Source organism: Phyllostomus hastatus, unplaced genomic scaffold (genome assembly GCF_019186645.2).
Source record: "Phyllostomus hastatus isolate PE091 unplaced genomic scaffold, TTU_PhHast_1.1 phas_contig_40, whole genome shotgun sequence".
Lineage (NCBI taxonomy): Eukaryota > Metazoa > Chordata > Mammalia > Chiroptera > Phyllostomidae > Phyllostomus > Phyllostomus hastatus.
Genome location: NW_025333872.1, coordinates 15,314,233 through 15,458,411, shown reverse-complemented (window position 1 = coordinate 15,458,411; position 144,179 = coordinate 15,314,233). Strand labels below are relative to the sequence as shown.

General features: G+C 42.3%; 3 protein-coding genes across 7 annotated transcripts; 2 read left to right on the top strand and 1 right to left on the bottom strand.

The window, feature by feature from the left end:
• Positions 1-17,682: 17,682 nt before the first annotated feature.
• On the top strand, positions 17,683-32,568 carry GCM1 (glial cells missing transcription factor 1). The gene is made up of 5 exons (XM_045844053.1): positions 17,683-17,813; positions 27,554-27,806; positions 28,873-28,985; positions 29,970-30,095; positions 31,834-32,568. Exons 1-5 carry the CDS (start codon positions 17,739-17,741, stop codon positions 32,566-32,568), a joined length of 1,302 nt encoding a protein of 433 aa, XP_045700009.1. The 5' UTR covers positions 17,683-17,738.
• Positions 32,569-56,392: 23,824 nt separating this feature from the next.
• On the bottom strand, positions 56,393-85,006 carry FBXO9 (F-box protein 9). 3 transcript variants are annotated; one of them, XM_045844052.1, is made up of 14 exons: positions 84,586-85,006; positions 84,269-84,366; positions 81,258-81,427; positions 78,789-78,947; positions 76,349-76,406; positions 74,803-74,902; positions 72,240-72,370; positions 71,340-71,454; positions 64,737-64,855; positions 64,418-64,508; positions 63,658-63,753; positions 63,239-63,332; positions 61,326-61,477; positions 56,393-57,002 (listed from the first exon to the last, which is right to left on the bottom strand). In XM_045844052.1, the coding sequence occupies exons 4-14, from the start codon at positions 78,915-78,917 to the stop codon at positions 56,894-56,896; spliced, it is 1,194 nt and encodes a 397-aa protein (XP_045700008.1). In that variant the 5' UTR covers positions 78,918-78,947; positions 81,258-81,427; positions 84,269-84,366; positions 84,586-85,006; the 3' UTR covers positions 56,393-56,893. The 3 variants fall into 3 exon arrangements, with proteins under 3 accessions (XP_045700008.1, XP_045700007.1, XP_045700006.1); XM_045844051.1 differs by having other exon boundaries at positions 81,344-81,427; XM_045844050.1 differs by lacking the exon at positions 84,269-84,366 and having other exon boundaries at positions 81,344-81,427.
• A 6,279-nt stretch (positions 85,007-91,285) lies between these two features.
• On the top strand, positions 91,286-143,212 carry CILK1 (ciliogenesis associated kinase 1). 3 transcript variants are annotated; one of them, XM_045843513.1, is made up of 15 exons: positions 91,286-91,520; positions 94,463-94,580; positions 109,098-109,370; positions 112,668-112,722; positions 116,286-116,407; positions 117,361-117,440; positions 126,588-126,720; positions 127,419-127,590; positions 130,342-130,509; positions 132,669-132,989; positions 134,418-134,608; positions 134,724-134,875; positions 135,723-135,851; positions 138,392-138,514; positions 139,541-143,212. In XM_045843513.1, exons 3-15 carry the CDS (start codon positions 109,270-109,272, stop codon positions 139,693-139,695), a joined length of 1,902 nt encoding a protein of 633 aa, XP_045699469.1. In that variant the 5' UTR covers positions 91,286-91,520; positions 94,463-94,580; positions 109,098-109,269; the 3' UTR covers positions 139,696-143,212. The 3 variants fall into 3 exon arrangements, with proteins under 3 accessions (XP_045699469.1, XP_045699468.1, XP_045699467.1); XM_045843512.1 differs by having other exon boundaries at positions 94,460-94,580; XM_045843511.1 differs by lacking the exon at positions 94,463-94,580.
• Positions 143,213-144,179: the final 967 nt, after the last annotated feature.

Below are 144,179 nucleotides of genomic sequence, written 5' to 3'. Positions count from 1 at the left end.
TCTACAGAGATCCTTACTGGGGTCTGGATAGCAAAGTTTTAGTGAAAGGAGGTGGGAGATTGGTTACAAACCCCCTAACCTAACTCCAGAGACTAAGCTCAAGAAGAGAGAGTAGGAGTTTGTGCATAGCTGTGTGGTCAATTCCCAGCAGAGCTCCTGGCACAGATAAGAGACCAATAAATACTGAATGAGCCCTGGCTGGTGTAGTTCAGTGGATTGAGTTCAGGCCTGCGAACCAAACGGTCGCCAGTTCGATTCCCAGTTAAAGCACAAGCCTGGGTTGTGGGCCAGGTCCCTGGTGTTGGGGGCAGGCAAGAGGCAACCACACATTGATGTTTCTCTCCCCCTCTCTCTCCTTCCCTTCCTCTCTCTCTAAAAATAAATAAAGTCTTTAGTAAATAAATAGATACTGAATGAATAAATGAGCACAGAACAAGGAAAGAAAACACTTGGAATCTCCTAGGCTACCTTTGGCCATTTAGCTAGATGTGTGGCCTGGGGCAAGTTCATTAGCATCTCTGAGTCTCAGTTTCCTCATCTAAATAAGAAGACTAATTTTAGTCAACACCTCCCCACCTCTTGCAAAAATGAAATGAGATAGTGGGTAACATTGAAGAACAGTGGTTTTTGTTATGGACAGGAAAAGAGATAGGGGACAGCCACAGTGATGGGAGCAGATTTTTAGAAACATCTTGAAAATTTAAATGGGTGGTGGTGGGGGCGGACTTTAAAATTTTTGGAAGTCCTGGAACCTAGGGAAAATTTTCCAAGTGAACCTAAAGAAATTATTTACTTTCTATTACACGTCAACTGACATACAAGACAGTTTAATATACATTATCTGGAAAAAATTATTCTGGATGGGCAAGCCTAAAAATGTGTGTGTGTGTGTGTGTGTGTGTATGCAAAAGATTAAACAAGCAGGCAAAGAGTAGATATGACTTCAAACCCCACAATCTGATGTCAAAACCCATATTATTTCTTCTACATCAAAATTTAGTTAATTCAGTCTCTATTAATTTCCCCCACACACACACACACACACATACACACACACCTTGTCACGCCTCTTGGCTCGGAGCTGCTGGCGGAACCCAGACCTGCCTGGAGCACATGGAGCCATGTCCTTAGTCTGATCCCTGCATTACAGCTCCCCACAGCCATCCACACAGTGGACACTCAGGAAATGCTTGCAGCCTTGAACTTAGACGTACCTTTTATGGCAATGATTGCCAACAGATGAAATAGCCCCCATTTCAGTCACTCCAAAGACTGCTGTTGCACTCTTTGAGACACTGGCTCCAAGTCCTGACCTGAACACCCTAGTGGGAAGACAGAGTTCTGGTCTCATTAACTCATGCAGTCAAGAAACACTTACTGAGTGACTACTATGTACAAGGCAGTGTGGTAAATGCTGGAAACACATCACAGACCAAAATAGGCACCTGCTCTTGTGGAGCTTATCATCTCAGGTGAGAAAGTGAGGAATACGTAATGAATATATGATCTTTCAGAGGTGGTAAGTGCTCAGGGGGAAGATTTCAAGCAGGTAAAAGGCATTGGGAATGTCAGAATGAGAAGTGTGGTGGTTTCAGTTTAAGTTGGGATGGTCATGTAAGCAAAAAGGAGGAGGTGAAAAAGGCATCTATGAGGTTATCAGGGTTGGGCAGAGGGAACAGGCTGTGCAAAGGTCCTGGGGCACAAAGCCTGCCCAATGGAATAGACTGAGTCAGGAGGGGGTGGGGTGCTCAGACAGGAGGCCAATCACAGATGTGGGCTCCTGTTGCACAGCAGCCTCCAGCCACAAGTGGCTGTCAAGCTCCTGACACATGACTAGTCCAAATAGAGATGAGTGGCATGACTAAATGACACACATTTCAAAACTTCGAATGTAAAAAAGGATGTAAAATTTCTCCGTTTTCACATGGATTCCACATTGAAATGGTAGTAGTTTAGAGGTACTGTATTAAATAAAATATACAACCAAAATTTATTTCACCTTTTTCTTTTCGCTTTTTAAATTATGGCTACCAGGAAATTTAAGAGTCTCAGATGGCTCCTATTTATTTCTGTTAGCTGGTGTTGGTCTAGAGTCTTGTACATCTTTCTGAGGACTTTGGCTGTTATTCTAATTGAAATGGGGAGCCCTCAGAGAGTTGAGAGTTGAGGAGTTACATGATCTGGCTTTTAAAAAAAGGATTGCTGTGGCTGCTGCACTGAGATGAAATTGTGAGTTTGTGCTGAAAGCAGGGAGACCAGTCAGGAGGTTATCGACGTAATTTGGGCAGAGATGATGGCGGCTTAGCTCAGGGTGGTGGAGTGGAGACGGTGAGGTGTGGCTGGAGTCTGGGTATACTTTGAATGTGGAGCCTACAAGATTTCCTGCAGAATTAGACATGTAATATGAGAGAAAGGAAGAAGTCAAAAGTGTCTGCATCCCGGCCACTGTACCTCAGTTGGCTGGGTGTGGGCCGGCAAACCGAAGTTCACCGGTTCACTCCCAGTGAGGGCACAGGACTGGGTTGCACATTGGGTCCCCCATACAGAAGGCAGTCAGTCATGTTCCTCTCACATCAATGTTTCTCTCCCTCTCCTCCTCCCTCCCTTCCCCTCTCTCTAAAATCAAAAATAAAAATAAAATTTAGAAAACACCTGCAATGATTTTTGCCTAAGAAACTGGAAGCGTGGGGCTGCCATCAGGAAGACTGTGGGTGGGGCAGTGGGGCAGGATATCATTGCGGCTGTCCATTCGGTGTTCCTGGGCAGGTGTTGAGTGGACATGGCAGAGTGCGGTGCTTGGAGAAGTCTGAGCTGGAGGTTCATGTTTGGGAATTGTAGTATCTAAGTAGTATCTAAAGACATGAGATTGGAGGAGCTCACTAAGGGAGGGAGATTGCGTTTAGAAAAAAATTCAGAGACTGAGTTTAAGAAAAAGAGATTGTAGGGGAAAGGTAGAATCAGCAAAGAACTAAGGAGGGAGGATGTGAAACCAGATGATAGTTATAAATGTGTTTCTAGGAGAAGCGATACATCAACTGTGTCAAGTGCTTTCTGTAGCTGAGGTTAAGATGAGGACAGACAGCTGACTCTTGGATTTAGGTGATGGTGGAGGTCAAGAGGAGCTTCTTTGGAAGGAAGGTCTGAGCAGAAATCAGATAGCAAGCAGTGGGTTTCACCTAGAATGGCAGGACAGGCTTTGGAGACAGCAAGCATCCGTGAGTATGAAAAACTTCAGCAATTTCACCAGAAAAGGAAGGAGAGAGATGAGGCCACAGATGACAGGTATTTGGGGTGAAGGAGGATTATAGATAATGATGGAATGGATAATAGCAGGTTCCTGTGTAAACAAGAACAGCAGAGTAGAGAGAGGAAAGTGAACGGTATCGGAGAAAGGTAGAAAATTGCTGGGGCCCTGTACTGGTGGTGATGAGAGGGGGTTCCTGCAGCACACAGGCAGGCTCACCCTCAGGACCCAGGACACTTCCTCTCCAGTAACCATCAGCAGTGCCACCCACCAGGGTGTGGATGTTGGGGGGGCATCGAGGCAGTTCCATTCTGGCTGCTTCATTTTCTCAGTGGAGTGGGAAGCAAGCCCTTTAGCACAGTGTGGGGCATGGGAGCTCTGTAGAGTGAGTTCAAACTATAAAATAGTTATTGAGGAGAGGGAGTGAGAGAGAAAGCACTGGGGGAAAACAGGGTAATTAAAGGCCTGCACCCTTATGGGCACGTGTTTATGGACACGTGTTTAAAGTGGGAGCAGTCAGCACGGCGTTTTCTCCAGTCCCTTTGCTGCAAGGGACCAAGAACAGAGGGTTAACAGAGTGGAATGCTTGGGGGCTGTGGTACCTGCAAAGGTGTTGGTGTATTCAAATGAGAGATCTTATTCATTGGCCTTAGAGTTGACTTGTTCAAATAAGTATTTGTTGACTGCTCACTGTGATCACAGCAGCAATGTAATAAAAATGAAGTGGCCTCGCTTGCACAGCCATGCACATTCCTCTGCCCCCAGTCCCACCCTACTCCCCAAACCCCCAAAACCCCCCAAACCCCCTCCAGCACGACTGCAGGAACCAGGCAAAAGATAAGACAAGGCTGCCACCTTCTGGCCAGTGGCTTCTACTGCAAGTGTGCTAGGCCCACATTTGCAGCTAGTTTTTCACTGTCCCTCTGGGTTAGTGGTAAAAACAGTGATACAGCCAGAAAGACAATGACCTGGCCAGTTGCTCTCAACATTTATCTTTGTTTCTGAATGATATGTTTCTATTGTATTTTTCATTTATCTGTTTTAGATATTACTAGTTCATTTCCCTCTCCCCAAATAATTATATAAATATTTTTGGCTCATCATTGCCAGGCATTTGCAGCATGTTGGGAAATATTTCCCATTGCTGAGGTACATGTCTTTGTTTTTCCTGGACTGAATAATTGCCCATTTTTTCACTTGTCTAGTTTTCTATGTACCCATAATTAATTTACTTTACTGAATCTGCCACACACTGATCAATATTTTTCATACTTGCAAAAGCATTCCTTCTCGATTTTCCCTGTAGAGCTCTATATTAGTTAGCATTCTCTAGACAAACAGAACTAATAAGATGTGGATGTATACACAAAAAGAGATTTTGTTTCAAGGAAATGGATCACATGATCATGGGGACTGGCAAATCAAAATCTGCAGGGTAGGCCAGCAGGCTGGAGACCCGGGAGTTGGCTTTTGCAGCTCAAAACTGAAGAGAGTCTGGGCACAACACCCTGTTCCTCAGGGCACATCACTGCCTTTTCTCCTGAGGCCTTCACAGAGGCCCACCTGTGTTATGGAGGGTAATCTGCTTTCCTCAAAGTCTCCTGATTTAAATGTTAATCTCACCTAAAAAATAACAGCACAGACATATCTAGACTGGTGTTTGACCAAACATCTAGGGATCTTTGCCTAGCCAAGTTGACACACAGACACACACACAGTTTAACCATCACAGTCTCTCTCCCAGAATCCTGTTTATGAGTATGGCCTTCCGCTCACCTGCCCTGCTGGAACTTCCATGCACCGTCATCCTGGAGTTCTTTCTTCTCATTCAACTACCCTTATTTTGGTGGAGCATATATCCTCTGAGGCTTCTAGTACACAGGAAGTAACATTTTAAAGTCCTTGCGTGCTTTAAAATATTCTTCTCTCACATTTGACTAATGTGACTCACCTAGAATTCTGCTTTGAGATGCCTCTCTCTTGATATTTTGGAAGCGTTAGGCCATCAGCTTCTGGTTTTCTGGAGTGGGTACTTTTGAACAATTCAGCAAAATTCTGATTTTCTATCTTTGCATGTAACCAGCTCTTTTATTTCTGTTTATTTGTTTCTCTTGGCTCCCAATGTCCTGAACCTTCAGAGATGTGTAAGGACAGGACTTGTTTCATCTGCAATGTTGAACACTCAGTAGAACTTTCAGTCTGCAGCCTCGTGTCTTTCAATTTTGGGAAAACTTCTGGTATCATTTTGTGACTTTTCTCTTACACTTCCAATTAGTTCTCTTTCTGGCAGCTTTTAATTGTAGTTGGGTGAATTTTCTAGTTTGAGATTCTATTTCCTGTTTTCATTCTCTTTGACTTTTGGTTTAACTTTTTCGTTGGTAGGTTTTCCTGATTTCAATTTCCTACTTAAAAAAAAAGGCTTTATTTATTTTCAGAGAAAGAGGAAGGGAAGGAGAAAGAGAGGGAGAGAAATGTCGACGTGAGAGAGAAATGTCAATCTGTTGCTTCTCGTATGCACCCTGACCGGGAACCGAACCGGCAACCCAGGCTTGCACTCTGACCAGGAATCAAACCAATGGGCTTTTACTTTGCAGAACGATGCCCAACCTCCTGAGCCACACAGGTCAGGGCTCAATTTTCCACCATTTGTAAATTTTTTATTTTGACTGTTATAATTTTGCAGAGCCCTTTTTAATGTAGTTCTTTTGTTTTTTCTGTGGAATCTTGGTTATTCCACCCTCAGGGACTTCAATGGCATAAAGTATCTTCCTGCACTCTCCTCCCCCCAAGGCTTGCTTAATTTGTTGGTTGATTTTTAAACCTCTCTCTCTTTCACATTTGGGCTTTCCCCAAATGTGTAGTCATCCTTAACTATTTTTTAATATTTAAGAGTGAGATCACTGTTTTTTTAAGATTTACTTATTTCTTTTTAGAGAGGGGGAAGGGAGGGATGAAGAAAGGGAGAGAAGCATCAATGTGTGTTTGCCTCTCATGCACCCCTCAGCTGGGAACCTGGTCCTCAACACAGGCATGTGCCCTGACTGGGAATCAGACCAATGACCCTTTGGTGCCCAGGCCTGCGCTCAATCCACTGAGCCACACCAGCCAGGGCAGTTCACTTTTTTTAAAAAAGCTGATTTGAAACTCTATGTGTATAGGTGTAGGTTAAGGTCTTCACTGGTGAATTCTATTTTAGGGGATCAATCTGTTGGAGGTTCTTTTTCTTATGGAATCCCAAACTATTTGCACTTCTTTTTTCTAAAGCTTTTCATTTTTTCTGAAAAGAAAGGTCATCTATTTCCTACAGCCAGAGTGATGTCCAAGCAGAAACCTCATTGCTGACCTTCTGAGGGTAGGGTGGGGAAAAGGGCCAAGGTCTCCATAGTTAATTTGTAGATTTTTATCAATCATGCTAATTTCAGCTTGGCATTCATCCCAACCTTTTCTTGTCCTTTATGTCCCCAGATTCCAAATTGCTCCAAGTCCAAAGTTTTGGTTATTTCCTTTCCCAAGAGTATGAATATCAGCTGTCCCATTAGTTGGGAGGACCTTGTCTGATGAGTGGGTGGGGAGAATGACCCAGCTGCTCAGCACCCAGACATTCCACCAATGCCTTTGCCTCGCTCGAGCCTGGCCTTTCCTGGTCCCCGGGGACTCCAGGCACTAAGCCTGCGAGCCGGCTGGCTTGCCTGTCTTCAGTAGCTACCTCCACTTACCTGGGAACATTGTCCCCTTCATAGATTGGTTGCCCTGATGTCTAGTTTGTTTTTCAAAAATTCCTTGAAATCTGTGCCCTCCTTGTCTCTCTCTTTCTGTTTTTAAAGAAATTTTTGCCCTAACACCATTTTAAACTTTTTTATAATTACTCTGGTGAGTTTGGGGAAGAAGGGGAAATAAATATCTATGGGCAATCTGCCATTTTAACTAGAAGTTTTAAATGGGCAAGTTTTGATGGGAGACAGAAGAGAAACAGGCAGAGAATGAGGCATTATCTGGGGCTCAGATGGAGCCACGTAGAGATGGGCCTACGGGGGGCATTTTGAGGGGACGAGTCCCTAGGCTGAGGGACCTGGGAAGGCCATAGTCTGAGGGTGTGCAGAGAAGACACCAGAACAGGCCAGAGCACTCATGGGGCAGCTACTGTGACCACTTCATAACTTCACTCTAAGTGGTCCTCCTTGGGCAAACCATCACACGTGGAATCAACTTCATGCTTCCTTTTTCTAAACCAAGATGAGGATCAGAGAGCGAAGCTCCTCCTACGCAACCTGTACAACCCTGCCTTGCCCAGTCACTTTCGCTGATGTCCGCTCACTGTCACCGCACCTCTAAGAGAACTTGAGATCATTTCACTATTACCTAAATGTGTATGTTTATAGGCCTAACCGTACATGGACACATGTTCATATTGAAAATAATATTCACTGTCCTGGAAAACTGTCACTTAAAGTCATAAGATTAGCAGGACCTTGATGTTATCGAGCACATATTTCTGGGCCTCAGGGTGCAATTGCACTTAGGAAGTGACTTAAATGCTCACTCACAGCTGTGGCAGATGGTGTGGATACAGGGCCAGGGCTGGAGTTGGTGTTATAACACCTAGTAGTGTCCCCAGTCCCATTTTGCCTGGTGATGAGCTCGTGGCTGAGATTCTTAGCTTCTTCATTTATGAAACTGCACAAATAGTTGTTCTATCTCGTAAGATTGCTACATAATCAAATGTGGTCATTCACATGAAATTATTTCATTAATTGTCCAATACACTGGTGTATTCAAAGGTAAGTGAATGGAATGATCCAGACATTTTGTTATATGTTATATGGAATGTGGAGTTAAATGTAGTATATTCCCTGATCTTATCATGTAGAGAAATCTGGCTTTCTTTAAAACTGGAATTTGCTTTTCGATCGTGGAATAAATAAGTGCCTACTTCTCTGATTCATGTCTACTGCCATTAGCTCTATTTTGCCTTTTTCTTTGCCTAGAGTTTCTCTAATCTTTAACTGAAGGCTCGAAAAGCTTAAATGCAGTGGAAACAACCCAAAGGTCCACAGGCACATGAGTGGATAAACAAAATGCGGTCCATATGTGCAATGGAACATTGTTCCTCCTAAAAAAGAAAGGAGATGCTGACACCTACTTCAACATGGATGCCCCTCGAGAACATGATGCTGAGTGGAATAAGCCACTCACAAAGGACAAATGTTGTGTGATGTCACTTCTGTGGAGCACAAAGCAGAGGGGGTTGCCAGGGCTGGGAGGAAACGGGAATCATTCCGCAGGCAAGGAGTCTTGGGGGCAGACGGTGGTGAGGGTCGCACAACAATGTGACTGTACTTAGTGCCACTGGCCTGTACACTTAAACGGTGAAAATAGTAAATTTTACATTTTGTAGATTTTACCACAATAAAAAAATGGGGGAAAGAAAGCAGCTGAAGTGCATTGTACCTGTGTAAACCCAGTAGCACACCAGCAATAAAACCAGGTGCGCGCGATCCTTTGGAGTGGTGCGCGCCTGCCACCCAACAGCAGGGGCCCATCCACCTGGGGGGGCTCGTCACATTGCAACGTTGAACTGAGAACAAATTGTTCTCAAGGCTGACTTTTCTGAACACAGTTTGAAGGTGACATTTAAAAAGACAGTGGAAATGGATATCAATAAATACAAGTTCCAAATATTGTGTTAAAGAAAAAGAGCTCCTATAAATTATAGGAGGTGAAGTCCACTTGATCTGAATCGGGTTCCCAGCCTTCTACATGACTGGGATGTTTCTGGTAAGGGAAGCCTTCCCACTAGCAGGGACCTTGGGCAATCATCTGGCCCAGCCCATCCCTTCAGGCAGGCGAGATATCATTCCATTTGGGAGGCATTCCGGGTGCCAGAGAGGTAAAGAAAATTGTCTCAAGTCACAATAAGCAGACAAGTGGCGTCCAGAACTCAGGGCTTCTGCCTCCCAAGACCTCTGTGTTCCTTCCTGCTATGTTGTATTGTGCTTTATGTAACTTCTCTGGGTCTCCATTCTTCTACCAAATTCAAGAGTTAAAATACTAACCATTATAATTGTCATGTAGAAATTCTTTGAGTGTTCCAGGCTGCTGCTTATCTGGGAAAAGGTAGGTGGTTCAAAAGCTTTTACAGAGTTGCCGTGTGGTTACTTGGATTCCAGTCCTGGATTCAGAGTCTAAAGGCAGGAATCTGAGCATGTGATGTGGGATGAACTGGTTCACCTCTCTGAATGTCAGATGCCTCATCTGTTCAAAAACATGCCCAAGTCACAGTGTTTTTGTGAGAATCAGAGAGATTTGTATATGAATATATTTTGAATAATGTAAAGAAAATGGTTTTCCAAGTGAGGTCCAGGGAGCTTTGGGGGTGTAGCCCAGACACTTTCAGGGGGTTTACCAGACCAGAACTATTTTCATGATAATGCAAAGGTATCATTTGCCTCCCTTCATGGTAGATCTTCACAGTATACAGTGGGGTTCCAGGGCTTGTGTGCCATGTGACATTGTAACAGATGGAATGTGGAAGCAGGTGGAAGATTTCCACATGTTTTCTATTAGGTTAGATTATTAAAGAGATTTGCAAAATTGCTAAACAACTGGACTCTTTTCATTTTTGTTTTGATGATACAATTATTTTTCATAAAATGTTATGTTAAAATGTAATGGGTTATTGCTATTAATTTAAGGGAATAAATAGTTTAAATTTTTCAGGTTTAATTTCTAATATGGTAAATATTGACAAACTACACAAACAAAAGTTCTTTGAGATTCTCATTATTTTTCTAAAAGTGTGAAAACTTATCCTGAGATTCAAAAGTTAACAACTGCTGCTATAAAGTAGTTTCCACTTTATATCATTGACTTTTTTTTAAAGTATCACATGATAAAAAGGATGCATTCTTGTTATGGAAACTTTAGAAAATTATAGATAAATTTAAAAGGAAATAAATATTATTAATGATCCCATCATAAAAGAACAACGGTTACCATTTTCACCAGTATTCTTTAATGTTTATAGTCATATGAGATATTTACAGTCTGTGACTTCGCCCAGCTTCAGAGTTTAAACAGCAGTGGCCTGAAGCATTTAGACTATAATTACCTGGCCCTTGGACTCACCTGGCGGGATCTCCGCCCAGCCCCTGTTATCACTGGTCCTGTCTTCTTCAGGGGGCCTCTCATACCTGCTCGCCACTGAGTCTCTCCCGGTCCCGCGGATGTCACCGTTTTCTTCCTCTCCTGCTCTGCGCTCTTCGCTGTCTGGTAGCTGCTGAAGTCTGCAAAGCCCACGGCGGAGGACACCTCAGCTGTGCTGGTCACGCATCTCTGAAGGGCTCTCCGGCACCTCCACCTTCGCTGGGTGGCTCCGCTGCTGCCGAACCCGCCGGAGCAGTCGGGCCGCCAAAGTGGTGGGTGCTGGGTCCGCAGGAATCAGTCCCGGGTGCCAGAAAGGCTTGCTGTGGGCAGGGCCTCCCTCCTCAAAGGGTATTTTGTCTTATGAGCGTTGGGCATGTGCAGATTTACTGAAATATCTTTTTCTGTATCACCTTCCCTTCCTACAATTCCCACTGTCTTTCTAGTCCTGAGGGATGAGTTCCTGAAGCCTGGAGACTGAGCAGCTTGCACCCTGAGAGGTCGGGATCGCCAGAAACCGTCTTCCACTGAGGACCAGCGTTCTTGGACTTAGTGCTGGATTGCAGAGGTTCGCAAACTTTGGGTCTCGGGACCAGTTTTCACTCTTGAAAAGTCACGAGAACCTTCATCAGCTTTTGTTTATGTGGTTATGTCTATTAACATTTACCATAATAGAAATTAGGGCTGAGATGTTGTAGAAATATTTATTAATTCATCTAAAATAATAGTAATAACTCTTTACATTTTAATATTTTAATTAAAAGTGACCATAAACCATATTTGTATTGAAATAATCATAAAAATTTTATTTGTTTATTAAAAATGGGGATACCTCTTATTCCATGGAAATGGTGAGATCATAATTCAGCTTTATTTGATCTGTAGTTCTTAAATTTAAGAAAAAATTGGTGTTGATTTCCTAATTTGCAAAATTACTTGAGAAACAGAATCATTTTCTCAATTCTGATTTTACCCACATTGTTACTTATCAACATGCAGAGCACCCAATTTCTTGCTTTTTAGCAAAAAAAGATAGTAAAATATTTCTAGGAAATTGGAAACAATCTGCCACTATGAATTTGAGAATTCATTTTTTTCCTTTTTTAGGGGGTTGATACTTGGGTTCATGGTGTGATTCTGACATTATATGTCCAGTGCATATGTCAGTCATAGTTTCCATTGGTAACACAGATTTCAAGTCTCATAGTTAAAGTAAATAGTTGTAAATTACACAGGATTTTTTAAGGAGCCCCATGATGTCCGAGGACTTCTGTCCGTGGCCCTCTCTGGACACGTGGAAAAGTGGGGGCAGGAGGCTATGGTCGACATTGTGACTCGGGCGTGTTGTTGACATTTATTGCCTGGGAATGCAGTGGTTGGGACAGTCCTGCATACAGAAGAAATATTTTTCTTAAAATGCCCGAAGCATCACTACAGATGAAAGGAACCAGAATGATCTCAGTAGGCAGGTCCCAGAGCGACGGGGAATGTTAAGAGCAGAGATATTGAGAAATCCAGGCCTCAGTGGTTGAGGTCAGACACTAAGCAAAAGGGCCTCCAGCCACCTACCTGGCTTTGGGGGCAGGATTTCTGTCTTCAGGAAGCAGACAGAGACTGGAAAAAGTGATGTGGAGCTCCGATTTTCACAGGGGCAGTGGGAAAAGCTCCAGGTCTGGAACCGCATCAGGCAGTCCATGCAGGACTCTGGCCGCGTGCTCATCTCTGAGTTCTACCCCAGCTCTGCCACCTGCATGCTGCGAGACATCATTTCTCTGAGCCTTGGAAATGGGGTATAATAAGAATAATGTTTACCTCATAGGGATGCTGTAAGGATCAAGTGTTTATCACGGCACTTGCCACACTGTAAGTGTTCAATTGAGGAAAGCTGCTATGATTAGTGTTGTTATTAATTACAATAACAGAGATCTAATTTGAAAAAAATGCGTAAGACATTAGGGCCTAGCCTTAAGAAAACAGAAGTACTGTTGGCAGTTGGAATATCTGCTCAATCTTGTCACAGCTCATTCAGACTGGGGACAGAAGTCCTCAGTTCCCTCCCCTGTCAGAGTAGATATTGGGACAAGGGTAGATGTGACGTCGCAGCTGGGACTCCAGCAGGTCATTCTGTGAGGAAGAGGATCGTGGAAGATCACAGACTTTGCCATGAGGGAACTATCAGCTTAGCTGGGGAGCCAGGAATAAAACTTATAAACAGTTAAAAGCAATAGCATGTACAGTCATATTATACTTATGCAAAGTAATACCTCTGTTCGGTAGTATATGTAGGGGAAAACAAAACTCTAAAAGGACATATCCAAAATGTTAATAGTGGGAAGACCATGACTTTTTTATTTTATTTTTTAAGATTTATTGATTGATTTTTAGAGAGGAGAAAAGAGGGGGAAGAGAGGGAGAGAAGCAGCAAGCAGTGTGTGGCTGCCTCTTGAGCACCCCCGACTGGGGACCTAGCCCACAACCCGGGCATGTGCCCTGGGAATCCAGCAGGTGACCCCTTGGTTTGCAGGCTGGTGCTCAATCCAAGGAGCCAAACCAGCCAGGGTGAGATTATGAATTTTTTTAAAAGATCATAAATTTATTTTATAGTTAGAAAAAATGTTAGTTCTAACTGATATAAGATAACATATATTCCAGAGTGAAGAGTTCTGGAACAACACAGAAGTGAGAAATCATGTGTTGTAGAATAACCTGGGAAGGTCTCGTAAGGAGGTGACATGTGGGGACTTCCTAAAGGAGGGGTAGGGTTTAGATATATGGGTGGAAGAAGACATTCTAGAGAGAGGACCTAAAGCAAGTGGGTAATCATGATAGATGGGTGTGCCCATTATCAATTTACTGCCTCCTGGCTCTCAAATCCACTCTTTGCCCTGTTTTGAGATTCTGGAGCTGGACACTTTAGACATTCCTCTTTTTCTTTTTCTGGGTTGCACAGCAGTAGGCTTTGTCCCACTCCGGTATATTTGGGGGATGGAGAGAGAACCTCCTGATCAAGGGAGGGACTGCAAAGAACAGACCCACATTTGTCAGACAAAGCACACAAAAGTCATGTGGAATCTTTAACTCCAGTGAGACATTCTTCACTGCATATTCTACTAATAAGCACATTTCATCTGCAAAATAATTCGTTTTTCCTCAGTAGAAGACTTCAAACTAACTTTCTTCAGTTATAAATCTCCTTTAAGCAGTTATAATTAGAAACTAGCTCATTATTTCTCATGGGGGAGGAAATTCAGTTTATGCAGAACTTTTTGAATACTGTTTACATGATAGAATTTAATCCATGTACAGTGAGATAGGAGTTCCTTACGGAGGACAGGAAAGAGTGAGATTGTTAAACACAAGGTCTATTTAAGGCCTGAAACACTGGTGGGAAATTTTCTCAGCACTGCAGAAAGTCTCTCAGGGACAGCCAGCACAACCTGTGAAGCCTCCCAAGTATTTTGCCTCCTGGCCTGCTCATTCTTTCCTCTGTAGCCTATCTGTCTGATGGTCTGCACCTTCCTGGCGGGTACGACTTTGTGTGCTGCTGTGCACACCACACTTTCCATACCTCTTTACCTTTTCCCATGAGATTGCCACAAACTGGAACACACTTTTCCACTTCCTGATGCCTTGACAAATGTCCGTTTGTCCTTTAAAGGGCCGATCAGGCATCATTTTTGTGAAAGAAGTTTCGCCTGATCCTCTTGCCTCCAGATTAATAATTTCCCCTTCTGCATTCCTTCTAGGCTGCCTCTATTCTATGCATCAAGTTATCTTGGGCTTATTTAGTATCTTTTCTCATCTTTTCCCCTAGACTGAACTTTTTAAAATTAATTTTTAAGTTTTTTCAATTGCATTTTACATTCAATATTATTTTGTGTTACTTTCAGGTATACAGCATATTGATTAGACAGTTATATACTTTACAAAGTGTACCCCCTGATATTTCCAGTCCCTAACTGGTAGACTAAACTTCTTTTTTTCTAAATACTTGCCCAAGTACATATTTATTGATTTTAAAGAGAGAGGAAAGGAGAGATAGAGAGAGAGAAGGAAACTTCAAAGTGAGATAGAAACATCGATAGGTTACCTCCTGTACACACCCCAATCAGGGATCAAACCTCCAATCTTCTGTTGTACTGGCAGGCAGACACTCTAACCATCTGAGCCATTCAGCCTAGACTAGACTGAACTTTTTTTTTCTTTTTAGACTGAATTTCTTAATGGCTCTAATTGTCCCTGTATCTCCAGGGCCTAGTAGACTGCCTGGAAAATAGCAGATGAACTGAAGTGATCTGGGCTGTGCCCAGACTACTGAACTGAGGACTTCTCTGGAAGGGAGAATTGTATTGGGGGAGGGGGGTTGCAACACTCAGAATTACTGGAACATTCATTGTTAAGGGTAGGTTAGCATTTTGGTGCTTCTGGTTTATGAGCCATTTGCTACCTGATACCTACTCCAGTAAATTCCATCAGAGCAACGTCTGTCTGTCCTCTGTGAGTTGTGTGTGTTGCGCACAGGCAGGGCTAAATGGTGGGAGAATTAGAATCTACTGTAAATTCTGCCTTGGGCCTGACCTGTGACATTACCAGAAGGCAAACATCTGTGCTTCCTCTCCAGGTTCTCAATGTCTGTTTTAGTTAAAATGCCTATTCGCATGAAGGAGGGGAAAGTTCAGAGGAACACCGTAGAATATTCATCACATTGCTGGCATTCTGAGAATTGGGTTGGTTTAGTGGCTCCCCCCTTGCTCTTACCTACCCTGAGCAGGGAGCATCTAGATTTTGATTGGACTATTGCCAGAGCTCATTAGCATAATGTACCTTGACCTGGATTAGGGAACAGCAACTTCTGCCTAGAAAATGACCAGAACCTGCTGGGACTTGAACCAGAGATGAGGTTTTTATAACGCAGCATTGTCTGCATCTCCATAAGAAGTCACAAGGTAAGGAAGCCAGAAATCCTGAGGAGCGGCAAATCTAAGGGATGTGGTAAGGGCCACCCCATTCTTACAGGTTTCCATTTGTTTTAGTGGGGTTTGTTTGGGGAGGGTGGTTTTGGTAGAAATGATGGAAATTGAATGTACTTTGGCCTGAGTTGCTTTAAAATAAAGTCTTGACAAATTTTGATTTTAATCCTGGAGGAAAGCTGAGTTTATTTATGTCTTACAGGCTGCAAAAACACTCTTTTCTTCTTTTCTATGTGTTGTTATCCTTCAGGGAAATATTAATGTTCATTTATTTGGCAAAAATTTATATCAGAAAAAATTTAAAAACAATGTAATTATTCTGTAGCAAGATATTTGATTCCTCTCCCCATTTAAAAACAAAAGAATAATGTCCATGTTAGCTAAGCTTAAAATAATGTTTTTCATTTTAGAAAATGTAAATCTTCTTATTTAAGTATTTTTTGGTTTGTTTTAATTTTTAGAAAAAAAATATTAACCTATCCCAATTAGCTATAACACATTCTAGACTACTTAAGTTACTTTTGTTAATGTTCAAAGAGGTAAGTACATAAAACTGTTGTGATCACATTTTCACTTGGTATTTGTGTTTAATAGACTTGTTACCAAAGTCTTCTAAATTAAAGTCAGTCAGTAGCATCATCCCTTAATTAACTCGATGTTTATCTTCCAAACATAGAATTTGATTTAAAAGTCACAAGAATTTAATTTCGTGTGTCAGTGTTTGAAGTGGGAAGCAGGGACTTCATGTTCTTTGAGTCTGTGAACGATAGGTGAGAGGTGGATGTGGGTAGGTGGGGTAAGGAGGCCTCTTCACCTCTGTGTAGCTTGTTGTTGAATGGCCAGACTTCATTTATGTGTTCACGTCAGCTGTCTTCTATATCCATATACTCGGTGACTGACGAATGTTAGGGTTATATAAAGTCACACAGCTGAGGAAGAGAGCACATGGCACTGTTAATCTAACTTGTAGTTTGAGTTTACTATTGAATAGTTCTACATTAACATCATGTCCCTTGTTCTTACAAGAGCACCGGCAAATGGTAATGAGACAGTATTTTTGATCTGTGGAGAGGAATGCATGCATGCAGAGAGCTGACTTAAGTTACACTCCAATTTTTGACTGCATGCGGTGCTGGCACCTTTAACCTTCACGTTGTTCAGGGGTCAGCTGTGCCTGTAAACCTGTGCCACTTCACATTCTAGTACCAAGCACATTTCATCTGCAAAATGATTAGTTTTTTCTCAAAAGAACAATTCAAACCAACTTTATTTCTTAATTTGTAAATCTCCTTTAATTATAATTAGAAACTAGAGCAGTATTTCAGGGAGTGGGGGAGGGGAGAAATGCAACTTGCACCAAAATTTTGAATATCTGTTGTTTACATAATACAATTTAATCGAAGTAAAGTGAGAGAGAATTTTCTCGTGGGGGACAGGAAAGTGCTACTGCTAAAAATGAAGTCAGAACGTCTTGAAGAGTGCTTCAGGTTAAATGACTGAAAACACTATGTTAGAGCTATAGTTCTCATGCAGTCCCTCGCCCCACCCCAGGGAAACTTGGGCCATGTCTCCAGATGTGTTTGGTTGTCACAACAAAGAGGGCTGGTTTGCTACTAGCACCTAAAGGGCAGAGACCAAATATGCCGTGAAACATCCTACAATGCATGAGATAACCCCCCATGACAAAAAATCATCGTGTCCAAGATGTCAATAATGCTGAGGTTTTAGAGGAATCTCATGTGAGCATATCATTTGATAATATGTGAAGATACAAAATGCACACTGGACTTATTGAGGAGACCAAAATTAATCTCCAATTAATCTAGCAATTTAGATTTTAAAAATGCCATAAAGACACATCTGGTTGCAATGTTCCCCTCCTGTAACTCCATCCACACCTTAGCTAATTTATGAAGGTGTTTCCGTGGAAAGAACTCCAAGCCAGCTTTCCCTCTCAAACACAGGTATATTTATGGGGGAAAGGTCCTAACCACTGGCTACAGGTGACAGCCACTTGTGCTAAGGCCTTCACAACCTGGGTTCAGCAAGGAGAAAGGCAGCCGAAACCCAGAGGTTCTTACAGTGATCACTAAACTTCTGATTCCCAGTGGTCAGGCTTTATTTCAGGAAGACCCCTACCAGCTTCTACATTTTACTCCTGTTTGTGTGTTGGTGACTGCAAAAATGTCGATAAAATGCTTTTCAGTTAGACAAGCACTGATTTTTATCTCTTTAATTATTATCATTTATTTTTCAGAATCAGAAAACAGTCTCCCAGTGTAAGCTGCTTGAGTGGACTCATCCATTCATATTAAGAGCAAAAGTCTTAAGTACTCCTGAGGGGAGTTGAATAGACGGAAATCGGTGGGTGACCTGACTTTATCATGGAACCTGAGGAATTTGGTTCTGAGGACAAAGGGATATTAAGCTGGGATATTAATGACATAAAACTGCCACAGGTATGTACTTGCTATAAGAATGTGCCTTCATTACAAGGTAGGGTGGGGCTAAAGTAGGTTTACAGTTGTTCCTGTGGAAAACAATATAATGGTTAGCCTTGGCTGGTGTGGCTCATTGGATTGCCAGCATGAGAACCAAAGGGTCGCCAGTTTAATCTGCGGACCAGGTCCCTGGAAGAGGGTTCACAAGAGCCAACCACATATAGATGTTTCCCTTCCTCCCTCCTTTCCTCCCTTTCTGTCTCTAAAAATAAATACATAAAATCTAAAAAAACGTCGCCCTGGCTGGCATAGCTCAGTGGATTGAGCACGGGCTGCCAACCAAAGTGTCGCAGGTTCGATTCCCAGTCAGGGCACATACCTGGGTTGCAGACCACAGCCCCCAACCGTACATTGATGTTTCTCTCTCTCTCTCTTTCTCCCTCCCTTCCCTCTCTAAAAATAAATAAATAAAATCTTTTAAAAAAAATCTTAAAAAGTCAAAAAAGAGAAAATAATGCAATAATTAATAAATAGTAATACAAGAATAAACTCTGTTTTCATGTACTCACAACTATAAACCTACTTTTGCCCCACCCTGTATTTGGCTATGAAGCCTTAACTATTGACTTGCTAAGACTTGGAAGGAAATTGATGGGGGTCCCAACTGGGTAAACTCCTCTCCTCCAGAGCTTCCACTAGACATCCCACTGAGGAGTTTTAAAAGATGTCAAAACCTGTGATTTGAGTGAGTCTTTACTTAGCAGACGCACCCCCACCCCTCTACCCTCCCTTGTTCCAGACTGCAGCACGGAAAATGCTTTGTCCCTGCTCCTTCAAAGCTGGCTTGGCTCAGGTTGCTCCTCCCACCCTGGCTAGCTGAAAGAATGAAGTCCATGATAATGTATTTGCCCATAGATTAACTATTTATAATGCACATGCTCCCATACAACTGTATTTGCTGTAGACATGGCTTTGAATTAAATCTGTACCTGGAAGGTCCAAGTGACAGAGCTTGTGTGGGACACGGCATGCTCCTCCGGATCTCGTAAACAGCACACACACACTGGGCTGCTTTCCAGTCGTGGAACGGCTTTCATTTTATGTTTTCTTGCCCTTCATTTTTGGCAATTGACTTTTTAACTCCTAATTTAGTGGAAAACATTAATTGTTTAAAACTGACTTTCTTAACCTCCCTCTCTGATATCTGAAGGATGCTTCACTGAAAGTTGTTTGAAAAGGGCGGCTAAGAAAGCTAAGACTGGGGACCACCTCTACCAAGTACTGAAAAGTTGGAGCCAGTCTGCCTGATTCTGGGGAACAAGTAATTTAAATTAGCCCAAGCAGTGGAGAGGGAATGGAGAGTCCACAGTCTTGATTTATAACCATTCCAGATTTTCACTCTGATGAAGGCTTCCAGATCATTCCAAATTTTACTCTGATTTTCTTTAGTTTCTCTTTATGTGTAAGTCTTTAAAAATTTTTTTCCTTTTGTTTCTTTTTTTTAAGATTTTATTTATTTATTTTTAGAGAATGAGGAAGGGAAGGAGAAAGAAAGGGAGAGAAAAACCAGTGTGCGAGAGAAGCATCTGTTGCCTCTCACACACCACCAGCCGTGGACCTTGCCTGCTACCCAGGCATGTGCCCCGACCAGGAACCAAACCAGAGACCTTTTGGTTTGTGGTATGACGCCAAACCCACTGAGCCACGCTGGTCAGGGTTCTCTTGTTTCTCTTCAAATCCCCCCTTACATTCTCTCTTGGTAGGTCTTGGAAAAGTGATGGATACTAACTGTGCCCTACTTTCCATTCATTCAAGGATGATTAAATCACAGCTAAATCATAATGTCTGTTTCAGGGATTCGTGTTTGTAGTTGCTCTTCATTGGTTTATGGTTGTCGTAGCTGTTTTAGGGGGAATTTTAAGGTAAATTTTAATTACTCCTGGCTCAAGGACCTGTATTTCTGCCTGTTCCTAATTTCATGATTGTAATTCCCAAATATAAGCTGGGCATCCTCAAAATCAAGAATTGAAGTAAGCAGGTCCACAAATGATTTTCAAGTGTCACACCCCAGAGCAGGAGTTGTAGTGGGGTCTGAGAGTCCCCTGCAATGACAGGGAGAACTGGATACTAACACCCACTCTTTCAGGAGCAGAGGGTCCATACCCATCAGATCTGTAGACGAAAGAAAGAAAGAAAGAGCAGGGAGTCTTGGGTCTCATGAAAGTGCATGTTCCGACATGAGTTCCCAAAATGAAAGCATTCTCAGCCATCCAAGGCATTAAATTGAAAATTTTACAACAAAAATACACACTCAATTTTGGAAATGTATCACTTATAGTTCATAGAAAAACTTTGATTTCATTGAAAAATTTGATAGAAATATCTAAGTGCCCATTAATTTGTTAAATATACTAGGGAAGTGATTAAAGTGCAAATGGCTGGTGTGGCTCAGTGGGTTCAGCGCCCACCTGTAAACCAAAGGCTTGCCGGTTGGATTTCCAGTCAGGGCACATGCCTGGGTTGCCAGCCAGGTCCCCCAGTTGGGGGGCGCTCGAGAAGAACCACACATTGATGCTTCTCTCCCTCTCTTTCTCCCTTCCCCTCTCTAAAAATAAATAAATAAAATCTTTTTTTTTTTAAGTGCAGATATCCCTTAAAATTTTCTAAGCAGACACAACACCATCCTCAGCTGTGTTTATACTGACTCTGAAATTGTATCTAGAACCAGTTTGAGATGAAAAATAAAAGGTCTTGGGAGGATGTCCACACGTACTCAATTTTATGTTTCGTGTGCAAATCTGGAAGTGGGCAGCGCACTCTGAGAAGCAGGGGCGTGGAGACAGAGCCCTTGCACTGAATTCTAATTCTGCTGCTTTTTATCTATAGAGCCTCAGGCAGGAGTTGGTTACCTTTTCTGACATCCCTTTCCTCTGGAAACAAGGTGCTTGCACTCAGTGGTCTCTCATGTGCCCTTTGATTCTAATAGTCTAGGGTTCCAGATCTGTCGGCCCAGGCCCACCACAATGCCTGGGATATATTAAACAGCAAATGACAAATATGGAATTTGTTGACAAGTGACTTCATTGTTTATAATCTGTGTGACTCTAAACAAACCGATCTTCTGAAGTCTTAGGCACCTCCTCGGTGAAGTGAGAATAGTGCTTCCTGTACACCCTGCCTGAAGCTCTGCCCGGTGCAGAGCAGCGTTTCCCAAAATGTTTTCAGTGCAGTGTAAGTCACGAGCAAGCGCAAGGGGTGCTGTGAAAAAAGAAAAAGAGAAATGCCAGGTTCAGCGAAGTTAAACAGATTTCTTTCCAGCGGACCTGGAGCCTTCCCAACCAACTGTGCAGTGGTGGTACTCCCGAGAGGGAGCTGTGTTAGGAAGGGTGGCCCTAACTTGTTTTTGCCTGGGACCCTTTTTTCTTGAGTCCCTTAGGCAATTACTCTTCCTCACACCATCTGTTTGGACATTTGGGAAAAAAATGTTGTTTAAAGGATAAAATACAATGATTTTTAATTATTATAAACTTCCCCAATTTTATTTTCTGTCCCGCCCACACAAAGAATTTCTCATTTCATAATTTTTCATAATTTTGTATTCTTGCCAGGATCACTATTTCTGCAATGTGTGGGCAAATTCCTGCAACTTGTAAACCAAATTCCTTTCCTATTAACCCACTCACATGCTTCAAGTTTCATGATGGTCACCTGAATGAATCCTGATTCCCATCAGGTCCCGGAAATGCCACACCCATGTACGGGTCACAGATAAATCAAGATTTACAGGCTAATTTTTGACAACAGTGAATGGCGATGTTCGTACCAGGACATCAGACCTTTTCTGAGTGACTAGAATGTGCCAGACACTAGCGGGTGCAGGGCTACAGGGGTCCCATGGAAGAGTTGTGCTAACTGCCATGGAAGCACTCATGATCTGGGCAAAGGGAGCAGGGTAGTTAAGTGCCCAAGTAAAGAATCAGGGCAATGCAGAAAAATGCTCGAGGCACTGGGAAGAGGAAATGTGTAATTCAGCATGACTCCACCACGGAAAGGGCAACGGGCCTTCTCCAGAGAAGTACATTGCAAGATGTGGGAGGATTAGAGCAGGTGAAGAAAGCAATCAAGACAATGAAGGCAGAGCAGGGCACCAGAGTCTGGAGCTATTCAAAGTCTGCATTTGAGGGAGCTTGTGCACAGTGTCCAGCAAGGAGATTTAGGAGGCTGTGGATGGCGAAAGGGGTTCAGGAGCAGGGTGTCCTTAGAGGACTGGGTTATTTTGCAGGCAGTGGGGAGCAATTAGTTTTTTGGGCTAGAAAGCAGTATGATCAGATTTGGGTTTAAAGAGTCTATGTGCCCTCAATAAACCATCCCTCCCCAGTTTGTTTCATGTATGTTTCCTCCTTCCCATAGCTGCATACATGTCTTTACAAACCTTCTTTTCACTTGTTGGCCACTGCTCCAACTTGTGATTATTTTCATATCCATCTCTCCTTAATCCAGCCCCTGGGGAGCCAGCCCAGACCTGCAGGCTCTTAAATTACTCAAAACCATCATTGAGAAAAGTCTGTTTACTCCAGACCAACCTAATACACCAATTTTGCATTTTGAAAGTTCAGATATAATTGCTTTAGGGTTGTTTTGGTGCAAGCAGCAAATATTTGGTATTGGTTTAGTTTTACTTTCATTAAAAATGTTTACCACGTGGTCCCAGAAACTGTCATTAATCCTGATTGTAATATTTGAGAGCTGTGAATCCCTAAGAAATTTCTTTTTCTTCTTTCTGATTGAAATTGAGAAGAGAATCAGTTCCTTTTACTCCTAAATAGTCCCACTTCAGAAAGAAGGTGAGAGTACCCACTCCATTCTGAACACTGGCCAGTTTTTCTGAGCAAAATGACAGGCATTCCAACAACACCACAGCAGGCAAACACTCTGAATCACTGTGTTCCTAAGCATGAGCAGTTTTCAGAGTAAACCCAAGGCCAAAGCCACACCAAGTCATTAACTCACACAGCTGAGGTACGTATTTGATAGGGAAAAAAAGATATGCTTAGGTTAAATAGAAATGCAGACCAACCCAAAACCCCATGAGTCAACTACAAAGAGGTTACATCACCAGTTCAGTTAATTTCTAGATTATGATTTTAGCCAGAAAGTTTCTGTAGCTTTGGTAGGGTGATGAGCAAAAAAAAAGATTAGCAAAGGTGAATTTTTTAGCTCTCTGTGAATTCATGCGACTACATGTGATCAGAATGAGCCAGTTGTAGTAATCTTTGTGTTTTGGTATTAGAGAGTTAACAGTTATCAGATTCTGGATCTCTTGTCAATTATTTATTACCTGGCCGCATGATCAGGTCATGCTATGTTAGTCTGATGCAGACACCCATGATTTTATCCTCTTTGTGTAGTTTTCTTGATCTCTTTAAACTTCCTGGGGCAGCACCACCTGTATGGGCTTCCTTGGTCATCGGGCCCCCTGCAATTGGGGGCAGAAATCTTCTGCTGCCCTGGGCTTCTGGTGTGATGCCAATGGGACCCTCACTGCACCGGTGGGCGCAGAACTCTCTTCTGAGCACCTGTCAGCAGGGCCCTTGCTCAGTGGGATGGAGCGGGAAGTGGAAGGGAGATGGGAAAGAGAAGTAGGTGACATAGAGAGTTTGAAAGCTGGGTAACTCAGGCTCACTTTTGTGTGGGCTGAGCAAGTTACGAACTTTTTGTCCTTGTCTTAACCCCTTAATGAAGGAAGGAAATGGCAGGTTTAGCCGCAGCAGGAATTCTTGATTTAATTCAAAATCATTTTGTTGAATTGAATTTCTCTTTTTGACAACACTTGGAGTTTGGTTTTCAGTTCTCTCAGAAGAGATAAGTTCTTGAAAAGTTGTATGTAAATCAAAATGTGGCTTGAATTGTTTTTCTGTGTTCCGTAAGTAACATCCAATTTCTTTTTGCCTCTGATTTGCTTTAAGATGTATCTGTTTGCTATCCTTGTTTTATTTGGAAACATTTATTTACAGGGAATGACTAAGCTATTATAATTAAAGAAAACCTAGTGGGTGATTGCTTTAAATGAAACTAGACTATATTCAAAATGAAAACCAATTTTAATATAAAACATGGTAATGTAAATATTTTTGATGCCTTATTTCAAAATTTTGATTTTAATTTGTTTGTTTTATATAATAGAATGTATTTAATTCTCAAGGTACTCTATTAAAACTTTAAGTAGCTAAGTAAATTAGAATAAGGAGAGGATGAAGGTTGATCTCTGACTGCATAGAGTTTCAAAGCTTTTGAGTGAGTTAGAGGATTAAGTCTCAGTAAAAAATTACACACAGAAGTCATAGAAATATTAATTAAGCTCCCAATGATATTACCAATGAGGTTATGAAATATAAATTAGTTGGATTCACATGTTGGAAAACTTAAGAATATTCCCCTTAAATTATAAGCTTCTTAACCAAGAGGAAAAACAAAGAGTTACTCATGAAAAGTTAGAAATTAAAATAAACAAAAGATCTAGAAAAAAAAAGAAAAGGAAAGAAAATATTTTGTGGGGATTTGCTAAACACGATTAAGAAATGATTATTCTTTCTCTTACATTTTACTGCTCCTGAAATTTAAAAGGCTCTCAGAAATCCTTGTCCTTCACTTCACACCTAGATGCCTTTGACTTATTGTGACCTGGGTTTTCCTTAATTTCAATGTCAAAAGATCAAGGATTCCACAAAGCACCCAGGTCAAAAGACTGGGCATAAATAAATAGCCAAGAGAATAGCTGGAATATTTTACTCCTAGTAATTTTCTCAAGTCCATACTTAGTCAAAATCATTGTATTAGTAATGGTGCTGGAAACCTAGGGTGCAAGTACAGGGGCTGCTGAAAAAAACGTTTAAAAGACTATAGAGTATAAAACGTATTGTGATCCCTAATACAAACCTCAAGAATGTTAAAATAACTGAAAACAAAGTGTGTTCTCCAAATACAATGGAATCAAATTGGAAATTAATAGCAAAAGACAACAGGAAAATCTATAAACCCATGGAAACTAAACAATATATTTCTAAATAATCCATGGGTCAAAGAAGAAGCCTGCGGGGAGGTCAAAATATACATTAAACCGAGAGAAGATGGGAAAGAGAGACGGACAGACACACAGACTGTGGAGGTCTCTTTCCCCCTTCCTGGAGCCGGTGGCTACTTTACCAGCAGCCTCTGACATATCGCCTCTTATTACCTTCTCTCTTTAACCCCTTCTCCTCCTCCTGGCTCCTGGGACTGATGCCCTTGACCAGGCTAAAGGCGTTTGCTCTCACCTCTGAAACGTGAAAACCTCAGCTGTTCCAAGTCCACCTTGGCCTGCCTCTGCTACCCTGACAACTGTGCTTTGTGTTTGAGTAATTAAAATCCACCAGTAGATTTTACAGCCCAAACTATTAGACAAAGAGACACATTTCAACCTGCATTTTTATTATTTCAGAGGATAAAATGTTATGCTTTCTATGGCATTTCTGTGAGGAAAACAAGAGAGCCTCGTTTGGAGCTTAGATCAGAAGGCAGAGGAGAGAAGGTGGGTGGAGGAAGCAGGAGATGGGGCTGCCTGAGCTATTTCTCTAATGCTGGGGCTTTGAATTTTATCTAGCTCAGAATCCCCGAGACACTGAGGAGAAAGAGGAAGGCCTGGAAGAAGCAGACAGTCTGTTCAGCTTCTGGGCCTGACTGTGCCTCTTTCCTAGAACTCTAATGTAGCTGCCGAGAGGGGACTGCTTCTCCAGGGGCCACACTCTGACTCGTGTCCTTTCACCCCTCTCTTCTGGGCCAGCACCCCTTCCCATAGCACAGCAGGCACTTGAGTGAGGGGCCAGCTGTCGTCCGTGCCCTGAGAAGGCGGGTGGTGGAACTGGAGCGGCACCAGTCATGCTTTGTTTCAGGTGCTTGGACTCCTGTCTTGCATTTGGGTTGGCGAAGTTTAAAGCATGAAGTGACCGCTATGTGGGCCTTTCTTCTCCTGAAAGCTGGTGGCTCCCACAATCACACTGGCTCACTGTGTGTGGCCCTGGGTCTAGTAGAGTACCAGCTAATGTTGATGTGGAACTTGCCACGTGCCAAACACTGTGTTAAACATTTTGTATGTGTTGACAGATTCCATCCTCATAACCTCCCTGTGGGGTAGGTACTCCTGGTACAGAGAGGAAAAGGCACTGAGAGGGCAAGGAACTGTGTTAAGACTCACACCCAGGCCATCTGCCTCCACCTGCCTTGCTCTTAGTCGGGCATTGGCAAACGTTCTGTAAAGGACCACATAGTAAATATGTTAGGCTTTGTGGGCAATCCAGTCTGTGCCATCACTACTCAGCTCTGCCATGGTGGTATAACGTATTCGTGGACAACAATAAAATGAAGGGACATGGTTGTGTTCCAATAAAACCTCACCTACAAAAAGAGACAGTGGGCTGGATTTGGCCCATGGGCCCTAGATTGCAAACCCAAGTTCTTAACCACTAATCTCTCACGTACGTAAAACCTCTCCTATTTCCTTAGACCTACCTTAGCTCCCGTGACATTTCATTCAAACCGCAGCTATCATTATATGAGGCTTACAGGCCTGTTCTTTGCAGTACTATTTGAAGTGTGTTTTATCAATGTTCCCGTTTCAGAGAAGAACAAACCAAGGCTTAAAAGGCAAAAATAACTTGCCCAGATTCTCAGGTTACAAAGTTCTTTGGCATGTTCTAAACTTGAATTTTATCTCAGTCAACATCAGTAGTACCCTGATCACTCCTTCAGGACTGCCTAGAATTTTCTAATCTGATCTTCTGGAATTTTCTTAATGAACAATGTTCTTATGCCATGGCAGGTCTGTGGAAGCTGTGGGGATGACACAGCCCAAGTCTGATGCCTGAGATTGCTTAATAATTCTTACTCTAAGAACCAGGTGGGATCTGTCAAGTGGAGCATGTCTGAACCAAAGCAAGACGTAAGGAGTGTGAGCCACGCACCAGTGACTAATATTCAATTATCAGAAGTACTCTTGAGATCCTCAGGTCTTGTTATCCCTATCACACACAGGCACAGGAAGCCGAATAACTTAGGCTCTAGTGACTGGGTGCCTTAGTGTAGTTGGATGTTCACGCACAGGGAATAGTGCCAGTCCTGGACAAGAAGAGAGACACTCCTGGTTACAGTCAACTCTTCCTTACTCTCCGCCCTGTTTGAGGGACATGGCTACAGGAGTAGAGAAAAGGGAGGAAAATCTCCCCAGGGCAGGAAGCGGCTCTCCAAATCCCCGCACCAGGGCTCTCCAGTCTACCCACTGCTGGTGACTTTGCACAAACCCTATTGTTCTTAATAAGAAATCCACACTGTGGTAGGAGATAGTATCTCACTGTCTTGCCCCAAGGATTTCCACACTGTGTGACAGCACAGTAATATTACTTCACCCCCCAAAATTCTTAGTGCGAATGGTCCCAGCCCTTATCACCAAGGGTTAGAGAAGCAGCCATCAGGTGGGTCTCGGGGGGCTGAACCCCAGCTCACTGCGGTCCGGGGAGCAGAGGTTCAGTAGACTCAGCAGTCGTGTCACTGCTGCTGTGCTGAGTTCTCAGGCCTCACCACCCGAACTGGACCCAGCTTGGTCTTTGCGAAGGCCTCTCACATAGCTCCTGCGTGCTGAAACAACCTTTGTGTCTGTTGTCTCCGCAGTGATGGACAGCTGTGTCTTGTAGCTTCAAATATAATAATACTCTTTGTGTTTCTGTAAGGATGTGAAAAAGATTGACTGGTTCCAAGAATGGCCAGATTCCTACGAGAAGTTCATCTACAGCGCAGAGGACAGGAATGCGCAGAGGCACCTGAGCAGCTGGGCCATGCGCAACACCAACAACCACAACTCGCGCATCCTCAAGAAGTCCTGCCTGGGCGTGGTGGTATGCAGCCGGAACTGCTCCACCAGCGAGGGCCGAAAGATCTACCTGAGACCTGCCATCTGTGACAAAGCGCGGCAGAAGCAGCAGAGTGAGTAGGGCTCGCTGGCCTTGGAGATGAGGCTGGCTTCATTCAAGGGCTCCTGCGCAGATGGGCCACTACTTCCCAGCACATCCCAAGGGCCCAACCTTCACACTGGAGAGTGGGGATACCAGGGCATTCCTATGTAGAACATATTAAGGAAAACCAACCACTCCCCTTATCCCCGATGGGGGGACGGCCCCACAGGTCTGCCTGGCCAGAGCACCCACATTAAAAGTGCTCCCTTGGGTTAAGACACCTGACTCAAGGCCTCTGTTAAAAGGAAGATGCCTCGCTTACAGGTCTAACACTAATTTGTCAGTGCACCCATGTAAAGTTTAGAAGAAAGTTGTTTCTCAGACTCGCCTCCTAACCTCCCAGGGAATGGGTCCCTGTGTGATCTCAAGCAGTGCTTTGATTTTCAGTGAAGCATGGGGACTAAACTTAGGGTTAGGCTCATTTCACGACATTTAGGTTGATGCCATCATCACACACTGAAATATGTGCTCATTTTGGTTTTTTATTATATTTATTAGACTGTGAAATCCGTTCAGCATTCCCCGTGATTTGTCCACTTCAGATCTCAAGTTACTTCATGTTCTGTCCCTGTAATCTGTCTCCAAGACTGGCTCTCAGGGCAGGACCCAACATCAGTCATTCACACTTCAGTGGAGATTTGGTAGCTGTGTTCTCTGTCCCACGTGGCTTTGGTCCTTGCCCCTGAGTTCTAATCATGAAGTAAAAGAACTTTTCCTTCTTCTCTACAAAGAGTTTCAAGTATCAGTAAATAACTAGGGAAGGATTTTCTGCTCGGAGGCGCGCCCCCCCAACCTGCGAAATACCCCATTCCTCTTGCCACTTCCTCTGTCCACACGTGAGGCTGACTGGGGCCATTATGGTGGCTGGGCTTCCAAGGGCTAGGGTAACACCCAGTTGTCGGCAGTGCATCAAACTGTGCCCAGGTGTGCTCTCTGCCACCCAGGAGTCCAGGCTGCCACCACCAGGACTGCACACACTCAGGAGTCAGCTGGCGTGGCTCAGCTGGGCAAGGTCACCATCCTCTGCTCTTTTGTAGGGAAACGCTGCCCCAACTGCGACAGCCCTCTGAAGCTACTTGCTTGCCGAGGCCACGGGGGCTTCCCAGTTACCAACTTCTGGAGGCATGATGGACGCTTCATATTTTTCCAGGTTGGACTTTAGTTAAAGTGACAACACGCATTTCTCGTTAATTCAAGAAATGTTTACAGAGTACGAGGAGGGGTCTCATACTGGAGGTGCCCAGGCGAAGGAGACCCGACACCAGCCACAAGGCACACTCTGGGCGAGCAAGTGTCTGTGCCCCACACCTCGAAGAGGTGCCAAGCCCTTGAGGGTAGCTGGCCGCCTCTGGCTCGGTCCCCTGAGGGGTTAGTGATCTGATCGCACTCGGGTTGTCAGCCCTGCCTCACATGGCAGCCTCCAATAGACCCCAGAGTAAACCCCAGCTCTGACTTCTGCAGGGCTCTGTGGACTGAAACACCTCACTCCCCTGAGCCCCAGTTTCCTGTGACATCTGGGTATTGAGACGTAAACATGGGGCGGTGCTGTGGGCAGTGGTGAAGAGCGGCCTCTCCCAGCAGACTGCCTGGGTTTGAATCGGTGGAGTGCTGGTCACCCCGCCCTCCAGAGAGAAAATGTTCTGGTTTGCCAGTCAGGGTTCACCAGTTCCAGTGCTAACACTCTTCCTATCATGGCTGATTTCAAGCTGTGGGCTGTTTTAAACACCTCACTCACAGGAGTCCCCACATCTTTAATGAGTGGCTTAAAGCTTGGCTGGCTCCAGCACATTTGGAATCCCAGCTCACCCATTTACTAGAGGGAGTGACCTCGGTGCCATAATCTCTCCATGCCTCGATGTCCCACTCCGTAAACTGGGGAAAAGAGCGATGGTGTGTGCATTCAGGGCTGTGCTGCAGGTTAAATGGGATCGTGCGCAGCAGGCATCGCTTGCTGTCACTACAAATGTGGCTTTGCCACGTGGGTGAGAGATGAGCAGCCTGAACAGAAACAGGCAGGCCAGAAAGCGCAGGGTGGAAGTGGGAGGCACTTAAAAGGCTTAGCCATTCTTAGGGTAAAATTGCACACACCAGAAGTACCACCCGGTTACTTATTTTATGTCCTGTCTCTCTTAAGTCAAAAGGAGAACATGACCATCCAAAACCTGAAACCAAGTTGGAAGCCGAGGCCAGAAGAACAATGAAGAAGGTGCACACTCCTTCTTCCTCCATCCTGAAGCTGAACAGGGGCCCAGAGGCAAAGGTAGCCTGTCCCCATGTGTGTTCAAAACATCCTGCAACTCACCACCCGTTACCTACAAATCAGAGCCAGAAGTCATTTCCCGTCAGGCTCAGCTATAAGCAGGCATCTGCCACAGAAGCGGAACCCAAGGTTTTCCTCTTAATGTCCACCATCCTTGTAGCATGCTCTCAATTATACATTCTGTCTAATTTTAGGAGCTTCTTCCCTGCTACAATGAAAAAGACACTGGAATTAGCACTTAACCTGTATTTGGCACTCTATATTTTGGTTCTGGTAGAAACAAAATTAACTAACACGATCTCCATAAATGTCAGCCTCATGCTTCCCCCCCACCAAGTTTTCTTTTTTTTACCGAGAACAGATCACAGCTGACCCTTCATCAGTGCTAACCCCCACCCCTGCCAGCCGTTGAAAATATGCATGTAGCTTTCAACGCCCCCAAAACTTAAGTTGTCCCTTGGTTGTCCCCATAGGGGACTGGATCTAGGACCCCTCATGGATACCGAAATGCACAGGTGCTCAGATCCCCTGTATAAACTGGAGCAGGTCCGTGCAGACAGGTGCCGTCTGTACCCCTAGACTCCCGACCTCAGATCAAAAACAGAGCAGGTATTTACTGAAAAAATCCACAAGTAAGTGGATCATCACAGTTCAAACCCATGCTGCCCAGGGGTCACCTGTATTTCCTTAGCACTCTTCACCAAGATGGAATAACAAGGCAGTTTCTGAAAACAGTGGTCCTCGGGGTGGGGGTTGGGAGGGTGTGCTATGGAGTCCGTGCCTCAGGGGGTTATATTGTACTCTAGATTTGTCTGCTTGATCGTGATAGTGAGTCCTGTATTTTTCTACTGTTCAGTGTTCCACATTTCTTTTCAAAAGGGCAGAAATGGAGCCAGTCCATCCCTGGAGCCTCTAAATGTACTTTACATTTTTTAAATATATAACTTGTGTATCTTGTCAGGAAATGTAAGCCCCAAGTTCAAGTGATTGGCCTCCATCCTTTCTCCCAGCCACGAGACACGTTGAAGGGCACTTCTTCCCACCTACTCTTCCCTGGTCACAGCCTCTCTCCACTCCTCATCCTCTTATTAGTCAATAGTTTTACCTGAACAAGAGGGTTACTTAATTCCCGACTAGATTCTTTTCCGATAATTAACTGGGAAACAATATACTTCCTCCACTTATAGAAATATATTTACCACTTCATGGTCTAGAAGTCCTATTTATGATTCAGCAAAATGAGTTTATAGAAAAGTCTTGAGAAAATAAAAATAACAACCCTAGTGTCTTGGACTCCACATAGCACTAAACGATAGAAAAGTCAAGGAGGGAAATGTGAGTGAGAGGGAGAGAGAGATCCCCTGAGAGTTGTACTGAGTCTAAGATAAAGTTTCAAAGCTGCAGTGCTATTTTCTTAAATAGCACTTCGAAGTGTCTCACAGAGGCCTTTAGGATGTCAGGTTGTCCTCTGAGGGTGAAATGTTTCTACATACTCTTGTCGGAGCAGATAGCAATTCAGCTCCCCCGGGTTAGCGAGGTTAGACTGGAATCAGGAGCGGCCTTTAGTGCTCAGTCCCTGCGTGGTCTGGCGCCGCCGCTCTGTGTGTTCGGGCTTGGGCGCGGAAGGAGGGAGGAGACTGGTGGGGAACCCGTGAGTGCGGAGGAACTCGTGGGCGCCTGGGGTAGGTGTGTCAACTGGCCTAACTTATCAACATGAACTCTTTACTTTCCTTTCCAGTCTGTTCCAGCAGAAACACAGAGTTGGGGGAATTTACCTTTAGCTTGGTCTTTCCAGGAAGGCATCCAGTTGCCTCCTAGTGACAGTGGACATTTAATGGCTAATGCTCCCCCGCAGAAGTCACCTAATGATGGCTTGTTTAAGAGTTACAGTTTGGGGGGAACCACTGACCTGGCAGATCCCACTGCTTCCATGTGCCCCTCTGAGCTCTATGAGAAGTGCAAAGTGCCCAGCAGTCGGATCTACAGCAGTGGAGACCTGCTTCAGCCTTCTGTCTCTGGAGTCCGCTCTGATTACAGTGATCTGCAGACGTGGAATAAAAACGCCGCTTTGGGGAGGAATCCTTTCAACGACAGCAGTTGCCCCAGTTACCCTTTTCCTCAGACCAGCTGGTCTTACGACTTCCCCCCTCCCCAGAGCTCCTTAGAACCCCTTCCCCAGCAGATTCCAGTGGAGCCCCCTGCAGCCAAAACTAGCTCTCATCCGTCATGGCCCAATCCAGGGCCTGATCCTTATGAAGAGAAAGTGCACGTGGATCTTAACAGCTACTACCCTTCCACCACGGGCCACTCGCCCCAGGAAGACCCCTTTCTCTTTACCTATACCTCTTACCCGCACCATCAGTACTCGCTGCCGGGCAAGAGCAGCAAGTGGAATTTTGATGAAGACATGAGGTACATGGGTTTGGAGCACTACAACAATGAGATGCTTCTGAATCTCTGTCCCTTAAGATGATCTAGATCTGAACCCTTGCGCATCGTCAGTAGAAATGTAATTTGGTGCAGTCATCATGGAAAACAGCATGGAGGTTTCTCAAAAAATGAAAAGTAGAACTGCCATATGATCCAGCAATCCCACTTCTGGGTGTATATCTGAAGCAAACAGCATCCCTATGTCAAAGGGATTGCTAGCACCCCCACAGCTGTTGCACCATTACTTACAATAGCCCAGACATGGAAACGTACCCACTGATGGGAGAGTGGGTAAAGAAGTCATCATGTATATAGATAAACAATGGAACACTATTTAGCCTTAAAAAAGAAGGAATCCTGCCATTTGTGACAGCATGGATGGACCATGGAGGCATTGTGCTGAATGACATAAACCAGACAAAGAAAGATTCACTTATATGTGGAATCTGAAAAAGGAAACCCAAATTCTAGAATCTGAGATCAGATTTATGGGATCCAGAGGCAGACGGTGGGGGGTGGGGTAAGCGGGCAAATGTAAATATGTCTTCTGGATAAAAGCCTATAATCAGATATATGTTTTGCAAATATTGTTTCCCAGTTTTTGTATCCTCTTTATACCATGTCTACAGAGATATTCTCTTATGTTTTCTTCTAGAAGTTTTTATATTTTCAGTTCTTACATTTAGGTAAGTGTTCCCTTTGTAATTAATTTTTGTATATGGAGTGAGATAACCAGGGTTAAGCTTCATTTTAGTCTTGTGGATATTAGATTATTTTAGCATCATCTGTTGAATCAAAGTTTTATCATAGTCTTTGGTGAAATGAACATCTAGAATTTCTGCTTTTATGAATTGTGTATGGCTGGGCTATTTGGTATACTATAATTATATTTCCTTTTTTTAGACAACAGGTAGTTTCTCCTAGAGTTGATAATTGTCTCATTGTGTTGCTTAATTTCCTGTGTAAACAACAATAGGCTATCCTCAAACACTGTCTAAACAGTAAAAGTCCTTTTCTTTATAGTAACTCATATTTTTCTTACAGTACTGCTCTATTGTCTTCTAGCTTCCAGCATTACTGTTGAGAAGTCTGAATGTCATTTTGTTTTCTAGTCCTATAACTATGGTCCACTCTTTCTTTTTAGGTGCTTTTAGGATCTTTTCATTACTCTGGTTAATTGAAATATCATGAAATATCATCATAATGAGAGTTGGTATGGGTTCTTTTATTTTTTATTCATTGTACAAGACATTTCTTGATACTTTTTACCTGATCATACAGATCTTTCAGTTCTGAGAGATGCTTTCATTTGTTTATTTTTTTAAAAAATAATTGTCACTGTGAACATGGCTATGGCACTGGGGCCTTGAGGTGGCATTTTCTGGTCCCTGCACACCAGCCTCGATCTGCTCTTGGTGCAAAACTCACAGAGAAACATAAATGCATAACAACATAAAGAGGTACTGGAACAGCAGGAATCATCGATTCTGTACTGGAAGCTTCAGGAGATGTTGTCTACTGCAGTCTGCCTGGAGTTAGGACACACTTGAACAAACAAGACAAATTTGGTGCTCTGGAAAGTGTGAAAGCTGCTAGTGAACTCCATCCTCCTCTATCGGAGAGATAACTGAGATTCATGAAGCTCTTGCAGAAAAACCAGGACTTATCAACAAATCTTGTTGTGACGCTGGTTAATGACCAAGATGACCCCGAGTGACCTGCAGAACTGGATGCTCGGAGGAGTGAAGGATCGCATGAGAATTACATGAAATCTACCGAGGAGTGGAAACGGAACCCCCCCAAATAAAGTGATACGAAACAACTTAATCTCGCATAGTGTTTTTCAATTAGTGGTGGAGAGAAGAATTAAAATAGCGACTTTTAGCAGTACCAATGGAAAAAGAAACTAATTAGAACAATGCTACTGGGAGAAAATAGTTCTTAACTTTCTAGTGATGGCAGATGAACACAATATACATCTTTTTCCCAATACCCTATAATTTTTAGGCTAGGCTACAGTTATAATATTCAGAATTCTTGAAATTATCTGTGGTATCAACTAGTTATAAGATTATATAATTCAAGGATAATATTGTCATAAGGCTTATATAATGTAACTTGCTTACATCCATCTCTGGATTGGGGTCAAAATATTTCATAATCTTTCCATTGGAAGTAACTGGCGGTGGAGACATCTGTATTTGTTGAACAATGTCAGGTGACAAACAATACTACCTTAGTTTTGTAATATGCGGTGTTTGCTGATGCTATTTTTATACAGTGAAGCAATGGCCTTGTAGGAAAATAAGTAATAGTCTAATAAAATATTCAACTTCTTCATTAAACATAATAATTGCCTCTTCTCTTTTTTCTGGTTTCTTTTTGGAATTTCTCTTAGTGGAATGTTGCACGTGACCGGTTTTCACAGGGCACCTACTGTTACACTGGGTCCCAGTGCGGTGCCCACACTGAGCCAGGCGAACTGTCTTGGCCACATTCACTGAACCTTGGTTGGTTTCAGGAACCACGCCTGGGTATAGAGAAAGTTACCAGACATCACACCTGACTGAAGGGATCCAGATGAGTGAAGCTCAAGATAAGATACAGATAGAAAAGCATAAAAGACAACAAAAAATGAGAACATGGATATTCCTAGTTACTACAGCACTGGAGTGTATTTTTTATAATGTCACGATCCGTGTGTGTAACCCAGACACATCCGGTTTAGCACTTGACTCAGTGCAAGGCTCCTGGCAATGCTCAGTGTATGTAACTAATAGACTGGCCCAAATGTAAAGAAATATCAAAAGTTAATCAAAACCAACAGTGGAGACAATTACTCTGACTTCAGTGAACAGGTAGTAAGAATAAAATGTCCAAAGTAGGAACATCGTAATCTTTCAGTTCAACATGGCAGAACATATTTATGCTTTTGCCACCTCTTCCTGAGATCTTATTAAATGTCAGTAATAAAGTACAAAAATATAATTAACTCATGAGCCAAGAGAACATAAGGGAGATGATGAGTACATCAGAGATATCAGCACATTTCTGGGCAGTGGGAGGCGGTGGGATGCATGCTGACCTCCACTGAGGAGGCTCAGAGGTGAGGTGGCGGAGGCAGGACTGGGGAGGGGTGGAGGTGGAGAGCGTCATGTCACTGAGCTGAAGGGTAGGAATGAGGGGAGGGGCAATGAAAACAGTGCCAACACATGGAGGTCCTACAGATGTGCTGCTACCAGTCAGGCCCTCTCTCAGCAGGCGTTCATCCAATCACAGAACCTAGGAAATAAAAAAACATAAAACCCAAGAATTGTCTCAAAAGACACGGAATTATCTATTCTAGGAGAACTAAAGCTTCTACTAGGGTACTTGTTCCCCAGAATAAAACCCTTCTCATGCTTGCTTTTTTGGGGCCAAGCTCTGAAGACATTCTAAAGCAAAGACTGCTTACTTGACATCCATCTGATCTTGATGCTGGATATGTAAGCCCACATATAAGGAGAAATAATCCTTGCCCCCTATGTGGCCCTGCAGTGACCTATTTCCATGGACTCAATAATGTAAACAGTGTTCATTGGTTTCCAGCTTTGAAAATTAACCACAGCCCTAGCTGGTGTGGCTCAGTGGATTGAGCACCAGCCTGCAAACTAGACGGTCACAGGTTCAATTCCCAGTCAGGCCAGATGCCTGGGTCGTGGGCCGGGTCTCCAGTTGGGGGTTTGTGGAAGGCAGCCAATCGATGTTTCTTTCACATGTGTTTCCCTCCTTCCTTTCTCCTTCCTTTCTCCTCTGTCTAAAAATAAATAAAACCTTTTTTTAAAAGAAAATTAACCACACAAATTACAAAAGACCCATAAAGCTCAAGCACAGAACCTAAGAGTTGTGAAGGTGCATTAAAAGTTAAAGTGAAGCTGGACCTGGACATCAGGCCATGGTCGGCAGGTGACCATGAGTCCTGGCAGCCCACAGGTCCCTCCGGGCTCAGAGGACAAACAAGAGAGGGTGACCACTCAAAAGTGGGGTGAGGGGAGTATTAGGAGATGGAGTGGAGGGAAAATAATTGCCCGTGGTGATCGAGGGAAAAGGTGGGCATGAGCTTTAAAACCAGAACCAATTCCCAAACCTTCATTCTTACATTCAAAACAGAATGAATACTTGTCCAGCTTCTGACCAGAAGGTCTCTGGCCCTGAGTGATTCCGTGATTTTTCTTTCATCATGCAAATATTTACATAAAGGCCACCTCCAGAACAGTTTTTCCTGGACCAAAAGAGAAGAAACATAGCCCACATGTTTCTTTTTCTAGCTATCTTTTGCCCTGCTGAGAAAAATATTATTTTAGAACTCTAAGCATCCTCTACTAAGCCTTAGGCATTTTTTTTCGTCTGTCATAAGAACTTGTGTTTCCTTTGGTATAAAGTAAAGTACAATAATCGACAGTAACCTGGAGACTCGGTGTTCTTCGGGCTAACGCAAGGAGAGACGTGAAGGACTGGGAGTTCTTGTTCCTTCACACACCTTCTGTGTGACTTCATGCCAGCACTTCATGCCAGGCCTTCTTCTTGTGCACAAATGGGGACAGGACGCCATCCTCTATTCTGAGAGAAGAAGTAACTTGTACCCTGGCTGGCATAGCTCAGTGGATTGAGCGCGGGCTGCAAACCAAAGTGTCGCAGGTTCAATTCCCAGTCAGGGCACATGCCTAGGTTTCAGGCCACAGCCCCCAGCAACCGCACATTGATGTTTCTCTCTCTCTTTCTCCCTCCCTTCCCTCTCTAAAAATAATAAATAAAATCTTAAAAAAAAAAAAAGAAGTAACTTGTAGTCAATTCCCTGTCGGCTGAGTCTCCTTCTGTGCCCGTGGCAGACCTTTCACAGGCTGTCCCGTTTCCACCTCTCGGGTCCCCTTTGGTTTTGCTCTGGTTCTAAGGGAGGAGGAGAGCATCCCTTTGAGGAAGCAAAGTCCACCGTTCACGAGCTGTTGGAACTCCACTCTGAGATGCTGGAACTTTTTCACAAAGGTTAGGAGAGAAGGTTACCATATGTTGCCATGTATAATGTGTACTTTTTTGCCCAAATTTTTAAGGGAAAAATAAGGGTGTGCATTATACAAGGGTATAATAATACTGGGTCTAATGTGTGCAAAAACATGGATGGGCATTATACATGGCAAAATACGGTAAATCCTCTGGTATTTTTTATTGAGAACACAGAACATGCCAGACATTGTTCCAAATGCTTTCTGTATGTCACTTTATTTAATGCTCAGAACAATGATGCAGAAAGTGGTATTGTCTTCATTTCACAAAACGGAAAATTGAGCTCTGAGATGTTATTAAATTTCAAGGGTACCCAGGAGGTGGTACTGAGTTAGGGTTGGTTAAGAGTGAGAACCTTACTGTTGTCTATGAGCAGGAGCCTTCATGGGGTGGGGGGAGGGAACTGGGGAGACGTTGGTCAAAGCACATACAATTTGCAGTTGGAGGGTGACTGAGTTCTGGGTCTCTAATGCACAGCATTATATTATACTTCATAATACCACATTATATACCTGAGGGTTGCTGAGACTAGATATTAAATGTCCTCACCACAAAAAAGAAAATGGTAATTATGTGATGTGATAGACATGTTAGATAATGTTACGGTGGTAATCATATTGTGGTATTTACATGTATGAAATCAATACAATGTAAGGTGTATAACCTTAAAATTGATTTACACACTGTTACATGTCAATTACACCTCAAAATGAAAACAACAGCAACAAAACCATTACTCAGTACTGCTGTGTGTGTGTGTGTGTGTGTGTGTGTGTGTGTGTCCAGTCCCCTGGATCCAAACTGGATGTGTCCTTTCTCTCTTACTCAGGAACCTTCTCACAAGGCTTTGCTTATACAAGAACTACCCTCTGTCTGGTTTTCAGCTCCAGGGTCTGAATAAGTTACCCTCACAAGATTTAAAGCCTGCCCTCTAGCAGGGACTCCTATATGAAACAGGGAGCGACTTGAATGGTTGGAAATCTACTTTGCCAGGATGACGGGGAAATATTCTAGGACTGGTATGTGCTGTATGGATACTCCTCTAATTGTATTACATCAGGTCAGTCCTGCTGATTTTATAGCTAGTAGTTCACATTTATTGAGCACCTACTATGTGCTGGATTCTGTGTTAGGGGCCATTTGTTTGTTTACCCATTTAAGACTCACAACAACACTATGAAGTGAATGTTATTATCATCACTTTCATTTTACAAGTGACAAAACTGTGACTCAGAGAAAGGTAACTTTCCTGGGACATTAAGCTTATTACTGGGCAGAGCCAGGATTTGAACCCAGGTAGTTCTGCTCCTGAGCCTGTGCTGTCAAACACAATAGCATTTTCTGTGCTGTCTCACAGCTCAATGATGTGCAAAACCTCAGGAAGCAGGGGAAATTACTCATGGGTAAAGGAGGGGGGTCACTCCCAATGGTTGCCATGAAAAGTCTTGGATGGGAAGGCTCACGAAGGGAAACAATCACTCCCCATCTCTCAGGAAACACCACAAAAGAAAAAGTCAAAACACACTACAATCCCTACATAACCCGTTTAAAATAGAAAACAGTAAGCCAACCTAATTCTCACCAAAAATGTTTTAAACATTTAAATATAAATTGGGGGATGAATATTTATTCCTTGAAGGTTTTTTTTAGCTCTGGCCAGCATAGTTCAGTTGGTTGAGTGTTGTCCTATGAACTGAAAGGTCACCAGTTCAATTCTGGTCAGGGCACATACGTGGGTTGCAGGTTTGGTCCTTGGTCCAGGCATGTTCAAGAGGCAGCCAATTGATGTTTCCCTCCCTCTCTTTCTCCTTCCCTTCCCCTCTCTTGAAAAATAAATAAATATTTTTTAAAAGAGCTTTTTAAATTCTGAAAAGAATATGCCATATGATTCTTTTCAATAACAAGCTAAAATTCACTATAATAAACACAATTTAAATGCAATTTTTCTGACAAAAGAGAGGCCGTGGATAATGTTTCTGTAGCTTCCTCATATTTCTGAATTGGAAAGTTCAGTCTCAGGAGCCGAGGGCCTTTGCCGAAGATCCCTGAGAGAGTCCATCGTGAGACTCAGAACAAAACGAGGCCTTCCCAAACTGTAACCACTGTCCTAAAACAGGTGTGGCAGTGTCTCAATTTATCTGACACCCTCCTGCAACCTAAACACACACCCTTCTCTGGCTGATGAATATAAATGTCACCATGTTTATATGACAGTCACCTCAATTCTATGAAAAGTATGTATGTGTTTTTACCATTTCCTAATATTTCTGAAATTAGGATGCCTCTCTGTACTTACATATCTACTTGATGTAGTAATGTTTCCTTTTTTCTCTTTTTTTAACCCCCTAAAAACTGCCACCTAGGTATGCAGGATCTGACTGCTCTCAGCTCTCAGCAGCCCACATGGTCTCCATCAGAAGTGTGGTCTTGGGTGGCATTCCTTTCCCCATGTATTTCTGAGAGTCCCCAAGCACTATGTGACAGGCATAACCCAGGGATGTCTTAAGCACACCTGTTTGGGTGTCAGGGACAGTCAGTCACTTTAGCAGTTTGTCGGGAAGTCCTCCACCTGCTCTGTGGCCGTGTTCTGATTTACGTGACACTCTGGGGTGAGTGGGAGGGGGTAGCTCACAGACGACCACTATTTGCACTTCTCCCTGGCTGCTGTTCCGCTCGCTCACATTGGCCTGCTTCTCCCCATCTGCTGTGGCGCCTCCAGGGCCTCTGTCCACATCTCTGCCACACTTCCCTGGCCTGTGAGTGCCCACACAGCACAGTGATATTACCTGCCTCGACCTCCAACACGTTTGGAGTGTAGAGGAAGCACCAGGTGACTCCTGGTCACCCTCACGGTCTGCTCCAGAGCTCAGCTCAGAAAGAGCTAACTTTAACCAGGGTATCGCAGTGGGGCAGCCTCCCCACTCCTCAGCCACCTCTCACACATGGCTGCTCCCAGGGGTGTCACCTGGCAGGGATGCACTCTGGGCTGGCCACAGGGTGGTGGTGGGTGGGGCGGGTGGGGTGTGCTGCCCTCTGACAACAGATTCTTCCAGGACCCGGGTCTTGGTGCTGAGCCTGGATTGCCCACCATGCTCCTTAGCAGTCATGGTGATTTGTCCACATGGATCCTCACTGTCCCTCCCCATAGCCTCACTTGCTACAAGCCTCCCCACCCTCCTCAAGTCTCTTGGCTATATCTGAGCATGCCTGTATCCCAGCCGTGGAAGTGTTCAAGTCCACTCCCACAGTGCTCCCAACCCACCTTCGGGGCTCTCGGCTCCAGGAGCAGAAGGAAGAGGGACTGCCCCATAGCAGGTGGGACAGACTTCAGGACAAATTGCTAAAGTGAGCAACCATATGAAGAACCTGGGTTATTATACCTGCCTCTCAGTACTTAGGGACTTCGGGGCTGTGGCTAGGTACTCAAGACATCCTGTGACATTTATGGAGCTCCCACTATCAGGACCCGGTGGAGCTCCGTCTCCCATGGTGACTTCAAAGCTCAGCACACACGCAGACACACGCATGGCTTTACGTTTCAGTTCTTTCTGTCTCCATCTCTCTGTTCCATCAGAGAACTGTGGTTTCTCCTGCTGGATTTCATTGGTTCTGTGATAACAAAAGCTGCCAGAGCTTAACCATAGGGCAGGGGCATGACATTCTGGGTAGAGGTGAAGAATTCTGGGCCTGGATGTCAAGCATGCTTTAAATGAGCAGCAGTCACAAGGCAGACTTCAAATGATAAGGTTCTTAAGAAATGCTTGGCATTTACCAGAAGGCATCAAGCCTGGCATTGTTTGCATGACTAAGTAATTGTACTGTAAGCAAAAGCCTCTTTGAAGCTGTGTCTCTCTTTGGGGTCTGGTCTCCTTTGGTTGGGCCACATCATCACATGAGCCATTCAGCTCACTTTGGGCTACTGACCCTGAAAGCTGCTGCTGAGAAACCTCCAAAATGCTGGCCATCAAGATCGAGGAGGTCTCCAGCCTTCCATCTCAAAATAAAGCCTGTTTCAGGGAAGTGGCCAGGGTGGTGATGAGGTCAGGTTTGGGTAAAGGGAGCAGGCAAGGATTGAGGACTGAGCAACTGGCAGGGGAATCTCATTCGCCACCCAATTGAGAGCGTGGCATCAGCCCCATGGACAGGTAGGGCTCAGGGCTAAGTGTCAGGAGATCTTGTAGGAGAAGGAAACTTCTTTATGCTCTCAGGTTCTGTGACTGGCACCCTGGAAATTCAGCTGCCAAAGACAGATCAACAGGAGAAAAAGGTTTATTCCATATGCCTATGAAGGACTTCACAGGAAGGAAATGACACCCCCCAAAGAGACGGTCAGACCCACAAGCTTATACAAAAAACGAATCAACTTATAGAGAAGTGACAAGGCACAGGAAAAGGGTTCTGAGCTTTAGGGGGTGCTAACTGTGAGAAGGTAAACATGGGGAACTCACGCATGGTAGGGTCGTTGTAGGGACATTTGTTAGTACAGACTCCTCTCAGTGCCAGCTCTGGACCGGTGAGTCTGGAGGCCTCCCCTTCCTGGTACGAGAGAGGTGGGGGAACACCTCACAAAGGGAAATTCGTGCCCAACTTTTAGGCAAACAGGGGGAAGGGAGCTTTTTCTGCAGTCTACTGCTTCTCAATTGCATTCAGCTGAAAACCATCCTTATGCCAAAGTGGCTTATTTTGGGGTGCCATCTTCTGTTTCCCTCCAGCTTTCTATAACTGCCAATGGCCTCTTTCTTGCCAGGCTGGAAAAAATTCGAGAGCAAGGACGATGTCTGTCCTGCTCACTACTGTATCTCCAGAGCCTAGAACAGAGCCCGGTGCACTGATTTGACTGCAAATTGATGGATGAGTGACTTTGAGTTGCTTTGAGCCTCAGTTTCTTCATCTGTAAAATGAAGATAATGACCTTAGCTGCAGCAGATCTGTCCCTATACTGACTTACTCAGCAGCAGAGGTCCCCAGGGCTGGCATGAGAAGGAAACAGTGTGGCCTCTTATTTTGGAAAATAGCAAGTGTAAAAAAGAATTTTTTTAAAGATTTTATTTATTTATTTTTAGAGAGGGAAGGGAGAGAGAGAGAGAGAGATCAATGTGTGGTTGCTGGGGGTTATGGCCTGCAACGCAGACATGTACCCTGGCTGGGAATCGAACCTGGGACACTTTGGTTCCCAGCCCACGCTCAATCCACTGAGCTACGCCAGCCAGGGCTATAAAAAAAGAAATTTTTGACTGAAATGATGGCTCTTCCTCACTTGAATGTTCCCAGGGACCTATGGCAAGCTGTGCCAGATTGTAAATTGTGACTCCTGGCAGCAAATTACCTGTGAAAGTTTTCTCATTTTGTCCTCTCCTGTGGCAAGTATTTTCAAAAGATTTTATTTATTTGTTTATTTTTAGAGAGGGAGAAAGGGAGAGAGAAAGAGAGGGTGAGAAACATCGATGTGAGAGAGAAACATCAGTTGCTTTTGTCTCACATGAGCACCGACTGGGGACTGAACCTGAGACTCAGGCATGTGCCCTGAGAAGGAATTGAACCTACAAATATTCTCTTTGCGGGACAAGGCCCACCCAACTGAGCCACACCAGTCAGGGCTCCTGTGACAAATATTTTGCTAGGGGTTTGAAATGTGTGGATGCACACCACTCACCTGCCTTCCACTAAGGAAGCTGTACTGAGTTGGGGGAGAGTAGCTGGAGGAGCAGTAGATGTTACACTCCCAATGCTACATCCAAGATAAATCAGAAGCCCAGTTTTGCACAGCTACAGGAATGTAGTTTATGAGTCCTGGCTGGTGTGGCTCAGTGGATTGAGCACTGGCCTGTGAATCAGAAGGTTGCTGGTTTAATTCCCAGTCAGGGCACATGCCTGGGTTGTGGGCTGGGTCCCCAGTGTGGGACACAGAAGAGGCAACCATGCATTGATATTTCTCTCTCTTTCTTTCTTACTCCCTTCCCCTCTGTCAATAAATAAATAAATAAATAAATATCTTTTAAAAAGAAGAAGAAGAATGGAGTTTATGAAAAATGTGTCCCAGTGCTATCTCCCCTGTCTTTTTACTAGAACACTTCAAAGGGAAGTGGACAATCTATGGCTTAGTGGAAAAAAAGTCTTCCAAGTGCAGTTACATGTCCTGGACCCTGCCTAGGGCACACCCTGCTTGGCCTTGGGCCTCAGTTCCTCCTTCGATTTTAATGTCTTTGAGGCTCCTCTGGGATCTCACATTTTAAGATGGTAGTAAGATAAATACTAACTTGAATTCACCAAACCCAGGAGCTGCCCCCATGGGGCAGCTTTCCTGTAACTCAGAGGATACTGGCATCTCCTCGCCCACCGGCAGTGCTAGCACCTGGATCCACTCCACCCGGGGGCAGGAGGTGAGGGGCTTTGTTTACTCAATGACCAAGGTGCTGGCAGTGCGATGGTAGGAGTGGAGCCTGTGGAGGGGCTGCTGCGAGAATGGGGATTTTGCAATGTTTGTAGCAAACATAAGGACTCAGTGCAAACTGGGTGAGCCAATCAGCCATAATCTCCTGGGCTTGAGTTTAGCCTGGCTGGGGTAAACTCAGCTTAGTTGCATCAAGTCAAGCTTTTGAGAAGCCTTAACATTCATTCATCCAGCACCTACAAGGCAGATCCTGGGGCTTTAGTGGTGGTGGGGACAGGGGAGGCTCTGTGCAGGGGTCTCTGCACACGAGGTGCTTATAATTTACTATCACAACTTTTCTCTGAATCCTTCTGATGTGTGTGTATGCCGGCATATGGCAGAAAATACGGCAGAGGTAAAATTACAGGTGGGTTTTTTTATTTCCTGTAAAAGTCTTTCAGAGTGAACTACAGGCCCAGAGTGCACTACAGACCCAGAGGTAGATTGTATATCCTTATTTAATTATTCATCTGCTGGGGTAAATCAGGAAAGGCTTCCAGGAGAAAAAAATAACTTTCAAAGTGAAGCTGGAGGAGCTGGGAGAAAGGGTGGCATTCCAGAGCCCGCAGAGCGAAGGCACAGAGACAGGGAGGCGCCTCAGGTGTCCTGGGAGCCAGAACTGCTCTTGGCTAGCCCAGCAGGAGAGAAGACTGGTGGGGAGGTCATTGTCGAATCATTCTGAGCCTAGCACTCGAAGCCCTGACTTTGATTTAGCCTGCACACCAAAAGCCAAACACTGACTGATCCCATTCATCCTGCAGATGGCTAGAGTTTGACCTGTACTGTGTTTCTTTTTAATTTGAGTCAACTTTAAAAAATATGGACATTTCACATACAACCCAGATTCCCAGCTTCTCTTTAAACATGGGAAGATCTAGCCTTGTGCAGACAATTGGCTGGATCTAAGTGTCCAGTTCCCTTTCAGCTGAGCCAGAGAGGGCCCCGCTGGACTTGTCTACATGCTTGGCTCGTTTGTGGCACCCTGCAGACCCGGCCATGGAAAGTGGGGCCGTTGAAGGTTGTAACTTGGAAATAACAGCAAGACTGTGACTCAGTAAGTCTAATCTGGGGGCATCTAGATAGGTCAGGGGCAGGAACAGAGGCAGGGCGCCTGGCAGGAGTCTGCTATATAGGTTCGAGCAAGAGGTGACGCGGTCCTGATCTAGTCAGTGGCAATGAACGAAAAGCCTTCTACTGAAGGACTAGGTGCCGCCTAATGGTGCCATGTGAGGGCCAGCAGGGTCTCTCTCCCAAGTTCATTCTCAACAAGCATGAAAGCCCACACTTGAACAGTAATAGTGCCTTCTACCAGATTGTTTCATGTCTCTTCTCTAATCCTCGCCACGACCCTGTGCCTATGGCCTTGTTACTGCCACCCCATTCCATAGATGAGGAAATTGAGGCTCAGAGATGGTCCATTAGTTGCCTGAAACCGTCTGGCCAGTAAAGAGCAGAACCAGAACAAATGTTTTGCATTGGGCTCCCAACCTGAACGCATCTCCCTTGGTCGGTGTATTCCCCTGCCTTGGACAAAGCACTCCTTTGTGCTCCCGAAAGTACAAACGCATCCAGGCAGGAGAAAGCACTGTATTTCCCAAGAGAACGTAATAGTCTCCTGTTGGGAGAGGCACGGGAGCCTGGGGGACCAGGCACAAGGCTCAGAGCCAGCTTGTCTGAGTGTGAATCCCATCACCATCCACGCCCTGGGCACATTCCTGAACATCTCTGTGCCTCAGTTTTCTTGCCTGTAAGAAAGGGTGGTGGCAACTACTTTGCAGGGTCATTGTGAGGATCCCGTGAGTTAATATGTGTGTTTGCTCATCGTTATTCACATTTTCTGTGAGCCAGTCTATGGCCCCGGGTGTCCTGCAGTGAGGAGAGAAGGGATGGGGTATGGGGTAGACACAGGTGTGCAGGTGGCAGGTGGGCTGGCACACGTGCCACTGGCCTACAGGAAGAGACACCAGCTGGTCCGAGCCATCAGGGTTATGGGTGGTGGAGAGAGGAGGCATAATGTGGGTTGAGCTAGCTTTAGACCCTCCTCCTAGGGAGGAGGGTCTAAACAGCCAGGCCTGCTGTTTTGTATTTCTGGGCACCAGAGGAAAGGGATCGGGGCTGGTGGAAGTGGCAAAGCTCATCTATAGGCGTCTGAAGGAAAGTAGACTAAGTGCATGACACTGGGTGGCATGATCACTGGTGCTGCACTGCTGGTGTGGTGCTGAGGCTGATATTGACCTAATGATGCTGCCTTCCGAAAACCCCGAGCTCGTAGCCTGCCCTCCACCCGCCAGAAGCAGAGGCTCAGAGTCTGGTGGTGCTGACAGGGTGCAGGCAGTGTTCACAGCCGGGGTAGGCAGAACGGTGGGCCCTGCCCCCAGAGATGTCCGTGGCCTGACCACTAGGACTGTGACAAAACCAATGTGGCAAAGGGACTTTGCAGATGTGATTAAGGAAAGGAATTTAAGATGGGGAGACATGATGGATTATCCCAGGTGGGCCCAATCTAATTACATTTGTTCTTAAGAGTGGAGAACCTTTCCCAGTTGTGGTCAGGGAAAGGGAGGGAGATGGGATGAGAAAGAGTGGCCAGAGAGACGCATTGTTGCCAGCTGTGAAAAACAAGGAAGGGAGTCGTGTGCCAAGGAACATGGGCAGCATCTAGAATCCAGAAAGGACTAGGGAAGCGATTCACCCCTGGACCCTCCAGACAGAACGCCACTTAGCAGACACCTTGACTTTAGGCTGGCGAGACCCATGTCAAGCTGCTGACCTCCAGAATTGTGTGTTAATACATTTATGTTCTTTTAAACCACTAAGTTGTCAGTCATTAGTGGCAGCAGAAAAAAGAAACTAACACAGCCCTGACCGATGTGGCTCAGTTGGTTGGGCGTTGTTTCACAAAGCAAAAGGCCACTAATTTCAATTCCCAACTAGGGCACATGCCTGGGTTGTGGGTTTTCCCAGGTGGGGCCCCATAGGAGAGGCAACTGATTGACGTTTATCTCTCTCACATCGATGTTTCTCCCTTCTCCTCTCCCTCCCTTCCCCTCTCTCTCTAAAAAAAAATAATAAAACCCTCTAAGGAAAAAAAAAACTAACACAATAGCTGGGAATGGAATTGACCGGGAGATAATGACCAGATGCAGAAAGCTTTCCTAGAACCAAGGAAGACAGGAAAGCATCACACAGAGATTCTGGGTCAGATCAAGGGTGAAGGAACTTGACTGGAGCCTAAGATAAACCATTTAAGGAAAGGTGAGTCATGTTTTAGCTGGGCCTTGATGGTGAGTGAGTTTGATCCCCAAAGGAAGGCTGTTCCTGAAACCATCTCTCCATGTACTGGAAAACTTGTTCGAGCCTTCTGGTTAGTTCTTCCTCCTTCAGGGTGACTCAGTTGTTCTCAACAGGGCACAGATGGGGGTGATTTTGCCCCTTGGGAGATATTTAGCAATGTATGGAGAAATTTTGGGTTGTCACAACTGGGAGGAGGGTTGGTACTGGTACCTAGTGGGTAAAGGCCAAGGATCTTACTAAACATCCTATAATAGTCAGAAAAGCTCACCCTCCCACCCCAGCAGAGAATCATCCAGCCCAAAACATCAACAGTACTAAGGTAGAAAAGCCCAGAGGAAGAAGAAGTGGGAGAAATGGGTTCAAACCCACAAGGCCGGTGAGTGAGGAAAAACAACCAGGCCCCCCTGTCTCCTCACTGCAGGTCACCCATCCCTCTGTCAGTCCCCTGAGTCCTGAATGTCTTCTGGTCGATTCCTTTGCTCACACATAGGTTCAACCTCAACTCAAGCATTTATGAAAGGCAGTGACTAGGGTGACTGAAAAGAGGAAGTTTCAATCCCAGCAGCCACTAACTGCCAAGGGGATCTTTCCATAAAACAAACACCACCTTGTTTCCTGGTCAGTATACCTACTGTTTTCCTGAGGTGCCTGCAACACTCTGACAATTCGTGCCCTTGACCACATCTTCCCAGGACTGCACAGAGAATCCCAGGGAACAGATCAGTAACCGGAAAGAGAAGTAATCTTTGCCCATTCACCCTGGACTTCTCCCTCTGTGTCCCCATCACACTAGATCAGGTGGTCACTGTCTACCTTGGTTCAGCGGTGAGGCAGAGGGGCAGAGTCATGTCTAGGGTTTAATGGCACTGTCTGTAGAGTACAGAGGCTTTGGTATAATTGTTTCATGTCTAGTTTGCAGGGAACTTTACGCAATGTATCTGTACAAACAGAGGTCTCAAGGAGGAAACTTGTACCAAGGAGGAAACTGTACCAAGGAGGAAACTAGGCTGTGAAAGACACTGTTTCTCAAACTGTGAGAAACAGTGGTTATAGTTGGTGAAAGACCTAGCTACCTGCACCTCAGGGAAGCCCAATCTTCATCTGACGACTCCCCCGTCCAACAGTTAGTGTTACCACATCAACAATCATAACGCATTAGAGTTACACCTCGCTCGCAAACATTCCCTTTCCATCCCCCCGTGCCCGCCCACCCTTGTGCCCACCCGCCCTTTCCTTCCCCATCCCAAGCCCTGCCAGTTCTGCTCCAGGTGAAAAACTGGCAAGGAAACACTAAGAATGCCCCTCTGAACTTTCCAAAATGGGTATATTAATTTTATAATCAGAAAAGAGTTTTGAAATACACATTTCCAAAAAAAAAAAATAATACCGGGAAGAATTGAATATCGAACCTGTATTTTCAAGGTGGGCCCGTTATGTTTCTCCAGAAGTTTGGAAAACTCACAGATGCTTCCCCTTCTGCTGTGTGGATGGAACATGTAGGAAGATAAGGGAAAGGAATATCCCATCCGGCCCGGGCTGGGGACAGAGGCCACCCATACTCCCTCCCCATGAATGACCTGGAGGTCGCAAGCAACATAGCAGCCCCCCGGGTGACTGTCCTCACACTCAGAGAAATCTGCTTCATGACAGTCTCAGCAGGAGAAGAAGAAAAGCCTGTTCCAACACTTTTTCTTAAGATAAAATTTGTTGACCTTTATATTTTCCCTAACTCTTTGAGTTCTTCAAGATTGTTTTTACTAACTCAGGTCTGCTTTGAGACAATTTTTTCTGCTTCAGATGCTTCTCTTTCTTGTTGAGTTGGAGGAAGAGGCAAGAATGCTAGGAACAGGGATTTTCTATTTATAGTCTCCTTGACCCTTATAAAGGTCATCTTTTGTACTCTATTGTCAAGTAAGAGCCAGCCTGCTCTTTGTCTTACTCAATTCTTCTCAAGATTTGAGTTCTCAGAATAGATATATAGAAATGTCATTCAGCAATTACAGAAAGGCCACTGGGTATGGAAGGGACGTCAAACGTAAGGACATTCAAGCTTCCTTGTTCTTGGTCATTTTGGCTCAAGGGTTATAAACTTGTGCTTCTTAAACTAATGCCCCCAAGGACAAGGTTGGGCATTTGCTTGAATTTTACCTTGTATTCTTTTATGTTTTCCCTCTCCTCCTGATCTTTAACCTGGTTCTGTGAACTTCTTGATACCCAAATTTTTTCTTGACTCTTTCAGGGCCTTCTGAGAAGATCTAGGAAATCATTGAAATTTGCCAAACATACCATCAAGGATTTCCCACAAACTCCCACACCTTTTTTTTTCGTATCAGCCTTTGTAGTATCAGTGTCTTCCATTCAGAAACGACCAGTCACGGCACACTTCCCTACTGAGTTCAGACTTAGCATCAGAATGTCTCTCAACTGGCACTTTAAGTAACTACCACCAATTAATCAAGCCCAGTCATTGATTTGACATACACTTTCTTGCCCTACTATAAGGGAATTTCTTGTATAAACTACAGTTGAGATAGGTCACAAGTATACTCTTAGTGGTTTCCTTTTCCTTATTTTTTCAAGATTTATGATTTTAGAATCATTCTTCTGAGGGCTCCCAGTCATAGAACTATCTTCACCACTTACCTGTTACTGTTTATTTTATTTTAGATAATCCTACATACTAAGAATTTCCACACAGAGAAGACCAGTAATGTGCCCGGGACTTAACATCCGTAGTATTTTGCTGTCACAGCAACTCCTCAGGTAGTAGGTAGTTCTCATTATCCCTAGCTTACAAATAAACTTTAGGTATTAAGTGACTTTAAGGTAACAAGTGCTGGTGGGGGTGGGAGTTCAAACCCAGGGCTCTTCAACTCCCAAGTCCAAGACTTAGGGGAGTACCTTACTCCTTCATGTCTGGGGGAGTACAATCCTTTCTCTCCTATTTGGGCTCCAGGGACTCAAAAGAATTATGTTTAAGTTTTGAAGGATGTGTAGCTGAAATCCCCTCCATCTAGAAGAGCTATCACTTGTTCCCAGTGATATCTGGAGCTATCACGCCTGAGCATCTGCTGCTGTAGGCATGAGTCAGGGGCACCTGGGCAAAGAGCAGCACTGACCCAATGGTGGCAGAGAGGCCTCAGAGGCCTTCCCTCCACTGCCAGTGTGCGCTGTGATGGTCCGATTGGAAGTTGTCTCACATTTACTGAGCATCCGCCACATGTCAGGCTCTGTGCCAGATGCTCTGTGCTAGGTGCTCTGAGCGTGTGCCCTTTGATCCAATTTGTGGTCTTTGCACCACACCTGCAGCTAGTGTGACTGCTCCTACTACACCCAGCTCCTGTCGTTGCTCCCAATACGCCCACACCTCTAGGTAATAACGTGCGGGAGGCACCTCACAGGTGGGGATGAAGGAGGAAATGAGGCAGGAGAGGAAACTCTGCTTCTAGGTATCTACTTCAAAGGAATGTGAGTTACAAGGCAAGGGGGAGACACCACTCAGCATCTGTCTGAATTAACCTGGTGTTATAGGTCCAGGCCCAGACGCAATCAGCCAGGCATGAGAGAAATCAGACTGAATTCAAGAACGGATATGAGGAATGTAGAAACCAAACACAGATACCATACTTTTTCATGCTGTTGATTCCTGGCACCAGAGCCCCTGTTAGCCGAATGCAGCAGTTGAGGTTCTGAGGGAAATGAGCAGTGTCCAATGGCAGTCATCTTCATACCCTAGGAAACACCAAAGGCATTTTCTTCTTTTCTCTCGGGAGGAAGAAAAGTAGCCAGAACAGAAGAAATAACCTTCATTCCAAGTTAAATCTGATGGTAGGGGGCTTTGGCAATGCCTTGTATATAGAGGGACAATCATCCCACTTTGCCCAAGACAGCCGAGGTGCACGCCTGTTGCTGCCGCAGTGTCCTTACAAAACACGCTCCTCCTCCTACTCGGAAGTGTCCTGGTTTTGACAATGAATTGACTGTATGGTCACCTTGCTTGTATGGTTTGCTTCAACTTGCTGCACACAGTACATATTCCAGTGTTGGAGGAAAGGTTAGTCTGCACAGAAACTCATTTTGTCAGGAAGAAGCCCATGCTGCTGAAATTTTCACACTGTGTCCCCTCAATCTTCTGTACACATGCACACACACGCACATACACACACACACACACGGTGTCTGGTGTCAGCTGGCATCCTTAGAATAATCTTGCATGCTGTTGTGAATCTGAACTCTACAGACAAATGTCTACTGGAGTCACAAGGAGAAAATGCAAATATGGAAACTTTGAGTGGATTTAATAGTGATGTACCAAATCTCCACCTTGGGCAGAAGACTATGGGAAATGGGGCCTGGGGCCCTAAAGTATAAACAAGTCACAAACCAGGCCATTTGCTTGTTGAAAGGAAACAGGTCGGCCTCTCTTCTGCCCCTCCCCATCTTCCCTAGTCCTCTCCTGACACCCCCCACCCCATGATTCATCCTGGGATCCGTTTCCTATTCATTCCAAAACAGGATATTCAATTTCCTCAAACAGGGAAGGTTAACTGGCCAGATAAAAACTAGCCCAGAAAACCAGGTTCCATGGTTAGTTATTGAGGAGCTCAGCATGGCAGGAGCCAGAGTTCTGTCACTAACATGGCATTTCATTTGGGATGTACACTTTAATTCTTAGCCCCTATCATTTGCGTCTTTGAAGGCCAATCATCAGGTTTTGAGTGCTCCTGTTTTCATGTGAATGTGAAATCCAGCTCCACCCCAGCCCTTCCTAGGAAGGATAAAACCAAAAATAAGAGTGGGCAAGAGTGTCACCTAGAGGCAAAATCATGCTCTATTCATTTTGTTTTCGATAAAGGCCCACCCTCGGAATGGGTCCAGTGCTCCCGAGATGTTATTTTATTTAATGTTCACAGCACACAGGTGCTTTGGAACCAGGAATTTAAAAGGAATGCCCTCTGTTCTCAAAGAACCCAGAGTTTGGTGGAGGGACACTGACATGTGAAAATTTAGAATGGGAGGGAGTAACTGCTAGGCTAGAGGGTAAAGTGGGGTATTTCGGAAACAAAGGACACTTTCTAGTGGAGTCAGAGAATGTGTTACAGAGGTGCTGAGACTAAGATTGAGTGGAAACTCATTGACTCCATGCTTGGCTTACCCTCTGGCCAATTTCACATGTTGAGAAACTGGGAGGGCCGAGTTGGGCATAAATCATCCACTTGCCCTCACTTTCCTCTGATGCACCTTCCCTTATGGTGGCCTTGTACCACAGGCCACCATCAGGTACTTGAAATATAGCTAATCCAAGTTGAGATGTGCTATAAGGGTAAATTGTACTCCAGATTTCAAAGATTTAGAATCTAAAGAGTATGAAAAAATTAACAATTTTTATATTGACTGCATGTTGAAATGGTACTATTTTGCATGCACTGGATCAGTATATTATATTTTTAAAATTCATTTCACCTGCACTGACTAGTGTGGCTCAGTGGGTTGAGCGTTGTCCTGTGACCTGAAAGGCTGCCAATTCGATTCCAGGTCAGGGAACATGCCAGTTGGGGACATGTGAGAGGCAACCAGTCAATAATTCTTTCCCTCTTTATCCCTCCCTTCCCTTCTCTCTAAAAATAAATAAAATCTTAAAAAGAATAAAATTAAAATTAATTTCACCTGTTTATTTTTTGGTACAGTGGCTCTAGAAATCTTAATGTTACATAGGCAGTTCAAATAATGTTTGAATTGGGCAGTGCCAGCCTAAGCCATATTGGTTCAGCTCCAGTGGAATTATAACATATTTGAGTTTGGATGAGATTCCTTTAGAACTGGACTCCTGGCTCTGGCTCTAAGCAAGGGTTCTAGAGAGTCAATCTTGCTCTACCACTCAGTAACTGGGGTGAGCTTGAGCAAGTTTATTTAAACTCTCAATGTCATTGTTCTTATGTATAAATGGGACAATAATACCTATGTGTATGAGTATAAATGCAATAACCACTATAAACTTAAAGCCTTTTGCTCCACACTTAACACATACAAGTGCCTCAGAATTTTAAACAGTTTTATTGAGGTGTTATTTATAAACTTTTAAAAAGTATATTTTATTGGTTATGCTATTACAGTTGTCCATTTTTTCTCCCCTTTATTCCTGTCCATCCTGCACCTCCCTTCCTCCAGCATCCCCCCACACCACCTTAGTTCATATCCATGGGTTGTGGTTGTGCATATGTTCTTTGGCTTCTCCATTTCCCATACTATTCTTAACCTCCCCAATTTTGCACCTACCATTTATGCTTCTTATTCTCTGTACCTTTCCCCCCATTGATAATCCCTGCTAACTGTCCATGTGATCTCTTTTTCTGTGATTCTGTTCCTGTTCTAGTTGTTTGCCTAGTTTTTGTTTTTAAGGTTCAGCTGTTGATAGTTGAGTTTGTCATTTTACTGTTCATACTTTTGATCTTCTTTTTCCTAGATAAATCCCTTTAACATTTCATATAATAAGAGCTTGGTGGTGATGAATTCCTTTATCTGGAGACCACTTTATCTGCCCTTCCTTTCTAAACATTAGTTTTGCTAGATAGAGTCGTCTTGGATGTCGGTCCTTGCCTTTCATGACTTGGAATACTTCTTTCCAGCCCCTTCTTGCCTGCAAGGTTTCTTTGGAGAAATCAGCTGATAGTCTTTTGGGAACTCCTTTGTAGGTAACTGTCTCCTTTTCTCTTGTCGCTTTTAAGATTTGCTCCTTATCTTTAATCCTGGGTAATTTAATTATGTGTCTTGGTGTGTTCTTCCTTAGACTCAACTTCTTTGGGACTCTCTGAGCTTCCTGGACTTGCATGTCTATTTCTTTTGCCAGATTGGGATGTTCTTTATTATTTTTTCAAGTAAGTTTTCAATTGCTGCTCTTGTTCTACTTCTGGCACTCCTCTAACTTGGATGTTAGAATGTTTAAAGTTGTCCCAGAGATTCCTAAGCCTCTCATTTTTTCTTTTTTGAATTCTTGTTTCTTCTGTTCCGGTTGGATGTTTTCTTCCTTCTGCTCCAAATCACTGATTTGAGTCCCAGCTTTTGTCCCTTCACTGTTGGTTCTCTGTGTATTTTAATTTCACTTTGTATAGCCTTTATTTCTTCCTTTATTTTGCATCCATACTCAATTAATTTCTGTGAGCATCCTGATTACCAGTTTTGAACTCTGCATCTGGTAGGTTGGCTATCTCCTCATCGCTTAGGTTTTTTTTGAGTTTTGATTTCTTCTTTCATTTGGGCCATGGTTCTTTGTCTCGGCACACCTGTTACATTGTAAAAGGTGGAGCCTTGGGTATTCATCAGGGAGGGGCAACCCACTTTACTGAGTGCTTCCTACTGCTAGACACTTTGCATGAGTCCTCTTGAACTTGTCAGGGTTCCAGTTTGACCACCTTAGGAAAACCACCTCACCTTTCTACTCCCCATTTCCTCACCTGCACACTTGGGATGGTTGTTCAATACATGATTTCTACGGTAACTTCCAGTTTTAACATTGTTTTGCCAGAAACTTTTTTAAATTCAGCTATTACATTTGTAATATCCCAAAGATGTGTCTTCCAATGGCGTTTCTCTTTAGAGTCTGTTTTTATTTCATAGATATATTTCTTCTTTCATCTCTCTGAAGATATGTAATTTTCATTTGTTTTTACAATTTTTCTACCTGTACTTTTCTGTTTCCTTGTGTTCCTTTTGTTGTTTGGTTCTCTTGTGTGTTTGGGACTTTCTCTTTATATGCCTTGCATGTCCACTGATAGTCATGAATGAGGCAGTAAATGTTGAACCTGTATGTGGGGGGAAGGGTGGCTTGTTGACTAAGAGGTGAAAGATGGAATTTATTCCATTGAGGCACCTCAGTCTCAGTAGCTGCAGGTTTTTGAGCTGATAGCTGCATTCCTTCCACTTCCCTGTTTCACAGGCACAAGCCTGGCAATCTGAGTTCTGGGGGCTGATGGGGGATTCTTCCTGCTGGGTCTTGCCATGTCAGTGTGGTGCTTTCCTGCCAGCTAGAGGTCAGTTAATTTGCTCTCTTGGGTTATTTTTTGATACATTGCATATTCTAATATTCTCAATATACATTGCTTTTGTATTAAAATTTAAATATACAAAAACTGTAAACTGAAAAAAAGTATTTTCAGCTCTCCAAGCTAAAAAGTTGCTGTAGTGGTCATGAAGGAACCCTTGAATGTGGTATCCACTATCAATCATAGGTCATTTAATCCAAGGACAGGTGGCAAATAAAATAACAGAATTTTCAAATTTCATTTTCCTTAGGAATATATTTTTCTTGCTATATTTGACTATGTTCTCACCAGATGTTCTCTTAACCTTTTATCAAAACTAATAGTCGTATCATGCAGAGATGCCTTATCTTAGGCATGTTGCTTCTTTCTCCTTTTTTTCTAAATTGAGGAACACATCACATTTGATTGCTGCAAAGAGTCAGCCTAAGAAGAACTCTCTTCTTGCTGTGCACACATTTCGTTTTCATTTTTAACATAACAGGTGTCAGCTTTTTAAAAGTCCTGCCCACACTGCTTTGCAGGAACATATGAAGTATCTTTTAACATCAACATGAACTTGAATGCAACTGTGGCTGTAGATGCTGATTTCTGAAAATACATTAGTACTGCCTCTAGCTGTATTTGAATCACCAAGAAGAAATCTGAATGTGGTAGAAGACTGCCAGATACAAACTCTGAATTACTACGGGTATTGTTACTAGGGAGGTAACGTACAGTTTACTTGATGAGTAGCTCGCTCTCTCTCAACTTTAATTCTGTAAAAAAAAGTTAGGCCTGGGTTTATACAATCCTCTACTGTTCTTTTAAGAACAAAGAGGAGACGTTATCTTGATGAAACATTCCAGTCCCGAGGGATTCATTCTTTCTTACATAATGTCACATATTTGTAAGTCGCTTGGGTCAGGTCAGAGTATCCATATCTCTCAGAGGATCAGGGTCAAACAGCTATAGTCTATGGCTGCCTGTAAAGACCAGTGATGAATGAGGCAATGAACCTTAAGCCTTTGCTGGCTACCCTAGGATTGTTTATTATTCTGATGTTTAAAGAAAACCATCCGAACACATTTTCTTGAAGGAAACATTTATTTAGAATCTTTATTGGTCAAGCAGTTTCAAACAAATCTAGAACAGGTTTTCACATTTGAGCCTTTAGTGCAAAGCCATTTTGTCATGCGTGAAAGAAATGCTTATCCAGTAAAGCTCTCCCCTGACGCATTTCAGTATCAGGATGATCAGGCGGAAGACTTAATGTGACAGAAATCTGCTCAGAAATCTGCTTGAAAAAGGACATGATTTAAAGCTCATATGAATGTTTTTCATAACATAAATGTGTTTAAATAACTTGTTATCTCAACTTCTTAATTTCAGAACCAAAACATCCCAAGAATCAACTATCCCTTTAAATAAAAAAAATCAATTTATACTCTTCTTAAAAGAACTCCAACAATGTAAAATAAATTCCAATTCCAGATATATATATATGTATGTACATTTATAACTTAGGTGCTCTTTCGCACTATATGCTTTTATTCATGCAACACTGACAGAGGACTGGACGTGAGGTCCTACAGAGGCCTCTCTGAGAAAGCAGTGTAGCTCCTCGCTCTGGAGAAGAACAAGGGGGTGTACATCTTGTCAATCTCAAAAGCAGTGACTGCAGTCTCACCGGTTGACCTGGAAAGAATGCACAAATTACTAGTTACCAGGAAGTTTCAACTCACTTAAAATCCTTGCATATTTCTGAGGGTGAGGGGTTATTTTATACTCTAGCCTTTTATAGTTTTTCTGTACATCTCAGTAAATTCTAAATAATGCAGGCACATTGCAGAAAATTTTTAAAATTTAGAAAAGCACAAAACAGTCACTCGTAATTCTATCTATTCTATCATTCAGATACAGCAATACAAAGCACTTTTTTTCAATGTTTCTTTGAAGCACCACAACCTCTCTGACAAGCTTTCCTACTGAGATCATACTCTATTAGTCACCCTCCTTGTTCCATTTAACATTATGACATATACATTTCCTAATATCACCAGAAGTCATTTTTAGTGGCTGCTTAGTATTTCACTGTCTGCTTGTACCACAATTTGCTTAATAATTCCCCTTCTGTTGGGAATTGTACATTGTTTTCGGTTCATGGCAACTAAAAATGTTGTGATGTTTTTGATTATGTCCTTTGGAGAGATTCCAAAGAGTAGAATTTCTTAGTCAAAAGCTATAGACATTTTAAAGCTCTTGTTAAAACTTAATCTTAGAAAGAATTAGAATCCTAGAATAGAATTTAATGATTTAATATTAGCATGATGAACAGCATAATTACAGATGGGATGGAGGGGAAGCAGACAACAAGTTATACTATAACAGTCTTTTACATTTTCTCCCCAAAGATGAGAAATAAATAGAAGCAGAAAACTCAAGTGCTTTTATGCATATTTTAAGAAAGTCAAGGTGATCATTAACAGTTACAAACATTGCCTTTTATAGTGTCCTTTTTTCTCCTAAAACTTGATGTTTTTCATTTCTTTGGTTCTACTTCTGAGTTTGGTTTCTCCTTAAAATAAATAAATAAATAAATAAATAAATAAATACATTCCACAGATTCCTGAAAGAAGCAAAAAGAAGATAAGGTAGAAAGAAAAAAAGCCTGCTTATTCTTAGTTGTCAGGGCCTTCCAAATGAGTGCACAAAGTTATCCACAAGCTAGAACTGTGTCTCCAAGCATTCAACAACATGGTCGAGGTTGTGAAGTAGGTTAATTGAACGTGATCTCAAAATCTGCCTCTCAGAATTTTGGATTCAACTGGAATGGGAAGCCTTCAGTCACACACCAATATTCTTTAAAATCCAACAACAGCTAACTTTAATATCCATACAAATTGATATTCCACCTTCTTAATTCCTTTTTTAATCTACTTATTTCTGTGCTGCTCTGTTCTTACACATACTCTTCGGTTCATTACTGGTTTCATACAGTTAAATCCTAACTCAAAGAAAGGTCAAGATGGCAGCACAGGAGGACACTGAGCTTGCCTCCTCCCGAGAACATATCAAATGTATACCTACAATTAGAGCAGTTCCTCCTGAGGGGCAACCGAGGGCCAACTGAACACAACAAGCAAGAGAGAGGGACTGCGCAGAGAAGGCTGGGGACCCACAAGAGCACTTGGGGGGCTGAGGGAACCATCTGGACCTGGGGGAATTGGTAAGTGTCACAGCGTGTGTACAGGGTCCCCTCTGCAGGCCGGAAGGGCTTTGCACAACATATTCAAAGTATGTAAAGGACCTCCGACCAAGCTTACCCTGCCCAGCAAGGCTATCATTTAGGATCGAAGGACAGATAAATAGCTCCCCAGACAAGAAAAAGCTGAAGGAAGTCATCACCACCAAACCAGTATAACAAGAAACGTTAAGTGGAGACTTCTTCAAGAAGAAAAAGAAAAAAAAAGAATAAAATGGCAATAACTTCATAGCCATCAATAATTACTTTAAAAGTAAATGGATTAAATGCTGCAATGAAAAGACAAGACACGTGGAGGCTGAATCAATAAGATAAGCAAAAAAGAGACAGAACTCACAGACACAGACAACAGTGCAGTGATGGTGGAAGGGGTAGGGACTGGAAGAGGGTATAGGAGGGATAAGTGGCAACAGAAAAAAGTAAAATAAAAAATGAATTATTGATAACAAAAAAAACCCAAAAAACCAAGACCCATATATATGCTGCCTATAAGAGACCCACTTCACATCAAAAGATACACAAAGGGATGGAAAAAGGATAATTTATGCAGATGGAAAAAAATAATTTATGCAAATGGAAATTAAAAAAGCTATAGTAACCATATTTATAACAGACAAGACAGACTTTAAAACAAAAGCTGTAACAAGAGACCAAGGAGGATTCAGCAATTCCATTTCCGGATATTTATCCGAAAAAACCTAAGACACTAATTTGAAAAGACCTGTGTATCCCTATGATCACCACAGCATTACAACAGCCATGATTCAGACACAACCTGAGTGTCCATCGATAGACATGTGGATGAAGATGATGAGTACATATATACTGGGTTGGCCAAAAAGTCCATTTTGTTTTTTCAATAAAATAAAAGACCCATTTTTCATTTTCACCAACAACTTTACTGACTTGGATATTTTGAGTGTGTCAGCTATCTCCCACTATTGGCTTCTAGTGGGTAGAGGCCAGGGTACTTCTAAACATCTTCCAATGCATAAGACAGCCCCACAGCAAAGAATTACTTGGCTAAAGTGTCAGTAGTACCAAGAATCTTTACAAAACATTTTTGACACATTCAATCAGTCACAGTACCTTCTCCATATACTGCACAAATCTTCTTTTGCATTTCAGTTGCATTTTTACCTTTCTTGAAATAATAAAGCATAATATGCCGAAAATATTGGGTATTTTCTTCTATCTTCAATATTAAAATGGCTGCAGAAAAATTTACCAATTTTGGTAAGTTTTTTTTAAATGCATGCTGATATGACAGCTGTCAGAATACAATTTAACAAAATTGTTTTGAATAAAGTTAAAAACAACTAAGTACTACTAGAGCCATTGTACAAAAAAACACTAAACGAACTGTTGGCCAACCCAATACAGCGGAATATTCCTCAGCCGTAAAGAGAATGATATCTTGCCATTTGTGACAACATGGATGGAACTAGAGAGTATTATGCTAAGTGAAGTCAGACAGAGAAAGATAAACACCATATAATTTCACTTATATGTAGAATCTAAAAAACAAACAAAAAAACAAAACAGAAATAAACTCATAGGTGCAGAGAACATTTTAATGGTTGCCAGAGGGGAGGGGGGTTGGGAGGATGGGTAGAAAAAGGGGAGGCATTAAAATGTATACATCACCCGCTACAAAAAGCCACGGGGGATGTGAAATGCAGCACAGGGAACGCAGTCAATAGCACCATGACAGCTGTGTTTGGTGTCAGACAGGTGTTAGACTTATTGGAGTAATCACTTTATAAGTTATAGAAATCTATAATCCTTATGTTACCTGAAACAATAATATTGTAAGTCAACTGTAATTTAAAAATTATTAAAAAATTAAAAAGTAAGTGTCTCAGGTTCAATTTCCAGTCAGGGTATATATATGCCTGGGTTGCAGGCCATGACTCCCAGCAATCGCACATTGATGTTCCTCTCTCTCTCTATCTCCCTCCCTTCCCTCTCTAAAAATAAATGAATAAAATCTTAAATAAATAAAAAAGTAAAATAGCAAGAAAAGAAAAAAGAAAATCTTGCCATTTGCAATAATGTGGATAGACCTGGAAGGTATAATGCTAAGTAAAATAAGTCAGACAGAGAAGGACAAATACCCTATGGTTTCACTTGAATGTGGAATCTAAAGGATATAAACATGCAAAACAGAAAGACAGGCACAGAGAACAGACTGATGACTGCTAGAGGGGAGGGAGACTGGGGGACAGGTGAAGAAGGTGAAGAGGAATATGATCAATAATGTTATTGTAAGTCTGCATGATGACAGATCACTGTCACTGTTTGCACTAGACTTAGTGTAGTGATCACACTGCACATAAATGTCAGATCACTGGATTGCATACCTGAAACTAATATTATATGGTATACCAAGCAGATATATAGGTCTCCACTACAAAATTCTTTCAAATTTCTGATTGTCTGAAAATACTGTTTTTGAAGAACATTCAAAGATATTAAGCATGACTATATAAAATAAAGTGTAAGAAAAAATAATCCTCATAGAACATGAGCTTTATATAGGAACCACCTAATAGATTTGGCTTTGGAATATAAGAAGTCTTCTTAGCAGACTTACTTTTCTAACTACAATTTTATTAAAATCAGCGCATAATCCCTGAGGATAAACCTAGTGGAAATAAAGTAAAAAAATGGTAAGACAAACATGGGAGAAGCAAAACGATCTGGTAAGTACACATTTATTCTGTAACCTTGGTATTTTTAATGCATTCACCTACTTGTACGTAATATGACAAGAATGATGTATCCAAATGAGTTTGTTGAACCTTTGGTGGCCACTGGAACACAGCTGTAACCCCACATGAAAACTCTGATCTGCTTCTTGCACAGGGACACGACGAAAATATCTGTATTTATAGTCAAGTGGCTTCTGTAAAAGAAAAGGTGCATGAGCTTTTCTGTAGAAAATATTTATAGGAATATATTATGCAAGAATAACATAATATCTGCATATAGTAGAGTTGTCTTGGATATCAAATAAGATTGTGTATAAGTGTCTTGAAAAATGTTAAGCAATCAGTGCTGGCTGGTGTGGCTCAGTGGATTGAGTACTGTCCTGTGAACCAAAAGTTCATTGGTTTAATTCCCAGTCAGGGCACACGCCCGGTTTGTGGGTCAGATCCCCAGTAGCAAAAGACAACCACACATGGATGTTTCTCTCCCTTTCTTCCTCCCTTCCCTTCTCTCTAAAAATAAATAAATAAAATCTTTAAACTAAAAAAAAAAGAAAAATGCTAAGCACTCCAAAAACATAAGGTTTTTCCCCTCATCATCATCATCTCAGTAAATCATCACAGTACCCTAATGTACTAAATATGATTGCATTATTGCTATTTAATGGCTGAAGAATGAAGACCCAGACAGGCCAAAGGAGTTACAAAGCAGTTTCAGATGGAAATTAAGACTTCTGTCTCCTTTCTTGAAGCCTAACATCTCCTCCTACTTGAAAACACTTGGGAATTTTTTTTTTTAAACACTTGGGAATTTTTAAACAGAGAAAGTGGTAAGTTGGTGACAGCTACAGAAAAAACAGAGTATAACTTATTTTTTGCAGTAACAGTAAATTAGTCAATGGAGAAATAGATGTGACTAGCTTCATTAGAATCATACTTCTGCAAACACTGCTGCTAAAAACACAAAAATATCAACACTATATATAGTTTTATTGTGTCATAGTCTGAAGAGAAAATGGCTTTTCTATGTGGGAGTTCCTAAATTCTAATTAGACAAAACCTAGAATGGAGCAACACAAACTTGCCAATTCTGACCTCAGGAAACTCATGGCCAAGGCCACAGTCACTGGAATTATCTCTGCCCCTCAGACTGTTTCCCCAGATTTCAAGGGTCTATGAGAGCCAAGCAGAGAAGCCAACAACAGATGGCCCAGGTGACAGGACTAAGACTCACAGAGAAACCCTATTGTGACACAATGCTAGAGAAGAGAGAGGGATTCAACACAAGGGGGACTTCTTTCAAATCCTATACTATTTTATAAAAGCAATAAATTCCTCACAACTGACTTCTTGGGGATACATTATGATTTTTAACCAGGGCTAAAAAAAATGCACTTGGAGAAAGGTTGTTTAAGAAAAAGCCCTCAATCTGTTAAGGTTTAAAACCCTCTAGAGTGTGATAATCCAGCAATATATTTGCTTGGCAATTTTTTTCTTTTGTAAGAATGGGAAGAAGAAAATTATCCCACATTAGCTTATTTCCAGTAGAAACTGAAATTCTCTATAAGAATATCCTTATGAAAGAATTACCTACTTGAGCTAATTTAGAAAGAAAATCCCACATGATTCAAAAGGAGAAGAGCCCAAAACACATATTCAGGTATCATTTTACTAGTTACTTTACAGGACATTCTGGCTTTACATTTTCACATGTGAAAACTAGGACCAGAAAAAGAAACCATTTGGAAAAAAAAACAAGTAAGCCAAGCCAATAAAAAATAACCACATTTTTTTTGAAAACCCTCCAGTTCTCTTTAGAGATATGCTATAGTCACCATACATTTTGTGTAATAGTATAAATAATGAAAGTTTATTTTTATCCTTTCTAATCAAGAAGGCTTGAATCAACAGGCTATTAAAATAAAAAGAAATCTGCTCATTGAACCTTGCATACTCACTTCTTCTTTTTTCTTAGTTATCACAGCAAATACTTTGGTCTGATTGTCTGTATCTTGTGACAAGCGATAATGACCCAATAGAACTGCATCAGTTCTAAAAATAAAAAAATACATTTTAAATCTATTAATTAGTTATGTGTACTTCAATAATCTAGGAAATAATGGATTATAATAATGCTTAAGCAACTTGCTTGAGGACTCAAGTAGAATGTGAGTAAACCTAGTGTCAAAGGCCCCATGGACCTACTGAAGTACACTGTCCAGTGGAGAGGTGTAGGAATTGTTATTTTTCACAAATTTCCACACAATGAATGCTTTTAAAATTATCCAACAGTAAGTTAAGAAAACACAGGATCATATTAACCTGCAAGTAACCATGTAAAATGTGAACGGGATAGAAAATTGTAGGAAAATTCTACCTAGCATTCCGAGTTCTTAAACGAGGAACGATGGACTGAGGCTCCTCAGGGGTTGTCAACATCATCACATGGCCATCAGGAAAGAATCTTATGTACCTGTGTAAAAAGAAGAATACCAAAACACACCACACACACATAAAACACAAAACACGTCCTTCTTTACTGGTACCTAAACCTAGGCATAGCTGTGGAAGCAAATTGGAAATACTGTGGGCCAAAGAGCCGGCAAAACATCATTAAAACGTGACTGACACCCTGGAAGGCCAGCACCACAGAACTGATGGCATTTTACTGCCCTCCTCAGAGGGAACCGTTGAACATTTAGTTTCATTCACTGAATAAAAAGTTAGATTACTCTGTTAAAGCTCTGTATGTTCTTTCCTAGAACATTAATTAATGTCAAACAAAGCGGGCTCTCATAATACACAGGAGGTAACATGCCTGCTCCTTTCTCACTGGCAGTATTATCTGATGAACAATGAGGCTGAGTAACAGCACAAGTCAGTGGAAAGGCAAATGAGTGCACCAAGGGCAAAAGACAAGGAAGAGATCTAAAATGTAAAATGGTTCTTTGATTTAGAGGCTAGGAGGAATTAAATTTGTAGTAACCCACTGGTTTTTAACTATGATTTCTGCTATAATATTGGATAAAGACACTGAGGGCCACTTTGTATAAATGCAAAAGCCACAAACAACAGATGTCCAATAACCAGTGAACAACTACTTGGAGAGAGAGAATTTTTCACTCACTCAGTTGTACCTGTAATATTCCACTTGGTGCCAGGCTCTATAGAAACCATCAAGAGACTGTTCCCCTTGACGAATATATGTGGTTTTACTGATATACACTCCTATTTAAAAAAAAACAAAACATTTTTAAAAAATTAAGAACATAATAAACTTTAAAGAATCTTAATTACAATCATATAGTATGTTTCTAGCCTTACTTTTATTTATTATAGTTTCCTTTAAATATGCTCATGGTACTTAGGTCTGTCACAGAAAACTAAGACTGAGTATTTAACAAAATCAGCATGATGAATCACTAGTTCTCCTGAGTTCTAGAGCGTCCAACTTACCATCAAACCGAACACGGGGCCTTTCCAGAAACATCTCCCTCCAGGATGTGTATGGAACAAGTTTAATGCAGCTCCTGCCCCAAACTTTCAAGCAGGCCAAACGCCATATTTCAGGGTCTCTAGGTAAGAGAATCACAATGTCAATATATATATAAAAGGCTAAGTCCCTATATGCAGACTTAAGAAACAGTCCTGCCATGAGCCACCTTCTATTCAGCAAGTATCTGTTTGGTGCCTGGCAGGCACCATCTTGGGCCATGGAGATAGACAGATGGATGAAGGCCCTGCTCTTTCACTGGTGGGAAAGCGACGAAAAATTAGAGAACAGAGAGGAAGTTTCAGGCAATGTGCTCACTGCAAAAAACAAACAAAGAAAGCACGGTAAACAGACAAAGATGTGGTGGGGGAGAAATGAAGACTATTTAGATGCAGTGGCTAAGGGAAGACTCTTTGGACAGGTGATGAGTAAGCGTATTCTGGGCAGAAACCATAGCAAGTTCAAGACCCTCAGGTGTGAGTGTGGCTGGTGTGCTCCTCAAGGAGCGAGAAGGGCTATATAGTTGCAGCAAAGTAAGCAAGATGAAGCATAGGCTATGTAATTTGAGGGGTAGTAAGGGGCTGGTGAGGTCTTGGTTTACTGGTGGGAGTGGCTGTTAAGTGAGACAGAGGCCACTGCAGAGTTTTCAGCATAACTTAGGCTTTTAAAAAGATGACTCTGGGAGAGGTCCAAGATAGTGGTGGTACAGGAGGATGTTACATTCACCCTCTCCCATAAGCAAACACAAATATACACCTATATCGTGAGCAATTACTGAGAGAAAACTGAGGGCTGAATGAACCCCCCCCTTTTTTTTTTTTAGAGAGAGAGAGAGGGGAAGGGAAAGAGAAAGAGAGGGAGAGAAACATCAATGTGTGGTTGCCTCTCATGTGTCCCCTATTGGGGACCTGGCCTGCAACCTATGCCCTGACTGGGAATAGAACCCACAGCCCTTTGCTTCACAGGCCTGTGCTCAATCCACTAAGCTACACCAGCCAGGGCTGAATGAATAGCTTTTGAACAACCACCAAGAGAAAGAGACAAATAGAGAAGACTGGGAAGCCACAAGGGCTGTCTGGGAACTGTGGCAACTGTCAGGGCTGGAGGAGCTGGTGAGCACCATTATTTATGTCCCCCTTCACTTTGATAGGGTGGGCAGGGGCTTTATTTGGATGCTTTGACCACCTGCAAGATCACCAGGAAGTGCGTTCCCAGTTACACTACCCAGAGTGTTTTGCCTCCAGACAAAGGAAGCTGGCAGTAACAATGGGACATAACATGCACCTGCTGGCCTCTCTGCAGGCAGCCACTCCAACCCTCAAGCCAGTACTCCCAGTGCTGTACATGGCTGACCACTCCCACCAGCCTTCTAAAAGAACCAGCAGTAAAGCCTACACTGAGATAACTACACAGGACCACTTTCTGTACAACAGATAAGAGACTATACAGAGCAGGCTGGGGAGCTGTGGGAGCTCTCTGGGCTGGAGTTGCTGGGAAGCATGATTGTTTATGTTCCCTTCTACCTCCATAGGGTGGGCGGGGGCTCCATCCAAGTGCTCTGGCCTATCAATAATTCATTGCAGCATGTTCCTAGGCATAGTACCCAAGCCCACTTTGCCCCTGAACAAGGGAACAAGCAGAAAGAACAGAACATTACTGCATGCACTTGGCCTCCCCAACCAGAGTCTCTCCAACTTGGTAGACCAGTGCCCTGGTCACCTTAGCACCTGCTTGGCTCTGACCAGTTTGCCAAAACCACCCAACACACAGAACCCATAAGAGGCCATTTCTACATAAGGCCATTTTTTCAAGATTGGGAAGAAATAGTTATAGTGTCTAATTCATATAAACAAACATGAAAAGTCAAACAAAATGACAAAAAAAATCCCCAGAACCTCTCAAATGAAGGAATGAGAAAATCCCCGAGAAAAAAGCCTCTAAGGAAACAGAGATAAGTAATTTGGCTAATAAAGAATTCAAAGAAATGGCCACAAGGATGCTCACCAAACCTGAGTGTGGAATAGAGGAACTTCAGGATCATTTTAACCAAGAGAAGATATAACAAAGAAACAGGCAGAGCTGAAGATTACAATAGCTGACACACACAAAAAACACATCAGAAGGAATCAACATAAAATTAACTAATACAGAAGAACAGATCAGTAACCAAGAAGACAAACTAGTGGAAATTTATAAATCGGAGCAGCAAAAAGAAAAAAATTTAAAAAGCAAGGATAACGTGAAGAACCTCCGGGACAACATCAAGTGCTCAAACAGTCCCATTATAAGGATCCCAGAAGGAGAAAAAGAAAGAAACGGAAACCTTATTTAAAGAAATAATGGCTGAGTCCCGCAAACCAAAAGGTCGCCAGTTCAAGTACAGGTCAGGGCGCATGTCTGGACTGCAGGCCAGTTCCTGGGTTAAGGGTGTGGGAAGCAACTGATCAAAGTTTCTTTCCCTCTTTTTCCCTCATTCTCCTCTCTTGAAAAATAAATAAATAAAATAAAAAACAAAACAAAACATGGCCCATTTATAAGCTGCCTATACGACATTCACTTCAAATTGAAAGACAAATACAGACTGACATTGAAGGGATAGAAAAAGATATTTCATGCAAATAAAATCAAAGAAATTTGGGATAGCAATACTCATATCAGACAAAATAAATCTTAAAACAAAAAATGTAAAAAAGAAGATAAATAAGGACATTACATAGTTATAAAGGAGTCAAGCCAAGAAGAGGATATAATGGTAAATATCTTCACACCAAACATAGGAGCACCTAAAGATACAAAGCAATTACTAACAGACTTAAAGGGAAAAATCCATAGTAATACAATAATAGTCAGGGATTTTAGTACTCCATTCACGTGAATGGATAAATCATCCAGACAGAAAATTCATAAGGAAATAATGGCCTTAAGTATCACATTAGAAAGACAGGCTTAATAGACATTTATAGAACATTTTATTCAAAAGTGGAAGAATACACATTTTTTTCAAGTGCCCATGAAACATTCTCAAGGATAGATCATAGTCCACAAAATAAGCCTCAAAGAACTCAAGATGACTGAAACCATATCAAGCTATTTTACTGACCACAATAGCAAGAAACTAGATACCAACTTCAGAGAGAAAACTGAAAAAAACATAAATATATGGAGGCTAAACAACATGTTACTAAACAACCAACAGATCAAAGAGGAAATAAAATATTATCTTGAAACAAATGAAAATGAAAATAAAACTTTTTCTAATTTATGGGATGCAGCAAAGGCAGTTCTAAATGGGCAGCTCATAATAGCTATGCAGGCCCACCTCAGGAAGTAAGAAAAATCCCAAATATACAACTTAAATCTACTCCCAAAGAAACTAGAAAAAGAACAACACAAAACCCCAAAGTAAACACAAGAAATAAATAGTTAAAATCAGAGCAGATATAAACAAAATAGAAATTTAAAAACCAATAGAAATGATCAATGAAACTAAGAGCTGGTTATTTCAAAAGTTAAACAATGCTGACCAACCTTTAGCCAAATTCCTCAAGATAAAAAGAGAAAGGCCAAATAAATAAAATCAGAAAGAAAAGAGAAGTTACAACCACTACCACAGAAATACAGAGTCTGCCCTGGCTGGTATGGCTCAGTGAACTGAGTGCTAGCTTGCAAACCAAAAGGTCACTGGCTGGATTCCCAGTCAGGGCACAAGCCTGGGTTACAGGCCAGGTCTCCAGTGGGTGGGTTGGGGGCGTGTGCAAGAGGCAACCATACACTGATGTTTCTCTCCTTCTCTGTCATAAAAATCTTAAAAGCAAAATACAGAAAAAAGAAATACAGGGTTCAGCACAAATAATGTTCCTTTTTTATTATAAAATCTTTCATTACAAAATCATAAGCATGTAATTCTGTACATACCAATATCACACTCAAGTAACCATGTGACATTTTAGGTGAAATGTTCAAATTAAAATGATAAATTATTACACCCATATTATTACCCTACCAACCACACTCAAGCAGGCCTTGCTTCTGCTGGACCCTGTACAAAGAATCATTAAAAAATATTACAAACAATTATATGCCAACAAATCTGACAATCTGGAAGAAATGAATAAAATTTCTACAAGTATATAACCTTCCAAGACTGAACCAAGAAGAAATACAAAATCTAAACAGACCAATTATCAGCAATGAAATTGAAGCAGTAACCATAAAAACTCCCAACAAATAAAAGTCCAGGACCAGACTGCTTCACAGTTGAATTCTACCAAACAGATGAAGAATTAATACATATCCTTTTTAAACTATCTCAAAAAATTGAAAAGGAAGGACTGCTTCCAAACTCATTCTACAACACTAACATTACCCTGATGCCAAAATCAGACAAAGACATTACAAAAAAAAAATTATAGATCAATATTCTTGATGAAAACAGATGTAAAAATTCTCAACGAAGTATTGGCAAACCTGATTCAACAACAGCTGTGGTTGGTGTGGCTCAGTGGAATGAGTGCCAGCCTGCAAACCAAAGGGTTGCCAGTTCAATTTCCACTCAGGACACATGCCTGGGTTGCAGGCCAGGTCCTGCAGCTGATAGATACAGAAATCAAGCTGCCAGTTGCCAAGGGGGAGGGGGCAGGAGGATAGGAAAAAAGAAGGAAAACAAAAGATCACTCTGGTGATTTATGGGGTATATGCTTCAGGCGCATAAGCCTGGAAGCAGAGATCACATAGAGTGCTTCTGCCATAATCCAGACTAGGTGTCATGGTGGCTGAACCAGTATTGGACTTTGGAGAAGCAGTAGAATGGTCAGACTGGAGAAACATTTTAAAGGTAGTGGCCACAAGACTTTGTTATGGGATTAGTACAAAATACAAAGTTTAAAGGTGTATTAAATGTTCACGTGATTCTTATACAACTCAAAATGCTTTTAGCTTCTATAATTTAAAATACTCAGTTTTAAAGATGTAAAAGCTATTTATATTGGAGCCAGACTGCAAAAAGAGATCCCCCACATTTTTCTTAATTCCTTCTTCATGTTTTGTTAATAATCAAAAGAAGTTAATGGAGCAATAGTGCTAGAGACCCAAATTTCAAAAGGTTGGTGGCAATCCACTAGATGTACTTGTTAAACAGAATAGTACACAGAACCACCAAAAACCAGTCTTCAAGCAATTCTCATGTTTTACCCAAAATACAAAGACTCCAAATGAAATTAGGTTATTTAAAAATAATGCATCTAAATTTTAAGAACTAAAGTTATAAAAAAAGTTCTAGATGTAAGGAATAAGTATATATATTTTTACATAAGATGCCCATGAAAAACTACCAGTTTCAAATGATGTTATACAAAATTATGATTATTCTTCACTCAGAATGATTTTAAAAGTATAGGATTACTTTTAATGGGCTAAAAGAAAATTCTAGTGCAATCCAAATTTAAATCATTATCAAATAATGGGTTTAGAGCTACTGTGAAAATAGCTTAGGTATTTTTTAGCATAATTCATTTTCCAAATCAGCTAAGTTAGCATGCAAACTACCCTATGGAAGTAATGTGTGTAACTGTATCTGTTCCACATATGACTCTATACCCTGGAAACCTATTGCATCATAGCAGCACAATTTACAACAGCCAAGTGCTGGAAGCAACCTAAGTGCCTATCAGTAAAAGAGTGGATCAAAAAACTATGGTACATTTACACAATGGAATATACTATGCAGCAGAAAGAAAGAAGGAGCTCCTACTCTTCACAACAGCATGGACAGATCTGGAGAGCATTATGCTAAGTGAGATAAGCCAGGAGGTGAAAGATAAATACCATATGATCTCACCTATAAGTGGAACCTAATCAACAAAACAAATAAATAAGCAAAATACATCCAGAGACACTAAAATAAAGAACAAACTGCCAGTAAGCAAAGGGGAGGTGAGAAGGGGATAATGGGGGGAAAAGAGGGAAGGGTGGTCAAGGAACATATATAAAGGACCCATGGACAAAGCCAATAGGGGGCGGGAGTAAAGGTGGGTGGAGCAGGGGTAACTGGTGGTAGGAAAATGGAGACAACTGTACTTGAACTATAATAATCAATCAATCAATCAATCAATCAATCAATCAATAAGATAAAGAGATGTGAAGGTAAATAGCAAAAGAATCAGCTAAGATCATTTCAAGTATTTCCTCTTAGGGAGTGGTTGCTTCCACCAGGTTTGTGGGGAGTGGTGGAAAGCAGGGGATTGCTGTTACATTTTGTTTAGTTTTTAGTATCAAACCCGGTTGAATTATGTAATTCTTTAAACTATGTGCAGCCATAACATTAATTAAAAATATAAAACTAAAAAATAAATAAATAAATAGTTCTACATGAGAAAAATAAAAAAGAAACCTATTTTTTAAATGCTAAATAGCTTGAGAAATTCACATATGTACAGCTTAGCAAAACTGTTCTTGAACAGCTTTTACCCAGAACACCAATCAAGTTCTTTTATCAAAATTGGCAAGAGATCCTAATACCTTTTTTCACCAGTCCCTGAGTTTTGTTTTGTTTTTTAAAACATAAGTACCTGGCACAGATATAGAATCCTCTGCACACCTGTGACAGCTGCTCTAATGATTTGAGGTCCAAATCGCTTGACACCACCCACCGGAAGATGTACATCAGGACCTCCATCGGCAGCACTGCAAAAGAAAACCTCCCTTTCAGTGACTCTCCTGACATTCTACGGTCATGTTGTCAGTACAGATACGTTTATGCACTCCTGCAAATTTATAAATCACATCTCCATTACTGCTCAGACGTAATGCGTGAATATACTAACTCCGAAGTAATAATGCTTCCTAACATCAAGACACAAATCTTTATTTTTTAAGTATGGAACAGATCTGAAGCTACTGTTTAAAGCATCCCCATTGCTCAGAAGATTATTTTACTACCAAGATGTGTTAAAATTAATGTTAGAAAAATAGTCTACTACGTTGGTATGTGTGTGATCCATACTGCATTTAACAGTAAAAAGTTATTTTTATTTTCTTGAAAATGTCCAATTGTCCTCTTCTGAAAAGTCCCATAGCTAATTAAACACTTAACATATGAAAAGAAAGACATTCATTTTTAAACATTCAGCCTGTATCTCAGGACTGCTGTCCAACTTGGCTGAAACACCTGATGCTCTTAGTAGTCCTCGTATTCCCCCAGCGTTCTTAGGACCGCCCCAACAACTCAGATAGTCACCCTCTTAGATCTTAAGTGAAAAAGTGTGGCATCCTTGAACAACTGCACTAAAAACTCTGATCTACTTCAGACTTTAAAAAGCTTGTAGGTAAACACAAACAATAATTATAGCTAGATCTCCAGTCATATTTTGAATGAGATAATCTGGCAAGTCATCTGACTTTTCAGTTTGAAAAACTAAAATCTATAGTAATGTCTTTCTTGTGGACTTACAATGAGCATAAATTCTCACCTGATATGTGAGTCTGACTGCTCTCAAGTTCAGGCTGACACAGTTTGAGCAGAGACTCCTGAACTGTGAGCTGCTGCTGGAAGTAGGACAACAGATCTGCCATCTTGCTATCATCATCATTATCCTCAATGCTGCAAAAAAGGAGGGAGGTGAATACACTAAGTGCCTCAGTCTACGAACAAAAAGCTTAGGAACTGATTTTTCACAGCATTTTCAAATCGTCATTAGAAAAAGTAATCTAAAAGCAACCTCTCACTACTTTTTTCTCTGATCTGATAAAAGTTTATCCTGCCTTGCAGGAGTACCATAACAAGTCTTTTGAAGAAAAAAGCTTCAGCAAATTTTAATTTCCACGCAGAAAGAATTAGAATTTGGGGATACAGATAGTGTGATTTAACTGTTTTATTGTAGACATTTCATGTGTTAATGAAAAAGATAATTTCAAATGATTTTAAAATCTGAGGTAAACATATTCTTTTCTTTTAAGATTTTATTTATTCATTTTTAGAGAGACAAAGGGAGGGAAAGAAACATCAATGTGTGGTTACCACTCAAGCATCCCCCACTGGGGACCTGGCCTGCAACCCAGGTATGTGCCCTGACTGGGAATCAGACCAATGACCCTTTGGTTCCCAGGCCAGCACTCAATCCACTGAGCCACACCAGCCAGGGCTGAAGTAAACATATTCCTTTAAGTGATTAATCCATCTAGTTGAATAAAAATCAAATATACAGATGTCATCTGAGGTACTTACCAAGGTTTTCTAACAGATGTGCCTTATCACCCTAACATTTAGAGAGGGAAATGTATAATTTAAAAAATCTCAGCAGGGTCCACAAATCATCTACCAATATAAACAAATGTGTAGTTTAGAGTTCTAGAAAAATATCCAGCTTACCATTTTTGCTGAAAGTAACCTTAAAAATGATCAGATACACATAAAGGTTTGGACAAGGTGAAGTTGGAAAACCAGAAAGAGCTTATTATGACACGACAAGGGCGAGTATGGTTGAGTATGGATGGATTCAAGGGCTACTTTACCAACACTGAACAAAAGGTAAAAAAAAAAAACAACAACAACCAACAAAGAGACTTTTAGGGCCTATTAGATCTGATAAAAAATTATGTACATCTTTAAAGAACTTTCATAGAATCTGAGTTTGTATAAAGAGATTGTACAGAAAAGAAATGCATCTTTAATATTTTAATACAAACTTTCTTAACAGCAGTTGCAGTTTATTTATTGGGTTCAAATGACTCTAACTAAATTTTAAAAGGCTTAGAAAAGGCCCAAATGATTCCTTTTTTAGTATGAACTAACTTACACTGTTAAATCTAATTGAGTGAACAATATTATTGGTCCAAACGTTTAAATAGGCAATTAATAGTGACTTCACTGGGATGTTTTTAATATGGCTTATCCAAAGCTTGTGTTAATAGTATAAGGAGTTAACAAATACTGGCAAAAAGCATAGTTACTCGTAAAGATAACTTCTTAATTATTTCATGGCAGCAATAATATAATAACAGGTCATAAAATATCTCATTACCAACCTTTTTCTAGGTGTTGTTCATTTTAAATCTCACATTCTCTCATGGGTACAAACTCCCTTCCCTTCTATTATCAGCAAATTGGGCTTTTGGGGATAAAAGGATTGAACCAAAACAATTTTATAACTGTTTTGCAAATAGCTTCAAAAGTACTGACTTAAAAATATATTCTCTTGATCTTTGTCATATAAAACCATCAATGCTACCTTTATGACTGATTCAGGAGCTGGGTCTATCCAATAAAAGGTGGCTTCTTGCCTTTTTAAAAATATTTTATTTATCCATTTTTAGAGAGGGGAGAAGTGAGGGAGAAAGAGAGGGAGAGAAATATTGATGGTTGCCTCTCATACACCTCACCAGGGAATCAAACCAGCCACCTTTTGCTTGGAGGGACGATCCCCAGCTAACTGAGCCACAATGGCCAGGGTGAAACATGCTTTCATTTATGAGTGCTTATGCCCTGCTCCTGTGCTTCTAAACCAATGGTATAGTCTTGATATTCTACCTACATACCTTACGAGAATAACAAACAAAGTCTTGTTATAATTCAGCCTTTTCCTAATAAATGAAAAGCTCATAAGTAAAAAGGTATAGTTTCAAACATATACAAGAGGAGAAAGACTAGTGTAATCAAAGCCTATGGACCCATCACCCAATTTCAAACATTATTAAGATTTTTCAATTTTGGCCTAATAACATTTTAAAGTTTTGACTTTAGGTTTCAGAAAGTTGAAATACACCCTTTAATTTACTCCTTTTAATAATCACTACTTTCTTTAAAAAATTCTTTCATCACTTTATTTCTGTTATGTCTGTTTAAAATGTACATTTCTATATTTTAATCTTAAAATTTCCCTAATTAATTTCTGTAACTTTATAAACAAGTCTGTACACTAAAGACTATATGACTTAACATAAAAGCACCATTTTATCATGTTAAGAGTAAACAGGGCAAAGACGCTTAATTTTAACAAACTCTATGTATTACTGTCTATCAAATTATATACGCACTAGCTGTTTCCAACGCCATCACCATCTGGAGACCGGGTATAAGTAATCTTGAACTCTATATCAGGTACAAGTTGCATAGCCCTACGATAAAACTTGATGGCTAAAAGAAGAAATAAAGCTAAATTAGCTATGACCACACATTTTTGTTATTTCCTTTGATTACCCTTAACTGTCATTTAATTGGGTAACTTGTTACAAACAGCCTTTTCTACATGCAACAGTAGTTCAGTGACAAACTTATTTACAAATCTTACTACTCAGAAATCACCTTTCTTTTTCCTAAAACTAACATGTTATAGAAACTTAAGATGCTGCATTTTACTTTTGGCTTTTAGTCCTTCCCGTCTTTTCCTCAGCCTGTTATGTATTGTCAGAAGTGATCTTATGTGAATGTCTTTCTTTTGGTTTTGAAAATGCAACTGCCATAGCCCCAATAAAAAAAATACTTTTAAGCAAATTTTTCCTTCTAAAATGCAAAGTTAAGGAAAATCAAATGCTTCCTAGTGGGTGGAATAAAGAGAACAGTTTTTTTGGATTCTTCAAATACAACTTTAGTTCAACTGCCTCTTATTTAGCTAAATAACCTGTAAAACCTGTTTGTTTTAAAATAGATCTCCCTTAGGTGCCTGGCTAGCTCAGTTGGTAGAGCATGAGACTCTTAATAAATCTCCTAGCCAGAGGGTTTAGAGTTATATTATTTATTAATGTCTTCCATGGAGATATACTAACAGAGCATGAGGCTGTAGAGGCGAACCTGATGAAGTCAATTCAATTCAATACATTCTGTCCTTTTTTTTTTTTTTTTACTCTGGGCAAAACACAGCATACTATGTGCAGATGGGAATCTTACAAACTAATGAAGACTATGGTGAGGTATTCATTGGACCCTTTTAACATCTCAAAGTAAATATATCACTAGAAGAACTTTGTGAATAATAGAATAATTCTGGAAAATGTTATTTTGGGGGCATATTCAAATGATCCAAGTGCAAGAATCTTTTCTATGCCCCAATTATTAGCTTTCCTATCACAAAATGGAAGCTCAATTACAAACCTAGTATGGTCAACAGCCCCATCACATTACTCACATGTTTCTATCAGCTTACTAAAAGAAACAAAGTTAAAGGGTGTTCCTTTACAGACAACTGTAAATTAGAACTTAGAAAACATATATTCCTCAATGCAACCTTAACATTCTCCTCTCCAGAAGTAATTCCACCTATAAAAGAAGCACACCCTATTTTTATATGTGATAGTATTTTTTAAGGCTTTAATAATGAAGAATAAATACTAAAAACCCAAATGTAAAAAAGAAGTCATTTTACTCATCCTATCAATATGATGTTTCCCAGCAATATTTTTTTTGGAAAGAGACAGGTTATATAGAAATACAATTTTTATTTTTGATATTTTAAAAACCAATTTCAAATATAGCGAGTCTGATGTTCCATACCAAATGTATTCTAGTAAAAACAAATCTCTCAGCAACAAAGAGTTGTTGCTCAGGAATGTCATGGCAGTATGATCCAGGGCCCTGAGTTTTTACCTTCATAAAGAGCTCCATTTTGTTCTTCTTCTACTGCTTTTAGGAAAAGTTCTCGAGCCTATAAAAATAAATAGTGAAAAAAATTTTTTTAATTGGCATTAAAAATGAGTATGAATAACAGAAGGATAGTTCTTTCAACAAGTAATGTTAATACAATTGGACATCTATAGGCAAAATAACAAACCTCGACCTAAACCTCACACCTTACATAAAAATTAACTTCAAAGTGAAACATGGACTTAAATGTAAAACTTTTTAAACTTTCAGGAAAAAAATGATACAAAAAACCTTGGGAGACCTAGCGATATGCAAATTCTTATACTTGACACCAAAAGTATAACCCATTAAAGTTGATAAGTTGGGCCCTGGCCAAGTGGTTCAGTTGGTTGGAGCACTGTCCCGCGCACCAAAAGAGAGTTGTGGGTCAGATCCACTGTCAGGGTACACACCTAGTTCCAAGTTCAATCCCTGGTTGGGGTGCAAGAGGCAACCGATCAATGTTTTTCTCTCACATCGCTATCTCTCTCCATTTCCCTCTCTCAAATGAATAAATACACTGTCAGCTGAGGTTAAAAAAAATAAGTTGATAAATTGGACCTCATCAATATCAAAAACTTGTTCTACAAAATGCCCTGTAAAGAAGATGCAAAGACAAACTATAAACTGAGATAAATTATTTATAAGCCACATGTTCAACAAAGGACTTGTATTTAGAATATTAAAAAAAAAAAACTCTCAAAACTCAACAGTGAAAACATAAGCAATTAATTAGAGAAGATAAACAAATATTTCACAGAGACGATATCAAGATGCAAACAGCACATGGAAAGATACTCAGTATCATTAGACAGTAAGGAAATATAAATTCAAATTACAATGAGGTTTTACTACAAACCTATCAGAATGGCTAAAATTAAAAAGCAATGACAACACTGAATGTTTACATGGATGCAGAGACCCTGGATCACTCGTACATGGCTGAAGGGAACATAAAATGGTCCAGTCTACACAAGAGTTTGGCAGTTTCTTTTAGCCAAAGATGCGCTTATCTAGCAGTTACACTTTTAGGCCAGAGAAATGAAAACTTATGTTTATGCAAAAACCCGCACATGGATAGTCACAGCAGCTCTGCACCTAACCGCCAAAAACTGGAAACAACCCAAATGTCCTTCAGCTGGTGACCAGCTAAATAAACTGGGTATGACCATACATGCAATACTACTGAGCAACAAAAAGGAACAACTATTGATACATGCAAGAACTTGAATGGCTCTCAAAGAAATTATGCCAATCTCAAAAGTGTATGATTCCATTTATATAATACTTTTTAATATTAAAATTATAGAAATGGAGCCCTGGCTGGTGTGGCTCTGTGGACTGAGCGTCAGCCTGGGAATCAAAGGGTTGCAGGTTCGATTCCCAGTCAGGACACATGCCTGGGCTGCAGACCAGGTCCCCAGTGCGGGGCATGTGAGAAGCAACCACACACTGATGTTTCTCTCCCTCTCTTTCTCCCTCCCTTCTAAAAATAAATAAATAAAAATATATTTTTAAAAGTTGTAGAAATGGAGAACAGATTAGCGGTTAGGAATGGCGGGGAAGGAGGAGAGAGTATAACTATAAAGGTATAGCAAGAGGGAGCCTTGTGGTAACAAAACAATTTTGTCTCTTGAGCAGCAGTTACATGAAGCTACACATTAATAAAACTGTGCAGAACTATTTTTATATATACACACAGAAAAGTGCTTATACATCTGGGAAATCTGAGTAAGCCCTGTGGATCGTGGCATCATCTATTCCTAGTACTCTAGCTATGTAAAACATCACCATGGAGGGGCAATGGGAGAGGGGTGCCGGATACTTCCCTTTACCTGTGAATCTGCAATTACTTAAAAATTAGAATAAACATGGGAGTCTTGGGTTACCATGGTAGTGTCAATTATTTAATGGCAAATTGTGTGTAAACAAAAACTTGGATATGACAGTGTAAGGATGACAGCCTCTACAGAATAGGAGAACAGTAAGAGGGTGTGCTGTGCCCACTTCATAAGAATAAGTAATAGGAAAGAAGTAAACAATTAGATAGCTTTAAACATTTTTTCAGCTTGAGGACTTTGAAAAGTTTCCAGCTTAATGCATCATCATAAATTTGTTCAATTCAAAATAAAACAAAATATTGTATTAAAACCTTTGGAAAGATGTTAACATTTGAATAATTTTTTCCCTTCTGTAATAAATTTAGAGGCATTAATCTTTTAGAGACCAAATGAATCTCAGGGGTCTGTAAGTTACCAAGGATAGTTCCATGAAGATAGTGTACCTGCAAGAAAGATGCCCATAAGGACTAGTGGTATCACCCGAGGTACCTAGAAACAGCAATGGGATGGATAAACCAGCATACTTGTCAGTTTTTTTCATGCACAATGTCCATAATACTTACCTTTTCTTCTTTTGCCATTTCTTGCTTTCCTTTGGTATCCACTGCTTTCAGAAAAGAGGCCCTGGCTCCTGCTCTGCAAGATCGAGTTTCTAAACTGCCAGAGCCGACACCTGGGGCAAGTTCAAACATCCACTGAGCTCGGAACCTCTGGAGTTGTGCCTAGGGGAGAAAAGTATTTTAGGACAACTTGGGAACAATCTGTCATTAGGTCCAATGTCAATTTCCATACATGTATACGTATTCTAAGACCAAAAATCACTGTCTTTTAAATTACTAAGTTAATACCATTAAACACCTATTCTAAAATAATTTTCTGCTTAAAACTTTAAAGAAATTATGAAACTTTGCCTAAAATAAGACTGTCTATAGAAGAAAAATCTAATAGTATGGGAAAACCACATTTTAATTAGAATAAAAAATATAAGCCATCACTTAGGGACTGAACTTAGATGCTTTCCATATTTGTTTACTTGGAATACACCATCTAGTAGATATTGAAATTGTCGCTAAAAATTCTCTACGCAAGCCCAAAGTATTTTTTAACAGCCCTTGTCCGTTTTAATAAGAAAATTATTTTTCTAATCTGTACCATTAAATTTTTTTTAAGTACAGAAAAAGTGAAGTCCCCTGTGTGGTGGACGCCAGTGTGCTGCCCAGTTCCTGCTTCAGGAATAAAACGCTGATTACTTCACCTGCTAGGAGAGCAACTGACAACAGCCTTCAGCTGTCAGCCCTCCTGGGGTATTGCCTCAGCCAGATCGCAGCCCCTTCCCAGGTGATTCCTACCCAGTGGTAAATCAATGACAGTGATCAGTGACTGAAAAAGCTAGGCTCGCAAAGGTTATTCCGTCCTCAGAACTTCCTCTGGATAACAAAGGTGGTCCATCAAGACTGTGCAGCAGCTCCACTCCCTCCAACTCTGGCTTCCCTCCCTCCTTTCCCTCCCTTCCCTCCCTTTGAGGGGACAAAGCAGATCTATGCATTGATTGTGGTGTCGATCCCCACAGCACTGCTTACAAAACCTCCTACATGGTACTTGCACCTCCAAGTCTGCTTTCCTCTTAAAGAAGGCCACTGCCAGTAGGACTACAGACATTAGTCCTGTTTTCTTCTGTTCAGGTATATATAAAACACGTTTTAAAAAATGTTTTCCCTACATTCTGTACACGACTTTGGTTTTGGTTCCCACCTTCCTACATCTAACACATATACCTCTGACCTAAAGACTCTTCAGCAGCACTCTTTAAGTCTACTTGATAACACATTCCAAATAAACATTATAAAGCTTATAAATTTAGTCATGTAGTGTACATTGATTGGTTGTACACTACCGATTTTTCTATTTTCAATGCACAAATATTTATCCCATCCTTTTAAATGGCTACTGGGCATTTCATGTACAAATGCATCATTACTTAACACAAGTGATGGATATTTAGGTTGTATTTCATTTTTCCATATAAATATGGAAACAATAAACAATACTATAATATTGTAACATATAAACAATACTACAATAAACATTTTTGTACAGATGTATTTACTCAATTTATCCACTCTTTCTTTTTTAAAAAAAGATTTACTTATTTTTAGAGAGAGGGGAAAGTAATATCAATGTGCAAGAGAAACACTGATCGGTTGCCTCTTGCATGTCCCCAACTGGGGACCTGGCCCACAGCCCAGGCATGTGCCCTGACTGGGAATCGAACCAGCAACCTTTCTGTCTGCAGGCCAGCACTCAATCCACTGAACCACATCAGCCAGGGTCTCATTATTTCTTTAGGATTATTTTCTTGGACATAGAATTGCTGCTGATTCAAAGGGAATGCATGTTTCTTATTTTGACCCATATTGCTACTCTGCCTTCCAAAAATCTAGCAATTCACATTTCGATGTACACTACATGATAATTCTCCTAGCTGGATGGTAATGGGCATTATTCACCAATCTGACCATTTAGGAAAAAACTAACTGTAGATTTAATTTGTATTTTTAAAATTATTGATGAGGCTAATTATATTTTCAAATGTGTAATTGTCATTTATATTATTTTTTTCCATTAGCTGTCCATTCATATCTTGTGTTCTTGCTAATTTATAAAGATAACTTATATATATACTGAGGCTATCATCAATCCTTTGCCCATATGTGGTAAACAGTTTCTGGAGCCAATTATTTCTCTTTTGACAGATGTATTATATCTTCTGCTATATACAGGTTTTAAACTTTTAGGTGGTCAAATCTGTCAGTCTTTTTCTTTGAGGTGATGAGTTATGAGTCACGCTTAAGCCTAGGTTTGAACACTTGAAACCCACATACTAAACTACTGAACACTTGAAACCCACATACTAAACTACAAGCAGCAGTTGCTGATAAATCTTTTTACAGAAAAAGAAATCCATAACATAGTTATAACTTAAGTATTCTATAAACTGGTATGAAATGCAGTTATATTCAATATAAACAAACCTATAATTTTTCACAATTATGACCAATTTCTGCTTATCCATGGAAAGCAGTGGAATGGAAATTATACACACGGTGAAGAAACATGCCTGCAGATCTGTTTCGGCAGGGCTTTCATTTTCATCATCATCTGCTCTGATAGACTCAGAATGACAATCTTCCTCAGCTTCTGCCTGAAGCGGGGAGAAAACCAAAATAATCAGGATTATACAAACATTGGCTTCTCTCTGAAATCTGCATCTCCTATTCAGCTACTTGCCCAGTGAAATCGTTTTTTCTCTCTAGACATCTTCTTCATGGTAAGTTTAAAGATTCCAATCAGAAAAACCTGCTACTTTAATTTTTTAATAGTGTAGAATAAACAACTTCACTGCGCTCTAGTTTAAAGTGTTTTGGTAGGTGGTTAAAAGGAACAACTTCGTTTTAGAAAATAACATTTAGTGTGGTACAGAGTTCAGCAAATAGTTTTTGTTTCACAAGTCACTTAAAAGACCATGTATAGTCCACATATGGATGTCCCTTCTTTTATACGCTGGCATGTTATTAATACGTGAATATGACTTTTGTCTGTTTGCTAATACTTTAAATGTACTAGGAAGGCTCATAAATAAAAGGAACGCAATAGTGAATGTTTAAGATGACCTTCTATTTTGTTTTATAAATCCAGATGTTTATGTACTGAATTAATTTGAAATGGAATAAAGCAGGACTAGAGTTACTCTACATGGCTTGGAGCTTAACAGAGGTCTCACATCAGTTTCCTTTCATTTTATCCTTCTGTTCTCAGTGTTTGCTACATTAAACTGAACCCCACCTTCCAGTAAAGATGAAATGTTGCCTAGGTTCAGTCTGTTAAGTAATGGACTTATTAGCAAACAGGACTTGCTCAACACTTAATGTGTTCAGTCTGATAAAGAAATGTGGCAATCAGGGAAATGACCTTGAAAGTTAGTTAGAAATATAAATAATGAAACCTATTTATTTTATTCATTCCAAAGATGGCAAGTTTCACAACTGCCGATTTTAGTTGTAATTTGTTTCCAGAAAAAATGTTTGTATTAACACATATCTTGGACTACAGCAACCAGATATATACTTGAAGTATATAGTGCAACATAAATAAACTTTGCTTCCTATCTTATCTCTGGCAACCAGACTTCAAGCAGAGGTGCCTTTAAGACTTGAACCAGTTAGTATACAGTGAAGTGCTTGGCACACTGGAAAAGCTAAATCAGCAAAAAAAAAAAAAAGGGGGGGGGGAGAGAGAGAGGCCAAAACTTAGATGATTTCCTAGAAAACTGGAAAACTTAAGCACTGATGTATAATCAAATACATTTCATTTTTTTAGTCTGTAAGCTGGGAGCTTTTGTACTAAGAACATCACTAGTAGGAGAATAAACAGTAAAGGACTTTGAATTTATAGATCCCATTGAGAAATGTATTTCTCTCTTCTCAAATAAGGATCTGCTTTATTACTGTAAACTCTTAAGTACAGCTAATTAAAGGGAATCTGAGTTCCTTAGGGTATCCTCTTAGTAACAGCCTTCGCTACCTCTTACCTAGTGGTCATACTAAACGGACTTCAAGAGCTTCCCCTGCTCTCTCCAGTTCCCTCCTCCAGCATATGCTGCTGGAATAACTGCTGGAATGACTGCTCCTTCTTCCTCACATGGCTACTCTTCCTTCAATATTCAGCTCAGGAATCATCCCAGTAAGAAGCATTTTTTGATCCTCTTAATTCCCTCTTTTGTCTTCCCATTACACTTGTGCTTGTATCATGGCACTTAGACTTGTATTGAAATTATTTTTGCCTCTTTGCTAGAGTTAGTGCATTGGGAACAAAGATAACATCTTTCACCTTTGCACACTTAGAAGGCCAAACACGTTGCTTCATTCATAGCAGGTCTGTGCAAGCCTCAACTCTCTCATCTCTAAAGAAACTGTATTGGATTTGGTGACCTCTGAGGTCCCTTTTCCTAAGTGACATTCTAGGGTTAAAAGTTTACCACAAATCACCTTACAAGTTTGGCAATATTGAAGATGTAGTATTGTACCAGGATCTAGCACTAACACTAAGCCAGGTTGATAATAGGTGCTCAAAAAAATGGTTGAATTAATAAGTAAATTCCATGTGGATACATAATGCATAGCTCAAGAATGAGGAAACTGGAAACTACAATACAGGTAGCATCTTTCTTCTTCCCTGAGTTCCTGCGTTATAATAGAGTTCTAATCCATTACTTTGATTTTGATACTATGACAAAAACAAGAAACTATCAAATTTGGGGTTTTACTACATTTTTCAGTTCAAATACCAGCAGGTCCTCAGCTGTCGCCCAGATTTGCATTTTATTTTCCTAATCAAGTTTGACCTAAACCTCACTTTTCCCTTGAACAGCTCATGTCTTCATCATTTTACTCCTGTTTTACACATGCGATTAATGAAATGTAAAAAGTTAAGTGTGTAATCCTGGTCAGAGAACTACTTCTGAAAGTGTAGAGGCAGAGTCAATTATTGTTTTTTTAATCCGCCAGATTAATAAAATAAATTCATTCAGTCCTTCATTAATTCAATACATGAGTGTCTACTGTAAGCTAATTAGTTTGGTATCATTTCACCCTTGAGACATGCAACCCAAGAGATTAGTTTCTCAGATGGACAATTATTCAAAGCGAAAGAAGGCAGCGCAGGGCAGAGACTACATAATCCAGCCTGCAACAGTCCTATGGAATCTGCGTTGTCAATTTCTGGACCTAGCTCAGTCTCTCTCTACATTTGGACGGCACTGACACTTCTCAGCCCTCGCCGCTGGGAGGTTGAGACAGTCCTTGCGACCTCACGCCGCCAGGGCCTCCTCCTGCCAACGTCCAATCCAGGGCACTGGCGTGTCACGGGGCAGGTGCTTCCTAAACCCAGGCCTCTCCAAGCGCTCGGCTTTCCAGAAGGGGAGCAATCAACAAGTGTCTCCGCTTGCCAAGGCTCCCTCCCGATTTCAGATGCTGCCATGGCTCACCTCAATCTATGTTCACTGCTTCGATAAAATCTCTTGGGAGAAGCGAGATTGGTTCAATGTCTTCTGCGAGCCGAGAAGAAGCATTTTTCTCGGCCGTCCTGCAAACCAACCGCTCTTCACATCGACAAGCCGGGGAGTGGTCAGGACTGGCATCCCCCCAACTCCCTCTTAGGCCAGAGGTCCCATAAAGGGTAGCAGCGGTACAGCTCCTCCCACTCCTCCCAGCCCCTTCACCCCCTCCCTCTTCGGGGCACCTTCCCCCAGGCCTGACAGCCCCTCCCCTCCTCACGAATTCCCCTTCCCTCTCCTCAGGTTACCATGCTGGCGGGCTGATCGCCGGTTGAGGGGCTCTCTACACCCCCTCTGCACCGTCCCCTGAGGAGGTGTGCTGGGTGTCCGGGTAGCTACTCCTGCCTGTCTGCTGCAGCGGGGCTTAGCAGAGTTCTCGGTCGGAGAAGCGCACCAGGCAGCGGCAGTAACTGCGGGCCCGGCGTACGGCAGCCATCTTCACGGGATAGGGGGCCAGATCGGGGCGCGCTGGAGCTGCGGCCGGTGAGACCCGGAGTGAAGGAACACCCGTTGCCCGCGGAGGCCGAAGACTTTGCAAGAACTGGGCGCTGAGAGCCCCACACGCCGCTGCAGAGCTAACCCCTCTGCTGCGGAAACCTCTGCCAGCGCACCGAACATGCGCAGTGCCCTGGCGCTGCCTGCGTGCAATGCACGACTAGTTCCCTGGCCAGGCGCGTGCTGCCTAGTAGACGACCAGGGGGCGGGGACCGACTGTGTACGTGAGGCCAAACTGGGCGTGAGGTCACCCATTTGCGGAACCCCCGATTCAACCTGCTTAGTCGGCACAGTGAACACATAGGCAAACTTGAAAAACCATTATCTGAAAAATGTAACTCAACTTAAGCGTTGACCATGTGGCAAGAAGCCCTAAAGAGCATCAAAATTGGGCGCTCGACAGTCACTACACGGGGCATAGAGAGCCTGGTAGGAGCCTCATGCCAGGAATGCAAGGAAACTGAAACCACTACATCACAGGCTATTTTAATGATTAAACTTATTATTATTTATTGATTTGAGAGCGGGAGAGAGAAACATCAATTTGCTGTTTCACTTATTTATGCATTATTTGTTTTCTTCTCTGTGCCATGACAGATCAACCTGCAACCTTGGCATAGCGAAAGGGTGCTCTGTCCCGCTGAATCACCCCGCCAGGGCCAGAACTAAACATTTTTAAGACAAGGGTTTAGAGGTTGAAGAAAAGACGCGTTTTGGAGGGTAGCAAGGGGAAGGTAAACTCAGCCACTGCAAGGAAGGTCTCACTACAGATCCCATCATGCAACAAGAGAACGCCTTGAAACCTGAGTCCTGCCCCGCCTGTGCCCCCCTCCCCCATAGGCTCTGGGATGTGTAGTCCGCTGTTTTTCCGCAGAGCACTGAATTTACACAGGGTACTTGCTCCACCTCCTAAAGACCAAACACCGTATTTCCCTTCGACAGGCACTCTTATCAGGTGATATATTATTTTCACACACTTTGCATTGTTTTAAATACGGAATTGTTGCATGTTTTATGAAAACCTACAGTCTTTTATAGCCTCTTACCTTCATTCAGCAAACATTTAAGGAGGTACTAATAGTTATCAGGATTCTAAGACTACTTTCAAGGAGTTCACAGAGTTTAAATCTCTTATCCACTATTTCACCTTGGAGATGTTAGAGTCTTGGGCAGAAATATAGAGGCAAAGAAGGGGAGGTGGGGGGAGAATAGTGAGCTACAATATGGAAGCCCAGCTGCTGTCATAATATTGGGATCCTCCCTTCAGACTGGTGTTTTTAGTTACACCTTTAATCAGCTACTTATAAAAGTTATCTTTGTATTTAATGGAAACAAAAAATTTAATAATTTTTAATTTCTAAAAGAGACTCTAGGGCTTAGGTCTTTTAAGGATGATTTTCCTCCCAATGATCTCTTTAAAAGGAGTTTGAAATTTAAATCTGGGGGAAAGATTAGATGTAAAAATTTAAAATAGAAGAAAATTATATGTGCCTCTTGAATACAAATGATCAATTTTGCAAATAAAGAATGAAGCCCTGGCTGGCGTAGCTCAGTGGATTGAGCATGGGCTGCGAACCAAAGTGTCGCAAGTTCGATTCCCAGTCAGGGCACATACCTGGGTTGCAGGCCACGACCCCCAGCAACCACACATTGATGTTTCTCGCTCTTTCTCTCCCTCCCTTCCCTCTCTAAGAATAGATAAATTTTTTAAAAATGAGGTGTTGGGAGTTCCAGTCTTGCCTCTTTGCAAAACCACATCAGAATTACAAATAAATATAGAAAAATCATCACTCAGAACTGTCAGAAATCAAGTTGAATGGAGGTCTGACAACTATGGAATTAAAGAAACCACCTCCATCAAAAGGTAGGAGGGGTGCAGATACAAAACAAGCTGGTCTCTCTTTCAACCATGTGTGATGGATAAAAATTTGGGAGGGATATCTCAGGATTGAGGGGCCCCCAGCCCAGGGTTCCAGTGCCAGGAAGGTAAGTCCCCACAACTTCTGGTTGTAAAAACCAGCAGGGATTGAGTAGATTGCAGAAACTGCTGGTACCCCAAGCAGTTCCTCTTAAAGAACCCACCACACAGACTCACCTACTCACTTATTCCCTTTGAGCTCCAGCACTGGAGTAGCAGCTTGAAAGGCACCAGTGGTATACAGGGAGAAACTGAAGTGTCTGGCATCAAGTCAAACAGAAGCCATTGTCCCTTTTCTAAACCCTCCCACCACCAGGCCAGCAAGCTGGTGCCATATCTGAGATTCTATCAGTCTGGCTGACACTATTTGACCTGCCTTGGAGATCCACAGAAACTCCACCCTACCCAATTTATGGGGCCACCCAAGCTGCTTTTCCATATGAATGGTTGGTCTTGGCTCATGCTTCACAACTTCCTAAATCCTATCAAACAAGCAACAGTTGCCCTCAGTGAGCTCCAGGCCAGGCACTAACAGCAGCCTGCTTAGATTCACAGCTTGCCTTACCCTGGGAATTCCAAAGCCTAGCACAAGTAGCATCTCAGATTGCTTTATAGCTCAGGCAGGATGCCCTGGGCAAAACTGAGGTGGGGGCTGACCTTGGCCTGCACCTGGGAAACCCCAAGGCCAGCACACCCAGTGGACAGCTACAGATCACATCGGAGCACTACCACCCTGCCCCTGCACAGCTGACCTCCACAAAGGGCAGAGGTTGATGGTAAGTAGTCAGAGCCAATCTTTGCAGCTGATTGGCCTGGGTAACTCATTCCCATTGATCTGCCAGCAGCAATCAAGGCTCAACTACAAGAGGAGGGTTTACTCAGCCCACATGAAGGGTGTGCCTTGAGTACCCAGCTTGGGTGATAGGGGAGGCTGTGCCACTGGACCCTATAGGACACCTACTACATTAGGCCACACTACCAAGACAAAGCAGCTCTACCTAATACATAGAAACAAACACAGGGAAGTTGCCAAATAGAGGAGGCAAAGAAATATGGCCCAAATGAAAGAACAGAACAGAACCCCATAAAAAGAACTAAATGGAATGCAGATAGCCAACCTATTAGATGCAGAGTTCAAACACTGATGATCAGGATGCTCAGAGGAATGATTGTGTATAGCTGTGAAATAAAGGAAGAAGTGAAGGTTTTACAAAGTGAAATAAATAAATAATAAATATTATAAATATATATATAAAACCAACAGTGAAGGGAAGGAAGCTAGGATTCAAATCAATGATCTGGAACAAAAGGAAGAAATAAACATTCACCAATAACAGAAAGAAGAAACAAGAATTTTTAAAGATGAGAGGCTTAGGAACCTCTGGGACAACTTTAAATGTACCAACATCCAAATTATAGGGGTGGCAGAAGAAGAGGAAGAGCAAGAAATTGAAAAGTTATTTAAAAAAAAAAGAAAGAAAACTTCCCCAATCTGGTGAAGGAAATAGACATATAAGGCCAAGAAGTAGACAGTCCCAAACAAGTTGGACCCAAAGAGGGCCACACTAAAGAACACCATAATTAAAATGTTAAAGGTTAAAGATAAAGAGAATCTTAAAAGCAGAAAGAGAAAACCAGAGAGTTACCTTCAAAGGAGTTCCGATAAGACTATTAGTTTGTCACAGGTGTGCACAGGTGTGCACAGGTAACCAGGTTCTTAGTGATCGAGGACAAAGAATTGAACCGAACACACAAAGTTTATAGCATAAAGAAAGAGAGGAGGTTTATTAAGTGATAGTACACACCACAGGACACGGGAGTGAGCCAGCTCTGAGCAGAGGAAAAAAAAGGGCACGTGGGCTGGGGGGATTCTATTCTTATAGAGGCAGAAGCCCCCCTGCTAGTCTTTGGCGGGCTTTTCCTGCACAGGTACAAGGAGTTGGATTTCAAAGCTACTGCGCATGCGTGGTTTCCCATGACTTTCTTGATTGGCTACTGGAGAAGGGAGTCCCACAATGTTATTTCATTATAATGATATTATAATGAATCAGGGGTAGCGCGCAGGCGCATTCTATGATTCAGAGTTGTCCCAGAAAACAGGAACAACCCGTCTTAGGGGGTCTTTGTCATGTATAGGTGTTTTCTATCTCAGCCCTGCGGGGCCTCGGGAGCTTCCTTCCTGACTACCTCCTGCCTCAAGTTGATATCTCAAAAGAAACCTTATAGGAAAGATGGGGCTGGAAAGAAATATTCAAAGTGATGAAAGGCAAGGACCTATATCCAAGATTACTCTATCCAGCAAAGCTATCACTTAGAATGGAAGGGCAGATAAAATGCTTCCCAGACAAGGTAAAGCTAAAGGAATTCATCATCACCAAGCTATTATTACATTAAAGAGACTGATTTAAGAAAAAGAAGATCAAAACTATGAACATTAAAATGACAACAAACTCACAACTACCAACAAATGATTCTAAAAAATAAAAACAAAAACAAACTAAGCAAACAACCAGAACAGGAACAGAATCACAGTTTTGGGGATCATTTAGAGGGTTATCACTGGGAGGGGGATGGAGGAATAGGGGAAATGGTGCAGGGATCAAGAAACATATATGGTAGGAACAAAATAGTCAGAGGGAGCTTAAGAATAGTATAGAAAAGGGAGAAGCCAAAGAACCTAGGTGCACAACCCATGAACGTGAACTAAGCAGGGGGAGGTGGCAATTACTAGAGGAAAGCAGGTACCAGGCAGAGGGGCACAAAGGGAAATTGGGACAACTGTAACAGCATAATCAATAAAATATACTTTAATAATAAAATTACCAAGCTATAAAGTATAAGGTATTGAATGAGGTTTTGAAATATTTTCAGAACTATATTTCATTAAATGTGTTGAATGTTAATTTGAGATATCTTGGTCAATTAGCAGAGATGATTTCTATTTTTCTACCAAATGAACAATAAAGTAATAAAATAATAATTAGTATTTGTAATGATAAATTGAGCACATACTTTATTAAAATGCTGTTGGGTCTCATAGCGACTAATTTTCTACATTACATCAGTATTCACTAGACCTCTTTATAAGCTTGTATTAGCTCATATTATATTTACAGGGTGGTAATTTTCCCTGAGGCTAGAACTATGAACTAAGCCATTTACTAGGCCAGGACCCTCATTAAGGTACACCAAGATAGTTCCTCTGTGTTAGGTAGGCTTACTTAGACAGCTGAATCTGACTAGAACTGATCATTTTAGATACTTTAAAATCATTTTTCATGGGAATAGCATAAAATTTATTAGGCTCCTTATTTCCCTATCATTTCATTGGTAATAATTTTTTAATTTTCATTTACCACCGGCTTATGTGTTGTACAAGCAAACACAAAGGTAGATAAATGTTGTGTATTTGCCCAGTGTCCCATAACCTTTTCCAATTTAGGACAGGAAGTCTAAGAAAGCTTGACTGTCTTTTGTCTTGTAGGTTTTTTCAACAGGAGCAAGAGAGAGGGTTTTAGGCCTCTTTTACAGACTCTTTGGGAAAAAACAATCTGTCTTCAGTTCCTAGACTTCAAAAGTAAAAATAGTGACAGAAGCTCATACGGCAATGAGCTGGGGAATTTAAACTCAGAGAAAGATGTACAGTATGTAAAAAGTTACCGCTTTAGGAATTACAATTGTGTTGCTTAGGGCAATGTAGTTCCCCTCACTGGCGCCAGAAATCCGGGGATAGGGCCCAGCAAGGGCTTGCTTAACAAACCCTCCAGGTGATTCTGATGGCTCCAAATAGTTTCAGAACAATGGGCTTGGGGCAATTATGTAAATTTAAATTGAGGACCTCAAAGCATTTTTTTCATAGTGCTTCCGAGCCAGACCTTATATGGATGATTTAAAGTAATGTTTACAATACAGGTGAATGTGTTTTAAAAATTTCATATTTACAACTGTTGTGTAGAGCATACCTAGTCTGTTTCCCACCTGGGAAAATCCAATCTTTGAAACTCAAGTTGCTAATATAAAACCTCTACAGTTCAAAGAATGCTAACAGGCAATCAGTTTCGTCTTTATTTTAAACATCATTTATTGTGGTAAAATATATATAACACAATTTGCCATCTTACCCATTTTGAGCGTACACTTCAGTATTTCTTCACTTCAGCACAGATTTCTTTCACAATATCTTGCAACCTCTGTTAGGTTTTTTTTTGTCTTTTAACCATGAAAAATCTTTTCACCGTGATTACCTGTAATGCAATGTTCTGAAAATGTGCATCTACCGCCACCGTTCCTACATCTAGATATCTGGTGCACAGAGCGGCAATAAGGCGTGCGTAGGAAGCTGAGGTTGCGTTTGTGGTCTGGTGGTGGCAGAGACCACTGGGCTGAGTCGGTTTCCTAGCCTAGACTGGATCGCAGCGGCTCTGCGCTCCCGGGCGGCCGTGCGCGGTGCAGGGACGCGCAGCGCCACCGAGGGGAGCTGCAGGGTAACTTTTCCCAGGGAAAGCGGCCAGTCGTCCCCACTAGAAGCCTCCCTGCCTTTTGTTTGTTTTCCAGCTGGAGGCTGGAGAGCAGCCGGGTTCCTGCTGCTCTACCATGCGCCGCGCGGCCCTTGCGACTCGCGGGACCTCCCAGGCGTCCCTGCACAGACGCCTCGGCCTGTCCTAGCAGGGATCGCCCCTATTCCCACTTCCGGAGCGGGCTGCTGCGCCCCACTCGCCGAGGAACTGCGCTCACCGCAGGGGCGGGCCCCCGCCTGTGTTCGCCGCGCCAGTAAGTGGGGTCAGGCATTTAGGGGCTTCTGCCGAGTGACCTGTCACTCGGGGTGGTGGACTGAAGCTGCGGAAGGACTCCTGTCCCATGGCCCCTTGAGTGATCGGAGCGGGAAGGAGAGGTTAATGGGCTGTAGTTTCTCTGCGCGGTCATGTGGGTCTCTCCCTCTTGGCATGAAAACTCCCGTTTCCTCGGAGTCTGGAAGATTTTGATGGGTGTTTACCTTTTAGTGTTAAAGAGGGGAAAGATTCGTGCCCGGTTTGAAGCCCCTTTAGTAAGATGTGGAGGACTTGCTCTAGGAATTTTCCCGACTAGGCCTTTGGCTGTCCCGCAAGGGGTCTGAGCAAGAATCCTCACACATTTATGTGCAACCATTTTTCACTGGGTTTCTTTCTGCTCTTATTTCTTTCTTACTAATGGGAATGCATATTATGAGAGGGACGATGACGGATTTTCCAGAACAAGAGTTTCTTCAGTATTGCACCTTTTAAAGTTTGACTTTGACACTAACATTAAGAGATTTTACTTTTAAATATAAAAGTAGCTTAATGCATCCTGCAGAAAAGAGTATTCATCTCCACTCACAACTAAATAAAGATCTGTTTTTGCTAAAGCTTGGCTGTACTAAGAGAATACCACCTTGAATATTGCATGCAGGGCTAGATTTCTCTAAGGTGTTGGCAGTTGTGTTTTTATTTTGTCCTGAAGTGCTCTTTACAGCAATAGACCTTTCATTGCCACAGTTTTCACTTCTCACGTTTTCCAAGGAGTGGGCTTCCTGGATGTGCCCCAATAGTGGATTGTACTATTGATATAAAATTAAAATGAGCTTTAAATCTGTGTAGTCAACATATAAATAATTAAGAAGAATTTGTCTCAACCATATGCTAGCAGCGCTAGGAGTTAATATATGCATAAATATGCACATTTGAAATAGTTTCTGAACAAAGCACTACCATTTGGTACGGAATCTTCAAGGCCCTCCTATCTGTTTGAGGACCAGTGATTGCAAAACACTAAGAAGTGGGTGTAGAAATAATGAGAGCTGTGCTGGGGGGATTCTTTATGTAAAATGATATCCTGTACCACTGCCCTCTCCCAAAGGTCCAACCCTCTACAGAGACCCTGCACACTTTTTATTCTCTCCCTCTTCCACCTTGCTTTGTGCCCCTTCTCCAAAGTTAAAACTCGTGGCTGGGCAGGAGTGGGCAGTCGTGTTTTTAAATGAGACCGGTTCAGTTTTAGATGATGGAGGGATGTGTTGGAGGCTTGATGGAGCCTGTCTGAATTAGCAGGCAGAGATCTGTCTTCCTTGCTGAGGGAACTCAGCATTTACTTACAAAGAAATGGTTTTTCTCAGTGAAGTTCCTACCTACAGGATAAAGAACAGGTCTTGGGTTGAAAAAGGCATGTTATTTATTGACTGTTCAACATCCTCAAAGCCCATTGCATGCTTTATTCTCATTGCTTTTTGAGGTTCCTAATAAAGGTGGAAATCATGTTGATATTGAACCTTTAGAATTATCTTTATCATTTCCTTCATTTCCTTCCTCCTTTATGTCAATGAGTCATCAAAACCTTTGAAACGTGAGGTACATAGATCCCTCAGTCTATGTTTGAATCCAGAACCTCGCCCTTGCTCTCCTGCAGACTGGAGCAGCCTCTTACCTAGCCTTTCAAGCCTGGCTCTTAGTAAGTCCTCAGTAAATGTTTGAATGTCCCGAATGAATGAATGAATGAATGTTCTGAATGGGATGCTCCCTTTTCTGGAATCTTCAGCCTTCCTTGTCCATCTAATCTCTCTAAAACTTTTCAACTACCACTTCCATGTGCCTCTCCTTGCTTTGCCACCTGCAGTTCCTCCTCTAAAGTCTCTAAAATAATTTGTCTGATTTTTCAAGGCCTTTCATAATCGGCCTCACCCCTCCTATCTAAATCTCATTTTCAGTTTAGCACACACCTTTGTGCTCTATGGGGTTTGGTCTTCTTGCTATCCTGCTAAAGGAGCCAGGCTCTTTCTAGAAACTCCCTCTCTGCCCTCCACTCTCCCGTGCAAATCTTTGCCATCCTCTCAGGAGGAGCCTAAGTCCTACTTTTTTCATAATGTCTTCTCTGACTACTCATTTCTCTTCTCTTTCCTTAAAGTCTTAAAATACTTGTTTGTTAGCCCTTCCTTATACTGGCTGTATTGATCTCTAATTGGTTTAGGCTATTTTAAGCCTCTTTAGGGCAGGAGCCATATTTTATGCATGGTAATGTGGCATTGTGGGCTTTGGAGTCAGGCAGAATTGAGGTCAGGGCCTGACTCCACTTATTACTTATGTGGCCTTGTGGGATTGGCCCAGCATTAGTTTTCTCACATGTAAGCTGGGGGAAATGCTTCCCCCACTGATTGTGCTGTGAAGGCGACCTGGTGCCTAAATAGTGCCTCACCCCCAAACAGTGACTCGCAGAGGCCTGAGCAGGTTGCAAATATTTGGTTGATGTTTGTTGATTGACTTGTAGTAGACCACAGGTTGACTTAGCCTGGAGGCCCAGAGCATGGGCAGCCCTGCAGTGAAGCTTAGTGAGTGTTATCCTGCCCTTACTTAAAATGGCTTGAGCTTAGGTTATTCCTGGCTAGAGCTCTACTTCTGGGATCTGTTGCTGTTTTTCCTTCTGAATCTTGCCAGGAACACTACTGCCTTTTGAATTTTTTTTTTTGACTGCTTCTCTTGAGGCAGGCTCCTCCATTTCATTTCACAGGATCTTACTGAGTTAGAGTTTTACCTCTCTCGCTTTCCTATTTTTCTGCTTGTGGGGTATGTATGAGTATATGTGTATGTGGCAGGACTGCTTACCTGGCTCTTTCTTGGCAGAATTCTGAGTACAGTGACCTTTCTATATATGTTGATCTGTCAGTCTGTGAATAGTGTCTCACTTCATTGTAATTCTCTCAGCAGCAGTCTGACCAACGTGGCGTTCGGAGAAGGGTCTCTGACTAGAGTGTCAGAAATCTCCTATCTGTGGACCTCAGTGTTTGTGGTTGATGTGCTTGGCCGGAAGAATGTGCAAACAGAGGTGTGTACTGGGCAACTTACACATATACATTGTTTGAAGGTGATAGTGTAACCATGTCCTAGTCGTGGCTGTGCTTACCTTTGGAACACAGTTTTAACTTCCTTATCAATACACACATGTTCTAGAAAATTACCCCATAAAAATAATTTAGTGAGGCAAATCATTTTCTGGGGCAAATTATATTAAAGTGCCAAGAAAGTATTGTGGCAGGAAGGACTCAGATGCCTTTACTTGCAGCCAAAGAGGACGGTGAAGCAGCAGTAGGGGTTCCTCCCAACATGGTGAGGAAGGCAGACGTGGGCGCTCACACTCAGTCTCTGTGCCCAGTGAGGTGCTGTGCGATGGTAGGAGAATACTACCACTCAACAGATCCTAGAAAGATACGCAGTCCAGGCGGAAGGCTTCCATTCCTGACTTCCTTCCAAGGAAACTGAAGCATCCTTTCTCATTGAATAAATGCCTGATGCTCTATGCTTTGAAAGTGGAAACCTTCATGGAAAGAGTATTTGTGGTCAGACTCACTGGTGCAGCTGGAATTAAATCCTGTGTGTGCTGACTAGTGAAGTTGTCTCAGAGGATGAAGAAAGCACATTTTCAGAGATCTGTCACTTTTTTTATATGTGGCTCATAGTCAGCAATACATTCATATGGTTTTTTTACAAAAGGGAAAGTAGGGAGCATTTGATACATGTTTAATAGATTATTATTCACACATTAAAAAAATACTACTCTGAAGATAAGAATTCTGTTCCTATTAGTTGGGTCTCTAGATCTCATCTGTAAAGTGAGGGTGTTGGATGACTAAAAAGGTCCCTTACAGGAAAAAAATCTAATTTTATAGCCTGTAGTTTCCTCAACATTATGCTATGCCATGTTGAATTTAGGTTCTAGTGAACTTAACTTTCAATTGGTATTAATTAGCATTGTTATATGTTATCCTACTTTAAATGTTTCCTAGATTAAGTTTGTCATCCTGACTCAGCTTTTTTTTTTTATGGAAGGGCCACAGTAGGGCCTCACCTGTCACTTGGTGCCTTTTCCGCCATACTGGGGGCTCTTAATAGCCATCTGAGAGGTGTATAGTGATGGCCAGGAGCTGGAGAGCCCCATGTGTTTGTGGAACGGTCGATATGAGTCATCTTTTACCTTTCTGTAGGTATAGTACGACCTGCGATAAAGTGCTGATACCACATGACTATCCTTATGGTTACCGTAAAAGATAATGGCCTGGAAACCAAACAGGTGAAGAATTATGGTGTCCTGTCTAGCGATATGTTTGACACTCTCAGGAAAGTTACTATCTGCCTGAACTTGCTGTTCTCCAAAAACAATAGTTAATGGTTTTGTGGGCTTGGACACTGCCCTGAGTTTGAAAGTGAATTATGAAAGGGTGATTTAACTCAGACAAAACCGAGTGAGAAAAAAGTAAGCTATACGTGCTCACATGTTATTTAGCTGTTAAAAAGCATGCTTTCCTAAACCAGTGTAGAAATTTTTGGAAGGATTCATCATTTTTGTGCACTAGTCCCCATATGGTTGTACAACTTTGCAAAGGAGAGTGTGAGGGGGATGGCTGTGGGAGTGGGTTGCTGATACAGAAAATCACCTATAGGCAAAATAACCACTTATAAACCTGTAAGCTGATGATTCTTTAATGTATGCATTCAGCAAATCTTTACTGTGAACACTTATTTGTGCCAGCTGTACACTAGGTACTCAACTAGGTGCTAGGAATACAGTTGTGAGTATAACATTTCTGCCTTCAAATCACTTGTATTCTAGGGATAAACACAGTTCATACCTATAACCCTGTAACCTAGGGTTAGATGAGGGTTGCATGGAGAGGGCCAAAGCGTTTCTGCTTACTTGCAGTGTTTCTTCTGTTCCAGGGGCCACACACTGTGCCCTGCAGGCACATCCTGCCTGCTGCCTCTGTTCTAGAATAGAGTAGAAGTCCTGGAACACAGCCATGCCATTTATTTCCTTATCATCGAGGACTGCTTTTGTGCTGCAGTGGCAAAGTTGAGTAGCTGTGACAGAGACATGTAGCCCTCAAAGCCTAAAATATTTACTGGCCCTTACCAGAAAATGTTTGTCGCTCCTGTTCTGTGTTATTTTTACATTAAGCCTTTACTTCCTTGATATACATTTATTGATTTGTTTGTCGTTATACGTGCTAGTGAATCATCATCCATTGAAGTGAGATCAGCTCCTGAGTTAAATGTGCTACAACATTTGCAGGGCACTTGGCAAGTGCTCTCATCTGTTCCCCCTTCTTCACCTCACCCGGCCTTGCCCACCCTTGACTGTGGGGTGGCCATCAGGCAGACAGCAGGGACCAGGACTGTCACCACTCTCGACAGCCTTCTTTAAGCGCAGGGACTGTCAGTCACCCCAGCTCATCCACAGTTTCATGCAAATCAGGGCAAAGGTGTTCTTCCTCCAGCTCATTAACATTTGGCTCTCCTTGCAGTCCTTTCCAGTCCACAAAAGCCACAGAATGATGGCTTTTAGAAATAATGATGGCTTTTAGAAATAAAGAATGATGGCCTAGTTTAGAGATAATCTGCAAGTGATTGAAGACTTTGTTTTAAACTTTGGGGCATGGGCACCCTTTGGTATTGCAGAAGAAGCAATGGGATGTTGTGACGCTTTTCCAGGGGATTAAGGGCCCTAGTGCACAAGGAGTTCTTTTCTCAGAAACTGGGGTTGACAGAGGAGAGGGAGGTGAAGACCTGGAGCAGTTTCTGGGGAATGGAAGAGGTGCACCAGAGAACTGATCTTCTCTGTCTCACCACTGGATGCTGTTGTTGAAAGCACCTTTACTCCTTTGACAAGGTAAAGGCAGAGTGAGTTCCACATAAAGAAGGTTCTTTTGGCCTGGTAGCTGCTGTCCCCAGTATAGAGAAAAGCACTCATACAAGAAGCAAAATACTTAGAGAACATTTCTGTTAAAATGTATACATGGGAAGAAGAATTGTGCTCTAGAGAGAAAAAATATGAACCCATGTACTATTTCTAGTACCTTTTAAAAAGAAATTAACAGTATTAATTTACTCTTGTCAAGTTATGACATCCATGGACCTGGATTTTTATGTGTAATTAATTACATGCTGGTTAAGGTAAAAATGGCACTCAGAAGTGCCATGAGAAGGACCATTGAATGATTTTGCACGTGATCCAGTTTTCCTATGAGGACAGATGAAAGTAATGGAATCTTTTCAGTGTAAAACAATTAAGGCTAAGGGAGAAAGTTTCTCATGAGAGTCTTAATGGGTCATCAGGCTGGTAAGCCATAACTCTCAGGGAAGCCTGTGTTTGCAAAAAGTTTTCTGTCTCCTAGCTTAACAAAGGAGTAATAGTGGCCCTTAGTCAGTGCCTATCAGGATTTCAAAATACAGAACCACTACCGTGGTCCCTGGGCCCAGTCTCTGGTGTCCAGCCTGGGGATGAGCAGGGCACCCTGTTTGAGCAGATGCTTTTTGCCTACACTGAGGATTGTAGCTGAGGGGTTGGAACTGGGGCTGATCTGCAGGAAGTTTTCCTGAATGCTGCCTAGCCAGGAAACCATCGTCTACATTTCAAAGATAGGCTGGAACTCTTTGAAAGTGAAATAAAGTTGTATTTCTTTGTTAGTTAGGTAAAACCTTTCCAAAGGCCAAAGACCCTCTCTGACCACATTGAGGGGGCCTATTTGTTATTCTCTGAGACTCAGTGATTCCAGCATTGTGGTGGGAGGGCCCAGACAGCCTGCCTGCCTGCCTTAGCTTTTCTCTAGTATTTTACTGTTCTTCCATTTCAGAACTTCTGAACATTTCTGGGCAGGACAAACAATTTGATCAGCATTACTTTGCACATGAAGAACTAGAAGCACTGAGAGTTTTGAGATACTTATCAAGGGTGGTCCACAAGATAAATAGCAAAGACTAAAATTCGCATTTTGGCCAGTCAGACAGTCTTTGAGTAGTAACTGCTACATGCAAGCGGAGTATGAGGTGTGAGAACACAGAGAGGAAGGAGGCGTGGTGAGTGATCTGGCTGATGCGGGGGCGGGTCTGCCTGTCACTGACCACTGGAGAAGGTGTGGGGACATTGAGGTGGGGACAGGGCACTGAGGACACTATTAGCTGTGTCTGTGTAGGTTGGGGCAGGAGGCTTTGAAGAGTGATTGTTGTAGATGCTGAACTTTGGGGCCCAGCTGAGGCAGGGGGTACTTGTCCCTCTCTGAAAAAGAAGTGTTAAAACAGCCTGTAGCATACAGGGTCCCTCTGGGGAGTTCTCTTCTCTTTGCTAGCTTTCGTGTGTATTATGGGGAAAAAGAGAGAGAGAGACATCAACCTGCTGTTTTGCTTATTTATGCATTCACTGGCTGACCCTTGCATGTGCCCTGACTGGGGATCAAACCGGTAACACTTGGCATGTTGGGATGATGTTCCAATCAACTGAGCTACCTAGCCAGAGCCAATGACCCTTTTTTTTCTTAGACAAATGCAAACTTGATTCCTGGCACAGTCACAGAATCACAGAGCATTTGAGCAAGAAACCACTTAACTGCATCAAGTCCAATGTCCCAATTTTATAGAAAGTAAACCTAAGGACCAAGAGACTCAGAGTCAGAGGGGGTGGTCTGTGCCAACTGGGAACTGGGGCCCAGCCCCGCTTTGTCTGCATTCACTTTGCTTCCACTGCTGGGGAGGTCCCCGCTGGGCTCCCTGACTGATGTTTGTTTGTAGAATGAGGCCAACTAGAACATGGCCACATCGCTGGTTTCCATATTTGGACCCTGAGCTACAAAGTACTTCCTCTAATTCCTCTTATTCTCAGATCCTCAAAAGATTTCATAGTCTTTGGATCTTTTGCCGCCTTTCCCTTGAGTTTGGTTCAATCAGCCCGAGTTCCTGTCCCAGTCCCACTACTTGTTAGTTGTATAACCTGGGACAGGTGTCTCAGTTTCCTTGTCTATAAAATGGGGGGATGATGATAATAGTACTGGGGCAAGTTGCTTATGCCTCAGTTTCCTTATTATAAAATAGGGATGATAATAAAAACAGTACTTACCGGCTATCGTTGTAAGGATTAAATGGATTAATATATGCCAAGTATTATAATAGTACTGTATATATTGTAAGTACTAAAATTATTAATAGTAGCTTTTTGGCTTATTTGATATATTAGGAAGGTAAGTTATAGAGAGTGATTTATCCCAGTTAATTCTTTACCCCTGAGCGTGCTGGCCAATTCCCAAGCTAATGGATGGGCTGCTGCATTCCATTCCCTCCTCCAGCAGCCTTCCCTGCCCATACCAGGAGCTGTGAGTTCACGTGCTGTGCTTTCGGGGGCAGAGGAGGAAGTGTGAAGGCCTCGAGGAAGCTAGGTGTGTGCTTGTTAAGCAGTGAGGAATTGCTCTTTTAAATAAAGAACAATTTTTCTTTTCCTTCACTTTTTTCCAAACATGAGGTTTTTTGCTTTTTTCAGGTTGGTTTTTTTTAAGATGTAATCTTTATTATATTTTTTCTCATGATTATGTAGTCCTCTTCCCCTCACAGCTACCACACTGTTGTCCTTGGCCATGAGTCCTTTATCCTTTTTACTCAATCCCTCCACTCCTTAACCGCCCCCCTCTCCTGCTGACAGATTGTCTTTAGTTTGTCACCTTTTTTAAAAATACAGAATGTCCCATTAAATTTGAACTTCAAATAAACAATGAATTGTCATTTAGTATAATTATGCCCCAAATATTACATGGGACATAATTAGACTAATTGTTTTTTTATCTGAAATTCAGAGTTAACTGAGCATACTATATATTTTTTTAAGATTTTATTTTAGAGAAAGGGGAAGGGAAGGAGAAAGAGAGGGAGAGAACATCAATGTGTGGTTGCCTCTCGTGTGCCCCTTACTGGGTACCCAGCCCGCAATCCAGACATGTGTCCTGCCTGGGAATCAAACTGGTGACCCTTTGGTTCACAGGCCTGCGCCCAATCCACTGAGCCACACCAGACAGAGCTAGCTTGTCACTTTGGATAGCAGCATAGGGACAGAGAAATGTTTTTCTTCCAGTAAAGCAAGTGGCTGTCAAGGCATAAAAATAAATGACGACTAAAAAAATATTTGGAAGCTGAGAAGGAAATTATTTTAGGGACAACAGGGAGATGAGGGCTGTAGTGAGCTGGAGTTCATGCTCAGTGTAAAGGGATGGTGACTACCCTTCTCTAGCTTTTTGTCACCGAGCAAGGCTAAGGATCCCATGTTGTTAGTTCTTCAGTTTTCCCAGAGAAGCCCCAAATCTGGATTTCTATGTGAAATTTCCCGTTTTTAAATATAGATTCAAAACATACCTCTGAATTCAGTCCTCAAGCTGCCAGTTTGTAGTCTCTGGTCTACACAGTGTGAATCTCCACATGCTAAAGCCATATTCAGAGGTTTCAGCCACAGTTGTGAAGTCTTGTCCACTGTGCAAAATTGTAGAGAAATATTCTCTATATTTCAAAAAGGAATTTCGTTGTTCATTGGGTAAGTAAACATAGACTTCTGATTTCATTCCTAAAACATTTAATTTTGAATAAATGAAAACCACTGTTGCCTTAATTCAGATGATTGTATGGAAGTCTTGGGGACATTTTCTGATTTCCGTGGTTGCCTTTAACTTAAGCTCTGCTGCCATATGTAGTAAGTTTCACTATTGGTGACATACAGAGTGGGCCCTACATTGGACCCCATTTATTGTGCCAGGAGGGATCCCTGCATGATTCCCCCCTGCCCTGTCACAGGACTAGGAGAAAATTCCACAAGGTCACACAGCGTGAATTAAGGACTAGGTTCTTCAAGAGAAACTTTCAAATCAAGAGAGCAAGAAAGAGAGGCCTGGATGTCCCAGTTTCTCACCATCTTCATGGAGAGCTGTGCTGGCCCGCAGTGCTCTGTTGAACAGGTGGTGTGGGTATAATCAGATGATTTGCAGAGTCTGGGTTTAGGGGCCAGCTGTAGATAGCAGTTGTCTGCTAAAACCATCCCCCCTCGAATGTGGGGACCTTCAAGACCCACGAGAAGCTGGGTTTTGATAAACTCTGGGGAAAAGAACCCCCTTCCCAGCTGGCTAGTTGTGCAGACAACCCTGAGTGGTACCCAGGGCTACTTTTGGACACTCCTCCTTTTTGCAGGACAAAAGATTTGTAGTTAAACGTTTTTCCAAAATAGAAGCAGATAGTGGTAGGTGGAAAATTGAGCCTTAGGTCAATAGAGAATTCTTCTAATTTGTCTCCAGCTATACTAACCTTTTTCAGCTTTCAAAACCCTGCTTACTACAGATGATTGATCCATTAATTGATTGATTGATCTGTCTCTAGCACCTCCCCTATAGAATTTTGTGTCTTAAGTCAGTGTACACTTAGTCCACTGTTAATTAGGTCATATAACAAGAAATCTAAGGCAGATGTTTTCAGGGATCATGCAGCAGCCCCATGATATCATCCACCACTCAGCCTCTCCTCTCCCCGTTCCCGTTTCTCTTTCTTTTGTCCATCCTTAAAAGAAAATATTCTCATCTTTAGAGTGCACCCCTTATAGTCACCAGAAGGCTGCCTGAGCTGTAAATATCAGAATTATATAATCATGTTTAAGGCAGAAACTCAGGCCAACCTCTTTGTCAGCTGTCTTTATCAGGGAGTGGCTCCTTGTCAGAAGCTGTTGTCTTCCCTCATCAGCTCACTTTGCTTTCCATCTCGTCTGTCAGAGCCACAGCCTCGCTCCTACACAATTTTTAGTAGAAGTGGTATGGCTTTGCTTGGCTTAAGCTGATCAGAGTTTATGCCCATGGCTGTAGTAGGTGGCTGCCATCCCTTATTAGACTGAGGCTTGAATAAAATCAGGGTTCTATAACCTGAGCAAGAAGAGGAGAATGGCTCTTGCGTAGAGCAGCAATGGCCTCTCCCCCAACTCCTCCTTTTTCCCAGTGCATTGCCCGTCCCTCTGTTGTCTTCCCTGAGCCCTGAGTTTTTGTTCTTCACTTTCAGATCATGACATGAGTCATTGCATTTAGGCCACCACAGAAATGATGAACAGCTGAACAACACTGATCTCAAATGTGTTTGACCACTTCCTGCTGAGACACGCTCAGAATTGACTATGGGTAGAATGAAACTTCTTGTCTAATGCTAATTTGAATAATACCACTTCATTTTTTCTTTTTTTAGGATAGGAAATAACGCACTGGAGTAGAGAATAGAAAGTTCAGATAGTGGTCATGGTTCTGTAATTCATCCTTCTCCCTCATACCGCTTTGTACACTTGAAACAATTTTACCATGGCTTCCTAAGTTTTTTTACTTCTTTTCCTGTGTTTTTTTCAACTGCTCTTCCTGTGCATTCACTTAGACCCCTCAGTATGTTCTTTAATATTTCCCTTGAGGTTTGCCATCCGAAGTTGAGCAGTAACTCAGGCGTATATTGAGACTGTCATGTCCCTTGTTCTGGGGCCTTGGCCGCCAAGCTGGAGCACTCCAGAGAGCATATTCATGGAGTGTTCTGTGTGAATGGAGTGCCCCAGAGTTGTGCACTGTAGCAGCCTCGTTCCAGTGCTCCTGGGAAGAACCTCAGTAATGCACTGTTTGGAAACAAAACAGATCAATCTTAGAAGTACTTGTAGCTGCCCATGGAGCATCTCCAATGAGGGATTTTACACATACCTCAAATTTAGCACCTTAGAAGACAGAACTCATTGTCTCTGCACATTTCCAAATAATACATACACACACATTCTCTATTCCAAACCCAAGCCTGGGGCTCCTTCTGTTTCTAAGATTCATCCAGCCCAGTGTCTCTGTTCGGGCATTGGACGTATTTTACCTGGAATGTTTAGTGAGTACCTACCTCACTAGTCTCTTTACCTTTAGTTTCTCTGTTCTAACATCTGTTTGGTCTCCAGGAGGGATTTTCCTCATGTCATTTCCCTGCCTAGAAACCCTGGAGATCTTCCCTCTGCAGGTTAAAAACCAAACTCCTACATGGCAAATGTACATACCCCCTCACAACTGGGCCCCACCCTATGTTCCAGGCCATTCCTGCCATTTCCTTACTGTTGGCCGTGGGTCTTACACCCTGGCCCCGTCCTGCACCACGCTGGTTGCACATCAGAGTCCTCTGGAGAGCTTTCCAAACTACTGAAACTCATTCCCACCCTGACCTAACTCTTCTTTAATTAATTTCACTTTCAATTGCAGTTTATATTCAATATTATTTTGTATTAGTTTTAGGTCACCCTGACCTAACTGTTATAGGTGAAGCCTGGGCATCAGTATGTGTTAAAAGTTCCCCCAGGTGATTCTTTTTTTTTTTTAAAGATTTTATTTATTTATTTTTTAGAGAGGGAAGGAAGGGAGAAAGAGAGAGGGGGAGAAACATCAATGTGTGGTTGCTGGGGGTCATGGCCTGCAATGGAACCCAGGCATGTACCCTGACTTGGAATCGAACCTGCGACACTTTTGTTCGCAGCCCGCACTCAATCCACTGAGCCATGCCAGCCAGGGCCCCCCAGGTGATTCTAATGTTCAGCCAGGGAACAACCGCTAGGCTTTTGCCCAGTCGTGAACATACCAACCCCTGTACCCACCAACCTTCTGCACACAGCTTCCTCCATCTCATTCCTTTTTTCCTTTTGTGTATATTAAAGCTGAGCTCATTCTTTAGTGCCTCAGTCCTCCCGCTTCTCTGAAGGGTTGTCAGACCTCTCCTGTCTCCCAAGAGTTGGAGGTTCTCTCTACCATGGTCTCCATTGCACTTTCTACAGTTTTCATGTACGTGTCAATTGTGAATTATGGAGAGGAAGGACCCTTATCTTATCCATAATGTGTCCCCAAAGCCTTGCATAATGCTTAGCATCTCAGCCTGAAGAAACACTAGTCTCATCTGTTATACAATCATTACTCATCAATTACCTGAATCAATTACCTGAGATATCAAGATGAAAAAGCAACTTCCAAGCCATGGTGACAGTGAAAGCTTGCCAGAGTAATTGGATTTTGTTCTATAATAATATGAAAAACTGTAACAAGAAAGAATTGTTAGGGCGATTGTGTGTTGAATGAATGACCCACTTTATCTCAATTTCAATCAAGTTCTTAATGCTTTCACAAGTAGTTTTCCCAGTGATCATCGAGGGAAAGCATTGTCCCAATTATACAATTTAAGTGGATGGGGAAGTAGTGGGACATTAATTATCAAAGAAAGGCTTCTATGATTAATAATTAATAGATGGGATTCATTAGTATAATGCCATTGCAAAAAAAATGTGGGGGAGAGCCCACATCCCTACTGGCACGTGGGTCGTTACTAAGTTTTAGTCACCACAGTTCATCAAGGAGATGGAGAAATGCGTGAGGATTCAGAGGTGAATGTCAGAGATAATTAAAGGAGTGGAAAACAGGTCCTGTGAGGAAAGTTGTGTAATTAAAGCAAGAAAAGGCTGAGAGACACACATGTGATTACTAACTTCATATATAGAGACAGATTTTTGTGAGATATTTTCTTTATATCCACAAAGAAATAAGCATGAAGAAATTAGCTTAAATTACAATAGGCAAGTTTAAGAAAAATATTCTAACAAATTGGATTACAAAAGGCAAATCTGATCATGTTATGCTCTAGTTTAAAAAAAAACAATCTTATTTGACTTTGCATTATTTTTAGGTCAAAGTCTACTTTTTTTTTAATTTTTAAATTTTTTATCTTCACCCGAGGACATTTTTTTCATTACTTTTAAAAAGAGAAGGGAGAGAGAAGAAACATCAGTTGGTTGCCTCCAGTTTGCACCTGAACTAGGGATCGAATCTGCAACCTAGGTGTGTGCCCTGACCAAGAGCTGAATGAACCTGCAACCTTTTGATTATGGAGCAGTGCTCTAACCAACTGAGCCATGGTGGCGAGGGCTACGTTTTTTATTTTAATGAAGCATGTGATTTGTTAGTTAGCTGGTTTTTGACAAATCAAAGTTCCAATGATTTTTTTAAAGATTTTATTTATTTATTTTTAGAGGGGAAGGGAAGGAGAGAGGGAGAGAAACATCAATGTGTGGTTGCCTCTCCCGCTCCCCATGCTGGGGACCTGGCCTGCAACCCAGGCATGTGCCCTAGACTGGGAATCAAACTGTGACACTCTGGTTCACAGGCCTGCGCTCAATCTGCTGAGCTACACTAGCCAGGGGCCAATGACTTTTTTTTAGGGAGATGACATAACAGTGTTTTGGGCATTTTAATTTGTTGGAAAATGAAATTACGAATGATGCAGAAATCATATTGTCATGTCAAAAATAGATGGTGATCAATAGGAAAAAGAAGAAAAAGAGGGGGAAACAAACACAGGGCCCCAAATTGCCTATGTTGTAGCCCAGATGCTCATTGTATGTTATGTTGAGACAGAGCTTGAATCCCAGACAGACACAGCTTTAATCATGAAGTGGATGAGCCACAATGTATGATAGCGCTCTGTCTTATGAACAACTTAATACTAGGTTTTTATTAAGTAAATTTACATTTGTATGGTTTAAGCTGAAGTAAAATATTAATATACGTATGTGTTTTTTTTTAAAGATTCCATTCCTTTACATTTAGAGGATAATTTTTTCAACTTCTAATCTAGGAAAATTGCAAACATACAGGAAAGTTACAAAAATAGTACAAAGAATACCCATCTACCTTTAAGCCAGGTTTACCTGCTGTTAACATTTTACCCTATTTGTGTGCTTGTGCACTCCCTCTCTCTCTCCAAACACACACACACTTTTTGTTCTACCTGCTTGAGAATAAACTGCATACATCACGGACCTTTACTTATAAATCCTTCAGGGTGTTTTCTCTAATAATCTGAATATGCTCTTAGAGAACTACAGGACAGGCATCTTCAGTAAATTTAATACAGATACAATGCTTTTATCTAATCTGCCATCCGTATTTCAATTGTTCCCATTGACCCAATAATGGCCTTATAGGTGTTTTCTTCTCCTTTAGTGCAAGAGCTAGTCAAATGAATGCCATGTTTCTCAAAATGGCATCTGAGGCCCCCCACAAACCAAACTGTAGGGTTACCTCCTTCCAGCTCCAAGCACCTCACCTTTCCCTCCACCGCAGGTCCAAGCATCTGTGCTTTAGTTCATGCTCCTTGGAGTGCTTAGAAGTACCTTACACAACACCTACTTTTTTTTTTCTTTCTATAGTCAGTTTTTTGTGAATCTTCACTGCCCTCCTGAGCCCAGCTGTAATAGACCCAGCTGGAAGCCAGGGGCCTCTGCCCTCCTTCTCTCCCCACATCTTGTACTCTAGGTATACTTGAAATATCTTAGTGCGTATTCCTGAGTACGTGTCTGCCCCTGCCTCCAGTTACTCTTACCCCCTGCTGTGAGACCACAGGCTCTTTGAAAAGATGAACCACATTTTGTTAGTCTGTGTGTCCCCAGATGCTAACATAGGGTCTGTCACACTGGAGGTGCTTTATAAATATTTATTTACCAGCAATGGAATATGTCACTATGAAGAGCTGCTGAAGGAAGTTGTAGGAGTCTGATCCTGAAGAGCTTCAACAGCAAGGAGAAGGTGGCCCCTCAGTGGCTTTAATATGGTTCTGGGGGAAAGCAAGTTAGTCTGGCTTGGGGAGATTGGTCTCTTCCAATGAAATGGTAGAGTATGTGAAATCAGACATAACCTTTACATTTCTTAAGGTCCTCAAGGTCACACACAGCCTTCACACAGCTGGATTTTTTAAAAATTGTTAATTATAAACTAATTTTAGACTGCCAAAAAATTGCAAAAATAGGACAGAGTGTCCCTAGAAATCCTTTACCCAGCGCTTCCCCTTATGGTAACATCTATAATCATAGAATGATGGTCAGAACCAGGAAGTTAGATCTGATACAATGCTACTAACTAAACTACAGACAGTATTCACATGTCACCAACTTTTCCACTCAGGCCCTTTTTCTGTTCAAGGGTCCTATCCAGGATCTCACATTGCATTTAGTTGTCATGTCTCCTTAATTGCCTCCAATCTGTGACAGCTCCTTAGTCTGTCCTTGCCTTTGTGATCGCGACACTTCTGAAGAGTGTCGGTCAGTCTTGTGTATAGAATGTCCCTCATTTGGGTCTGTCTGCTGTTTGCTCATGGGTGGAGTGAGGTTCTGCGTTGTTGACAAAAACACCGCTGTGATGTCATGATCTTCTCAGAGCTTCATGTCCAGGGCACATGACCGTGTGTCTCATAAATGGTGATATTGGTCTTGATCACTTGGGTAAAGGAGTTCCTGCTGGATTTTCCCTGCAGAGTTACCATCCTTTTCTTTGAAGTTCATAAATATCTTAGAGATATTTTGAAACTATACAGATATCCTGTTTCTCTTCAGACTTCTGTGATCTAATATTTGCATTCAGCAGAAAATTTTGTCTATAACAAATTATACTGTGATGCATACTTAAGAGTGAATTTCTTCTTTCTCTCTTTCCTTCTATATTCATTGGTTAGAAAGAATTCTTCTGGAAGAAGGAGCCGCATAGACTGGGTTTGCATTTAGATGCAGAAGGTCACACACTTCTAATCATTATTTTCTGATCTTTTCTGATTCTTCAGATAATTAAATTGCTATATTTAAAAATATCTTTATTGTTATTATCTAAGTATTTATATTTTATTAATGTTTATATAAAGGCATTGCATTCACATGAATTATCACATTTTCTTTGTTATAAGCAGATGGCATGACTGTCAATTTTATAAATGAAAAATCAATGATGTATTAAAAAAACACAACCGAAAACAATTTTAATTAAAAAAAAAAACACCTCAACTGAATGACTTTAAAAGAGACAAGCCTAGAAGTAGTCCTGAAAAAAATGACTCGCTCTTTGTTTGGCTTCTGAATATCTAGCAGTAAAAATATTACTAGTTGCCACAAATAGATCATGGAGCACATGTAAGTTCTCAATCAGGAGAACTTTAATTTTAGCATTTCTTGGTTTTAGTATGTTTACATTGTTCATTGTAGCTGAGTTACAGAGCACAATATATTTAGCATGAGCTCAGCAGATTTTATTGACCATAATTATTGTGTAGGGTTTGTCTACAGAGGTCAACAAAAAAAGCAGTGACTTGCAGCTGATTCATTTCTGAGTTGGTGAAAAATGCACTCTCCAAGAATGGTTTCTCTAGTTTTATAAAAACTTGTTAAAGAGCATTGTTTGGATCAGAGGCTGACACACTTATTCTGTAACGGGTCAGAAAACAAAGACTTCCAGCTTTGTGGGCCATGGGGTCTTTGTCACAACCACTCAGCTTTGCTGCTACAGTGTGAAAGCAACCATATACCATATGCAAGTGCGTGGGAAGGACTGTGTTCCAATAAAACTTTATTTATAAGAACAGGTGGCGCGGGGTAGGGGGGGAGTGGGTATAGTCTGCTGATTCTCGGTTTAAACTATAAAAGTACAGAAACTCAAACTATACATTAGCATTTATCCTTGTCCTTGATTTTTCTCTACAGGCAGAAGACTGATCTTTGAAAATATGTATTTGGGAGATAGTCCCGTTCTGTTGAATACCTTGTGCGGGTGCTGCCACAGAAAAATCTGGTTACACTCCGGGGAGGCCTGCCGCCGCTGCAGGACTGAGCCGCCTCGGCCCTGAGATGAGTGTCCGGCCTGCTCGGGCACACCATGAATAGATACACAACGATCAGGCAGCTCGGGGATGGAACCTACGGTTCCGTCCTGCTGGGAAGAAGCATCGAGTCTGGGGAACTGATTGCCATTAAAAAGTAAGTTTTTTCCTTCACGCTCATGAATTCATCCTCAGCTGTACGTTGTCAACATTGCTTTCCCTCTTCCCTCACCATTCCTCGTCTTGGAGGCATTTCCAGAGGAAAGTGCACGGGAAGCGAGGAGAAGAACTCAGGCATCGATCGCTGTGGGTCAGGGGCCGGTCCGCTCTGGGATGCTCACGTTGGGGGTGGGTCTTAAACACGTTGCCACTTAGCATACAGCACTAGTACTTTTCCGGTGTGTTCAAGAGTACTTTCGCAGTACTCTTGTGAGGTAGTAACAAGCAGGTTAACACATATTATTTCCTAGAAAAGGAAACGGAAACTCGGAGAAATTAAGTGACTAATTTGAACCATTTACACATACGGTAGTCTGGTGACTACTGTCCTGTTCCCCCGACCCTACTTGCCCTTTGCAGTCTGAGTTCAGACTCATTGCGTTAGTAAAGTTGACCCTGAGAATTAGTAGTTTGATATAACTACCTCACACTTTCAGTGGGTCGGGAGTCTGGTCATGCATTAGCTGAGTTCTCTGCTTGAGGGTCTCTCATGGGGCTGCAATCAAGGTGTTGGCTGGCAGTAGGGTTTCATCTAAAGCTGAATTGGGGAGGGATCTACTTCTGAGCTCCCTCATGTGATTATGGGCAGCATTTAGTACCTCCTGGGTTGTTGGACTGAGGGCCTCAGTTCCCCCTGGTTGGCTGTTGACTGGAGGCAATTTACTTCATCAACACATGGGAGCCAAGAAGGCAAGGAGAATCTTCTACCAAAGTGGAAGCCACATCTTTTTGTTTCTTTGAAACTAAGCACAGAAATGATATCCTTTCTAATTGCTATATTCTGTTGGTTAGAAGCAAGTTATTGAAGGAGAGTGAGTTATACCGGGTTGTGAATATGAGGAGATGGGGGTCTTTGGAGTGTGTCTGCCACACCTGTTCACATCCAGGTACTTTCTCAACATCTCCATTTGGATGTCCTAGACACTTCAGATTCATCATATCTAGAGCTGAATTTATAATCCATCGTGTTCTGCTTTTGCTCCCAACCTGTTTCTTCTTCAGTATTCCATCTTAATAAATGACAGTACCATCCCTGCAAAAGCTGGGAGTCTTTCTGACTTCCCCTCATTTGCTGGTCCACTAGTCCTGTCAGTTCTAACTACTAACTACCGGTTTGCATCTGACCCACCTACCTCTCTGTACTCCACTGCTAACCTCCCTTTCAACCCATCATCATTTACCACCTCTGCTCCTGGAATAATTTCCTCTGTAGGCTTTTCCAGTCTTCCATTCTTAGCCCGATCTAGTCCAGTCAGAAGGGGTTATTTTAAACACATAAATCTAATTATCTAAAACCATTTGTGCTGAATATTCTTTGTGTTCCTGCTGCCCCATCATGTCTTCCGACTCCAGTGTGCTCTGGTGCAGTTTCACACCCGCCACCAGCATTCCTCCATAAGTACATGCAGGACACTCTCAACCAGTGTGCCTTCTACACAGTTCCTGAGAAGGTCCCCAGCTGGCCTGAGGCCCAGTTGCCCACCTTGGTATCAGCTCAGCAAGGCACCCTTTAATGGATTTCCTACCAGTTTCCCTGCTCCTTGCCCTGGCTTCCTAGAATCACCTCCCAAGTAACCTCCCTGCATCTGAATGAGTCCTTGCCTCAGGCTCTGCTTTCTGGGGACTCAACCTAAGACAGCTTTCAGTGTCTTTCTGGCTGTTTTAGGATTAAGCCCCTGGTTTTTAATGGGACCTACAAATAGCTGCATCTTTCAGCCCTGCACGACCCATTGCCTACTTTGTTCTGGCCACGCTGCCTTTTAGCTTCTTGAACTCACCAGTACAGTTCTGCCCCAAGCCTTCACATTGATATTTCCCCTCCCCTGCCTCCTACCAGACTAAATTCTACTCATCTGTCAGGTTTTGGTTGAAATACCACTTCCCTAGGGGAGTGTTCCTGCTAACCCAGACGAGGTTAGGTCGCCTAGGCCCCCTCTCACAATGCCCTGTGCCTTTCCTTCATAGCACTCAGTACGGAAGATGATTAATTACCTGTCTTCCTGCTACGATGTCAGTTCCACGAGGGATGTCTCTCTCATCATTGTATCCCCAGTGCCTGACAAAGTCCCTGCCACATAGGAGGGGCTAAGTAATTATTTGGGGCATGAATAAAGGAATCGGTCACTCAACCAGGAGACACTGTGACATCTGTGGCGGAGTGTCAGAGGGATGTGGGGAGGTGAAAGTTTGTTATTAGCCATCAGTGAGATCTTGGGAAAATCGTGTCACTTCTCTGTTTCTTTGTTGCCTCGCCTGCCGCACTTATTCCACAAGGCAGCTGGAAGATTCAAACAAGACAGTGTGGTTCAAGTGTGGTGAACGATAGAGCCTTGAAACCCGGGTTTCTGGTTAGCTCACAGGCTTCTCTTCCTGTCCCCAGACTCCATAGCGAGGTTGGCAAACGTGTTCTGTAAAGAGCCAGACAGTAAATATTTCAGGCTCTGCAGGCCATATGGCCCCTGTCGCAACTCAGCGCTGCTGCTGCAGTGTGAAAGCAGTCATAGACCACATAGAAATGAATGAGTGTGGTTGTAGTCCAATAAAACACCATTTGTGGAAGCTGCCATTTGAATTTCAGATAATTTTCACATGCCACAAAATATTATTCTTCTTTTGATTTCTTAGTCCCAACTATTTAAAAATATAAATGCCATCTTAGCTCATGGGCTATAGAAAAACAGATGGTGGAGTGGAGTTGGCCCATGGGACATGGCTTGCCAGCCCCGGTACTAGCATGCCTAGAACTGTGTTTTTTAACTTGGTAGCAAGTAACCATGTGTGGCCTTTAAATGTAAATTTAATTAAAATTCAGTTCCCGTGTTTCACTAGCCTCATTCCAAGTGCTCAGTAGCCACATGTGTCTAGTGGTCACTGTCCTGGACAGACAAAACATTTCCAGCATAATAGAAAGGTCTGTTGGACAGCTCTGGTCTAAATAAAACAAGAATCAAGGACACCCTCCTGGGTAAGGTTAGCCTATCAGTGACGGAGCAAGAACGAAGACCAGGCCTCTTTGGGCTGCCCCGCACCGCCTCTGCTGGGAAATTTGGGGATGTAGGACTGATTGCACTGCCAGATTTTTAAATGAATGCTGTGTTGGATACTATACTATTTGATAGAAATCAAAACCAATTTTAAGCACTATTCATTAGTTTCAGAATGAAAACTTTTTTTTTCAAAATAAAGTTTAACCTGTGACTGGGAGTAAGCATACTATTTGTTTCTTCTCTTTTAGAATGAAAAGAAAGTTTTATTCCTGGGAGGAATGCATGAATCTTCGGGAGGTTAAAGTATGTATTAACAGTAGGGAATAATTTATATGTAGTCCATTAAAATAGTGTTATACACGCTTAGACTTATTGTTGATGTAGTCATTCTGTTTGAATGGTTTCAGTGATGCAAAAGAAAGGGGGGAAATGATAACACTAATGCTTTTATTGAATATATTTATATTAAATCTTGGTATATTACTATTAAGTAAATCACAGATTTGTTCAGATTTCAATAGTTTCCCACTAATGTTTTTTCTTTCAAACTGTGAAGTACAAATAAGACCATATTTACCATCTTAGCAATTTTTAATTGTATATTCCTGTTGTTTTACAGCCATTATTACTGTCTATGTCTAGAACTCTTTTCATCTTGCAAAACTGAAACTCTGCACCCATTAAGCATAACTCCCCACGATCCCTCCCCCAGCACCTGGCAACCACCATTCTACAGGTAGAATCACGCACTGCAGGCAGACCTCATTTTATTGTGCTTCACAGGTGTGGCATTTTGTACAAATCAAAGGCAAGACCAAAATCCTCCAACTCACTTTATTGCAATACTTGCTCATCGAGGTGGTTTATAAACAAACCCACAGCATCTCCGAGAAATGCTTGTATTATCTTTTTGTGAGTGGCTTATTTCACAGCATTATGTTCTTAAGGTTCATCCATGTTGTAGCATGTGTTAGAATTTCCTTCTCGTTTAAGGCTAAATCATATTTCATTGTGTAGATATACCACATTTTGCTTATCCATTCATCCACTAATGGACACTGGGGTTGCTCTCACCTTTTGGCTATGTTGTACCTCTCCATTTGTTTAAACTTCTTCCCACTGGCTCCTTCTCTTCAGTCTGTGAATGTGCCTGCCATTCTCTGTAATCAGCCTCAGCACCCTCTCCCCATGAGCTTCCACCCCTTTCCTTACCTTCCAAATCACCCCTTTTGCCACCATTGCCCGCCTACCACCGACTTTCTGCTGACGTGAGTCGGGCATCTTTCTGCGACTCTTATTCCTCAGACATAGACAATACACTCCACCCCCACACCCCTACCTGTGAGGGCTCCCCTCCTGACACACCCATTCCTTCCCACTGTGTTGTCTAGGTGTTGCTGTTTCTTAGTGATACTCATTGACTACTCAGGGTTTAATAATTTTTCCTTCTTGAAACATCTCTGATGTTCCTTGTCTCTGTCATTTCTTTGACCCTTAAGATGATCTTAATTTGTTTTGTTACATGTATTGCGTCCTTTCTTCTAAATTGGGTTGTTTGCCTCTGAAGGGCAGACACTGTGTCATGTGCCCAGGGGATCCCTGGGACTCTGTACATTGTACAGCAGGTCCTCAAATAATGTCCTTTTGTCTCACGTCCTTTTGTTATAGCATTGGTGAGATGCCGTAAGAACTTAAGTTGTGTTTATACCAATGACCCTGTGATAATATTGGTTTCATTGTACATTGTTTCACTGCAGTTCCAAGAACCTGCTGATGATGTTAAATGAGTACTTACTACAGTTGTGTTAATAGTTAAGAATATTCATTCACACCGGGAGAAACAGTCCCTATTCAGACTGCTGCCCCGGGTTTAATTTGCTACTTCTGCTTCTCTGCACTGATACAGCTGTCCTGCCTCTTCCCCTCCTTTGTAAACCTCTCCCGAGCCAAAATAAGATGCATTCTCCCTGGAAATATATCTCTGTAAAATGAATCACGTGAAGTCCTCCACACAAAATTAATTCTTTTTGTATTAAACCAATACAGACTTTAACTTGCTCCTGAGCCTCCCTTAGAAACAAGAGCAGAGAGCCACTCCCAGACTCGGGCCAGGAACCCATGCCGGAACACACTTCAGGCTAACGGCCGAGGGTATCCTACTCCTTGCCCAGAGTTCTCTTCTGGAAAACTTTTAAAACTTCGTTTTCCTCTGAACAAACTCGCTGCTCATCCACTGGACATCTCAGCCGTTGCCCGGATGCAGTTGAAGCGAACAGGCAGAAAAGATGGCCGTAGCCCGCGAGAGTCCAGTGAATACTACTTACAAGTTAAGCAATGTTTGTTTTTGTTACCCGAGGAGAACCAGGAATGCAACCAGCTAAAAGAAGTAATCAGCCTGGCTGGGCCATTCTAGAAGAATCGGTCCATTTGGCCAAAGCAGCTGAGTATTTCCTGCTGGAGAAGCATGTTGGCAGGAGCTTGTCTTTTAGAGAAGAGGCTCCAGAAAAGTCTTACTTTGCTCTCATTCACTGGCTATAGTCTTCTCCGCCCAGCTGCTCGAAATAACTTGATCATATTACACATTCCCAAGCTCTGATCCCTGGGGTACCACCTTATTACTGAGTGTCCTTCCAGAGCCGGATTGTAATGCTGACATTTTCATCTTCAGACATTGTGTTTGTTTTATAAAAGGAATGTCCTTTTAAGGAAATTCAAAGATAAAGAGCGCTTTACAATGTATTATTATTGGATTATACTCACTTCTCTGTGAGGAAGAGGCTTTTTGAATTAGAGAGCTTGTCCCATTGGCCAGAGTGGCCCTCTGAGGCTTCCTGAAAGGAACCAGTCTATCAAATTCTAATCAGCTAGTGAGCAAACCAGTGGCCAGGCATCTCTGGTGGTTATCCACGAACAGGACTGCTGCTCCCCAGTGACAGAAATAGTGAGGCAAGCAAAAAATAGTTTGCATGTGGCTGTACGCACTCACATGTATGTCCCTGCAGGAGGACAGCTGCTTGTGTGTAAGGCTGAACAGTAAGGTCACGCGTCATTTTCTGAGTCACCCTCTTGTTCCCCGTGCCTGACTTTTATTGCCTTTCCTACCCTTGGAAGCAGAGATATGTCTCCCATATCACTTCAGGGCCTTTCCAATGAGATTTGCATTTCCCTTCCTCCAGAACCCACATCGTAAGGAATGTTGCATGTCTCATGGACGCTTGTGAGGCAGATGGGAGTTGATGGAATCAGGCTATTGGCTTCTCTTTGAACAATTTCTTATTCATAATGTCTGCAGACTGTTAACTGGTGATTTTGTCCCAAAGTAGCTGCCTTTTCCAATATTGGCATACCCCCGAGGCATGGTGGGTTCATTTCCAGGGTATAGCAATAAAGCAAGTTGTAATCTCTTGCTGGTGGAGGGTCTTGCCTTCAATTTGGAAAAAATGCCACATCTGGGAAGCCCAATACAGTGAAGTGCAGTAAAACTAGGTGTGCCTGTACTACAACAGGCAAAGCCTCACCTGCCAGGTGATTTTTTTCTCCGCCTCCCTGGCGGGGATTCTGTTATCTGGATGGAATGCACCCAAGGCAGCCCTGGCCCATGGCCCGGTGCTGATGGCAGCCAGAAATACTGGTTAAGGTCAAATTTACCTTCCAGTCAGTTCATCAAGATAGTTTTCCCATGTAAAGTTACTACTGATTTCATAGAAACACCATTTATTAAATTGTCGTTAAAATATGAATTGTGGTATTTCTGTGGTTTTAGATTTAGGTGTTTCTTCCTAAGTATATTATACATAGGGTACTTTTCTTTTTCAACAATAGTTTTTTTTTTCTCTAATTTTTTGTTTTTCTTCCTTGCTCTTTAGTCTTTAAAGAAACTCAACCATGCCAATATAGTAAAATTAAAAGAAGTTATCCGGGAAAATGATCATCTTTATTTTATCTTTGAGTACATGAAGGAAAATCTTTACCAGCTCATTAAAGAAAGGTATGGTTTGGTTTTCATGATCCTAGGGCTAAATCTTGCCAGGTGGACATGTTTGCTTTCTGCTTCTGCTTTTTCGGTCACGTTGCTTAGGCTCTGCTGTTTGAACCTGCTCATTGGGCGAGGGGCCCGACCCACATTCCTACTTTGGATGCCTTGTGATAGATTCACAGAAGCTAGTTTCAGTGAAGCTATTTTCATGTTTTAATGCATTATTCTCCCAGAGAAGATATTTAACAGATATTCTGCAGTTCTCTCTTCCCACAAGGACACGTGGGCAGAGTAGCTGCAAGTCGGGGGTGTGATAGCTTCATTCATTTCAAGACCTCCCTCGGAAAGTTCTGGTTTATTTCAGTTCCTTTCTCACCACAGTGCTCAGGGGCCTGCGTGCTGGGTAGAGAAGACTAATAAAAACCTTACCTGCTAAAGCAGTCGTGAACTTTAAAGTGAACTGTGTAGAACCCCTTGGACACATTTTCTTGGTGGCAAGTGGAAGCCACTCACAGCACCCCTCAGTGGTTTCAGCCAACAAGTGTCGTCCTCATTGTCCGTAACAGCAGGGGAGCCACATGGTTTGCCCACTGGGGAAAGAAAATGTTACTCTCTACTACACTCATAAAGCCTCAGCTGTTCCCTATTAAATGTTTTTAAGTTCTAGCTTCTATTATGGAGAGAGGAGATTTTTATATGCTACACTAGAGGGAATTGTATTGAGGGAATTTACTATAAAATACTTTATCATTGCTTCTTTCTAACTTAACTCAATATATTTGAGGTATGTCAGATAGCGTTCTTGTATGGATATATGGCTGTTTTCTTTGTTCTTTATTATCAAAAGATCTGCTCAAATTAGCATGTAGGCTAATATTTTCATAAGTTCTAACTGTATAACCAAAATGAATCCCATTTTCATTTGTAAATCTAGATTTGTAACTTTTTTCCTCTGCCCCATACAGAAATAAGTTGTTTCCTGAGTCTGCTATAAGGAATATCATGTATCAGATATTGCAAGGACTTGCATTTATTCACAAACACGGTAGGTGATTTGGATTATTGTTCTTTTGGATGCAGTGAAATGTCATCAGGTTGATACAGGAAGCTTCGTTGTCCTTTTTAACTGATTCCCAGCAAAGGTTAAAGAATTGAGAGGCTGACAATAGATTTTGGAATACGTTATCTTCCATTACTGGATTTCTGAATATTCCTCGTTATTTATCATGTCTGTGTATTCTTATTCTTTAGGCTTTAGCATTAAGTTTGCTAGTTATAGATCTAAAATTACTCCTGATCATTAACTGGTGTATTAATGAGAAACCTATGATTAGGATTTATAGAAGTTTTATATACTATGTTTAACCCAGTAACTGACATGGATTTGCTGTGGCTTCTCATTTTCCTAATGTATTTATGTATCAGTTTACTTAAAAGGGTTCAAAAATAGTCTAATACAGGAAAGTAAAATGATTAAAAATTAGAAAAAATAAAAGGGCCCAGGCAAAACAAGTTATAGATATAGCCAGGGGTGGTATTGATCCACAAAATGCATATCAGCATGTTGCATTTAAGTCAAAGAAGCAGGCTGTGGATTTGATGCTGAGCTTGCTTTCTGACAATGCAAAACATGACCAATTACAAGCAACATAGTTTCCCCAAAGTAAAAACAGTCCAGTTGCCCAAGATAAGCAGAGCTATTCCTAGTACTGAGACAAAAGAGGTTCTCTTGTGTGTGCCCTTGTTGAGGGGACTTCATGGTAAACACAGTGATGGGTTACATGGGGAAGGTTCATGTCATGTCCCTCAGTGTAAGACGATTGTATCACCTGATCACAGAAAACAGTTCTGCTGAGGCCCGGTATAATCCCTCCAGGGATGGTTTGGTTAGTCCAAGGAAAGATTTAGAGTACCTAGGGTAGCAATCTTCAACCTTTCCATCTCATGGCATGCATGAACTACACCAAAAAACATATTTTTCCCGATCTAACAAAAAATAGGTATGATTTTGATTTATTTACACCAGACGGCTATGTAGCGTTGGATGTTGTCATTTTTTTACTTGACAACCCGACAGTCCAAGAGAAAAAAGGTCAGTGCCCCTGACCAAATAGTCAGGTATTGCATGTTTTACAAATTCCTGCAGCACACTGGTTGAAAATCGCTGATCTCGAGGAATGGATGGCCACATACCCTTCAGGAAATTCTCTGATACTGTTGCTCTTCTTAGCTGAGCCTTTGGAAGAGACTGATCAGCAATGAGTTTGAGGTTAGATTTTCCAGCAGGTATCTGGGGCATTACTAGCCTTTGTTACTAACTGGATGCAGACCCACCTGCAGTTGGATGGATGCCTTCTGGTGAACACAGAGTCATGGGAGGGACATGTTCATCAGTAGAGCCAGGAGGCCCCTCGGGGTAATTTGAGGTCACTGTGATATACAGACAGGTGGGCAAAGTGGCTGATCTTGCATAGGCAGGAACCATTCACTCCCAATCTAAGGATATTATTGCCATCCATTGCAAATACTACACCAACAATGAGTTTCGTTACCCAAAAAGGAAGCTGGGTGGAAACGCTTTGATCATACAGTCAGTTCAGATCTGACACAAAGTGGTAGTAAGTAGAAAAGACATTCTGCCACAGCATGCAGCACAGTCCATCTGGGGTGGTTCCCAGCCTGTACTTTAGCCCTTACGTGGCCTCTCACAGTTAGAGACTAAATAAAATGCAAACAACAGACAGAAGCTATCTGTGCAAGTTCTTGTCAGCCTCAGTCACATGCTGAATAATCAGCGAGTAATTGCAAGACTGAGTCAACATGTTAACCCATTCTAGGACAAAGTTTTTGGTACAGATATGTCTGCTTCTGCTGAGACTGATCGAGCTAGCACTTAGCCCATAGTCACCAGATTCACAAGGGGTATGAATTTGCAAAGCATGAAAAACTTATAGTAAGACACCAGGGACAAACAAGGGGAGAAGAACCACTTATTAGATGTAAGAGTCCAGGAAAAAGAAATGACAAGAAATCCAAGAAATTCTCAAAGGAGAAAGGTCAACCAGAATGTTTTCATTTTGGACCAGTCATAGCATCTCAGTTGCTTGGGCCGTTTTGCTCAGTGCTCCAAACTGAGCTAAAACAAAGTTGACGTTCTTCAGCTTTCTCTCCTTTTGTTTTTTGCTGCTTTTATGTGACTCAGATATTTGTTGCCAGAAGGAACATGTAGCATTTCATCTAGATCTCTACCTAGCCCGTCTAACGAATGCACACATGAGCCCTCATACATGTGCATATTCATCTCCATGTGCACAAACCCTTGTGTACATGTATCCACAGATATGCTCCCCCACATACACATCCACGCACAAATGTACATTGTATGTGTGCACACACAATATATATTTACATCCAATAATTTAGCTTCCATACACTGTTGTGTCAAATCAGCCCTTTGGAACTCTGCACTGTTAGCTTCCCTTATGTGCCTTAGACACTCAGATTGTATATTGGAAGCTCCGTTTATTGGGAAGGTCAAACCATCTGTACTTCTATAACCCCAGCCTCTAAGTATCTAGTTCTAGTTGTAACTTAATAACATTTCATCTGTTACTTTATTTCCATGCCAATTTTTCAGGTAGAAAGGAAAGGTGGTATCTTTTCCTTCCAAAGAGGTTAGAGAGGTTTAAAGTGCTCTCAACCACCCCACTGTAATAAAGTGGTAGGGCAGAGATTAGCTCAGATACCTGTGCCCATAAACCATGCTTTACTAGAAAAACCTGTCCTCAAAGCAAACAAGAGAGTAAGAGGTTAAGAAAATAGTGATGATAATTGTAGGTTGATAGTTATTTTATAGGTCCTACCTCATTTTCATTGATTAATGATTTTTGGAAACTTTTTAATGGTATTTATATAGTGTTGACTTTGGTTAACTGCACATGTAACTCCATATTATTTCTTTCCTCTAGTAATGATAAAAAAAATAATAATAACCTAAAGCACCTCACAGGTCTCTCTGGTGATTTTCAGGCTCTTCTCTGTTAGTTTGCTCTCACTGCAAGGAGGTGCATTCTTCCCCCGGGGAGGACACTCCTGTGGGAGGGGAGAGCAGTGCTGCAGGTAGTTGCTATGGCCGTAGTTCGTGTCCCTGAGTACTTTCCCCGCACAGGGAATGAAAGCACGATTCTGCTTGGGGCTGACTGAGCAATGCCAAAGCATATGTACTTTGCAGGAATTAAATAATTAATGCACACAGTGTTTCATCCTTAATCTGCCTTAAAAATATTCAGGTCACACTTTTCCATGCCGGCAATCAGAAATGCATTAGGTGGCTTGGAGAACAATGTTTTGCCCTAGGAAGTGGTTCTCTGCTTCTGTGCTTCACCACTGTTTTCCTGTACATGCCCTCAAGTCGCCCTTGGCCTTTCTGTGCGTGACTGTCCTCGTGGGCTTCTTCATAAAAACATTGTGTAGGTTTAAATTCAGTAATATCTGTGAAATTATAACTTCCATCACAGAAAGGTGTGCTACATAAATTCATAGTGATTAAGTATTCTCTGGTTAATTCCATATATTCGTATCAGATTCATCGGTAACAGAATGTGGCAGAGGGGAAAAAGCCTTCTTTGTGGCTGATGGTTTCCTTGCCCCAGGGTTCTTAATGAAAAGTAAGCATAACACATTTTCTGCCAGGATGAAAGAGAAAATCTCTTTGTTATTCAGCTGGCATGGGGTACCCTGAAATTAAATTGAAGGGCTGTTTCTGAATTATGAAAGCCAGACACTTTTGAACAGGAAAGTTCTTATCTTAATAGCACTTTGCTGTTGTGTGATCTCCGAATGACCCAGCTATACAGGTTTGCATTGTGAATCAGAAGGGCAGAGGAAAAAGTGGACTCTTGTTACAGGCCCAGTGCCCACATCAGCAGAACGTGGACCTAGCCAGGAGTCAGTTCAGAGCTTAGTGCCACCTCCTCACAGGTCATGGGACAGACACATCACTAGCCTCATGAGCCTTGACTCTTATCTGCAAATGCAGAGCTGTGTCTGCCTCTCCACTTGACCAGGGTGTTGGGAAGAGAAAGTGAGAGGATTCATACTACTAATAACAGCAAGCTCTTGCAAGGTGCCGATGTGCTTAAGTGCTGCTCTAAGAGCTTTACAGATTTTAACACACCGAATCCTGCATAACAAGCCCATGAGATAGATGCATTTATTTCCCCATTTTACAGATGGGGGAAGTGAGGCAGAAACGTTAAGTGATTTGCCAGCCAGTGAACAGAACTGGGGTTTGAAATTGGCCAGTGTGATTGATCTGTACATTCAACCACCATACAGTATTGCCTCTCACATGGAAATAGCAATGTTTTGTTAAAATAGGGATGAAAAGTAAATGTACATGACATGAGGCTCTTGTATTTTTAATTATCAAGGAATAGAGCTCATGGGCTTGAGGCCAATAGTAGCTGTTGCTGTTGTTCAGCAGCGAAGAGAACAGAGGGCTGCATCCTGCAGACGCACGCATGAATGTTCCTAGTTATAAAGGCTTATGATGGTGCAACAGGCAACATATGTCAGCTGACAGACGCCGTTTTCACCAGCCAATTTCAGAGTGTTTGCTGATTTCATTTTTTTTCCTGGCCATTTTCCCGCTGATTATTTATTTGGGGCCTGAAGTATGATCCATAGAAAAGAAAGCTGCTTCGAGGGACATATGGGGAAACAGAATCTTCATTCTCCTTATTTCACTGGTGCCCATGTCCTCTGTGGAACTGGAAGTAAAGACGAGTGAGCAGTGAGGGAAAGGATACAGTCTGGCTGATGGGAGGAGATGCTCTGTGTTTGCGGGAGCACGACCCAGGGTGGAAGCAAGGACAGGGTCTGCAGTGCAAGAATAGTTGCGACTTCAGTCAGGATGGCAGCACAGGTAAACACGGCTCGCATCCTCACACGATCACATCTAAACTAGAACTAAAATAAATATACAACCATCACTCAGAACTGTCATTAATCGAATTGAATGGAAGTCTGGCAACTACAGAATTAAAGAAAACACATCCATCCAGACTGATAGCAGGGGTGTAAACAGGGAATGGGCTGGTCCCACATCTGTGTGTGATGGGTAAAATTTTGGAAAGGACATTTTGGGAATGAGGAGTCCTACAGCGGGGCTCCTAGCCCAGGGGTCCAGTGCCGGGAAAATAAGTCCTCATTAACTTATGGCTGCACAAACCAGTGGGGATAGAGTCAGTGGAAAAAACATCTGGAGTCCCAAGCAGTTCCCCTTAAAGAACCCAGACAGGGACTCACCTACTCAGACTCACGCCCTTTGAGCTCCAGCACCTGGGTAGCAACTTGAAAGACACCAGTGGCATACAGGAGGAACTGAAGTGTCTGGCATCCAGACGAGAGCTGGAGGTCAGCTTTTCCCCAGACAGAAAGGCCAGCAGAGGCCCTTGTGCCTTTTCAAATCCTCCTCTCACAGAGCCACAGAGCTGGCAGGTGGGTGCCATGTCTGAGTCTCTGTTGGCCTGGCTAACACTATTTGCCTGGCCTTGGATATCCCCAGAGACCCCATCCCACCCAATTTATGGGCCTACCCAAACTGCTTTTGCATATGAGTTTTTGGTCTTGACTGACTTTACAACTTCCTAAATCCTATCAAACAAACAACAGCCAGCCTCAGCGAGCCCCAGGCACAGTACTAGCAATAACCAGCCTGGATTCACATCTTGGCTTCACCTGGGAATCTCCAAACTAAGCACAAGTAGCAGCCATCTCAGATTGCTCTATAGTCAGGCAGGGTGGCCCTGGGCAAAACAGAGGTGGGGGCTGACCTTGGTTAGCACCACCCAGAAGACCCTAGAGCCTGTGCACCCAGTGGACAGCTACAGTCCACATTGGAGCACCACCACCCTGCCCCTGTACAGCTGATCCTCCACAGAGGGTGGAGGTTGGTGGTTAGTGGTCACAGCCAGTCCTTGCAGCCGACTGGCTTGGGTAAATCCCTCTCATTGATCTGCCAACAACAGTAAAGTATCAACTACAAGAGGAGGGTATATTCCGCCCACATGAAGGACACACCTGATTTCTCAAAAGCATCTTTGTAGACTAAAAGGGACTGGCAAGGAATATTCAAAGTCATGAAAAGCAGGGACCCACAGCCAAGATTGCTCTACCCAGCAAAGATATTTAGGATTGAAGGGCAGATAAAGAGCTTCCCAGATAAGAGAAACTAAAGGAATTCATCATCACTAAACCATTATTATATGAAATGTTAAAGAGACTTATATATAAAAAAAGATCAAAACTATGAAAAATAAAATTGCAATAAATTCACAAATAAAATGGCAAATAAATACTATCAACAGTTGAATCTGAAAAACAAACTAAGCACATAAGAACGGAGACATAATCATGGATATGGAGATTGTTTTGATGGTTGCTACATGGGAGAGGGGTGTGGGAAATGGGTGAAGAAGTGAGGGGATTAAGAAGTACAAATAGGTGGTTACAGAATAGCCACGGGGATGTAAAGTACAGTATAGGAAATGGAGCAGCCAAGGAACTTATACCCATGACCCATGGACAAGAATAATGGTGGGGGGATTGCCTGAGGGAGTGGAAGGTGCTGGGTACAGGGGGGCAAAGGGGGAAAAATCAGGACAACTGTAAAAACGTCATCAGTAAAATATAATTTTAAAAGAGTACTTGTGTCTGAGTACAAGTCGACGTGATGGGATGAACAGAACAGGAGAAGATGCAAGTTTATTGAGGTGGGTGTTGTGGATGGTGGCAGTGGGGCTTGGGGGCTGGAGGACAAATGACTCATTATAAGAGAGATGCCACATAAGTTTAGAAATAATATTAGCCCAGCAAAACGAGAAAAGGGGAGACTAAGAGGAGAAACAGCATTAATCTGGACTTGAAAGGACCAACCAGAGCCACAAATCAAGGTTTAGCGGTGTGCATTGAGGGGGACAGAGTAGAGCTCCCTAGTATAACAGCTGTGACACATTTCTTGGTAGGATTGTGAATAATTCACCCACCTACCTTGACTCACTTTTCCCATCTGCTCAGTAAGAAAACAGTGTCCACCATTTCATTTCTCACTGGGGTGTTTCTAATGCTCTAAGTTTTTAGGAAGAGAGACCATGGGCTCATGGTTCATATATTGTAAGGGGCAACAGGAGTCTTTCTGGGTGCATTGACAAAAGATACTCTCTAATAACTGCTCCTGCATTTTCACATTCTTAAGTCACGGCCGAGATGCAGTGATCATGCAGTTGGGCCTTCTGGCAGCCGGGTGGCGCTCTGAAGAACAGAGGGTCCAAGCACAATGACTCAGATGCACTAACTCTTAGAACGGACCTCGCCCCACACTGTGTGGGTGTCGATCATCTTTGTTTAATTAGGCTGAGAACAGGCCATCCAAATTTGCCCACAACAGAAACTCTTTCTTTTATTTTGAAGGCCGTTTTTGACTAATACTGAATTATTGTTTGAATTTATTGAGTTGACAGCCTCAAGTTTGGTTCTTCCTATAATTTAGGTTTAATTTACTCTTAATCTGATTAGAATACTTAAGGAATTGGTGTGAGGGAGGCCATTACTTAGACGTCGGTACAATGGCAGGATCAAGAATGAAGCGAAGTCTGGATGACAGAGATTGGGATCGATATAGACAAAGAGTGCAAGGGCACCACGTTGTTAAAGGGGATCAATACAGTGACCCTGATCGGGACACACTTTACACATATTGGTGGTAAGTATTGGAAAATGGATTTATCTCTTTAGATAGACTGAAAGGAGTTCAGCCTTGTGGAATAATTTAGAAAGGAGCCCTGGAAGGTTGTGTGTGTGTGTGTGTGTGTGTGTGTGTGTGCGCGCGTGTGTGACATTGATAAAGGAAAGTCAGAGTCTGAATAGTCAGGAGCGTGCGAATCCAGACAGGCTGGAGCGAGGAAGGCCTGCTTGAAAGTGGCAGCGCAGGGAAGGGTGGCCTGAGAGGGGCTTGGCAGGGGCAGTGAGAAAGGGCACCCAGGACAGATAGCAGGTATTTTGATGAAAAATGTGACAGATCTGTGACTGTCTGGGGAGAGGTGGATCCAGCCTTACTACCAAGTGCCTGGGCATCTTATCAAAGGTTCAAGGAGAGATGGTTTGGGGCAGGTTGCTGTGGGGATGGCAGTGACATCGGTGCTGTCATTAGACACACAGGTCTAGGAAACGGTGGAGAAGGCACATTAGATGCAGAGATTGGGGCATTACCAGCATAGAGAGGGTTGAGCAATAGTGAAGATCTTCAGTGAGGGCCATTAATTTCTCCCATAATGGGCTAGTTAGGACCCAACTTTCACAACCTTGCTAATAGCACATAACAACTAACACCATTTATCAGCATTAACTAAATGGTGTTGAAATGGGGTTGAATTTCCAGTTTGGGTGTTCCGTTGAGCTTAGAGTCACATACAATTATGTGTATGTCAGCGAGGCTCTCTGTAAGGAAGAGGCCTCTGGGTTTTCAGAGCCATGTATCACTACTCAGTGGCTGCCTGAGTGCACCCGGAAGGCTGGCAGGCTGGGTGTCTCCTGCATGCACCCCAGAGCTTTGCTGTAGCTGAGACCTTCCCACGTGATGAGTTATCTTTGCCTTTCATGAGGTGAGCTGCAGCTGTGCCCTTCCTTCTTCATTAGGCCAAGTAGTATTTAACATTTAAACATCTATTGCAGCACATACCAGAATCTCAGCTATGAGGAAGTCTTATTCACAAATTCCTTGTTTCTTGAACAAAAAATGTAATTGTGTTTCTGCTGTGGTATAAACTCTCAGTACCCATAAGACTTTTCCTTTGAAATATTTTTTCTTTAATGACAATTTCTTTTTGCGAAGTTATCTCAGCCCATAACTGCATTTTGATATTTTAAAAGAAGTTTTCTCTCTTGGCAAAAAAAAAATGATGAAGGTCAACCTTGGAATAATTTTACATTTTGCATTCATCAAAGGGAAATGAATGAAGTCCTTTGAGAGGTCCAGAGGACTCTGCATTATCAGTGGGATGCATGTATAGAGGCTTCAGTGTCTCGCCAGACTACTTTTGAAATTAGAGCTTTTATGACAAGGGCAGTGCAGCTGCAAAGAAGGATGCAGAAGCAAGCTTGCCCGTGGATTCCTTCTCCACTGTCTTTCCAGGCTTCTTCCATCGGGACCTAAAGCCTGAGAACCTCCTCTGCATGGGACCAGAACTTGTGAAAATCGCAGACTTTGGATTGGCCCGAGAAATCCGATCAAGACCTCCCTACACAGATTATGTATCTACCAGATGGTGAATACCATTTTCCTCAAAAGTATTTAATTACATTTCTTTAAAACTATATCACTATACTGAGGATAATAATGTCAAAGCATTAACTTTTCACTAAGAAATGGTGCAGTCTAAAACACGCATTTGTAGATGTGTTGGCATCTTGCAAGGTTTAAAAGCTTGTGTCGTAAATAATTTTCAAAAGAAGTCCATTATGCTTTTCCATAATATAAATAGTATTTTGTAGACCTTCCTAAAGACTTTTAACTATGAGAGTTCTATAAAAGATTCTTTAAAAAACCTGTCTGAATAACTCGATTATTGCTATTATTCAAACTTTCAGACGCTAAGGATTTGATGTAAGCAGTTGACCGTGACCAAGAGGTAGCCTACAGACAGCAGGTTTTATGTTCTCACCCACTCTCTCTTTTCCTCTTCCCTCACACTCTCTTTTCCTTGCTTTTATCCTCACTCTGTTTCTCAAAGTGTCTGCAGAGAGGAGTCCTGTAGAGACACACTCAATAGAAAATACCATAAGACAGAGAAGCCCTGTTTGCCACAGCAGCCCGAGCGGTTGGCAGTGCTCATGCGTGCATGTGCCCCTCTGAACTAGACAGAAAATGGAAATATGTAGACTCTGTCACCAAGAATCAATGACATGTTTAATTTACTTCTGGCCAGTGGGAGCGATAACAGCGAGGTCGCCTTTGTGCCTCCAGGTACCGGGCTCCGGAAGTGCTCCTGCGGTCCACCTACTACAGCTCCCCCATCGACATCTGGGCCGTGGGCTGCATCATGGCCGAAGTGTACACCCTCAGGCCACTCTTCCCTGGGGCCAGTGAAATTGACACAATCTTCAAAATTTGCCAAGTACTGGGGACTCCGAAAAAGGTAATGACATGGAACAAAGGCTTGTGGGCCCCAGCCAGCTCCCCGTCCCCCTGGCCTCCACCCTGTGTAGCGCTGGCACAGTGATCACCTGCTGTCCTAGAATCGCTCCCGCGACCTCAGTGACCCTCCACTGCCCACATTCTCAGATACGGCTGCCTCACTCCCTCCTCCTGCTCTCCAGGAGAAGGCATTTGTCACAACTCCTTCTGCTTGTTTCTCTATGGCGCCTCTCCTGCCTTGCCGAGTTTCTCTGTCCTCATGGCTACAGCACTTGTAAGCTATTCAGAAGTCTCCTACCTATAACCTGCAGCCCACACCTCCCTCCTCTGTAGCTCCATTCACACATGTACAACTCTCTGAGGTTTCCTCCCGACACCCTCACCGTCACCTCAGAGTCAGCACGTCTGACACAGTGTGCCCTCTTCAAAACCTTCTTCCAGAGAACATAGACACGTTGGAATGTTTTATGTGCTTCTGACCTTACATGTTGTGTTCTATACTTTAGTTACTTTTTATACTTCTAAATTAGTTAGTTATGCATTTTATTGTTTTGCATCATCACTGCTTATGTGATTTCTTTCCGTTGTGCTGACACATATATGACACACACTGTTGTACAAGTTCAAGGTGCACCCGACCTCTTTTTGTTTGCCCACAGCTAGCGTCCTTCCTTCATTCTCCGTGTCTGTCTGCGGTCCCATCCTGATCCCAGAGCCCCAGCCTTGAGGCTGCGTTTCCCTTTGACCTTCTCTCTTTCCCCTATTCCTCTTCCCCTTACCTGAGTATTGGGTCCTTAAACCCTGTTGAATATCGCTGCACAGTATCTCTCACGTGGCTCTCGTCCTTGGAGTGCACCACCGCCATTGCAGATTGGGCCGGGCTCGCCCTCCTGCCTTTGAGTCTTTGCCCTCTAACATATCCTTCAGTCTGCAGCCGGTTACCTTCTTAAAGAACAGCTCTGGTACTCCACCTCTCTTCTCAAAATATTTGCTGGCTCCCCATCACCCAGCCCCCTTACATGTTATCCCTTGTCCCTCATTTCACATCTGCAGCCCCATACTTGTACCCCCTGCCCGCTAGGTGCCCTGGAATCTTCCCACTGCAGAGCTCGGCACAGACACGCCTTGCCCAGCTGAAGGTCCCTCCGGGGCCCCAGCATGCTCTTCTTCCGAGGCCCCGCCATGACCTTTTCCCTCGCTGCTCCTCTAGTCTCCGCCCCATCTTCCACGTGGTCTGGGTTGTTAATACAGTTATCTGTATACATACCCATTTCCTGATTCACTCATTCAGGGCAAGGATTTGTCTTGTGTATATTTGTGTTTCTTTTTCCAGGTTCTAGCACCATTGCTGATACAAACCAATCCCTCAAAAAAAATTATTAAGTCATTTGAATGAGTCATTAATGGCATCTCTTCAAGATTTCCAAAGTCTCCTCCCTGCTGGACTTTCTCCCTCTTCTGGATGACTGTATCCATACCTCTCACATGACCTTTGTTACTTTTCATTCTGTATTACTGTTTTTAAACAAACATCTTATTTCCTCCTTTGAACAGTGATATCCTTAAGGGGGAAGGATTGATATCAGATTATTTTTGGATACCCAACACTATGCCTATAGTGGGCATGCAGTAACTAAGCGAATGAATGTTACAAGCAATATGTAATGCTACTTTCACCTTGCTTTAAAAAATAAAGCAACTACACCAGAATGTGTCTTGTAAAATAGTGGAGTGTTGGAACTAGAAGGCAACTTGAAGATTATTTGTTCATTCTTTTCCTGGCCTTCGCTCCCATATTTAGTGCCATAGGTATTGTTAAGGTGGTCAGGGATGCGGGCTGTGAAGGAATTCACAAAAAGAAGAGAGTATAGAGAATAAAGTTTTTATTCACTCTCCAAGAAAGGAGAGGGGCACCATGTGGAGAGAAACACCAGCCTTGAGGGGTGAGGCTTTGAGCTTGCACTGGACTAAAAAGGGGAAAAGGGTGGGGGTGGCTGCTGTGTGGCCCGGGGCTGCTGGGAGTTCCAATGGAGGCACTGTGACCAGAAGCTGCAGTTCGTGCTCATGTTGTCTTTTGCCTGTGGCTGTAGGGAGCCGTCAGTTCTGTTCTCGCTGTCAGTAATTTCTAGTCCTGGGGACAAGCTCAGAAGAGTAAGATGTCAGTCATGTTTAACAAGGTCGCAGACCTGCTAGGCAAATGGTGCCACGATAGCAAATGGGGCTGGCTTTGTCCTCTCAGGCATGATGGGTGGAACGGTGGAGAGCTTGAGACTGGGTCGGGCAGCTTTCTCTGCTGCTGGACTTCTCAGCATGCGTATTTTGAATCATCAAGATGGGGATTTGTAGATTTTGGCAACTTTATTTAATTGAGGACAAAGTGTTTTGTTTTATTCCCCCAGCCCCAAGTATCTGTCTCACTAGCAGTTTCCAGAAACTCTGTCTTACGGAGCACAGTTGGGGAAATAGTAACTTGGTTCAACTCAATCTTGAGAGAGGAACTGTCTTGTGGTAAGGTCATCAAGCAAGTTGGTGGCAAATCCGTGTCCCTCCCACTCTTTCCCCGACTTCATGTACTTCCTAGTCTCTCCATTAGCATCCTCCTGTGTGTCAGTCATTGCACACAGTGCCGCGCGGGTGGGTATGGCATGGTGATGACATGACTTACTTTCTGTTGTGGGCACCCAAGCTGGCATGCGAACTCCTACCCCCACGGGTTGGCTGAGCAAAGTTTTCTGTGTTTTCTTTCTTTCAGACTGACTGGCCAGAAGGCTACCAACTTTCAAGTGCTATGAACTTCCGCTGGCCGCAGTGCGTGCCCAATAACTTAAAAACTCTAGTTCCCAATGCTAGCAGCGAAGCGATTCAACTCCTGAGAGACATGCTCCAGTGGGATCCCAAAAAACGGCCAACAGCTAGTCAGGTTTTCTTCCACTTTCTTTTGTTTGATGCATTTCTTGTGACATTCATACCTAACTCCAGATAATTTCTATAAGTCTCATTGGAAGTAATTCACTTGGTATTATGTTTAAAAATAGTAGTGAATACCACTGTTGGTATATTATCTTAAAATAGTTTGAAACTCATATAAGGTCATAGTTAAGACTTAATCTGTGGTTGCTCTGAAGACTGGCGGACAGTTCACATGATATATCACCGTATGTGTGGGAATGAAAATAGATGTATGTCTACCTGTATTTGGAGAATGTTTTCAAATATATTCTCTATGAGTTGAAATTATCAAACTATTTGTTTATAAGCCAGTGCTGGTTGTTGAAAAGGAATGTGAAATTACCTTGTAAACTCCAACTCACTCATTTTACGGATGACAGAGAGAACGGCCAGGGAGAGAGAGTTGGGATAATAATTGTGATTAGCATTTCATAGCACTTTTCAGTTTATAAATGCTGAAGAATGTTTTTTTTGTGTGTGATTTTAACCCCATGAGCTAGGCATTAATTACTCTTTTCATTCTATAAATGAGGAAACTGAATCTCAGAAAGTTTAACCAATTTGCCCTAATCACTCACTTAGTAATTAGTACAGATATGGCACCAACTGCAGTGCAGCCACTCAGGTGGAGGTCTTTTGACTCTGTACCTCCTGCATTCTCGGCCTGCCCTCCGCCAGGCCACCTTGGCCTAGACTATGAAATGCACCCCAAAGAGGTGTGGCGGAGCTGCGGGCTCCACCGCTCCCGGGCCTCCCGCCAGCTGCCTTTTGCGCTGCTTGTGTTTGACCCCTTCTCACCTTGTCTCATTGACAATCACATTGCTCAGGGAATAAAGGACAGTGACCAGAAGTGATGATTTGGCCAAGCAAAATGACAGCAACATTTGAGACAGTGCGGATATGATGTTAGAATTTGTGAGAGCTGCAGAGGTGGTAATTGGGGGATTAAGGATCTGCAGAAAAGCAGCTTTCCGAAGGCTCAGAGAAGAAAGCCAAGTGGTGCCGTAAGACTCTGGATGGCCCAAGAGGTGGGAAAGCTCTCAGAAATGTGCTTCTTGGGATGAAACTCACAAATATTCTCAGGGCAGGTAGGAAGCTTTCTGATGAACTCAGTGTTTTACGAGATGCACACAGAAATGAAAAGAAAAAGATCCCATAACAAGGAACTAAGGGAGCCATGTGTGCTTTTAACAGTGTCAGAAAAGCTAAAAGCGCCACTCACACAGTTGAGACTTCCAGGAATGGGACTGCAGCAGAGACTTTCCGAGCTTGATGCTGGGTCCAGGGCCTGCACCAGAGCATCTGAGTCACTGCCTCTGTGTGTATGCTTCCAATGGTGCTTATCGGTGTTTCCAGCTATGTCCCAGAACGATTAAGAAAGGTTATGCTGTGATTGGTAATTTTCATTCAGAAAGACTAGCGAAAATGGAGTATTTCAGAAAAACTTACAAGATTTATCCTTTGGCTGTCTAGAAAACCCGATTATTCAGAACAACGAACAAGATTTAGTGGCTAGTTGTACAACCATACCATGTATTACACTCCTGGCATTCCTGGGGTGCAAGCAGATGCACTTGTTTATTTTACACCTGGTTCTTCAGGGTCCTCCGGGATCATTGTGTTTGGCTGTTTCAGTTTTACAGTATTTACTTCTCTTTCTCTGGAATGAGGAAATGGACTTAGAAAGGTGAAGTATTATATTGAAGACATGTAGCAAAATAGCTAGGACCTGTGTTGAGCCAGAATGCTTTTCTGAAGCAGCAAAGGTAACAGCAGTGTAACTGGCTGCTTCAGCCAGATCATTGTAAGTCCATGCATTTGATGGTGTTTTAGAAAAAATTCACGGGGTGTTACAGATCGAACCTACTGTTTGATATGGGGAGGGGGCAAACGTAGGTTTACAGTTTGAGTGCACGAAACACAGCATTTATTCTTCTGTTATTATTTATTATTAAATATTGCATTAGTTTCCATACATACAACTATAAACCTACTTTTGCCCCATCCTGTAGTTGGTTTGGGCTAAGACATTCTAGTAAACTGGTCACAGGGAATGTAGCCCCATGAGCCTGATGGTGTTAACCTTCCCTGCTAGTCTTTCTCCTGAAGCAACCGTCTGTGTCATTCCAGGCGCTTCGGTATCCTTACTTCCAGATCGGGCACCCACTGGGCAGCGCCACGCAGAGCCTTCAGGATTCAGGAAAACCACAGAAGGACGGCCTGGAAAAGGCAGGCCCGCCTCCTCACCTTAAGCCAGTCCCTCCTGCCCAGCCCCCAACCAAACCACACACGCGGATTTCTTCCAGACAGCATCAAGCCAGCCAGCCCCCTCAGCATCTCGTGTACCCCTGCAAAGCAGAGGCTTCCAGGACAGACCACCAGAGCCATCTTTTAGAGGATGAGCCAAGCCCCTTGCTCTTCCCATCCCTCTACATCAAGAACCCTCCGGCGGTAAGCAAGGAAGAAGCGTTGCTGGGTCTTGTGCCTGGCTTGTTCCTCTTCTGACATCACTTAATGTGTGTGAACTATCTTCTTTTTTAGCACATGAAGTCAAATTATAATAAATTTGTCATGGTAATATCGCGGAATTGTAAAAAGAGCTTTGGCCTTGGAGTCAGAGGTCTGAGTTCAAGTTCGGGCTCTGCCTATTAATCACAGCGCTGTGGCGGTTGAGAGCGGGATGCTGCAGCCAGATTGCCAGGGTCCCACGCCTCGGCTCTGCTGTTTCGTGGCTCGGTTGGCCTATGCACGTTCCCTGGCCCCTCCGGTCCTCTTTTCCTCTCTAACATAGGGATGGCAGTAGCACCTGTCTGACAGAATTTTTTTGAGGACTAAATGAGTTAGTATTTGAAAGACTGTAAATTAATACCTGGTGCCGAGTAAGAACTTGGTATTAGTTGTTGTTACCAATCCCTGTGGACTCTGTTTCCTTGCCTGTAAAAGATCACCATGTCTGTGTTGCCCATTGACAGGACTCTTCATGAGAAGCAAAGGTCCTTGGGAAGATGTTCTGGAAATCCCAGAGAGCCATACTAGTATTTATAGGTTGTTACTCCCATGAATGCCATCAGTGCTGGGTAATGCTGGCAATAATTGAGTCCAGGTCTTTTCTCCTCTTGGGCTAGAGTCCAAAAGGAGACAGTGAGTGTTAGATTTAGTCAGATGATAACCTGACAAGGAAGTGCAGTTACCAGTCACTTTATAATGCTCTCCAAAAGTCTGCTTTTCTAATACCTTTATGCAAAGGCAGTACTTTCTCCGTCAACTAGTATTCATTCTGCGATTGCTGGCTCCCAGCCAGCACAATGTGTAACACTGCGGGAGGTTACGAGGCTGGCGTCTCCAGGCTGCTCGCTGTCCCCCAGCCCCAGACTTGAAAGCAGTGTGTTTGGAAATTTCCCATGATACCTCACTCTGTAGTGAAATCATATCCAGGTCTACCAAGAAGGCAAAGAAACCATTACTTGTATTGTTTTCTGTAAAAGAGCAGGATGAGTGACATCTTAGCTGTTTTCTCTTCCATCTTTATTTATAACACTATAAATCATGTTAATTCTTTGAGATCAGACCAGAATGAGAATCCAGCCATCGTCCTAGTTTTGGAGAAGTACCTGGAATTTCTTTTTTAAAACCCTTATCTTATATGACTCGGTGTCCCCCCAGGATGAAAAATGATGGAGTCTCTGCGGGGCAGGTGAGAGACAAAAGTCTGGGAGTGTGTTTCCCCAGTTGCCCTTTCAGATAAGCAGTGCCTATTAGGGAATGAAAGACCCCAGATACCTCCTTTTTATGACCAAGAAAGTTCAGAATGGAGATTACCCTTGGGTGAGCTCCATTAATGCCAAGTATTGCCTTTTTTCTCTCTCCTTATAAACACAGAAAATCCTCCCTGGGCTGGAGCACAAAAATGGTGAGATCAAACCAAAGAGCAGGAGAAGGTGGGGTCTCGCTCCCAGGTCAACGAAGGATTCCGACGACTGGGCTGACTTGGATGACTTGGAGTTCAGCCCATCCCTCACCAGGACTGACCTGAAAAACAAGAAGAGACAGAGTGACGAGACCCTCTGCAGGCAAGTGTGCGGTTTCTGTCTGTGAACAGACTGAACCTGGGATCGGTGAGGTGACCGTTGCCCATCTGACGAGGGCTCTGTCTTGTGTGACCTAAGCCACGTTCTCTTGATTCAGATTTGAGAGTGTTCTGGACCTGAAGAAACCCTCTGAGCCCGTGGGGACAGGAAACAGCGCCCCCACCCAGACTTCGTGTCAGAGGCGGGACACGCCGACCCCGAGATCGGGAGCCAAGCAGCACTACTTGAAGCACTCCCGATACTTGCCTGGTAATAATATAAACACTTGCCTTTTCTTGGACCATTGGTAAGAAACCATTTCCCTGGAATCACATGTTCACAGAGATTCTGTTTTGGAAGGCAGGTGCGTGGGGCTTCTCTTCAGAACTGGTGGGAACATCATAAAAATGTTTGCTGGAGCCCAGTCCTCATATTTTTACTTTGTATAGTTGCTCAAAATAAGCAATTTGGTAGAGGAAACTGGGCGTAGCCCCCAGGGAGGAAGGAACTAGTAAGAGCCAGGCCTCATGCCTGAGGTCTCTGCCCCAGAAATCTGCAGTGCCTGACACAAGTGGGAACATGGGTGGTCCGGAGGGAAAGTGGTTTGGCTTGAGGTTAAGGTCAAGGCAACCTTTGACATGAGGGTCATTGGTATAGACTGGAGTCGTCAGCATGGGATGGTGACAATGGTCCAGGTCAGGTGGGAAGATGGAATCTCGGGGGACAGGAGACAGAAAGAGGAGAGAGCTGCAGAAGTCAGGGCTTTGGAGGAGGGCAGAGAGGAATTTAGATGACAGAAAGGCAATGGTCTGTGAGAGGGACAAATAGGAATGTCCAGGAGCACTCAGGTCTAGGACGGCACCAGCGGGGTTCAAGACAGAAGAAATGGGACAGATGTGTGTGTAGAAGTGTGAGACGCCTCTCTCAGGCCACCTGCCGGTGAGATAACACACCCAGCCCGAGGACGGCACCTTCCCTTGTCACAGTTTGTTTTTGCTTAGGTTCTTGACCCTCAGAAACTTTTTGACAAATTGGGTTCTGCATTAATTTCATCTCTGAAGTCTGGTGCAAGGTTAAATGCATATTTTGAACTTGAAAAACATTTCTTTCCTATTAGGAATAAATATAAGAAATGGCATCCTCCCGACTCCATGCAAGGATTGTATTCCATCTAATCCGTGGTCTAGTTCTGGTTTATCTGGAAAGTCTTCAGGGACGGTGTCAGTAATCAGCAAAATAAATTCAGGTGAGTACTAATTCTTAACCCCGAAATGGCAAGAAGCAGATTCTCTGGAGGTGGCAGAGTGGGCACAGAGACGAGGGTACAAGCTGTGGAACCACGAGGGCTTTTCTGGGACAAGACCCTGGGCCTCTTTTCCAGGACTGTGTGCCTGTTTCTCTTTTGGCAGAAGGCCCTGGAGAATCAAACAGCTCCATGGGATCTTCCTTCAAGAGTATCTGGGGAGAAAAGCATAGTCTTTCTTGGCTCATGGGAAAAACAAAATTAACTTTATGAAGTCTGACTTCTGAGGCCCCCGCTGTGGTGGGCAAACTCCAGAAGTCAAGCTCAACTCCGTCTGCCCTGCTCCAGCTTGTCCTTTGCATCTGATAGCCCAGCCCCAGCCCAGGGCATCAAAACTTCCAGTTGGAAGGTAGTTTGGAAGGATAGTTTTAAATGGGTACGTAAGTGCATTTCATAAGCTCTGCAGGCTGACTCACCCCGTTCCCAGCCAGCCTGTCTCCCACACTGCCTTCCCTCTCACGGGCAGCCCTGCTCTGTGCTGCTCCCCTCCCACTTCCCAGGTAAGCATCTGGGCTTGACTTCTTTCCACCTTTATCTATTATGTGCTCATTTATTTCAAGGAATACAAAAAGGAAGAAAATAATATATCAGTACCCACATACCCGCCGCCAGCTTAAGAAGTCACATTTGGCAAAGAGACCCAAAGTCCAACGTGTAGGCCTTCCCTCCCTTCCCTTCACTCCCTCTCTCCAGCCCCCACCTGATTGAGGTGTTTGTTATTTCTGTGCTTTAAAAAAAACATATACATGAAATATATAGTATGGTTTTGAATGTTTTAAAATTTATGTGCATATAACTCGGAATCTCCACTTCACTCATTTTAATAAGTATGTATTCATATGTAGCAATTATATATTATAGAATATATAGCATCTTATATATATTATAACATACAATATGTATAACCACATAATACCATCATTTATTACTTTACTAGACCATAACTTATTTATCCCCTCTCTTCTTGGTGAACACGTAAGTTGCTTATAATTTTTGCTATTAGAAAGTACGCTGAAATGGACCTTGCTGTGCCCCTGTGTGAGGTTTCTCTGGGTATGATGTAAAGGCATTAGGTTAAAGGGTGTGCTCATCTTCGACTTCACAGATATTGCCAAATTGCTCTCCAGCAGGGTATGGGAGTTGTGCTGCATCCTTGATGCCACTTGGTACTGTCAAGATTGTAAAATTTGTGCTAATGTGATGGGTGTGAAATGGCATTTATTTTGTCTTAAACGTGCATGTCCTGTTTACTTATGAGGTTGAGCATCTTTTCTTGTGTTTAGTGACTGTATGTTTCATCCCTTTTGTGACTTTACCTGTTCAAGTTCCTGTCTCCTTTTTCTTCTTATCTGTCTGTTCACCAAAAATTCAACATCTGCTCCAGCTGACCACACAGCTCCTCGGGCGTGCATCCCAGACCATAGTCCCCACTTTGCTCTGAGCGCTTTGCCAAGAATACTCTGTCGGGAAGCCACAGAGCAGCTCTGCCGCTCAGGATCTCTTTTCTTAATGGCTATAACTTCCATTTGTATAATGGCCATAATAACATTCCTATTTTTCTGTGTGTAGCTTTAAGCCTTAATAATAGGGCTTATAGATATTCATTCCCCCATCTAATATATTCTTATATTGATTACTTGCTCTATGTAAGGCATTCCATTAACTTCCTAGAATACTCAGATGAGTAGTATGTAGTTTGGCCCTTAAAGCACTAAGAAGATGGAACTGACATAATAAGTGAATGTATTTAATGTAGTTTTTTTAAAGAGTTTTTTTAAGATTTTATTTATTTTTAGAGAGAGGGGAAGGAAAGGAGAGAGAGAAATATCACTGAGTGGTTGCCTCTCGCGCGCCCCCTAGTGGCATCCTGGCCTGCAATGCAAGCATGTGCCTTGACTGGGAATAGCACTGCCGACCCTTTGGTTCGTAGGCTCCGCACTCAATCCACTGAGCTATACCAGTCGGGGCTATTTAATGTATTTTGATAATGGTTAATTATTCTGATGACAGACAACAGTACTTAGTGCAGAATTACTTGGAATAGCTAAACAGTTAACATAATTTGTGTGTTGATCAATGAGAAAATGGTTAAATTAATTATGGTTTAGCCATACTCTAGAATTTGCATATACCAACAGGGCAGGATAACTCTTCTATCTTATGAAGTGGAAAAAGCAAATTTCAGAACAGGTTAAACAGATTATACCAAAAGAAAGAAAATGCCAGCTTTTCTTTTTTTTAAACAAACCAACCATCCTCTGTTTGGGTGTGGAGTATAGGAGCAGCACTGTCCCTGCCCCCACCCCACCCCCCGCATCTTTCTGCAGTGTGGTGTGCTGGAATGCTCTGCTCAGAATATGTTTTTACCAATTCTTCCCCCCAAAATAAAGCCTAATCCTTCACTCTGCATTGCTGGCCTTCAATCCTATTGGTGTCATGTGCGTGTGACTTTGCACTAATGAACTCTTGCTTTTGTAAATCAGTTGGTTCCAGCTCTACGAGTTCTAGTGGGCTGACTGGAAACTATCTCTCTTCCTTCCTGAAAAAAGAAGTTGGTTCTGCTGTGCAGAGGGTACACTTGGCACCTATTCCAGACCCTTCCCCTGGTAAGTTCTATTTTGGGTTAGTCATAAAGGGATTCAGCAAATAGTCATTGGACACATGCTTTGTAGTCATGGGCATGAATGGGCATGCTGGAGGTCTAGGATCCACCAGTGAAGGAGACAGACAAAACTCCCGTTGCCCGTGGAGCTGGAATATGCAATCTATAGACAATAAGTGAGCCAGATAAGATGCTCGTAGGTGCTAAGGAGAAAATGCAGGCAGGAAGTAGGGAATGTGGGAGTTGGAGGGACGGGTACACACTGCAATTTTAGATAAGGTAGCCAAAGAAGACCTCACTGCAAAGGAGGTGCTGAGTAAATGTGAAGGAGGTGAGCGAGCAAGCCGAGCGGTATGGGCAAGACCATTCCAGAGATGGGATTCTAAAGTATGTGGGCTTCGAGACAGGACAGGCCTGGCATATTCAGTGAACAGCAAAAAGGGAGAGTGCAGGAGTGGTGTGAGTGAGAGGAGGGAGTAGGGAGAGGAAGTCAGAGAGGTGATGGGAGGCCTGATGGTATGAGGCCCCGCAGTCATTGTAAGCATGTTGTCACTGACGCTGAACCACTGGAGGTTTTTGAATGGAGGAGTGAGGCGATCTGACTTCCATCTTCCAGGCCCACTCAAGTGCTTGTTGTCACTAGACTGAAAGGGAAGAGCTAGGTTGGAAGCAGCGACACGGAGCGGGGGGCTAACCATCCAGGCAAGGGATGATGCTGAGCTGAGCTGGGGTGGTGGGAGTTGAGTTGAGCCAGATTCCGGGTATATTTGGAAGGAAGAGCCAATGGAGTTCGCTGACAGATTACAAGTGGAATATGAGAGAAGGAGAGGAGTCAGGAATGATACCTGTATTTGGCCTGACAGCTATAGAAGCAGGTTGTCTTTAATGGAGAGAGGGAACACTATGAATAGGAGGCAAAGTGCTCCTCCTGATCTCTCATTTTCTCATATTTTTGTCACTAGCTGCATTTATCTGCACTTTGTTTACATGGGTACCTTATCAGTCAGGCCCACCTTTCTCTTCCGTGCAGGTTATTCTTCCCTGAAGTCTGTGAGACCTCATCCTGGACGACCTTTTTTCCACACCCAGCCTAGAAGCACACCTGGGGTGATCCTACGGCCTCCGGTCATACAGCCAGTGCATGGCCGGACGGACTGGGCTTCCAAGTATGCATCCCGGCGGTGACAGTCACGGAGCCCTTTGGAGGGGAAAGCAGGACAGTGTCTCAGCCAACTGGTGTTCTACCTACAAGAAACTTTCAGATGGTGTAAAAGCAAACACTTTATAGTTATTCTTCTGAACTAAGACATTTCAATGTTCTTTTTTAACTTTTTTCTTAAATATTGATTTAAATGCAATACCCTTTTTTTGTACAAAGTTATTTTATTCTAATACTGGGTCCCATTATTTTCTTAAACAGCAGCATTTTGTATATATGGATTATGTTTTAGCATTTTATACAGTCAACTTTGTAACAACTTTTTAAAAGATTAATTGATTTTCTTTTGGGGGTTCCAGATAATAATTTTATACAGATTTTAAAAAATGTAATAATATTGATGCAGTATTGCAACAGGGGTGCAATTTAAGACTACATGATAAGGGTTATTTACTCAATGCATGTGGATATTTGCGAAGTGGTTAAATTTTAAATGTGGCGCATCAGGCACCTCAGGCTTCCCTGGACTGACATCAGCACCAGAAAAAGGACCTTCTGCTTTTCTCAGTGTCACGTGATCAGTTTGATTTTTTGAGACTCCCGCGCTGTTCTAAAAGTACCATTATGTAATTCGCTTTGTTCAGTGTTTGTCCCCCAGATGAAAGAACTCTAAGTAAATATTTTTTGAAATTTCTACAGCACCCTTTATAGTGGTTGGAGATAGCCAAATAGAACCAGGCTTTATCATGCTGTATGCCGTCACATTCTATTTCTTCCCTTTTCAAAATCAGATGGTATATGTACTCACAAAAGGAAAACTTTTCAAGCCACAAGATTCTCAACATAAAGGTTAATACAGTCAATGAAACAGATATCCCTGCCAAGATACATGACCAAAAATCTAAGTTTCAAAGCAGCAGATTTTTTATTACAATAACGGATAGAAATTTGCATTCAGCTCAGTTCACCAGGCCTGGTTAGGAACATGTAACGAATAATCTTCTCTCCTAGCCAAAAATCTCAGGGCAATGTGGGGAGCTGAAAAGATTCATGACAGAGGTTCCACTTGTCTAGGAAGTCACATTCACCGTGATGTTAATGTCATGGTGTGCCACATTTGAACTTTGAACTCTTAACCCTTGTGTAGTTTCTTTTAACAGTGAGAACTCTATTGGTTGGCGTGTGGGCTCTTCCATTGAGAGGAATGTTTACAGTGATTTTGAAAATGACAAAGCTAGTTTGGAGACAGAAAAAGTCAGAAGGTGCACTCTCCTCCATCTCTGTAGGACACATTTGCCTCCACTCATGGTTACCCGAAAGGCAAGAAGGCAGGTCACTGCCAGAGAATGCAGCGCAATCTCAGTAGTGCACTGACTCACTCTCCCAGGCTCGAGCACTCTCCTGTGGTTCCAGGCTCCAGGGTACAGAAGCTGCACCCTGTGAAATTGCCGTTATTGTAGGTTAAAATGAATATTGGCATTTGGCTATGGTTCAGCCTAATAAGTTGGTAAATTATCACTTCAGTGTATTAATAATATGTTGCAGCCTGACCTGAACCAATTATACTGTGGCTCCTAAAGAGCCCACAGTATAAAGTCAGGAGTAATTTCTGCTTTGGAGAATCTGGCTCAAAAATGTACTTGACCAAGCACTATGATCCCTAGGGCCAGGAGAAAAGCACATAATGGATGTGGCTTTGATAGGTAATATTTTCCTATTAACAAACTGGCGGCTGAGCTTCTGAAAATAAATGTGTATGTAAGCACAACTTGAACCTGAATTCATTTCTGTATTATATTCTCCACTCATTATCTAAAGCAACAGAAAATGTGTTTTCAGGAATGAGTCCTTTCCTGAGGTTAATATTTATTTTCTCTTTCTGTATTATGTATACAAAGTAAGTTAATCTGTAACCATGCCCAGCTTGCTGGAAAGCTGGGTTTAAATTGTAAATACCCCCTAGAGAAGCAAATGGATTGTGAATATCATATTCTTGACACTATATCTCATGTTAAAGTCATTATATATTTTTTAATTGAAAACCCTTGTTACCTGGTTATTACATATTATAAAGTGGTTTTTCTAATACTTCTGTAGGGCCTGAGTTCAGAAAATATTTTGCTTTTCTTCCTCTTATCGTTCCTTTGTTTATCAGCAAACAACTTCCCTTGGGAAACTAAACACGTTTATTCATGTGGAAGTCAAGAAGCTGATGTGCAGTTGAGAAAACTAGAATACTGGGGAAAAACAATGTAAATTCTCAACAACTAGCAAAATCCTATAAAGTACTTTCCCTACCCCCATCCCCAAAATGGGTAAAGGATAATTGTGTATACAAGTTTTTTATTATAGAAGGGAATAGTGACCTGGTTTCTGTTGCTGTTGTTGTTACTGTTAAGTGGGAAAAAAAATGCTACCTGTTGCATGTATTTTTTTAATTACTATAGAATTATAAAGTGTACCGCAAGACACCAAGATAAGTGATGAGTGTCACTGTACCTATCCATGACTATACCTCACTTCCAGTCAGAAAGCCTTCCAGGGCGCCTGGTAACATACAGGGGTGCCTCTTATTCCGTGCCCAGGGGTTCAGCAACGGTGCGCCAAGGGGCACACGTGTCAACTGCACGGACACAAAAGGAGCATGGTGTGACTGTTCATTTTACAATAAGCCCTCTTCAGCTCATGGATGATAGGATTTAAGTAGGAAGAAAATTGATTTTAAAACAACTTTTAAGACATGTCTCTCGCCTAAAGGATTAAGTAGCATCTAAAAAATCAATGCTGTGTCATCTCCTGGAGTTTTCGAAGACTGGATACAATCAAGGAAACACATGTAAAATGAAACTATTCTTGTTTTGTTGAGAATTGTCAAGATTTTGTCAGGAATCTGTTTTTCAGTACAAATACCAGTACTGTTGGAGTTCATGGTTGACGTGTTTTTCATGAAGTAGCGTTTCCCTTCCATCAAGTCGTTGTTTTCGTGCCATTTAGGAGAAAAAAAGAAAGCAGGCTTTATGATTCAGCTCAGTGTATGACCAAAAGCAATATGTTTATAAGAAAATGTGTGACATACTAATTACATATCATTTAAAGCATACTATAGGAACTTGTTTGTTTAATGTATGTGGTTAATTTCTAGGATTATTTTTACAATTTGCAACCAAAGTACTGTATTTTATATAATTTATTGTGAGGATCTTCTCATGGAACCATTAAGAAGACAAACTGGAGGCAAATATCACTTAATCTGTATTATTAGTTTCTTATAGACACTGCTAATGTGAATTTAAAATGACCTGAATAATAGCTTTCTGGTAGAAATTTTGTCAACTGATTTGATTACAAGGGAGTAACTGAGAATATATTTATTTATAAAGCAAATATTCATAGTGATGAAAAGATAGAGGACAGAAAACCACTTATGCAAGCCCCTTCTGAAATAAAATGTTGCTTTTTGAATAGTTCATCCTAAAGTGTTTAAAAATGTTAATTTTACATTTAAAAATTCTGCTCAAAATAAAGTTATGGTTTAAGAAAAAATTGAGTGTTCTGTTTTTTTTTTTATGTTTTTCCATCAAAAGATACCAATAGTATTTCCCACTTGGAATTTTGATGTTTTATATCTCCTCCTTAACACTTGTGCATTGGAAACATACCCTTAGAGCAGCAGTATGGAGAGTTATCCCACAATGTGGAAGCATTTTTTTAAGTTTAGCTTTTAGAGAGTTAGGTGACTAGGGATATTTTTTAAAAACCCACACAGGTCACAACTTCTTGTTTCTGATTCCATCATGATTAAAACCTATCTTGTATGTTCATCGCTTTCACAGTGCATGCACGTGTTCAATATAAGCCTTCAAAAGAAACTCATAACTGCATGATACACACGAGACTCACTGGAAATTCATTTTCCAAACATTCTTCAACTCCTTGGCAGAGTTTTGTGGAACATGATTTACCAGTCAAACTTACACTGGTGAATCCCAGAATCTGCCCCTTTATGATCAGAGCACCGCTGACCTGACGGTAATGTCACCATTGGTATAACCTGACCTTGCCCCTTAAGGAGCCCAGAAGATTGAAACTATCCTTCCTTCTGTAAAAACCTGCTGTTAGAATTTGGTCTGATTCTAGTCATTTACAGCAAAGGCTGAATTGAATCCTGTTTTCCCCCTCTTCCTAGAGGGAAACCATTTAAGTTTCTCTGAAACTTAAGCTAGTGAGTGGGTGGGCGAAGGTTCAAAGTCAGAGAGGACTTCCCAGTGCCTCTGAAAATACATCAGGTAGGTATGGAGACATTGCTATAGAATAGGACTGAGAGTGACTCAGTCCCCAGGAATAAAATGATTTCAGGGGCTTCCAAAGAATAAAATGACCTAAGGGTTCCTGCCATAGGATGGAAGAATTATTATAATGGGCCTTTTTATTTCTCCACAAGGCTGTGTAATTAATAGAGTCTTACGATATTGCCTTAGTTTCTCTTTGTTTCAGGTAAACAAGATTGCTA

Bases quoted from the DNA above. Each gene is read 5' to 3' on its own strand.
- FBXO9 (XM_045844050.1), bottom strand. The intron at 78,948-81,343 runs GCATGTTTCTTC...TTTCTCCCCTAG, and splicing joins CTGCCGAAACAGATCTGCAG to GCACAACTCCAGAGGTTCCG. The intron at 64,509-64,736 runs GTAAGTTGGACG...TTTTTTAAATAG, and splicing joins GCCCCGTGTTCGGTTTGATG to GAGTGTATATCAGTAAAACC.
- GCM1 (XM_045844053.1), top strand. From the start codon at position 17,739: ATGGAACCTGAGGAATTTGGTTCTGAGGACAAAGGGATATTAAGCTGG. The intron at 27,807-28,872 runs GTGAGTAGGGCT...GCTCTTTTGTAG, and splicing joins AGCGCGGCAGAAGCAGCAGA to GGAAACGCTGCCCCAACTGC. The intron at 28,986-29,969 runs GTTGGACTTTAG...GTCTCTCTTAAG, and splicing joins GACGCTTCATATTTTTCCAG to TCAAAAGGAGAACATGACCA.
- CILK1 (XM_045843511.1), top strand. From the start codon at position 109,270: ATGAATAGATACACAACGATCAGGCAGCTCGGGGATGGAACCTACGGT. The intron at 109,371-112,667 runs GTAAGTTTTTTC...CTTCTCTTTTAG, and splicing joins GAACTGATTGCCATTAAAAA to AATGAAAAGAAAGTTTTATT. The intron at 130,510-132,668 runs GTTTTCTTCCAC...GTGTCATTCCAG, and splicing joins AACGGCCAACAGCTAGTCAG to GCGCTTCGGTATCCTTACTT.